General features: G+C 35.0%; 1 protein-coding gene across 4 annotated transcripts; it reads right to left on the minus strand.

Moving 5' to 3' along the window:
• Positions 1-4977: 4977 nt before the first annotated feature.
• CPT2 (Carnitine palmitoyltransferase 2) lies at positions 4978-112042 on the minus strand. Of its 4 annotated transcripts, XM_069837776.1 has the most exons (15): positions 111968-112042; positions 107453-107878; positions 102902-102980; positions 98748-98794; positions 91762-92169; positions 64823-64964; positions 63211-63367; positions 60091-60361; positions 54723-54919; positions 52189-52358; positions 43384-43497; positions 34552-34663; positions 29600-29792; positions 25912-26058; positions 4978-21365 (listed from the first exon to the last, which is right to left on the minus strand). In XM_069837776.1, the coding sequence occupies exons 3-14, from the start codon at positions 102941-102943 to the stop codon at positions 25923-25925; spliced, it is 1989 nt and encodes a 662-aa protein (XP_069693877.1). In that variant the 5' UTR covers positions 102944-102980; positions 107453-107878; positions 111968-112042; the 3' UTR covers positions 4978-21365; positions 25912-25922. The 4 variants fall into 4 exon arrangements, with proteins under 4 accessions (XP_069693877.1, XP_069693874.1, XP_069693875.1 ...); XM_069837773.1 differs by having other exon boundaries at positions 4978-26058; XM_069837774.1 differs by lacking the exon at positions 107453-107878 and having other exon boundaries at positions 4978-26058; positions 111968-112037.
• Between the last annotated feature and the right edge of the window lie 32137 nt (positions 112043-144179).

The raw sequence follows: 144179 nt of genomic DNA on the forward strand, positions 1-144179 counted from the left end.
GCTCGAAATGTTTATTAGAATACAACATTAATTAAGGGTTTAAACCACCATTGTACTGATTGAAGAAACTTTCTAATAGATTGTTTGAGGTGTTCACTAATATCCTGGAGCTTTTCACATAACACTGTAGGATTTTTCCGACCATATTTTAAATTCAGCACTAAAACATGTCACTCTGAGTTTATTCGCTAGTTTATGAATCCCAGAACACACTGTAACTCATACTCTGACAAATTCTTCACGAAACTCTGTTCTAACTCTTTCTGCAGATTCGTACTTAATGAGCTTGCAATCCACACTGTTCAGTAATTAGATGAGAAAAATAATAATTACAAAAAGAATACAAGTATGCATACGAAAATTGAACCAGAACTGATGAAAGGCCAGGACTGTTTGAAGAGCAAAGACAGATTCCATTAACAATAAGATAGCAAAATAATAATTATTCCTTTGCAATAAACATTCAGTCACCTGATATCGCATGAGTCATCTGATGGGAGAACTGGACTTGGGACCCAACAACTGCATCTACTACGATTTGAGTGTTAGTGCATATGCAGCACATGATTAAATTAATTAAATGCTAACGTTTTTGGACAGTGCATAATTAGTGTCTTAAACCATAGTGTTGTTTTCCAATTAACATTTCGAACACCTGGTATAATTTGGTGAGTTAAATGATATTTTTACACTTAATTTCCATTTATTAAAAAGAAAAATAAATCGCCCAGCCTTAATTAAGGATGACTATGAGAATCCGGAAATTAATAGCAAATCGATGCCCTAGACCTAATACCACATATGATTTTATCCAAATTTTCAGGAGAGACATAAAATTGTTTATTATTTAAACATTTTATTTGAATCACTGAAAAGCACAATAATCAGTAAGAATGTAGTACTCTTACTGATTATTGTGCTTTTCAGTGGTTAAAATAGAATGTATAAATAATAAGCAGTTGTAAAAATATGGGAGCAGGGAGACTTACAAATTAGGGCAAAATACGGGAGGGTTGGCAACCCTACATAGAACACCTGTACATTTTGTTCTGTCATTCGTAGTATCCTATAACTACAATTAAATTATATTCACTGAAAAATCTTTCAGTATCTATGCTGTTGGTAGTACCCCAAATACTTGGTTCGTTCAATAATGATTTGGACTTGGCCATTAATAATGATTTGAGCACAGACTAGTGAAGTGAGAGACAGTACAAATATTACAGGTAATTCCCACCAAACTGGATACAACATTTCCATTTCGCGGATGGCTGCAGCAAACCATTCTTTAGGAGTACTGCAGATCCTCTCATGGACAGCCTGTTGTAGTTCCTCGTTGCTAGCGAATCGTCGACCACACAGGTTCTCCATCTTATTGCTAGTCCGATGGGGCCAATTCAGGGGAATATCGCGGATGTGGCAAAGCTTGGAATCCAACTGATGCCAAAGTGTCACACATCTGCCTACTGGTGTATGGTCTGGCATCGTGCTGTAGTAGCACTTTCAGCAGCCATTTGCCTTTGTATCGCTTATGAATTTTGCGTTTCAGTGTAGCCAGAATATCACAGTAGATGGCACTGTTTATTCTCTGCCAGTTTGGAAACCACTGGATCAAGAATATTCTGGAAACATCCCAAAACACTACGGCCATTTGCTTCTTCTGTGTCAGACTGGGTCGTGGATTTTTGGAGGTGGACTATCCATGTGTTTGCACTCCATGGTTTGTCTTGTCTTCTCTGGTGTCTCAAACAGGAATACAAACTCATCACCAGTTGCTGAAAGAAGATTTCACGGTCTTTATTGTACAGATGCAACAATTGAAGGGTCTGGTGCAAGAGGGAAGTCACTCCAGTTTGCCACATTTCTCGGGAGAGACAATTAAGAGCCTGCTTCTTGCGATGAATTTTATTGGCGAGGTAAGTTTCAATCCCTTGTAATACGCTCAATTTCCAGCAGATCTACCTCGTTCTTGTACCAAATATGCCACTAATTTTTCCCTATGTATACACAGAAGAAATGAAATTTTGTGAATTTTGGAGTTACCTCCCACTTGCACCAAGCCCTTCAATTCCTGGCACATTGTCACACGGTGTTTCTGCAGATCAGTGAGCCTGTGAGGCACCCACTAAGCACAAATTTTACACAGTTTCAAATCGGCATGCACTATCGTGTGTAGAGTTCCTCCGGCGATACTCATTTCATGTTGTATCTCATCGAAAGAAATGCGTCGATTTGTCAGTATCAAGTTGGACACCTGCTGTACTGTGGCTGATATATGTCACTACTGGTCTACCTTTGCTCACTCTTTTCATTACACTTTCATTTCGCATGTTGAACCTCCTAATCCAGTTAAATACGGTGCTTCGCACAGGCACTTGCTCACCACATATACCCATTAGTTGCCTGTGAATTTGTGCTGTTGATTGTCTCTCTTTCCAGAGAAATCATGCAGTCCACTTTTGACCATGTGCATCACCCTCCATTGCACCAAGTATACACTTGTCTAAGGTCATCTGCACTGCGCATCATGTTCTCTTGCAAACAGTCCACGTCTTTATTGTTCTGAATATTTTGAGCAATTTGGGTATGAAAGTATTCATATGCCTCAACAAAGTTACTCATGTTAACATCCCGGAAAAAGGGTATCTTTATTTTGCTCTCACGTAAACTTTTCAAATCAACTGATAATACCTGGCCAGCAATGGTTTTTTTTAGTAGGTTATTTTAAGACGCTTTATCAACATCTCAGGTTATTTAGCGTCTGAATGAGGTGAAGGTGATAATGTCAGTGAAATGAGTCTGGGGTCCAGTACCGAAAGTTACCCAGCATTTGCTCATATTGGGTTGAGGGAAAACCCCGGAAAAAACCTCATTCAGGTAACTTGCCCCGACTGGGAATTGAACCCAGGCCACCTGGTTTCGTGGCCAGATGCGCTAACCATTACTCCACAGGTGTGGACTGCCAGCAATGGTAGGGTTAAAAAGTTTACCACACACTTGGGAAACAATATTTGTGCAATTTCTATCACCCACATCCTGCAAGATTACACAATCTCCTCGATATAGCTTTTTAAAAAGAATGAACAAAAGAAAGAGAGGAAGAAATATCCCTAAATGTAAATTTAACTTTATATAAGATACATTTTATTTAAAAACTTGCTGGTTTCGCGTTTATATTGTATTTTAGTACATATTTCGTATTTTGAATACATTTATCATTTTACTGCATATTCAGACTTCATTAAAAAAGGATAATATACAGGTCGTGAAAAATTAAAATTCAAAAGTACAACCCTTGATAGTCATTTCGCATTTTATAGCTCTTGTAAAAAATTACCACCATATACCCAGAGCAATAACAACTGTTAGATTGGAAGCGCGTGATACATACTACTGCACATGTGTTATATTGATTTCTATACTATAGTTACAACACATCAGTTTTATCAAATGAAATATGTGATCAGTATTTATAGTTGCCTATACGAGCACCCATTCTTACTTTAATTCTAATGTCCACTGACATCAATCAGCACTCTAGATATACCGTGAGATGTGTACCTACTATCTTCGTCTATCATAACATTTCAACTTCATCACACCACAACTTGGAAGGCAGATCTCTAAGGAGTCATTTGCTTATTAGGTGAAACTAAAGATATGATGAAAGAATAATGTCATATCCTACAGAATTTTAAGTGATGTACACTGTGTAATGCAGTTTTTGTTTCAGTACGAATATTTCAATTCATAGCTACAGTGTTATTTTAATAAAAATATAAAAAAGAAATTGTTCTTCTTTAAATATGCAGTACTTGACAGTTATTAGCAGTTTTGGACTTTAATGTCGAAATACATATTCACTTGCGTAAAAGTAGAGTAAGTAGTACCTTCAAAGTGTCCTTCATCCACAAAGCACAGGTTTGTCACATTACAGATTTGGGAATGACTCTAGAATACATGTAACTTAAAACCATGCTGTAACATTGCGAGGAATTATTGCCAACTGTACAAAAAGACATATCTGCAACTCCTTGATCTTCCTCATTCATCCTTTTGCACTTCATTATACAATACACTTATGATGAAATGGTATCGAAATAAGACACTTCCATTTAAAAAAAATATTGCAGTCAATTTACCCTGTGTCTTTGGTGTAAGGAGGGAACACACTTTTCTTTCCTGTTACATTATATTAAGGTGTAAGGAGAGCAATGTAGCCCAATATTGTGAGCAGTGATAACAGGTGGTGTTCGTTCAATTGATTGTCGCCATGTTCACTGCGTTTTTGATAAGTCTTGAATCTTGTAAAAACTAAAATGATAATTTTTTAGAGAAAAATTAAAATATCATAATCCCTGGTGCTACAACCCTGGCCGAGTCTTGACCTGCTTAAGAATGTCTTGCCATTGGTTCCTATTGGTTGCCTTCTTCCAATTCCTGACACCCATGATTTTCAAATCCCTCTCAACACAGTCCAGCCATCTGGTATTCGGTCATCCCACTTTTCTCTTTCCCTCAGGATTTGCTGAGAAGATATGCTTTGCTGGGTTATTTGGTTCCATTCAGGCCATATGACCCACCCATCTTAGTCTATTGATTTTAATTTTCTTCATCAGGTCAATGTCTTTATACAGATTATAGATCTCACAATTAAACCTTTTTCTCCACACACCATTGTCATTCACGAGTCCAAATATCTTCCTCAGGATTTTCCGTTCAAATGCATTCAATCGATTTTCATTACTTTTACTCAGTGATCATATCTCGGTTGCATAAGATAAAACTGGCACAGTTAATGTTTTTTAAATATGAATTTTTGTCTTTCGTGATAACGGTTTAGATAATGCTCGCTCTACCTCACTGTTCCAGGAAATGTCTGACTCTTACTTAAAAATATACAGTAGGTAGAGGAAAGAGGATAATGGATATATAAAGCTTCTTGAGAAATTCAATTTGAAATAAAGTTGAAGCATATATTCGTAAAATATTTATTCAGGTATCATAAAGAGAGGTAACACGCATATAAGTAATTGATTGCGAAATTAAGACCCTGATTGTAATAGGCAGTTTCAATTTCTGAACCTACAAATTAAAATCAAATCACTTTTAACACGGGCACAATAAAATACGATCCATTATAATTATGTTCAACCTTATGAGCTACAGCAGTTATTCTGTGACTACGAGATCTAGCAACAATTATCATCAAGGAGTGACAGAATAAATGCAGCTGATGAATATTAATACAGTGAAACTTCTAAATATAAAGGATATAAAACTGCTTAGCTGCATAAGTCTAGGTACTAAGAATGTAAAAAAAAATATTTTCCTTTTAATTTCCTTTCCATTATCTCCTGGCCTAGTTGCCTCATAAGTGGTGCATTGTTGTATCACTTGTGAGGTTCAAACCTGTCTTCGGACAGTTGACTAAACAACAAGACAATTAAGCATTAAAGAAGTTTCACTGCATCTAAAGTAACATATTCTGTACATAAAACATATTCATATTTTAATGCATCTCACACTTGAATATACCTAATTAATTTATTTAAAAGCCCTGCAGAAGTGAATTTCAAGAGTATTTTCCACTTTCGTGAAATAAGTAATACATTGCAGTGTATTTAGAAGAATACAATTTAAATTACATTCCTGCAAAAGCACGTAATAAAATAGTAAGCAAGTGACTTTCAATGTCTTAAAAAAAATATATATATATATATATATATATATATATATAAAACTCTAAATTTTTAATACTGGTATCATCTTATATTAAACATGTTAACCACAGAATTCTCATCATGGCTGAAATCTCTAGCAAACATTTATAAGACACAATTTTGCTTGATGGCACATACTCTTGTTGTGAATGTAATACTAACAGCAAGCTCTTCAACATATGAGGGTGTCATTTCAGAGGTTACCTGTATGATGGTACCACGTTTCTATGAAAGCAGCAACACTGGAAATTTAGTATGTAGAAAGTTCAAACTTTCGCCAAAGCCAGCTTATGTGTTTGTTGAGTACCAGTTACAATTCATAAAATAGTGTGATTCAACTTTTCACGTTTTGATGCATGTCCTTACAAAATTCAAAGTTGCATTGGAAATATTGGCACAAGCTGCATGACCTCATGCATATGAGTATACTGACATATGAATCTGTGCACTGGTGATTTAATGCCATTGGGAAGGGCTAGTTTATTCATTGATTCTAGTTCATGTTAACACTTTGTTTGAAAACTTAAAATTGTTTAGTCGACACGTTAAATGTATTAAAATTTTTTAAAAAAGGTTATGTACCTTAGACAGAGGGCCCGTTTCGACGTTGGTGCTGCATCATCTTCAGTGTCCTATGAACTACTGTTGTTCCTATGTTTATGTGAATGATACTAACTGAGGGCACTTAAAGCGTAGAAGCGATTGCAGCAGAGGTCGAAATATAGTCCATTAGTGTGTATTGATTTCTGATCCAACAGTTGGGGAAACGAAAATCTGTGCCAAGTAGATATTGCCACATGTTGAGTGCACAACAGCATCAAGCTCATCTGGCATTATCTCCATATATTTTCAATGACAGACATGAGAGGACGCATTTTTTTCACACATTCTGGCTTTAAATGGATAGACGCAATCCTCTGATCTGCAATTAAAGCAGCAAAGTGCAGAATGCCATTCACCAGGGACATCACGCAATCAAAGTGCGCTCAAGGTTATGCACATTATGGTTTTCACTAACAGAACTTGGCATGGCAGTTGGTATCACTGTACATGCCCCTTTTTGGAGAGACAAGATTCAATTAGTTATTTGTAGCAAACATCCAAATTGTTTGGAATTTAGCATGATTCTCTTTTAACACATTGGCATCACAGTATTCAAAACCTCTTGATGGCTTGAAACTGCGAGTTATTTTACATCCTGCATACTTTCCCACTAGTTTTCCTGTGATTATTTCCTACTTGCTAAGGTGAAAGAGCCCCTTTGTATTTCACATTACGAAATAATCACTCCATCACAGCAGTCTCTGAACCATCTGAACACAATTTACTATGGAGTGTAAATTTATTTTGCCTAGTAGAGGGCTGGGAGAAATGCATTGATTAAGTTCAGTGAACATCCTGCTTCAGGCTAGTCAGCATAAAGAGTTAGTCTTAATTATACTTTCCAACTGCAACGTCCTCAAAGAGGATACTTCTGAAATGAACTGTAATACAGTATATACTCGTATTTCTGTAGAATAGGCTATACCAAAAACAGACTCACAGAATACTTCAATTGTTCATTTGCTTTAGAGTAAATATGAGCCCTAAATAAAAAAAAAATACGTGTCTACATACAATACATTGCACCGAATATATAAATGAAATTTAAATTAAGATAACCTCTAATTCACATCAAAACATGACTATGGGAACCAAAGATAGAACCAAATGACGGCAGTAAATAAAACTTCTTAATATCACTGAAGTGAGAACTGTCAATATGGAGTACCGGTACCTAAAACGTTATTGGGTAATGGCTGTTACTACGGAAATTAAATATTCTAAGGATTTTAACTATCCATTATTAAGAAATGCAAAAAATAATGTTTTCTATCTTATGTATTCTTGTACCATGAAGGACTGATATAACTCACACTCCAACAAAATACACAAATTAACAACCATTCAAGGTCATGAACAACTTTATAGGAATTACGTATGTCTTGAAAATGAATAGAACATAAATTAAAAATTACAAACTGATTGTGAGTTATAATAATATAGTTCAGATGTAAATAGGACATGACGTCATCTCACCCTGCTTTACCCGCTTGCAGGCAGATTGCTTTGGAGAGTTAGTAAAGTGTCGACAGCTTTTCACAGGAGGAAAGAGAGGGTATTAGGCATGCAGGCAGTGATGATTTGGGAGTGAAGTAATACAGTGTCTTGCAGTTGGTAATATTACTTACTTTTTAGAAAATGTTATGTTTTATTTAACAATGCTTGCAACTGCAGAGGTTATAACAGCGTCGCCGGATGTGCCAGAATTTTGTCCCGCAGGAGTTCTTTTACATGCCAGTAAATCTACTGACATGAGCCTGTCGCATTTAAGCACACTTAAATGCTATCGACCTGGCCCGGGATCGAACCCGCAACCTTGGGCATAGAAGGCCAGCGCTATACCAACTCGCCAACCAGGTCGACATACTTTTTAGATATTCCATCTGTTAATTATTTGAATTATAAAATATTCATTCTTTTCTTTCTTCTTTTAATGTCACCAGGTTGTCATTTGACATTTCTGTCTCACCTGGCAATGGTTTATTTGTAACCCACTTCTGAGGTTGGGGCACCTGAAAGGCAGAGTTACACTGCCCCAATGATAGTATGATAGGATGATTATGAAGTGACAGGAGAGGTCTTAAATCTAAGCCTAACCTAATTTCCAGACCATGGACGAACACAAGAACATTCTCCTTTAAGAAAAAATTCCTGTGTTCTAACCGGGAATCGAACCCGGGACCTCATAAACTGTAGTCAGAAGCTCTGACCACTAGCTCATGAGGCTGGTCGAATTATAAAATATGTTTATATATGATAATTCAATTTTTGCTCTATATTATGAGAAAACTCAATGTTTAACAAAACAAACGCCACTTTTGTGTATGTAATTATTTGAATTAATTTAATCGGGCACAATACAAAAAAAAAAGTAAATAATGCAAATAATTAATATGCATGTTCACCTGCAACTTAGATGTTACAGAATGATTAGGCCTACAGTAATCGTTTTCTGGATTTTCTGTTTCTCTTTTCTTTAGCAGGCTTATCAATATTGGGATGTAATGACTGGGCAACATTTAATCTAAGACTACATGTTAGGTTGTGATCTGACAATAACGTCATGATTTGGACTTTGCAAGTTTCATGAGTAAAAAAAAATTGTTTCACACACACATGTGTATCCAAACGTACAGAACATTTGTGCAACAAGTGCATGTAATCTTGGGAATATGGTGTAGGAGAGATTTTTGCATAAACCACCCAAGTCCTCTTTACATTCATATTTGTCCTTCAACAAATCTTCGCATTGTAAATGTAACAGTTCTATTTGATATCTGCTAAGAAATTGAAATTAACTGGATAGAGGGTAGGAAAAAGTTGAAACAGGTAACAGTGTTTCCAGATGCAAGCCTTGATTCAAATTGGAGAAGAAAGTTTAGCAGAGTTTGCATATACTTTTCAGAGACTGGTATCAGGATCACGCACTTGCGATAAATTTGGAAAATGCTCAGCATTTCTAACCAGAAGTTGATCACCCACAGAACAAAAGCCAAGTTCAAAGCCTTTACTCTGTACTACAGACATATGTGATGATAAGGCCTTTGCCTTGACTCGAGAGAAGGCGAAGTTCGCTATTCCCCTATCGACAACCCCGACCTTAAATTTCCCTAATAGCACAGCAACCTGTTAGTACTGTTCTTAAATGACGTCGCACACTAAGCAAGTCTTGTCCTTTTTGCACACACATCACAAGTACCTCACACTCACTGACTACGGCTGATATAGTTAATAAGTAGGAATGTTAATATCCAAGTAATTTCGAAGCTATATAGACTATCTGGTAGAATGGAAGCAGTGTAGCAGTACCTGTTAGATGATGGAGTTCTCATGAATGTAGCTTAATTATGTTCATTTCTGAGTCACATGCTGAATTAATATCCGAAACTTTGATAAAAAGTGTTAAGTACTATATGGAAAAATAAAGGTATAAACTATGAAGACTATAAATTTCACGTTACAGACAGAATTTTTAAACTGTCACTACACACATTAATACACCACATCTACACATGGGGAAATTACATGGCTATTCCTCACATTTCAACACAATACACAATTCAGACATTTGGTATCTTTGAAGAACTAGATTTGAAACTATGAAATTTTGTGTTGAAAGCTAGGATTGTACAGAACAATCTGCGAATGGCAATAGTGCAATAAGTATAGCTTGATAGACATCAATGTTCATATGCAAGTATTGCAATTCTTTCCTTTTTTTTTACTTTGTTATTTAACGACGTTGTATCAATTACTGTGCTCTTTATCGTCGACTGAATTTGGTGAGAGTGAAATGATATTTGGCGAGATGAGGCCGAGGATTCACCATAGATTACCTGACATTCACCTTACAGTTGGGGAAAGCCTCGGAAAAAATCCAACCAGGTACTCAGTCCAAGCGAGAATCAAACCCACACCCAAGCACAACTCCAGATCAGCAGGCAATAGTTTTGGTTAAACTACATCAGTTTAACCCTATATATCTATGTCCAAAGTCTAATTTTAGGGATTAAATTGACTAAAGAAGTATTTGAAAATCTTGCGATTCTACATACTATACTTGACGTGCTAGCAGCACTGCAGCTGAAGAACATTTCGAGCAGCTTATGTAAATTGAAACTTACCATACTCTTACATAATGTATTATTGTCACCCAGTTATATTTAAAACTATGGAAGAATGTAACTGTATTATATAGTAGTATAACATGCAAACTGTACTGATGGAACTTGTAAGGATTCTGTAAGTTTAATGTGATTATCTAGCTAGTAAAAGGAAAAACTCAACCATATCCTTATCAAGCAGGCTTTCTGGGCTCTAGTGTGAAGGCCAGCGATCACATAAACATGAATATACTTTTCCTGCAGCTGCAGTACCGGTACAGTTCATAGAACCCATAAGAAGAGTCATCTCAGTAATATGTCTTATATAATTATTTTATTTTCTTACTCAGTTTGTGCTTAATGTGAAATAAGTTTATTATAACAGAACAGGCATTTTCAATAATGTATCAAATCAAATTGTTCTAAAACAGAAATACATGTATAATGCCTCCCTCTATCTTCCCAACTGTTAGACTTCGGATATAGGTACATCAGGTTAAATCGATGTAGATTAACAGAAAATACATTATCCTGTAGTATTTTATGTTCCTCCTAAGACACGCTTAATATAAATGTCTTGATAGGAGGGCATATTGGCGGTATTTTCCAGATTAGAGTTATTGTTGTAACAGGTTTAACAGGCCACCAGCGTGTTCTAGAAATTAGTGGGCAGGACTAGTATGCTGAGGCTGTTGAGCGTGAATTAGAATCCTGCTTGGGCTGGTTGTCTAGTTGGTTTTCTTTAGAGGTTTTCCTCAACTGTAAAATTAATGTTAGACAATCCATAGTGAATCCTCGGCCACACCTCACCAAAATATCGCCAATTTCATCAACACTAGATAGCCACACAGTTAATACATTATTGATAGATAACCACTTAACAAAAACTGACTTAATACTGTGTACTTCCCGAATTCACATACTGCATGAACACGAGAAATTAAACTACTGGTACGAAGTTCCTGGTAGTGGTATAACTGAACAGGTATTTAACAATAACACAATACTGATTAAGAAATCTATAAATAATTGTTTGAGGAGAATAAAAGTACCGGAATTTAGGGTTATCAGATTTGTGAACAGATAAACATAATATTTATCAAAGGGTGAGAAGAGAATTAGCTCAATATATTGTTCATGGATTCATTTCATCACTAAAAGAACACTAAAATGCAAAAGGTATTGAAATGACATACTTTCACTCTCATCCCTCACACTTTCCTAAGCAGACAAGGCTACGTTTGTTTATTTTTAAAGGTCACATCCAATAAGCTTCTTCATAACATATTTATCCTAAATTAGTATTAATATCTAAAGACTACTTCCTAGAACAATTTTATATCTCACAGTAGTCATATTCGAATTCTCATGAATCAAAATTACTGCTTAAGTCTTACTTTTCAGTCTAAGAAGTCAATTGCCATCAAATAATTGAAAAGGCTACATGATAATTAATTTTCGTATATCCGCAGATATTTTTCTAGCTATGTTCACATAACGTGTGTATGGTTCAGGCAACTTCATGAATTTCTGCGAAAGTCAAATGATACTAATAATATTTGAATAAATGAAGTAATATTTAATGCTAATTAAATATACTGTTGATTTCGAGCGAGAGAGCGAGGGAGAGAAACAATGAAAGGAAGGAAATTGAATAAAGATGGTGATGAGCTTCATATATGTACACATAATCCTAAACAACTTCACCACTACTCTGTCAACTTCAAGTTCTTATAATTAGTATGAGCAGTTTCTGGATTACAGTGTGAATAGATTGTAAAGAAGCCTCAACATGGAGACTTGGCCCCGGGCGGAGTCACTTGCAGACTCCTGTTATGCAAGAAGCTTGCTATCAGTTGAAACATTACAGAATATTAATCCAAAGTATTACTAAATATAAGCAGTTACAATATAATTTACTCAAGAACAGAATTATTAACAGGAATGTCTGGTCCCCTTCATCTCCGGACTTAATTCGTTATGACTATTGTCTTTGGTAACTCTAAAAGACAAAGTGGAAGAAATGAAAAAGAACATCCAGGAAACATTCATTTCTTTTTTTTATTTTTTTATTTTAGTTGGTTATTTAACGACGCTGTATCAACTACTAGGTTATTTAGCGTCGATGAGATTGGTGATAGCGAGATGGTATTTGGCGAGATGAGGCCGAGGATTCGCCATAGATTACCTTGCATTCACATTACGGTTGGGGAAAACCTCGGAAAAAACCCAACCAGGTAATCAGCCCAAGCGGGGATCGAACCCGCGCCCGAACGCTTCATTTCTTAACGGAAGCTTAAGTGAACGATGTATCACTTCTCAAACAGGTGAAAAAGTGTTTGGAACAAGATGGCAGACAGTTTCTGCATTCCTTCCTTAATTTGAGTGAGTAAATGTTGATTTAAATGTTTATAAATAGCAATATTTTACATTAATACTTTATCCACTGCTTTCAGGTAGTAGTCAGCATGTCTGACTGCGAAACTAGTAGACCCAGGACTGAATTCTGGTTGGGAAAAGTTGCTTGGTCGAGGTTTTATCCAGGATTTTTCCTTAACTCAGTAAGAGCAAATGCTACGTGACTTTGGGCGCAGGACTCTGAGGTCATTTCGCCATCACTGTTACCTTCATCTTAATTCATCTTAACTACTTCCATACTCATGTCAACCTCTCATACGGGGTGAAAAGAATCCGACCTAATGGGTGCCCCGACCTCAGAAGAGGACTATTCTTCATCAAAAAAAAAAAAAAAAAAAACTAGGGAGGGGAGCAAATGGTTACACACCAATATGCGCGGCATTAGTAGTTTGTGGTGTATCAAATTACTGATACTGTGTTGTGTATCACAGATAATAAGCTCTATGCAAACCAGAGTGGATTGGCTGAGAGCCAGGTTGCCACATTGCGGTTTCTCTAATATCTCTTCACCCAGTACATTACAGTAAAGAAAAACCTTCCCAAACAATCTTGGTACATGGTTTTGTCAGTATCTCAGCAATTTTTCATAGTGCCTTGTGACCAAATTTAATACTTACAATATAGATATTTACACAGGGGCGTATTTTGCGGGCTACCGGCGGTAGCCCAAGGAAATTACAAAAGAAAAAGTTTATAATATAACATAATGTAATAATTTTGTATTATTAGTTTTACCATAGTAATTAAAATTAAAGTAATTGTTAGATATATTTTGTGTAATAATAGGGTCAGCGGTAGCCCAAACCCTTTAACCAGTATACGCCACTGTATTTACGACTTCATTGGAGCCATTGGAAGAAATTATACACATCAAATAAAAACAATACTTTATTTTTAAGTAATCAAATATATAACACAACAAAAGCTAACCCATAACATCACTCACGCAAAGTTGGGAAACACCCACCAAGAAATTGAAATTAGGCTTTTGGGTAATCCACCGTGTCCTGGAACTTGACATTTCCATTTCGGAACTACATACAGGTTCCATCATCAAGGAAAGACCAGACAGGTCGCCTACTTTGGTGGGCTCGTTACACCAGGCTAATCCAGATGACCGACCCAAAAGCCTAATTCCAATCCCAGTCACTGTGAAAACCTAAAAAATCTTATATCCACCAAGAAATAATTTGCATATTGGTTTCACTTCCGAACTGGACTTAGTAAAGATATGCTATAAATAATGCACTTAATCACGTTTTGATAACTTCACACGCATGCACACATACACACATCAACAAATTCGTCGACCTGGTTGGCGAGTTGGTATAGCGCTGGCCTTCTATGCCCAAGGTTGCGGGTTCGATCCCGGGCCAGGTCGATGGCATTTAAGTGTGCTTAAATGCGACAGGCTCATGTCAGTAGATTTACTAGCATGTAAAAGAACTCCTGCGGGACAAAATTCCGGCACATCCGGCGATGCTGATATAACCTCTGCAGTTGCGAGCGTCGTTAAATAAAACATGACATTTTTTCAACAAATTCTGTTGTTACTTGAGAAATGGCATTTAGAATATAATGATCACTTAATCGAAAAGTAAATAACATGATATTATGAAGAAAACATGAATTCATCTTGAAATTTGAAACAGATAATATCTCATAGAAAATTATCCCAATCTCCCAAACTAATCTTTGACCCATATGTTAAATCTTCAATGTGTAATACGTGTAATAAAATGAAGATTGAAAATTTACTATCTTCTTATTGTAAATGAGTTTTATTATAAAATATTACTTTTACGGCTCACACATCTCTTCTATCCATTATTGTGAGTAGTTCTATTTGTCAGTCAGACACACTAATATCATTTGGAACAAGGGCGTAGCATCCATAGATGTGGTGGAAGCATTGCTTCCCCTTTTATTTTTAGAACAAAGTTGTTTTTTTTTTTTTTTTTTTTTGCATACAGATAATTGTTATTCGTTTGTTCTTATATTTTGCTATTTCGTGTTTATACAATGTTTTGACTCAGGATGAATTTGAACATGTGGGTGACGTGAAAAGTTAGCTTCCAAGTATACCTACTTGTCACAATGGGTTTCTGGAGGAAAAGAAAGACCGACAGCTACAGAAGCATTATGTTTTCTCTTTCTGAGGATATGTAAAAAGCCAGTTGCTTCCAAGTTCTTTTTGACGTTTCTTTGCTCTATTCACAACAGCACATGCTATTGTTCGCAGAGCAATACTGTGTAGTGTTTCAAAATTTAAGTCACTATGATGTTATTAGCAGTCGCATATGAAGGGTACACGGGAAAAACGAACAATGCCACAATTCCTTTAAGGGAGATGTCGTTATCTAATTCACTGTATTACTACAAAATTTAGAGTTATTTTTACCAAAAGTGGTAAAGGAGAATTAAAACCACGGATACACTCATCATTTCCTTCATTTCAAGTAGAAAAACCAATAAATTTTGCAGCAATATATTGAAATAGATCAATATCTCACCTTTAATGGAAATGTGACATTGTTCGCTTTTCCCGTGTACCCTTCATATATGTTAATATTACAACTATAAAATATAGCATTACTAGTAAATGATGGTGGTGATGATGATGACGATCATGATGATGATAATAGTAATTATAATATTAATAAGCTTAATACATGATCACTAAATGCGAGTAAGTGGTTTTCGTGATTCTGTCCACCCATTTGTCCACGCCTATAATGTCAAAGTAATTTAAACGATTTACTCGTTTTTTATAAGCAGAACTTCGATATTTAAACTCTTTGTATTGAAATATGAAAATAGGCTCTAAAAATACATATTTTCTTATTTTTATATGCACATTGGAAGACAATAGAAGGGGACAATAGTGTTGGAATTAAAATATACGACTAAATGTAGTAACTTTCGAGGAATATCACTTTAGCTGACGCAGTACAAAATTTTCTTCAATATTCTTGTAGATGAAATTTTTGGGGATCATCAATGTGGTTTAGGCATAATACATAGATCGACTATTGATCAGATTTTTTGTATTCGACAAATATTGGAAAAAAAATGGGAGTCAGTTATTCATAGACTAAAAAACGACATATGACTCAGTTAAGAGAGAAGTTTTATATAATATTCTTATTTAATTTGGTATTCCCAAGAAACTAGTACAATTAATTCCAATGTGTCTCAGTGAAACGTACAGCAGAGTATGCATAGGCCAGTTTCTGTCAGATGATTTTCCAAGCCACTGCGGGCTAAAGCAAGGAGATGCACTATCACCTTCACTTTTTAACTTTGCTCTAATATATGCCATTACGAAAGTCCAGTATAACAGAGAGGGTTTGAAATTGCATGGGTTACATCAGCTACCGGTACTTGTTTATGTGGATGATGTGAATATGTTAGGAGAAAATCCACAAACAATTAGGGAAAACATGGAAATTTTACTTGAAGCAAGTAAGGAGATAGCTTTGGAAGTAAAGCCCGAAAAACAAAGTATATGATTATGTCTCGTGACCAGAACTTAATACGAAATGGAAATAAAAATTGGAAATTTATCCTTTGAAAAGGTGAAAAAATTCAAGTACCTTGGAGCAACAGTAACAAATATAAATGACACTCGAGAGGAAATTAAACAAAGAATAAATATGGAAAATGCCTTTTATTATTCGGTTGAGAGTCTTTTATCATCCAGTCTGTTCTCAAAAAAGCTGAAAATTAGAATTTATAAAAGAGTTATATTATCGGTTCTGTATGGCTGTGAAACTTTCGACTCTCACTTTGAGAGAGGACCAGAGATTAAGGGTGTTCGAGAATAAGGTGCTTAGGAAAAGATTTGTCGCTAAGAGGGATGAAGTTACAGGAGAATGGAGAGTTACACAACACAGAACTGCATGCACTGTATTCTTCACCTAACATAATTAGAAACATTAAATCCAGACATTTGACATGGACAGGGCATGTAGCACGTATGGGTGAATCCAGAAATACATATAGAGTGTTAGTTGGAGGACTTGAGGGGAAAAGACTTTTGGGGAGGCCAAACGTAGATGGGAGAATAATATTAAAATGGATTTGAGGGAGGTGGGATATGATGGTATGTACTGGATTAATATTGCTCAGGATAGGAACCGATGGCAGGCTTATGTGAGGGCGGCAATGAACCTCTGGGTTCTCTAAAATCCATTTGTAATAAGTATGGATTGAAGTATAGAAAGCTAACCTAAATTTATTTGTATAAATATGATTGTATGTATTTTAATTATCTTAGAGGAGAGTAACAAACTTTGAATTAAAAAGTAAAGCAGGGGATTGCGTAAAATGTGGCTGGTCAAGCCACTAGTAATATCCAATAATGATATGATGCGGGTTGCATTAGCCTGCTGTCTTTACGGAAAACAATATGTTGCAGGTTGCATCAGTACGGTCCTGCTAAGGACCAGGAGGCACGTGGAGTATTACAGAAATTGTAACGGATATTTTCCCGAATAGATGTCCACTTAAACATTCCATGTTAATATAGAATACTAAAATTATCGTATATCTCTAAATTTAATTAAAATATTAATAAGATATATATTGAAATATTAAGAATTCGTATCATAAAAATGTTATATTGCATTTAGATAACCAAAAAAGGAACTATATTTGTCACTTTTAAATTATAAAGAATTTCATATTTACGTTTCGATGGACACTATAATAGATGGGCTATTTATTACATAATAATTGAAAATAAAAGTACCGATATCTAACTTTTAAACAAACCATTAAAATTAATGCACTGCATTATAAATGATAAGTTAAGACTGTTAGCAGAATATTACAGCAGGGACTTGATAATCCAAACAGATTGTGGGAAGGGGTCGTTCGTATTAGCGAATCGGAGATTCATTTGGGTTACCGGGGTTTTTTAAATGAAAAAGAAATACTTTTATGATGAAAAAAAAAAAACATTTTTATTTTATGTGTATATACAATATGTATGATATAATATGCCAAAACCTTTTTTTACTACATACTGTACCTATTTACCTAAAAAGTGTCAGTAAAGTTTTTTTTTTTTTTGCAACACTGATATTCAGTTTTTGATCGAATGCACAATCTTGCATATGCTGCAGCAACATATTTCACCACTGAAGAACTAGATTTGTTCTGCACTGAAGTTTTTCTCTTTCACAAGCTCTTCAAACTCTTTTTGGAACTCTTCGATTGACTCCTCTTTAGTCGAGAGTTTTTTGCCTGTAATTTTTAGATGTCTGATGCCTTGACGTTTTTTGAAATTGCCTAACCAATCTTTACTCGTAATAATACCTACGTGGTTCATCTTCATTTGATGATGGAAAAATTGAGTTTTTCCACAAAGCATTTCACTACTCAAGGGACCTGTTCGAGCCCATTCAGACTACTGCGTCCTTCAGTTTATCGAGTGTTTGGATGATCGAGTTCCTACTGTACTTCTATTTATTCAAACATCTATGATTCTTAGTTATAGATATAAAATTATATCCTTATTTTTAGTGAAAATAATTATTATTACTGAATTAATCTTGATTACTTCCCGTGTTTCGGAAGCCATGCTACATCACTGGTTTTGAACAATAGGCTACCTTCTGCATTGTGGACTTGCATGAATGGAAATAATCTTTATTTTTTTAATTAGTTATTTCACGACGCTGTATCAACTACGAGGTTATTTAGCGTCGATGGGATTGGTGATCGCGAGATATTTGGCGAGATGAGACAGAGAATTTGCCATAGATTACCTGACATTTGCCTTACGGTTGGGGAAAACTTCGAAAAAAACCCAACCAGGTAATCAGCCCAAGAGGGAATCGAACCCGCTGCTGAGTGCAACTCCTGATCAGCAGACAAGCGCCTTAACTGACCGAGCTAAGCCAGTGGATAATAATCTTCATTCAAAATCTATTATACTAATAGGTAGGCTAAGCAAGAGAGTGATTTAAAAATCACGTTCATGCAGATCCACATCATGTGTGCACACACAGCCTCTCTAACACACATGCATACACACAGTGCAAGGGAAAAGCACAGTTTGACGAAAAGACACCCACAGTATGAGATAAAGTTGGAGCCTTTCTATTTCTTCTAACTGTAGCATCCAAATACTGGCTAGGAAGCGAGCATTCTTACACCTTATTCTCCAGTTATAGATTCCTTTCTTTATTAAAGAGGAACAAACGAGTACCTTCACTTGTAATGGGAAACAGAGTGTAAATCACCAGCATAGCTCAGTCGACTGAGGCGCTTGACTGCCGATCCGTAGTTGCACTCAGGCGTGGGTTCGATTCACACTTGGGCTGATTACCTGGTTGGGTTTTTTCCGAGGTTTTTCCCAACCATAAGGTGAATGTCGGGTAATCTACAGCGAATTCTCGGCCTCATATCGCTAAATACTATATCGCTATTACTAATCTCTGTTGTTTAATATTGTCGAAAAGAACACTTTTTCTCGTTAAAACTTATTTTGAGAAAGAAATTGTATGAGAGATGCATTCGCAAATTTCATAGACGTTATGTTGAGTGTAGTGTGCCATCAAACTTGTTTAAATATTTTTATAGGAGACAGCTGCTAACAATTGTCACACAAGCCACAACCCTCTCGTAGTGGCCACTGACCTTGACAAGACTGCCGTAGGTGAACCTCTCCCTTTCTGCTCTGACTACAGCATTGCAATCTATTTGCTTCATTCATTTTGGCTTGAAATTAGTGGTTCTTAAATTAAACTTACGCGAAAACCATCCACGCTATGGAAATAAGCCAGAGGAATAAATGATTCTTTATTAGATTTTCTATCAATATGAACAAAAATCACGATCCTAATCGCAATAGTTACCAGATAACAGGGTTTTAAACATTTGGAAAAAAAAAAACTATGAACTTTCCACCAATATGGTATTACACTTATTTTCTACACACAATATGAGCTATTCAGCACAATTTTCGTTTGTGTATCGCATTCCACGAACTGTTACAAAGAGGTAAAGTGAAAATATATTTTGTGGGTTGTGCTATTTGTGTGCTGAGCGTCTCACATGTCTCCTCGTTTTCCCACTAACAGTTTGTGACAATCTGTGAGTAATAGGAAAATAAAATATCTTGTCAATTTTCATACAAAAGAAGCTTTTGAGCAATATTCTGAAGAAAATTTAGAAAGATTTAATATTTTTTGGCATTATGTGATTTCGCATAAAACAATATTGAATATTACTATAAAAATATGCAGTTATTAACAGAAAAACACAAACATTAAGTATCTTTAGAAACAAACTGCGCCAATTTTCGTCATTACAAGTTCTTGGGTCTCTAAAAACAGACTGTAGAACTAAGAGACAATAAATTGTTAGTACAGTGGACGCAAAATATCTCCGAGCCTGCCGTATGTCACAAAGACAGGAGGGTGAGAAAAGAATAAACAAACAAATGATGCTGTGGCATGAATTATTATGTATGTTAAAACTGAAAAAACTGATTACTAATCACACTCTATGTTGCTCCTCTATTCCAGTGAAGTATATGAGACTGACAATTATGATAGTTAGAGTGAGAAGATGTTTTTAATTTCAGCAGCATGAAAGATTTGTTTTCATACTGAAAATGTAGCCACAACCGTCCTTTATGCTTTCAGAAATCAAAATCATTATTGTAAAGTGATCAGATCACTTTAATACTTAGTGAGAAGAAATATCACTGTCCGTGTTGATATTTCATTGGTTCTAGTGACAATACTTATGAGAAAATAAATCATCTTACTTGGTCTCTTAATCAAAATACTAGTAGCCTAGTAAGCCTTGTAGGCACAACGAAATTTGTTGTTTACAAGACTCACTTTCATTATCTAGTGATTACATTATAACCAATATTCTATTTAAAAAATACAGTAAATTTATTTTATATATGTTTGCCTCGATATAGAAAGAATATAAACTTCGTAGATAAATTTCAATAGAAACATAATGGTGTAAATTTAGAGAGGAAAATCCTCTGAAAAAATGTCACATTGTAGTTACGAAAGAATGGTGTAATGCTCGGTATATTCACCTTATTATAAGTTTGTGGGCTATTAAAATATCTAATCATACTGAATGTAGCAACTACCTACTGTAATTTTCATACAAGGTATTAATCATTATATATTTTTTTTTTTAATTTTACTAGTCTAATTCAGGTCAACAGACTTAATATTTTGAAAAAAAAAAAAAAAAAAGTATGAGCATCTTTTGAAATCAGACATTGCTTAATATTGCTCTGCGCAGAATAACTATCAAAACGTAGAAAATAATAATAATAATAATAATAATAATAATAATAATAATAATAATAATAATAATAATAATAATCTCTCTATTATAAGACTTTCTACAATGCTGTAGTTTTTCCTCAACCAAAGTATCATGTTCATTTAATTTTTTTCCTTCCTTGTTCTCTACCTAATGTACCTGGATCTTGCAATCCTTTCAGTTGCATATTTCTTCTTACTCCGTCCATCTAATTGAGGCGAAAAAAATAATAATAATACGTCAATGTCGTACTATGTTATGCATTCCATCACCCTCTTCACCCTTCGTGCGACACACGCACACACACATAAAAACAAATTACAATTTATATTAAAGAGAGCTGTAAAGTTCTACAACACATGCAATGAAAATTAATATTTCCTCTATTGAGCACTTGATAATCATCTCTGTAGCTTCCCACACATGGAGTGAAGACAAAGTTTTATGATTCTAATTACATATATATATGGCAAGAAAAGTAATCCTGAGAAATATACAGTAATATCTGCTTAAAACTTCTCACCAGTATTGCACACATGCATGAATAGCAACTCTCACTGCGAGTTCTACCACAACCAATTAGCACCATCTTTGTACAATTACGAGAATTACACTATGCCATAATGCAATGTACTCTAGCTGAGGAATAATTTTGCGATTCTCAAGCAACCAACAAAGCTCAAAATGAAACTTAAAGTCCACAATGTGCTAAATTGCAAGAGTAGGAACTAAGAGCTAATTTACTGAATATTCCTACCAATAAATACTACAAGTTGCTATACGAGTTTTTTTTTATGGGACTTAACATTAGTGCTGCGATAGGAAAAACAACTGGATATCACATAGCATGGTAGGCCTGTTGCCATGGTAACAACGGTTGAGTTGCCAAAGTTAAAGTTCCCACGTGGAGAGTGCTCAATAGCTCTCTTGGCGACATTTATTGTGCACACAATATTAGCATTTATACGTTTCTTCTTTCATTTTTTATCGATTTTTGTATTTTTTTTTCATCTTCGCGTAAATTTTCAATGAATGTTTTAACGTCAGCCATCTAAAGTTAATCCCATCAGCTGACAGCATGGTAGTCCATATTGGCAACATAGGCTGTAATTCCAAGCTCAGCTGCTTAACTGGCATGCCCCATCTTAAAAAAAACAGTTATAGATACGTAATCAGCCTACCTCAACAAGAAACCAGAACCTGAGCTCGAGAGTAACAGCATGCATTCATTTCAAATTGTAACAATGAATCTGGCAGATTTTGGATATGATATTCAATAATTTCAATTTTAGATGCCTTCATCTTTAAGCAAAACACTACTCTTTAAAACTTTGAATTCAGAGTCAGCAGAGTACATGTACAATTAGTTACGACACAATGAATTGTGGATAATAAAATTATAAATTAAATACAATTTCACAATCATCGAGATTTGCACTTCAGTGGAGAAAATGGACAGGCTAACTGTTCACCTATTGATGCCGTGCATCCTTTATATGATGAAGTGATTGGTATATATAATTCTGCACAAAAATCAGAGGCTCAATGGAATTATCATGACCAATCTATGCAACAGAAAGCCAGAAAGTTGGTAGCCTAGTGTGTGATGATTGCTATATTTGGAGTATTGTGAGTGCTATTACTTCTCAAGTTGAGGCTACGCAATTCAATGTAATGACATGCAAGAGTGATGAAAAGCTTCAAACAGACAATATGAAATGATGTATCATTTGTTTATGCAGACAGAGAACAACTACATGAATGCATCAATTCATAAATAATTTTCTTCTCTCAAACCAAATGGATATGCTCTACTAAGCACAAAAATGAGATAATGACGTATAGCAATGCTGAAGAGTATTTTGCACCTAATACTAGAGTTTTATGTTGTATCGCGGCTCTAGATATCTTCAAAATGATGTACAGTCGTCAAAAGAAAAAGTGGCTGCTCTCTAGAAGCAAAGTTCCCTTCGAGTATCTTCACTACAATTTGGAGACAGGCGATGTTATATGTTGTTGGACCACGTTGCCTGATATCTACAGTTATATTTAAAGTATTCTGTGTTGTTTTATAGTGTAATGATAGCGTTCCAGCCTGATATTCGTGAGTTCCTGCGTTCGAACACAACCTAGTGCTTTTTATGTTCTTTTTTGTTTTGTTTTTAAGAGAGAGAGAAAATATACATAATTGCTCCTGTCTCTTTTATGATTATTTCAGTAATTAACATCAGGTTCATGAATGTATTATGCCATGACCTTATCATTATTTATTATGACATTATGGCTGCAAATGGAAAGAAAAAAAGATTTTATTCTCAACAAAAATATCTTTCGTGGCATAAACAAGGCAAACTTACTGGCGTCTGCCTTAGAACATTCAAACAATTAAGCATTCAAAAAACAAAACAAAAAGCCACAATTCAATATTTAGACTATCTTCCCCATATTTCGATCACATCTTGCAGTCGAGTGGGCATGGAATCGACTAATCTTTGCAAATAGCAACTGTTCTCAGACACGACATTCCAGGCATTCTGGACATACATACATAAGTGTTCTGCCCACGGGCAGGTCTTTCACTGCAAATCCAGCATTCTTCAATCTTTCCTATTTTCTGCCTTCCTCTTAGTGTCTGCATATGATCCACATATCTTAATGTCGTCTATTATTCTTCTCAACCAGTGACCCAACCAGTTCCTTTTTCTCTTTATAATCAGTTTCAGCATCATTCTTTCTTCACCCACTTTATCCAACACAACTTCATTTCTTCTTCTGTCTATCCACGTCACATGCTCTGTTCTTCTCCACATCCACATTTCAAATGCTTCTATTCGTTTCTATTCATTTCGTCTTAATGTTCATGTTTCTGCCCCATACAATGCCACACTCCACACAAAACACTTCACTAGTCTCTTCCTTAGTTCTTTTTCCAGATTTCCGCAGAAGATGCTCCTTTTTCTATTAAAAGCTTCCTTTGCTCATGTCTGCAGTTTTTCTTGGCCAGGATAAATGCGGTAACTTCCTGTTGCTTTCTGCACACCACTGTCTCTTTCGCCTCTTATTACATCACAGGGGGCCCAAGCGTGGAGATGAGGAGAGTGGATTTGACTAATTGGGCCCTCCAGACTTTACCGAAATTCACTGCAAGTGTTAAATATTAGTTCTATCAGGATTTTTGACCCGATCAAAGACCGGAAAATCTCAATTAGCCTTTGCCCCCCGCATCGAGCTTCTACAAATCATCAGACAATCTGGAGGGGGATTGGGTCAATTTTTCCGCAAATGTTTCTATACTTGAGCCCTTGTAGCTCAGTCGGAAGAATGTCGGAATTTAGATGTCAACATCTCAGGTTCAGTTCCTCCTCACTTCTTTTCATTATTGTGTTTCAAGATAGTATAATGTAATAATATAAAAAGAAAAAACTAACACCAGTATTATGCAACTGTATTGTTCCAAACCTAATATTAAATTTATGATATTTATATCGCTAAAGAATGATAACTGAATATAAATTATGACTTGGATATCGCTAAAGAATGATAATATAAACAATCTGAATATTATTTATACAGTAGAACCACCGGCGTAGCTCGGTCGGTTAAGGCGCTTGCCTGCCAATCTGGAGTTGTGCTCGGGCATGGGTTCGATTACCTGGTTGGGTTTTTCCGAGGTTTTCCCCAACTGTAAGGTAAATGTCAGGTAATCTATGGCGAATCCTCGGCCTCATTTCGTTAAATATCATAATGTCATCACCAACTCCATCGATGCTAAATAACCTCGTAGTTGATACAGCGTTGTTAAATAATCAAATAAAAAAAATTAATTTATACAGTATCACTAAAGAATGATAACAGAATATAAATGATAAATATCGGTTTGTTTAATTAATATAAGATTTTATATAATATATAATTATTTAAATAAAATAACCTATTTTACAAAGAAAAATGGTTATTTATATTATAATAATTACACATAAAATACAGATTACTTATATCGCGAAAGAACAATAACAGAATAAATGATAACTTAAATATTATTTATATTGCTAAAGAACGATAACAGAGTAAAAATTACGTGAATATTATTTATATTGTTAAAGGACTTTAACAGAATACAATATTGACTTTATTATTTATATCGCTAAAGAACGACAACAGAATACAAAAAATTATAACGTGAATATTATTTATATCGCTAAAAGAACGATAACAAAATATAAATAATTTGAATATTATTTATATCGATAAAGAACAATAACAGAATATAAATGATAATTTGAATATCATTTATATCACTAAGAAATGATTAAAAAATAAAATGAAAACTTGAATAAGGCCCAAACTCACAATCTTAGAATCATTAAGTGAGCACTCTACCACTGGTCTACGAGACGCAGATACGAAATAATTTCATAGTTCCAGAACTGCTTCTACAAGCACATGTATCGTGTAACATCGCTGTGACCTGAAGTGGACTTAGAAAATATTCACTGTTCATGAGTGTGGCCACTTTTTTTTTTTTGACAACTGTACAACTAGGGATATGTGCATTTTTATACATATTACACTAACAAGCTTTTTCTGCAGTTATTTCAGAATTAATTAGATTGCAGTTACATTTCTGTGTTTAGTAGGGTAGAATAGTTCATGCAAATACAAAATGGATCCGAATTAACTTATTTAACAATATAAAACACGCACTTTTTCTTCTTTTTTTTAAATTTATATATGAATTGTGATGAATACTAAACTTGTCTTCATTTCAAGATTTTGCCGTCTCCATAATCTGGAAAATATTGTCATAGGCGTATCTAAGACAATCTATGTAGCCTGGACCATCTCTTGCAGGTGGGTAGCTTGTCACAACAGAACCCAGTCGCTCATCCCAGACAGTGTAGCTGCATAAAAAACAGAACTTGAATTTGAGTCATATATTTTAATATATCTTAGTAAGTAATAACTAGAGAAAAATTGTATATCATCACTAGATTAGCTTTCATTTATTATTACAGTTTATACAGGGTGTTTCAGAATACAACCAAAAAAATTTACAGGCTTGTGGAGGGGTCCTAGGTAAATATTTTGAGGTGGGGACTAGGGATCTACAGGTTCAAACTTGCATGGAATGGCGTGAAATATTTTTTGGGCCAGTACACACTGAATTAACCTACATATGGCATAGCGGTACCTTTCGAAATGTGTCAGATACAATACTGCTATGTCTGTCTCTGTGGCACAATCGCTAACACTTTAGTTTCTGTCAGATGATGAAGTCGAACATTGAAACTTCAACAGGTATCTTTTTTTTTTTAACTTAAGCTCCTGGTATGTAATTATAAACTTGTTTTGTAATAATAATGAAAATAATTGTTTAGAAGGGTGAAGAAAGAATGTAGTTTGAGAAATGCATATCCATTACTCTGGACAAGTTACCGGTACAATATGTTTATCAATTAACTTGTGATGTACATAAATTGTACATACCAGTATTCTGTTTAATAGAAAATATCTTAACAAAAAGGATAAATGAGAAAATAAATAAATTTATCTTTTCGTCTTTCTTACAGGAGAAAGTAAGCAATATTCAGAAATTACTGTACAGTAAATACACTGTAATAAAAGAAAACAAATTACACTTTCACTACTGACTGTCGGTGGGAAACAGGTTACAGGAATTTTTCAAAATGACGACATCCTCCGTAAGTACAGATACGAAATCAAAATTTGAAGTGAGTCTTGATGGGAGTCCACCTGTATGTAGGCAACAATTTCGCATGACTGTCCACAAGTAGCATATATACAGGGGCTTGTGTTTACTGCACATGTATTATAAGCGAAACTTATACAATAAGGGAGCTCCAAATTTTATTTCCGTATCTGTATAGTATTTTTCTGAAAGAAATCTAGTACCTTTTCTGAAGTTAATTAATTATTCTGACTTAACCATTAGATACTACATACAATGAATTTCATTCACCTCAAACATTAAAATGGGACATAAATTAAATGCATGAAAATAATAACAAAAAACACAAAAAGGTCATGAATTTGTCACGCAGACCTTTGGTTGCCAAAGGTCTGCGTGTCTCTAATACTTGAGCTCCATAAGAGTCCAAGTGAACTGTTCTGAACCAATAATGGGTAGGGTTAGCACTGTAGGTACAGTGTAGGTACTCTTGTCGAATTCACAATAAATAATTACTGCAATTCGTATTTCGGTGGTTCAGAAAATAAAGAATTCAAAGATCTCATCAATAAAATAAGAGGTATTTGAATTAAAAATAACTACCACAGTGGGACTCGAATGTACTAACTTTTGGCTTGAGGTCCGATGCGTTATCCATTGCACCACAGCTTCGTGCAGGTAATACTATTCTAAAATAGGTACAATAAATGAATGAAGCTCGTAACCCACAACACTGAGAACTATGAACTGTGTAATATAAGTGGAGAGAGCTAGCAATGATTTGTTTTCACCATTGCTTATATAATAATATACAAGCTAGTGCATACACAGAACAAAACTGGAACTCGAAGGGTCATTACAATTTCTGCCACTAGGTTCGCCTCACAATTCTATTATAATGCGTTTCACGAATAGAAGGACTTACTTCGCCGAGTTTTTAAACTAGTAGCAGGCCAGTTTTACAGGAAGGTGTGAGGACTACCGAACATTTCAAAAGAAACTTCATAATCCTGGTAAAACACTCGTGTATGTATCATGTATAGAGTTATCCATAACAGTCACAGAATCAGGTGGAATATTAGGTAAAAGCTGCTTCTGAAACCATTTTCTTTAAACAGTCGCTCTCCATTTCTTAGTAATAATCCTTAGTTGAACGCGATTTGAACACAAGTAACTCATCTTTTTTTACAAACCCTTGTTCGCTACCACCATGGAGTATTATAATCCTGAAACCTTTTACCAATCAGGCCATGCAGAATTGGGTTATCACTAATTGTCCATAGTTTATCTTTTGTCATGTTCACATTTATCTATCTTTCGTTGGGAAAGAATATAGCACATTTCGTTGATCTTATATCTTTATTTGCACAAAGAAACTGATTACGCAGCACAACTATGTCCTGATGTTCCATCAAATAATTTTGTGCCATATAACTTTCGTGCAGCAGAACCCAATGCTATTTATTATCTACCAGAGAGATGATCGAGACGCAGGGAAATGCAAGTTCTCTTTGGTACTTTTTAATATATCATTCAAGCTTGGAATGTAACCTTCTCCACACTTCTTAATCATCAAGTTCGCCAACTTATCCAAAATGGGCCTATTATTACTCTTCCCCAGCCTATAAATTTCTTTCACTTGTCCATTTCGAACCACTACCTAACCACTCCCAACACACAATCACTAACACTTCGTATGTGTCCCAAGACTGTTCTTTTTCCTGTTCTTCTGTCTCAAAAAGGATTAGATTGTTCTTTCTTTTCTCTTTGTTCTTCTGCCTGTTCTTCTATCTCAAAAAAGATTAGATTGTTCTTCCACTTCTCTTTGTTCTTTTTCCTGTTATTCTGTCTCAAAAAAGATTAGATTGTTCTTCCTCTTCTCTTTGTTCTTTTTCCTGTTCTTCTGTCTCAAAAAAGATTAAACTGTTCTTCCTCTTCTCTTTGTTCTTTTTCCTGTTCTTCTACCTCAAAAAAGATTAGATTGTTCTTCCCTTTCTCTTTGTTCTTTTTCCTGTTCTTCTATCTCAAAAAAGATTAGATTGTTCATCTTCTCTTTGTTCTTTTTCCTGTTCTTCTGTCTCAAAAAAGATTAGATTGTTCTTCCTCTTCTCTGTTCTTTTTCCTGTTCTTCTGTCTCAAAAAAAGATTAGATTGTTCTTCCTTTCCTCTTTGTTCTTTTTCCTGTTCTTCTGTCTCAAAAAAGATTAGATTGTTCTTCCTCTTCTCTTTGTCCTTTTTCCTGTTCTTCTGTCTCAAAAAAGATTAGATTGTTCTTCCTCTTCTCTTTGTTCTTTTTTCTGTTCTTCTGTCTCAAAAAAGATTAGATTGTTCTTCCTTTTCTCTTTGTTTTTTTTCCTGTTCTTCTGTCTCATAAAAGATTAGATTGTTCTTCCTCTTCTCTTTGTTCTTTTTCCTGTTCTTCTGTCTCAAAAAGATTAGATTGTTCTTCCTTTTCTCTTTGTTCTTTTCCCTGTTCTTCTATCTCAAAAAATTAGATTGTTCTTCCTTTTCAGATCTTCTAATTTTTTATTAATTTTGTCGATGTTCTTCCTTAGGCTTGTGATATCCATTCTAAACAGTTCCTTCATCTCACTTACTATTCACTTCAGTATGACTTGCGAATACTACTGCGCTTTGCTACATTAGCAGGCTTACAGCCACTCATATATTACACATCTCGTTGAGGTCATAATAATAATAATAATAATAATAATAATAATAATAATGATAATAATAATAATATTTAAACTTACGCCACACCAAATCCATCTTTAACAACAGGACCAAAGCCTCCTGCTCTGACTGCAGGTGCTACAAGTGTAGAGGTAGAAATTATATAATGATTTAGAGCAGCAAAGGCTGGATCTTGAAACAGTGCAGGCAATTTCTCCCCAGCTCTTTCTGCCATTAAACGTAGTCCAAACAAATGGCGATCGAAACCTTGACCTAAAACAGAATCACAAAACACAACTTCTTAACACTTTCAGTTCGTTAGATTTAGTATATAGAGGGCATGATGAATCTGAAGGCTCAGAAAATAAGGGTGTGTTTTGTGAATTAATTCACTTCAGTTCCGAGTTAGATAAGGATTAAAAGGACTTGCTTGACTGCATGTTAAATGTGTACCATGAAAAAGTCCAAAAAGAACTAAACAGAGTAGACTATATTTCATTAGTGCTGACAATATGATTGATGTTCCCTTTCAGTTTCAACTCGTTCTATGTTGTCTATAAAAAGATTCTAGAAATTCTTAAATCTCGAATGTCATGATGCTCTTGCTATTTCAAAGCGTATTTTAGCAGAACTTGAACCATTAATTGGTAACAATCGAAATAAACTGATAACTCAAAATTCGATGGTGTTTGGTTAAAGGGAGTTAAGTCATTTTTTGTGCAAGTGGAATTTTGCTTCCCAAAGGAATACACACGTTAAATTCTACAATTTGGTGTGCAAAAAACAAAAGAATATTAGCATTTGATGTGTTTTATTTGTGTAGAAAATTATTTGCAATAAGGGTCCGATGTTTAATTTTCATTTAACTCGAAACTCATTTGTATGCCTTATCTCTCTTTACCCAAACACCATCGAATTATGATCGTGCATTCATAATGAATGAGGGTATGCATTGTTTACAAAAATCAATAAAAGACAAGTATCGAAATTCTAATTGTGTACACTGCTATACACAAGTACGTCCAATTATGTCCAAAGCAACATCTATTAACCAACGAACCTGCATTTATCCCTCTGGCCTATATTCTTTTTTTTATTATTATTTTTAATTCATCCCCCAGAAAGTAAATCATATATGAAATCGTTCAGAGAATGTTACCTTAGGCATCAAATACCAGATGGAATTTTTACTCTCGTGGGGTAATACGGTTTTTGAATACAGAAAAGAATTACCATGATGGAAAAATTGAAGCCTGTGAAGACATAACCTATGCCATGTCAATGCATATAAATTCTTGCTAAATGAGGAAAACTTTTTTATTTTGGTTAACCTTCTTCCATAAAATTATAGCCAATACAGAAATAATTTTCAATCAACTGCTGAAAAATGCAATGTTTACATCGAAGTTCGACAAAATATGTAATTCTGAGGAATGTATACAATTAATTAGGGATCAAATCGATGACATCATTAGTGCAATTGGAAGTGAGACCAAAACAGAGATGATGTAAGGTCACCAAAAAAAAGACATGCTGAAGTTTTTTTGATGATAAAAAAGCAAGCAGTATAAATTTGTGATGCAATTACTCTAGACAAATTTCCAGTTTAAATTTACCGATCATCCTATAGCTGCCAAATTATTTGAGGTTGTATAATTTAAATAATAATAAAAATATTTGTGCAACATAAAATCTATTCATTGTTGGAAGAAAACAGTTTCAGAATTGGAAGTATGTTACATAAGATCTGAACTACACAGAGTTTGAGATACGGTACTGCTTTTAAACTTAATTTTGGACAATGAGTTACATTATATTTTCCCAGAAATGTCAAAACTTTATAAAATATTAGTGACAATGCCAATGTCAATATCGGAAGCAAAGTGGTATTGAAAAGGATAAAATGTTTTAGGAACACAATGAAAGAGGAAAGAAAACCACATGGGCAACAAAGTTTTTTACTTGGTTATTTAATGATGCTGAATCAACTACTTTGTTATTTAGTGTCGATGGAATTTGTGAAAGCAAGATGGTATTTGGCGAGCTGAGGCTTAGAATTCGCCATAGATTATCTGACATTCGCCTTATAATCGGGGAAAATCTCGGAAATAACCCAACCACGTAATCAGCCCAAGCAGGAATCGAACCCACATCCCAGCACAACTCCAGATCAGCAGGCTGTGTAATAAAAATTTGTTTGCAAACTACACAACTTCAACAAAAATGTGATGGAATTGTTTTCAAGTCAGAAGAATCTGCGAATGGATTTTATCTACCAGAACTGATCAGTTGTATACATTTTGGGGAGTTTATTATCATTATTCGGCAGTAGGCTATATATATATATGGGTGCCCTAGCATGGGATCTGGCTCCTGGGTAACAGCTCGAGCATCATCTCTTAAAATGCAGCCTACAATAACAGAAGAAGGAATAGATTATGAAACCTACCTTAGAGTAGATTTTGAAAATATCGTTCTCCTGCCGTATACAAGCTTGATATCACGAGAATATGCTGTCACTCACTCGCCTATGCTCATCAACTGGAATTATTCTTATTTCATGCTCAATATTAGCCAGAACTTCTTCTAATGTGTACGGATTCGTCCAAAACACTTTGTCTTTCAAAATCACCTCATAAATAAATTTAAAAAATGGAGAAAGAAAGGAAAAATGAAAAACAACAACAATAACCATAATAATAATAATAATAATAATAATAATAATAATAATAAATAAAAAATGTAGGAAGGAAAGGAAAATGAAGAAATAGAGAAATTAGGAAATGTAGAAAGAAAGCAAAAATTAAGAGAGAAAGAAAGAAATAGAGCAATCAAAAAACGGAGAAAAATAGAAAATACCAAATAATGGAAGAATAAATAGAGAGATCAAAACATGGAGGAAGAAGGGAAAGATCAAAAAAGAAAAGAAACATAGAGAAATCTGGTAATGTAGAAAGAAAGTAAAAATGAAAAAAAGGAAAACAAGAAATAAAGCAATCAAGAAACGAAGAAAGGAAACACCAAAAAGAAAAGAAGAAATAGAGAAATGAAGAAATAGATAAGAAAGGGAAAAATGAAAAAAGTAAAGATGAAGTAGAGCAATCACGAAATGAAGAGAGGGAAAGGAAACAGGAAAAGAAAAAATAGAGAAATCAAGAAATGAAGAAAAGAAAACTTAAAGAAGAAAGAAGAAACAGAGCAGTCAAGAATTCTGGAAAGATTCACCAAAAAAGGAAAGAAGAAATACATAAGTCAAGAAATGCACAATAAAGGAGAAATGAAAGAAGAAAAAAATAGAAAATCAAGAAATGGAGAAAGAAAGGATAAATAAAAAAAAGAAATAGAGAAATCAAGAAATGGAGAAAGGAGACATGAAAAAGAAAAGAGGAAAGAAAGAAATGAATAAAGGAAGAAATTGTGAAATGAAAAGGGAGAAAGAACTCAAGAAAAGTAGAGTAATAGGGAAGAAGGTGTAATGCGACTATGGGCCAGTGCAGTGCCATTTCCCTAGGACATAATATATGCCATATATGCAGCAGCTTATTATTTTAATGACTCAGTATGTATGAGCCACAGTTGATTACAAGGATGAAATCTTCTACAGCCAGCCACTAAAACAAGGCTATCGAAATTTTCATCACAGTCTATCATATTTTTTGTAAAGAAAGTGAAATTGTTTATTGTAGTGATCTAATTGGGTTTATGTTTGATTTAAGTTAAGAAGCATATTCCTATAAATATAAAAGTCATATTATTTACACAACAGAAACGATTATCCATCAGTTCCAGTGGCCATAATTTATTAACGCAATCATAATAAACTTGTTAATTATAGTTGATGCAATTTTTCCTTATGTTTTCGGCTCTTAATGAAATAATTTAACGTAACTATACATTTGAATTAATTCAATTTATACAACTGATTTTATTTGTTTTATGTATTCCAACTATTTATATAGGTCCTAAACTTTTAAGTTTGTTACATTTTTCCTAGATTATGAAATTTCCTTTGAATTACTGATAAAGTCTGAAAAAAAAGAACGTCATATTACAGCCTGAGCTATACAGAAAAAATGCATAAAACAATGTTTAAATCCAATTAATATTAAACCAACTTTCAAAGAGAATACAGAATAGATATACTCTATAATACCTAATACATACTATAGTATTATCGTTTTTATTTCAATAGAATCCAATAGGAGGTGGCAGTTGGTGTTGACAACATGTTAAATATAGGTTGGACAGAATCTTGAAAAAATGAATAATGAATTTTAAAAATAATTTTATAGAAATGAGCAAAACATTGTATTTTTCATTTCTTTTATATTCCAGGACAAATATAACAAGCCAGGACACAGCATACACATTCAAATCTAGAACAATCCTGGGAAATCGAGAACATCTGGCAACTCTGGTCACGAGACTTTGTCTTTTCAGGATTCACTTCCAAACCCATCTCATTACTTGCTTCAAGTAAAATTCCCGTGTTTTCCCTAATAGTTTCTGGATGTTTACCTAACATATTGACATCATCTGCATAAACAAGCAGCTGATGTAACCTATTGAATTCCAAATCCTTTCTGTTTTCCTGGACTTTCCTAATGGCATATTCTAGACCAAAGTTTTATTTTTTTTTTAGTGGGTTATTTTACGACGCTATATCAACATCTCAGGTTATTTAGCATCTGAATGAAATGAAGCTGATATTGCTGGTGAAATGAGTCCGGGGTCCAGCACCAATAGTTACCCAGCATTTGCTCATATTTGGTTGAGGGAAAAAGGCGGAAAAAACCGCAACCAGGTAATTTTCCCTGACCAGAAATCAATTCTGGGCCATCTGGTTTCACAGTCAGGCATGCTAACCGTTACTGTACAAGTGTGGACTAGAGCAAAGTTAAAACGATAATGTGTGTAACTTTAAAAAATTTAATTACCTCACATTGTAAGATTGCGTTTATGTTTATATGTCAGCTCTGATTAAAACCAGTACTTTAAAAGACAAAACAATATCAAAGATCATAAATCTTACCCATGGCAGCTTCTTTCGTCAACTTCACATGAACTTCAGAACATTTCTTTATCATGGCAGCTAATTCTGAAGTAGATGGTCTGTTGTTGCTGTTCAGCGCTTCACAAAATGCCTAAAATAAAGAAAAATAATACTAATATACAGGCTAACCCTGAAATGCCGTCCATATTATTCAAATAGACAACCAAAATCACGCCATCAGGGATGAGTAAACATGGCTGGTTTAACGACTTTTAATACGTAAAACAAAATCAAATTTACTTAAATATAACTTTCATCACCCTCACACTCCTTCAAAATGCATCCAACATGAGATATGAGTAATGCAAGTATACTAAAATGTAACTTGAAGAAATCGACGAAGTTTCAGGAACATGGGGTGCGTGCGTGGGTGTGGGTGTGGGTGTGGGTGTGGGTGTGGGTGTGGGTGTGGGTGTGGGTGTGGGTGTGGGTGTGGGTGTGTGGGTGTCCCTCTAATTTAAGAACAAAAGGATATATATATCCCCATATTAGACCCCTCTGACATATGTACAATACAAGGCTCTATGTTCTGAATTCCTGCCTACAACTTTTAGACAGTAGTGTACAATTATCAATCGCAAATGCTTATGGAAAAATTGCAAGGTAAACTCCAATTCTGAAATCATCCTCTGTCCCATTGTCCCATTACTTCTCTAATTGTCTCCAAGCTGACAAAGAGGAACAATATCTCTCTTCGTCTGTTTATTCTCAACTTGAAGTCAGTCATTCAGAGAAAGATATCATTATCAGGTGTGAGCAACAAGAGAGAGTGTTATTCTCCATATCATTTAAATCGAACGTGACTGAATTTGCAGAGAAAAAATGGAGTAAAAGCTGCTGTTCGCGAATTTTCAGTGCAATCTAATATGATTCGGTACTGGAGAAATCAAAAAGAAAAACTTGCCACTACAATTTCGAAGGGGGGGAGGGGGGAGTAAAATCTTTTCGTGGTTTGAAATCAGGAAAATACCCGTATTTGTATGGCTAATACTGTAATCTGTCAATGAAAATGCTGTAGCTGTATTTGGCATTTTTAAACTAATTTATATATTTAGATTTACTGCTATCCAACTTTAAATCTTTATTTTCCTACTGTATTTTTAAGTATATGTATATAAGGCTCCCCTAGTGGCGGCTGATTGACTGAGGCAAGTGAGGCCAGGCCTCAGTCACTTGGCTTAATTGAAATCAAATTTTGTGTTTTTATATGATATATTAGTCATCTGAATGAAGCATATATCGCTGTAGAAGTATTTGAAAACTTTATGATGGATATAGACCTGTTTTGCAGCAAAATTTGTTCCTGAAGCCAGGATTGCTCATGCCAGGTCTGGCTTCTGCATTTCGTATGTTTTCGCGGGCTTTGAGGTTGCACTTGAAACGTTGTAGCTGAGGCACAATTCGTCTGGCCTCGTGGCCTGGTTAGCTTTCACTCCTCCCATCAATGGACTGGTCTCGAGGGTGGAATGGTATAGCAGTGGTGACTTTTCTTCCTAAATAGGCCATAAATAACATAAAAATTCCCACTGTTTAGCAGGCAGAGACCCACAATGTTCTCTTCCCTTAGTCTTAGTTTATGACTTAAGCGAGGGTGTTGTACTATTGTAATTTGTAGTACAGTAGTGAGTGTGGTTCAATGTTGTTATGTGTTTCGGGAAAATATAAACAGAAATAGATGCGATAAATAATGATGATGTAGGCCCAGTTGATCCATTGTTAGAGTGTCCTTTTTCGAGAAGAAATGATATTGAAAGAAAGTAAGTTTTAAATAAAGATATAGCCTACCAAGATGCCTATACCATCTCTGACAATTTTTCTGATAGATAATCGTAAAATGCGAGTTTCTATTGCATCGTGATATGGGCAACCTAAATGGTTAAGTAGTAATGTGGTGAAAAACAATCTTAAATAAAAATAAACCTTGTTTGTTGCTATCAAAGGAAAAAAATAAAAAGGAAAGAAAGAAAGGAAGAACAGTGTGTCTACTGAGAGCTTCAGCGAGCTGAAAAATATTTCCAGGGGAATTTCAACATATACTTCTTCAGCTGAGCATAATACCACACTCACACTATCACTGAAACAAACTCACAACATAACAATTTATTTGGTGAGTGACAGTATTATTTTTAATTAATTAATTAATAATAGTAATAATAGGCATAATAATACAGTAATAATTGTATTAATAATATAATAACAATAATAATATCATGAATAAACATTTCCTATCAGAGGCACTTAAACTAGTTGCATCTGGCTCACCGAGGATTTCGGTCACCAGCCGCTCCCCCTTAATTTTCTGCATTAAAAAGAGGAAATATTGCTTTCTAATATGCGAGTATATATGACAGTTCAAATTATGGCGTTATAAAAGGTGGTAATCAAAATTAGAGATTCTATTTAATTACACAAACATTGCTATTCATCCAATAATCATGTGCCAAAGGTAGGTAGTTACTTAACAACGAGTTGGAGGTAAGGAAGCTACTCACAGTCAATGATTTGATAATAAATGGAACAAGAGTGATAAGGAAAGCCAAATTATTTTGACAAAATCTTGTCTCTACATACGATTTGTGCACAAATTTCGTATGGTCTGCAACAAATGTAATCACAATCTCTTTACTCATTCCTGTAACTCCACTCATAAGTTGTAATTGTGAAACATGAGAAACCTTGTGGCCTTACTTTACCAGTACTAATATTACGAATAAAATGTTAAAATGTGATCATCATCATCATTTCGGATATCATAGAAGTTAATGAATGATGGATTAATGACATAAACCAGCACTTGATGTTGATAAAACCAGCTTAATCAGATTTAGTACACACAATTAATGCTGCTTAGTTTTCCTTCAATATTGGATTAAATGAAATTGATTTTAAAGAATTTATAAGCTCAAAGTTCCTTGGTTTGCAATTGGATAATCACTTGAAATGGAAAACACACATATAATATATCATTGCTCTTAAATTGACCTAAGCCTCTTATGCATAAAGAGCCTTATCTTCTATTGGCAATATAAACATTATTAAAATGACACACTTTCATTCTGGAACCAAGTAGACTATGAATCGATATTCTGGGCCAATTCATCTGAAACTAAACATATCATTGTTTTACAAAAGAAGGCCTAAAGATAAAAAAATTGTTACGTTTTATTTAATGACGCAACTGCTGAGGTTATATCAGCATCACCAGTGTGCCAGAATTTTGTCCCGCAGGAGTTCTTTTACATGCCAGTAAATCTACTGACATGAGTCTGTCGCATTAAGCACACTTAAATGCCGTTGACCTGGCCCGGGATCGAACCCGCAACCTCGTGCATTGAAGGCCGGTGCTATACCAACTATGCCAACCAGGTTGACGGCCTAAAGATAATGATAGGTGTGCATACAAAGACATGATATAAAGATATTTTTCAAAGTTTATAAATATTAATCTTACCTTGTGAGTACAATCTTTCCCTGATAATGTTTTATGTTAAAAATTAAGATACCTTTAATACCAATCAAAACATTCATAATTTTAATAAAAGACATAAATCAGTTCTCCATCTATCTCTGTTGGTCTCATTATTCATGTATTACAGTCTGCAATGCACTGCCTAATTACATTACTCAACAACATGGATAAGACTTTTTTTGATAATTTGTAGCCTATGTACTGATCACAAATATGACACTGAAGAAGTTTCAAGTAATATAATTTATATTCTATAGAAGGTGAATAGTACAAAGTGGAGCAAAGTGTATGGTACATTTCATTTCTTTCGCCAAGGATATTGTCATCATCATATTCCTGACAGACGGACAATTGTGTGATGGGTCCGGTCTTGGAGGGAAAACAAGAAATCGTCAAGTAGGCCAAGAACCATCCAAATGCCTGAGAATGTCAATCGTATTCAAGCGGAAATGCAACAAAGTCCACAGCGCTCAGCCCGTAGAATTCACAGACAATGCAAATCAGCTGGCGATCGCTTCACTAGATATTGAAAGCAGATTTGAAATTCCATCCTTATAAGCTGCAAGTTGTTCGTGAGTTACGTCCAATTGGCTGGCAGATGAGAATAGCATTCTGTGCACAATTTCAAGAAATGATTGCTGCGAACAGCAATATTCTGCCTAATTTGCTTATGTCAGATGAAGCACATTTCCATTTAACTGGATTTGTCAACAAGCAAAACTTCTGGTATTGGTCAGACATCAACCTTCAGTTGCTTCATGAAACTCCACTGTGCAACCGTAAAGTTACAGTGTGGTGCGGTATAGTCAGATTTGGAATTATTGGCCCATACTTTTTCGAGGATCCCCAGGGCAGAATCGTTACTGTTAACTCAGAACGATATCTTCAAATGCTCAACACCTTCCTGGTACCCGAATTAAGAAGGATAAAACATCTTGACACATGGTTCCAGCAAGATGGGGCTACTGCCCACACAACCAATATCAGCATGAACTGACTGTGACAGCTGTTTTCGGGCCAACTCATTTCTCGCTTTGATGACATCCACTGGCCCTCCAGATCCTCGGACTTAACCAGTTTCAGATTTCTTTCTTTGGGGCTACCTCAAGGAGAAGGTCCATTCCACTCGCAAGAAGACAATAGCGGAATTACAGGCTTCCATCCATGATGAAATTGCAGCCATTCTGCACGACATGCTGGCATGTGTGATGGATAGTTTTCTGAATCAACTACACACTTGTGAAGTGAAAGAAGGAGGGCATTTACTGGATATAATTTAAAAAAATAAGCATCTGTTGGCATTAAAGTAAATGGCAAAATGTGTACAATGTTTGCAAATAAACTGCATTTCTAGGTATTTCATTTCATTTATTATATTCCATAGATCTTACATTAGCAATGAAGCTTTAAAATGTGAAATAAGTCAAAATTTTACAAAATTACGATTACTTACAATTTAAATTTCAATTTTTTTTTACAATTTTTTAGCGAGATGTAGTGAGCACGAGGATTCGTCAACAGATTACCTGGCATTTGTCTTATGGTTGGGGAAAACCTCGGAAAAAATCCAACCAGGTAATCAGACCAAACAGGGGTGAAGTAAAGTGAGGCCGAGGACTCGCCATAGACCAGCCGGCATCAGTCCCACAGCTGGGGAAAACCTCGGAAGAAACCAATCAATCACACCAAATGGGGGATCCAACCCAAGCCCGAGCGCAGCTCCAAACATTCTTCTATAATTCATTGTTCTTTTTGTGCCATACATTTTGCTTCACCTTGTATCAAGTGTTAAAACTAACCTTTCTTTAATGTGGTTCTTTCGCACAAATATATAACATTTCCTATCTTTTGAGATACAGCTTAAAACATACTTTACTTTATGGCCTGGATGAGAGCTACCCTTCAAGGTGGTTTAGTATTTTATTACCCTTATCAAGAGGTAGCATGGGGGACAATATATCTGGTGATCACCAATAGTAGGAAAGGAAATTATCTTTTGAGACAAGAAATGAACATTTTAGCAGTTAGTATTGGTTATGAAAGGTTCATGTGTAAACTCTCCATATAGTTTTTGGTATGTTTGCTGTCAAACTTTCAAATCACAAAATCGATCAATTAGAATGTAAGAAAGGTGTATTATTTTTTACTTTTACTTTTTTTTTTTTCCAAGTGGGTGAACAAGATAAAAGTTTATCGTCATACATGTTTTGTGTAATGTGTTATATGAAGTTAACAGAGTGGCTGAGGGGGAAAGAACAACGATATACTTTCTGTTAATCCAATGATTTGGCGAGACCCAATCAATCATTGGGAAGACTGTTACTTCTGCATAACCGAAACAGAAGGATTTTCAAGGAGCACTCGAGATAACATTGTATATCCTTGCTTCCCTTCGGTAACACTGAATAACAAAATAACACTTTCGGTGGATATCTTGGTATCCAACAAGCGTTCTAAGACAACTGGAACATGCTGATTCCGAATATGCAAACCATTTGTCTCTATTACCCACCGTTCTTGAGATATATGACATCAACCATTATGTTTAAGATCTCACAGACAGGAATTTCAGTAGAGCATTTATTGCTACATGGAGTAATAATGAACATGGCTTTAGCTAAGAAAATGATGCAAATGTGCCACATGGCACATAATTATAATAATAACATAGTTGAAGGTATAATACACATGTAAAATACATATGTACATATATAGAATATACTTCATTTGTGCTGAGCATTTGTCATGTTGCGCTCAAGCGTCCAGCAGTAGTCAGCCAACATCGCTGCACTTCCATCGACCCTGATAGAGTGACTCCATCACCGAGATGTCTTAATGAAAACGTTCATAATGTTCGTCGCTGACTAAACCTAGGTTCTCGGGGAAGAAATCAAGATGTGAGTCGAGGAGATGCATTTTGAGGGACGTGTTGCAATCTAGCTGTCTGTACGCACTGATGCACTTTTGCACAACATTCACATAGTCAGTTGATTTATTATTTGCAAGGAAATTGTCTACGACTGACTTCAATGCCACCCTTGCATCTCTTTGAGTATCATCCAGCAAGTCTTAGAAGTGGCTGTCAGCAATAATCTTCCTTATTTGTGGACCTATGAACACACCTTCTTTCATTTTCTCGTAACTCAACTTCGGAAATTTGTTACACAGGTACCCAAAAGCATCTGAGTCATTGTCTAGTGCCTTCATGAAAGTCTTCGTGAGCTCCAGCTTTATATGAAGCTGTGGCATAATAACTTTGTCATGCTCAATCAACAGCACACGAAGGACGATTTTATTTCCTGTCTGCATTCCATCTCTGACTGGCCAATTTTTCTTTATATAGCAGTTCTTTCTGTCTCTGCTGTCCCACTCGCAGATGAATTAGCAGTGCTTGGTGTACCCTGTCTACATTCCCATGAGAATTGTGATAACTTTTAAATTACCACAGATACACCAATTGTACTTGCGATAGCGTATTTTTTTAAGAAGTAGAGATATGGTATCGTACGTCCCTTTCAGGTGCGTAGAATATGCAACCGATACTGAAGCATTTCTGTTTCCGTTGTGTAATAATACTGCCTTCAAACTTGTCCTATATGAGTCTATGAATAGTCGCCATGCTTCAATGCTGTGTTCCACCCCGAGACTTGAAATAAAACCTTGAACGTCCATGGAGTAGCAAATAGTGTCACTCAATGCAAAGAACTTCACAAGTTCTTTGTGTCTGTGCCGAAACTGTGAATTCGTTGTGCAAGGAAATTAAATTCTTTAAGACCTACTGAGCAGTTCAGCTTGACCTTTCGTTAGTGCCAGGTCCCGTATGAGATCACATGATTCCGTATGAGTGTAACATTATTCATCAAATAAATATCTTCTCCAGGTTGGTAGTAATCAGAGTCTGAGTCGTTGGCAGGAGATGAAAGAGGACACTCTTCTTGCGTTTCTTCAGTAACTGTGTATTCTGCAGATGCTGTTGGTATTGGACAAGTGACGGGATCATATGGAATTGGTTTCGAAACTGAAGAAACGTCAGGTTACTTTACAGATGCACGAGTTTTGGAGGAGAAGTGACGTTTGCCAAACAGAAATAACAGTCTGTGATGTGGTTGCTTCATTCACGCCATATCATAGGAATTCCAAATACCAGATGGTTGATCTTCTTTTCCTTACTTAACCAACCACACAAGTTGCATGCACAGGTCGAACAGATGAACTGTGGTGCCTACGACTTACTACTATCCACCTTCGAATCAAAGTATAGTTCATATGCTTTCTTCGCAAATGGCGTAAAAGTCTTCCGATGGGATTTGTCTATTACATAGCCGCACATGTAGCAAAACACTTCTGGTGAATTTCTACAACCTCTGGATGCCGTAATATCCACCGTCCACTGTCATTGTCAATGAAAATAAGTAAAAAAGAAACAAATGAAAGTATATTAATGCAACAGAACACAAACGACGAAATTTTCAGCACTGCATTAAGAATAACGATAAAGACAAAGAAATTCGACTGTGTTCCATGTAAAAATAAAATTTCGTCGGTAATTTCAAAACCTGACGTGATAGAGCAAAACGGTTTTCAGATTTGAAATCAGCATGAAAAACTACATTAGAAACAGTAAACATCACTTCAGATATCTACCACTTGTTTATCAGTGTAATAAGACTCATGCCAATTAACCTGAACTTCCTATCCCTATTCCACCACCACTATCACTAATGGTCCAATGAAAAACCTAGACTTTATTCATGAGTTTCCCCTACATGACGGGAAAGATGGTGTATGGTGTGATGAGCGCGAAAAGATTTCTTGAATTTTTTTTAAGGAACACGTAATATGTATGTGAATCTGATTTTACACTAATTTTTTCAGAATTTAACAGAGATAGAACGAAATTCTGCATTCTTTGAACAGGATTCTGCCATTGCTCACACAGTCAATGTTTCCCTGCAAGAAATTGACCAAGTGTTGCAAAACATAGTCATTAGTGTTAATCTGTGGCACTCTTGATCTCCCGACCTATTCCTTTGTGATTTTTATCTTTGGGGTATATGGAAAAATAAAGGACAAACCGACGCACGTTATAAGATCTCAAGCATAATATGCGTCAGGAGACTTTCTTTATTTCTTGATAGGAACTTGAGTGTAGAGAACATCTTAAGCAGGTGCCAAAAATGAATAGCAAAGAATGGCGGGTAGTTTCAGCATGCCTCAGGGCTGATAACTGTACCATTAATACATTATATGAAAGTCGTCGTATGGACGGAATGTGTTACACTGAGACACACTGTATTTCAAACACAACTTTTCATTAAAGCAGAAGGTACAAGGAATTTTACCTTAGTAGCCAATGTACATGGCCTCAGAGTTTCTGTCCTTCCATGCTTGAAGGCTGCTGTACTACAAGATTCGTATGTTGATACTAGTCTCCCTTCCTGCTTATGAAATGCCACCTGCAAAAATAAACTCATAATGTACCATGTGCAGTGAGATTATGTGAGCAAACTGCAGGATCAAAAGCTCATGTGTCTCAAGCTTCTAATACAAACATGGAATGTTTATGTTTAATTTAGAATATTAATATCAGTCCTACCTCTGACTGAGATTCTGGCTGATACTTTCATTATCAGGTAGTACATCTCACTTAACGATATATGTCAGAGGAAGAACAATTATTGTTGCATACTCTGATTAGTGAACAAGGTAACTAGTCAGCGATGTATGCAATGGAGGGGGAAAGGAACTGGTCACCTTACCCCATTCCATTATTTCCTGGCTCAGTTGCCTCATGAGTGATGCCTTATTGGTGTCACTTATGAAGTTCCAACCAGTCTTCGGACTGTGGCTCACATTACAGTTACAAATCCAGCAGAATAAATTAATCAATGAAAGAAAAGGGAGATATAATAATTTACAAGGTACGCGAGATTACATCCTTAAAAGGATTCTTCAAGCTAGTTTTAACATTTATATGAGTTGCTAGTCCAAAAGCTACCTGTCTCACTTTGCTCGCATTGTCTCATTTAAGGGATTTATTAACAATTTTCCAGAGGAAAAAGTCGAAAGGTGGATTTAGCAGCAGTACACATTAAGAGAGCGAAAGCCAGTTAAGTACAAACATCAGCAAGTATAGACACACAGACGAAAGGTGCATCCACTGCAGCAACAATCCAGAAGCATTTCTTTCTACCATTTTTATCAACAAGTGAATGCAACCATTTTTCTACTCGAAGATGAATACTGAAGCCCGAGAATCCAGAGTTACTCACCATGATTCCTTTTTCCTGAAAGGTAAATTTACCTTGAAAATTAGTAAGGTAAGTAGGTTCCAAATCTTTTGCATATTAGTGTATTAAAATCTCTATAAATTATTAAAGTTCAGGGGTGGGTGTTCAGGTGAAACAGATGAAGTGGCACTTCACCTATTTATGTGTAACATAAATAATTTTATCTCATACTAATATTAATTTCAATTATTACTGGTAATGTATTTCTAAAATATATTTTTTTCTCAGCCAATATGAACAGTGTTTAGTTGCAAAAATAGTATTTGTAAACGTTCACATGGTTAATAGAACGATGTCAACTGTTACAAGCATCAAGTGGAGTGGTGTCTATTGCAACTTTTAATAATGTGGAGGTGAAACTATCTGGATTCCCATTCTCATCCAGCACCTGGTTTCCACGGTAATGTGACGTCACGCACTGAAGATCCATTGTGGGTGTGAAATGCATTTCTGAGTCTTTAATTACAGAGAGCAGTCAGCTTTGTTTTAAGTTGTGGTATGAGTAACCAGTTTGCAGATGTAATGGTACTAATAAGAGAGGGCTACTGTTGAAGGGTGGTGGAATTTTACAGTATATGCTACATATGTTTCATCCAAGATGGCGGCCGACTTGGGAAATGTAAATGTAGCTCCCGCATTTTGTAGTAATTTCAATCTTCCAAACAACGAATCGTGTACAAGGTGTTGCAGTCTGGAAAGGAAAGTGGATAAACTTCAAGGAGAGTTGTTATCTGTGTTGGAAATAATTAAAGTGCTGCAAGAGGATGGAAACATTCTACAGCACCAAGGAGAGGTTCCAATTTGTAGGCCTAATTGCAGTACCGCGAAAGAAGAAAGTTCCTTGGAAACGCTTAGATGGACTATAGCAACAGGTAAAAAGGGGACTAAAGCAAATAATTCTAGAGAATTTCACCATCCCGATCGACAACCGTTTCCAGTAATAGTAAATCGCTACGAAGTGCTCCAGAGTCAACAGGAGAAGGAAAGTGTGGTTCAAAGGAAGAACCAAAATGGCGGAAAATGTAAACAAAGAAGTCTACCGAGTACAAAGAAACGTACTGTTACAGTTATTGGTGACAGTCATGCGAGAGGTTGTGCAGAGAACATAAAATATCTTAGTAAAGTGCCGATTAATGTTACTGGTTACGTGAAACCCAACGCTAGCACTAAAGATATAGTAGAAAGTGCCAAATCTGACATCACGAAATTAACAAAAAATGACTTTGTAGTAGTGTGGGGAGGTACAAATGACATCAGCAAAAACAATGCAGCCCATGCTATTAGGAACCTGACGTCGCTTGCAAATAAATGCAGTCATACAAATGTCCTGCTCATAAGTGCTCCACACAGACATGATCTCATAGCTTCATCTTGTGTAAATAAGGAAGTCAAGTCATTTAATTGTAGACTGAAAAAAAGGATGGGAATCTTCAAAAATGTTAGGATAATCGACGTAAACCTGGATAGAAATAAATTCACTAGACATGGACTTCATCTTAACAACAGTGGGAAGCAACAAATGGGAGAACACATTATGAATGAAATATTGAATGTAATTGGGAGTGCAACAAGGGACCCCATCGTGATGGATTGGACCAGACCGGATACAGAAGACTCGACAAAAGAAACCGATGTCATCGAGGGAACAGCTGACAGGGGAGACACGGCAGAAGAAGACGACGCCATCGAGGGAACAGCTGACAGGGGAGACTCGGCAGAAGAAGGCGACGCCAACAAGCGAACAGCGGACATGGGAGATTCGACAGAAGAAGACGACCCCAACAAGGGAACTACTGACAGGGGAGACTCGGCAGAAGAAGACGACGTCATCAAGAAAAGTGCTGACAGGGGAGAACTACCCGAGGAACTGGATGCTGACGAGGGAACTGCGGATAGGGGAGAACTGTCCAAGGAATCTGAAGCTGACAAGGGAACTGGTGATCTTCGTAAATCTCAGAGGAAAAGGATACCTCCTAAAAAGCTAAGTGATGATTTTTTATAAACAGGTCAATCAATAGGATAGATAGTATTGGTAAATTAATTACACTTGATATGGTAAAGACTTCTGGTAATACTAATAATATATTCAACTCTACTGGTATGTCAATAATGCATCAAAACTTTCAATGCCTTAAAAATAAGTTAAATGAATTAGAAGTACTATTCAGTCATGAATTACGAGATATAGATATTTTGTGTTGTACAGAACACTGGCTAAATGAAAAAGAAGTAACTTTATTCCATATTAAAAATTATAAACTTGCAAGTTCCTTTAGTCGCACAAAGTATAAAAACGGAGGCTCAGCAATATTTGTAAAAGCCACCAGTAACATATCTCATATTGAGAAAAGACAAACATACTACCTTAACCGAGAAAAGGATTTTGAACAAGTAGTAACAGAAATAAATTACTCAAATTATTGTTTCACAGTAGCCTGCATTTATAGATCACCAAGTGGATCTTTGAAAACATTTCTTGAGAATCTTGAAATCCTATTGCACTCGTTAAAAAACAACAATAAACCATTAATTTTATGTGGCGATTTCAATATAGATTTTTCAGAAAACAATAGTGCAGCTTCTGATTTCAGATCACTGATTCATTCATTTAACTTAATAGAAACTATAGATTCCCCCACACGTATAACTCCTACATCACAGACATGCCTAGATCAAATAGTTATTGATAATGATTTCTACCCATTCTCAGCAGAGAATATAAAAATGGGAATTTCAGACCATAATGCTACATTTTTACATATAAAATTAGAAGCAAATGCTGAACCTAAAGCTAGTAATAAGTCCGTCAGCTATAAAAGATCATTTAATGAGTCAAATATAGAATACTTTAAACCTATGCTCCTAAAAGAAGACTGGTCTGATGTGTTTAACAAAACAGATGTAAATGAAAAATCAGTGGAATTCATTAACACTGTAACACATTATTTCAATATCGCATTTCCAATTAAAAAAATTATTCTTTCAAACAAAATGAATAAATCAAAAAATTGGATAATGAAAGGAATCATAATTTCTTGTAAAAGGAAAAGACAATTGCACAATATATGTCAATATACAAATGATTTAAATCTCAAACTATATTATAAAACATACTGTAACATCCTAAAAAAAGTAATCCATAAGGCAAAATTAAATTACAATCAGGACTTCATTTTGAGAGCAGAAAATAAAAGTAAAGCAATTTGGGATGTGGTAAAAAGGGAAACCGGGAAAAAATCAGACACAGCAAAAGTCAATATTGAATTATTAAACAATGGTAGCTTAATTAAGAGTCCACATAAATTAGCTGAAGTGTTTAATAACTACTTTGCAAATGTTACGCAAACTTTAGAACCTGCACCAACAAGGAATCCACAGTCAACCTTTCAACATACAGGGAATAAAAGTACAATTTTTTTTAAACCAGTAACCACAGAAGAAATTCACAAAATAATGGGAAACCTAAAATGTAGCCTGGCATGTGGAATTGATGAAATCCCAGATGCAGTAATAAAAGCTTGTAATCATCTTCTAGCTCTGCCAATGACAGACATCTGTAATTTATACTTAGTCACTGGTAAATTTCCAGAGATCTTTAAAGTAGCAAAAGTTTGCCCAATTTTTAAAAAGGGGGTTAAACAAAATATTGAGAACTATAGGCCTATATCCCTATTATCTGGGTTCTCGAAAGTCCTTGAAAAGGTTATGCACAACAGATTAGTCTCATTCCTAGAATATAATAATATACTGTCAAATTCTCAGTTTGGTTTTAGAAAAGGTAAAGGAATCAATAATGTTGTAATATCGTTTATCGAATCAATCCTCAATGCTAAAAACAATAAAGAACAAACCGTTGGACTTTTCCTGGACCTTAGCAAAGCATTTGACATGGTTAATCATGAAATTCTAATCTGGAAACTACAACAATTTGGTATAAGGGGATTAGCAGGGAACTGGTTCATCTCGTACTTAAGCAATAGGGAACAGGTTGTACAAATTGGCTCAGTAAAATCAAAATCCGTTCCTATGCCCCATGGTGTCCCTCAAGGCTCAATTCTTGGTCCAATATTATTTCTCCTATACATAAATGATCTCCCGTTAAATATAACTGAAGGGAAAACTGTCTTATTTGCAGATGACACAAACATAATACTGAGTGATAATAAGGAAGAGAACTTGCAAATGAAAATTAATGCAACATCAACGAAACTAGACAAGTGGCTAGCAAATAATAAGCTTAAATTAAATGTAAATAAAACTGTATATGTATCTTTCAATCAATATCCAACTGACCAGATTCACATAGTTCTTAGTAATACCATAATTAAGGAAGTGGAATGCTCTAAATTTTTAGGTATATGGATAGATTCCAGTCTAACGTGGGAAAAGCATATACAACATGTAACTGAGAAGCTGAGTCGCTTATGTTATGCTTTTCGAGTCCTTGCGAAGATATCATCCATGGAACTTTTAATATCAGTCTATTTTGGATATGTTCATTCAATACTATCATATGGTATTATTACCTGGGGATCTTCACCAAAAGTGACACAAGTCCTCAAATTGCAGAAAAGTATACTCAAAATCATTAAAAAAGTTCCTATTCGGACTGAAAGTATAAAAATTTTCAGAGAACTAAAAATCTTACCTGTACCCTGCATATATATTTTAGAAACAGTGTGCTTTATTCATCAAAACATAGATTCCTTTAAAACAAATTCAACCTATCATGAGTATAACACCAGAACATCCCAAAACATACATCTGAATTACCACAGGCTTACCAGAAGTCTTAACAGCATATCACATAGAGGCAGCAATTTATATAATAAACTTCCACAGAAAATCAAAGAACTTAACATAAGAAAATTAAAAAAAGAGGTAAAGAACATTTTATTAACACATATGCCATTTTGCACAAATGAATACCTAAATTTAAAATTTTAGAATTTAACGTTTCTTGATACTGCCCTTGACCATTTATGTTTCAGGTAACTCAGAGTTGAAGAAAAGACAGGGGAAAGCAACAAGAGAAGATACTAGGTAGAACAGTGGAGACTGAAGATCAAGCTTGTCCTATATATATTTTTTTTATTTTTTTTTCTCTCTTCTTTTTGCATGTCACTTAATATTAAACTGTTAAATTTATTTAGAATTAAGTCTATTTTTGTATTATATTGTATGTTATGTCATTTTTCTTGTGTACTGACGACGCCATGAATGCTTGTAATTCTATTCGGCTAATAAAGATCTAATCTAATCTAATCTAATCTAATCTAATCTAATCGCTTGAGAAATATATCCTCATTTCAAGCAGCCACCCCTGCAAGAGTAAATTAGCTACCACTATGTTATTTTATCAGGAATACACCTCACATACATTCGCTAAATTCAAAAATTGTTTTCAACGAATAATAACACTAAGTAGTGGCATGTATATTTCTTCTCATGACCAATTTCCAGTTTTATTCCAGCTTTTGTAACTGAAAGTTTAATGCACAAAGTTGTACAAATAGTCTTACTGTGTGTACATAAATATTAATAGTTTCTTATTTAATGAATTTAGAATACTAGTGATAAGTGTATATAGGATATTAATACTACGTTATATTGTATATTATATGTAAACATAACATTATAGTGCTTATTATAGGCCTACAAATACTTACGTACTTACATAGAAAATATTGGTAAGTGTGTGAAATATTTATCCAGAAAATGACACGGTTTATAAGTTACTAGAAACGTCATTTTATAGACTTAAATATGAGGTCAAAAATGTTTTAAATTCTGGACAATTTACAATTTCATTTGATATCTGTTTTTAAACAGTGCTAAGAAAATAGAGAAGTTGTATAAAATAACTTAAATAATTCTTCTGATGAAAAGTTTTCTGTTTGAAAAATTTCACACGGAATGCTACATCATAGGACAGACTTTCATCATTAGCCCTATAGCTTTTCACAGAGATATAATGTCCATCCTCAGTGAACTTCAGAGATTTTATGAAGACATCATCGACAGATTTGCAGCTTTGAAAGATAGGAGGATTGACTCACTGTACAGTGTTAATATTGAAATAAATAAATATTTCTGTTTGCATGTGTTCTAGAACTAGTAAAATTGTACACAGTTTACGAATAGTAAGACTATTCATGATATTGGTAAAACTGTGCATGCATTATGTAAGCACTTTTAATTTGTTTTATGGTGAGCGGCTACTGTAAATCTGGAAATTGATGCTGAAAATACTTCATATATCACACTTATCTTAAGCCAGGATTATGAAACTTGTATATGTATAAATTAAAAATAACACCGCTAAATTGGCAATAACACTCAAATTTTAAAATAAAATAAAAAAATAGCTTTAAAAATAAAACCCTTTCATGGGACTCCAAAAAGAACAGATTTAAACAAAGGAAATCTTCATCTGGTTCAGTTGAAGAGGGGTCCCCATGTGAATGAATAATTTCATTGAAAGTTTTCAGAAGAAAATGAACACTATCCCTTTCTACGGGCAGTATAATCTTGAAGGCACTTGGATGTTGTATTTGTTCGAAAAACATGCTAGCTCCATATACTAAGGTTATCAGATGTCCCCATTTCCCAGGGACAATCCCCGAATTCTTACTTTTGTCCCTGACTAAAATGTGTTCGCAGAATGTTCCCAGTTTTTAATAAACTTCCCAAATTGTTCCCATTTTCAAACGTGAATTATAAAGGATCAGTGACAAGTCAAAGCTGTTAATAGTTGATATATTTCTCTACTATATGGTGAGAAGATCGTGCTCGTAGTTTTTCTACACCTTTAATGCATATACTGCATTGCTTCATTCTTGCTTTTGATTTACGAAAGGAGTTTTAAATTCGGAAACAGAATTCTTTGTAGCAGCAATATGTATTGTGTAGATAGACAATGGTAGCTATTACACATGCTAAAAGACGAGTTTTGAGTACAGTATGTAATGTAAAAATTACATATCAGAAAGGTAAAAAACGTGTGTTGTAGGTGATACATTGTTGAAAGCTGTTACTGAACATGTACAACAAAAATATATAAAAGTGGTGTGCTCGCTCATAGTAGTTGCTCTGAATTGTCCACTTACTTCAAAAGTTTTATTCCAGACAAAAATGCAATGTTAATTGTACTACAAGAAGGTACTTTTGTATTCGATATCATAAAATCATTAGATTTTAAGTCCACAGACTGTACATTTGCTCTAGTGAAGAAGTGCTATGAACCAAAGTTCACGTGTTCCTCAACGAAAATGAAAGCAATTATTGGTTTTGTCAGCTATGAACATAATGTGGACTTCACAACGCTCAAGATTTTGTGTAAGAACAGTCCAATCCATGTCGGTTGTCATCACAAACTTTCCCATGACATGTCAGGAATTTACAACAAACCTTGCTTCTGGACAAAACATATCAGAAAAAAACCTCTCATCAGAAAAATATGTGTGATTTTATGTTCGAATTGTAAATGTTATACTTTTTTGTGTCAATCTTGTAGTAATTTAATTTAATTTAATTTAGTAATAATAGGTCAATAATAATAATAATAATAATTATAATAATAATAATAATAATAATAGCTACAATAACAATAGCAGCAAGAACAACTGTAACACTAATGTATGGGTCATACCGTGGAGCTGACCCGTTGTCCCTGGATTTCAAGTAAAAAATCTGGTAACCTTACCATATACTGTTAAGTACTGGGCAATCTGTTGAAGTAAGGAAGAAACTACAGAAGAATTTTCAATTCATATTGGTTTTATCATCACCTGTCAAAATATCTGCATTCATTTCCTTGACACCCTGTTTAGGAGAGACGTAAATATACAATATTACCTGAAATGCTAACTGCATGACTGAATCAGGACTAACTTCAAGTTTCTTGCAGATCTTCCTACCATAATTCTCAACTTCCATGTAACTTATATTCAGGGAATTGCAGAAATCTTCATAGTGCTTAATTCCTTCCTTCACAAAATGCTTCGCTTTTTCATCTAACTTGAATTCTGTAATAAAACAAAATGAAGGAACAACATAAAATTTCAAACACAATACTTGGCTGAATTCCTAGCATATGTGGAAAAGTGTGAACAATCTGTTGCATCAGATGTTAATTTTACTAGTATTTGAGTTCACAGGACATTTTAATGGATGGAATTGTCTGTAATAGTCGTAACATCGTCGGTTTATAAGCAAAACACATTAAGTAAAAAATATTACTGCTGAGAAACAGGCGTATATAATGTACAGCTGTCAAAAGAAAAAGTGGCCACTCTCTAGAAACTAAATTCCCTTCGGGTATCTCTGCTACAATTCAGAGACAGGCGATGTTACATGTTGTTGGACCATGTTGCCTAATATCTACAGTTATAATTAAAGTGTTCTACGTGTTACTGTGGTAGCGTTTTGGGCTGGTATTTGTGAGGTCATGCATTCAAATACAACGTAGTGCTTTTTAGGTTTTTTTGCTTTTAAGAGAGAGACAAATTATAATTGCTCCTGTCTCTTTTATGACTGTTTTAGTAATTAACATCAGGTTCATGAATATATTATGCCATGACTTTATCATTATTTATTATGACATTAAGGCTGCAAATGGAAAGAAGAAATATTATATTCTCAAAAAAATATCTTTCGTGGCATAAACAAAACAACTTACTGACATCTGCCTTAGAAAATCCAAACAATTAAAAGTTAAAAAAACAAAACAAAAGCCACAATTCAATACTTAGTCCATCTTCCTCCCATCTCGATCACATCTTGCAGTCAAGTGGGGATGGAATCGACTAGTCTTTTCAAATGGCAACTATTCTCAAACACAGCATCCCAGGCATCCTGGACGAGATTCTACAAATCATTAGGACGTCTTGGAGGCGGATTGGATCAAATTTTCTGCATATGCTTCTTTACTTGTATCCTGTAGCTCAGTCAGAAGAACGTTCGAATTTAAATGTCAATGTCTCAGGTTCAAATCCTGGTCACTCTTTTTCATTTTATTGTGTGCACAGGATAGTATAATGTAATAATATAAGAAGAAAAGCTAACACTAGTATTATGCAACTATATTGTTTCAAATCTAACATTACACTTAAATTATTTATATCGCTAAAGGATGATAATAGAATATAAATGATAACTTGAATATTATTTATATCACTAAAAATAGATATCAAAATAAAATGCTAACTTGAATATTATTTATAACACTAAAGAACCATAACAGAGTACAAATGATAACTTGAATTTTATTTATATCACTAAAGAACGATAACATAATATAAATGATAACTTGAATATTATTTATATCGTTAAAGAACGATAACAAAATAAAATAACTTGAACAAGGCTCGAATTCATAACCTTCGAATCATTTAGCAAACACACTACCACTCCTCTACGTGACGCAGATGTGAATGACTCCTGCTTTAACATCTTAGTTCCGAAACTGCTTCTATAAGCGTATGCATCATATACCATCACTGTTATCTGAAGTGAACTTGGAAAATATTCAATGTTCACAAGTGCGGCCACTTTTTTTTTTTTTTTTGACAGCTGTACATAATGTATGTGTATAAACTTAGAATTGGAAAATTAAACATACATAAAGAGAAACAACTTAGTAAAGATAATATTTTGACGATTCAGTTTTGTTAAGAGCTTTCAAAACATCTTTTTCTCAGGAGTAATATTTTTTACTTAGTATTTTGCTTCTAAGCCAATGACATATCTCTCTGTTACAGAAAATTATTCATCAATGTGAAATAAATGGAATAACAGAAAATAACAGAAGTTATAATCAAGGAATGTGTAATCATACTTTACTATATAGGACAATACGAGAGCTTAGTGTGAAACTAACGTAACTACAAAAATTAACATTTTTAAGTCTTTATACCAATCAATAACAATTTATTCATTCTACTACTTGGTCACAAAATATCGTAACTCAGTTTCGAACAGTCATGTATATAATACAATTCGTAATTACAAAACATGATGGTACTGGTATAGTTCATATGAAATAAGGTTATTGCCTGTTAAGAATTTTGTTGTGAATAAAACATTGATTGTAGTTACGTTAGTTTCATATTAAGCTCTCGAATAATACACTCAGTAGTGATACTAGGTACAGACTGAATTGATCTAGGTTTGACCCTAGCCAATCCATAGAAAGGGATTTCTCTCTTAACCATAACTTCCAGAATTGTTCTTGGACCCATTGGACACGTTGGATGAACACAAGTGACATCTCACCTTTTTCTAGGATCCAGATTATGAAAGTAGACATACTATTTTCTTGTCTCCCATGGATCTTTTTGGTCAAAGTGGGATGGTTTTATTTTTATATTAACATACAACATAATCCTTACCTAATTTCCTGACAAGTGTTTCTGGTCTGCAGTCAGAAGGTTTCGTATCAGGATGAATTCGAGGTTTCTCAGAGCTATCTTTGTACATATCTTTAAAATATCTCAGTATTGCAACTCCATCACCCCATGAATGTTCAAAATTCAATCCAACATATCCATCCTTCGTTGTAAGCATTGAAAAAGACTTGTCAAACCACCTGAGAAAAATTCATATTATTACTTTCTACTTTCTTGTATGGTAACTTAGCAAAATACCTAGGCATTGACACCAACTCCACGAATTCACATTGTTACTGCGTCTATAAATAGAGTGTAATGCCACTGAGTACCTATACACCAAAGCATAACTGAGAAGATATCTAGATAAAAAAAAACTATACTGTATATATACTGTGTTTTTATTTGTATCCAATTATGTAAAGATTAATTTTTCGTCCTACAGAATTTATCTGTTATGTAGAGGAGAAATTTTGTAGGACCAAAAATTAATCATTACGTAGATTCTTCGCTCAACAGTCCATATACTGTGGAATCCCAGCCACCAAGTCACTCAATTGATTGCGCTTCTTGTATAATGACAGTTGACTTAATATATGTCAGCATATATATCGAACATGGAGTAAGGCCACAAAGAGGAAGACACTAGAGGCGAGGGATTCAATCCGGTGCTGTGGATTGAACTTTGGCATAGCTCAGTGGTTAGAACACTTGGTATGTAGAACCAAGGACCTGGGTTTGATCCCCGGTGCCAGAGCGAATTTTTCTCCTCTAATAATAATTATATCCAATTGTTTTGCTGAAAACGTGTATATTTTAAAACACCCATACTTTCATATCAGATAATATACTCGTATATTTTGATGACAGCATTTCTTTACTCCCTCTGTCTTCTAGCTCCTTTCATACATAAATCAGATCCAAACCCACACCCTGACGAAGGTATGCTCTTCTGAGAAACAGCTTAAACATGAGCTGTTTCAATAATCTTTACCTGATCAGTGCATGCCATTCTATATTCCAATCCATGTTTCTCTAATAAGTCTTGTAGCTTTGAGGTGTGGAACAAGTTGAGTAATATACAAAAACTGCATTCATTCATTTCTATTTTTCTGCCCAAGGCAGGTCTTTCACTGCAAACCCAGTATTCTCTAATCTTCCTATTTTTCGCCTTTCTTTAAGTCTCCACATAAGATCCATAAATCTTAATGTTGCCTACTATCTGATATCTTCTTCTGCCCTGAACTTTTCTCCCATTCACCATTCCTTCCACTGCATCCTTCAACAAGTAGTTTCTTCTTAGCTAGTGATCCAAGCAATTTCTTTTCCTCTTCCTGATCAGTTTCAGCATTATTCTTTCTTTACCCACTCTTTCTAGCACACTTATTGACTGTCATTTGTTTAAGAAAATTACGATTTTTTAGAAACAAGGATTGGTGGACTGGATAACAACGTGCAGTTTTTCTTAGTGCAATTTATAGAAATGATGATTGTATGGTTGCTGTTAAAAATAATATTGGCATCACTTTCATCACGGAAGGCATGATCACGTCCCATCTGAACATGCGTATAGGTATGGGTGCACAACATTTTTAAACGAGAGGTGCTTTGAAGAAAAAATCTACAGGTAAGTCTCAGAGTATTGAAACTCAAGAAACAACACTTACAATGAGAAATGTTGTTACGCAAAGTCCAGTAGTTTCTATGAGAGGAATTTCGCTGGCAATGCATATCTTAAATGCTAGAGTGCATAGAATTTTATAATTTTATGTGACAAATTTTTTTAACTAATGATGGTTACTTGAGTGTTCGTCTTTCACTCATATGTAGGGTTACCAAACATCCATATTTATCAGGACATGTCAGTATTTTGAAGGTCTGTATTTATTCTGGAAGATTTGTTAAATGTCCGTATTTTTATGAAAAAGTCCAAATCATCTCATTTTCAATAATTATATTTCAAAACATAATTCTGAGCCGTGAATAAAACTTTAGTTTTTCGTTGATATATTTTATTCAGAGAGTGAACTCACTTTAACAGTACACTAGTGCTCCAAGTATTAGACTCACTGGTCAATAAACTTTAGTTTTTCGTCAATATATTTTATTCAGAGACTGAATTAACATCAATGGTACAATAGTGCTCTAAGAATTAGTGTCATTGGTCAATAAACTTCAGTTTTTCGTCCATATATTTTATTCAGAGAGTGAACTCACTTCAACGGTACAATAGTGCTCCAAGCATTGGAGTCACTGGTAAATAAATTTTAGTCTTTCGTCCTTATATTTTATTCAAGGACTGAACTCACTTCAACGACGCAAAGTGCTCCAAGTATTAGCGTCTCTCTGGAATACAAACCACGAATAAATCATAGCAGATTACACTTTGTTCATAAAATCGATCAATTGGGATGCATAAACATCAGCATGTCCCTCGGCACCACCAGTAACACGAGGTTAACCAATTTCAGTTTTTTTCCCCACCTGGAAATCAGCATCTGCCGTGTACAGGTGGCGACTGTTGTTACTAACTGCAGGACAGCAGCGATAGAATTGTGCTTGAAGCGTATGGATATACTAACGTCTCAGGTTAAACGATTAGAAATATGGATGACTCTAAAAAGCGGAAAGGTAAAGCAAACTGCTGTATTTTTGGGTGTAGTAATGCTTATAGGAACATACTGACCGATATTGTTTTTATTCATTCCCAAAACAGAAACCTGAAGCGGAATGATGCTAATATTGTGGATCCAAGCAGTACGCAGATGAAAGTAAATAGGGCTACACTGCTTGCAATCATATTATTATTATATACTAATATAAAAAATAGAATGTATATTGTATATTATATTATGTTTATAAATAACAATTAAGTTAACAACAACGGGAATTTATAATCTAAATTTCAATGCTGTATGTGCTATTATATTTAAAGTAAAAACACAGTACATAATTACTGAGTTCTTTACATACATATTATGTATGATATTAGCAATAATAAATAATAATATATTTATTTTTAAATGTATTCATATCGATATTTAATTCTTAACTTAAAGTGCTGATAATTCACCTTGGGAACCAACACCTGCAACAAGAATTTGCAGTATTCATTTTATTGGGAACGAGATCAGGACACCCCCAAAACTATCATACTGTTCCCAGTATTTTTCCAAAAGATTACAAGGAAATGGCTGCCTCGTCTCAACTAGCTTCGGAAAGGTACGAAGAAGAGATGAAAAATTAAGTATTATGGAAGGTGAACGCTCAACAAGTGTTGTTTCGAAAAATGAAGTAGCCATACAGGCAGAAGTGAACCATTCTTAGTGATTTTGTTTTTTCTTTCACAATTGATTTGTGTGAATTGTCTACTCAAGTGTCTATTTCATTACATGTCGAACTGAAGTCACATAAGAAATGTTATGACAAGAGTTCAGGAACAGAAGATATGTGTAATGAAATGCAAAGTTTCCAAGTTTATTCTTCAGTAAGAGATGAGACAGAACTACGGACTTACCGGGAGTGACATTTGTGGGTTTGAATATATTGTTAAAATTGCTGCTGATTGAAACACAATCATACAGTAAGATTAGTAAAAAAAATGGTCTACTCATATTTTCAAATTAAAATAAAAACTGGATTGTCGTATTCTGCTATAAGGGTGATATTTGGAATTAATCAGACAACTATGTGATTGTGATGTTCTGTATTTTTACCACCACTTTAATGTTGTTGACATCCACAATGGGTTTTGGCCTAGCAGAGAAAGTATTCAGGAAACAATGCCCGCAATAATGAAAAGAAAGTAGACTACCCAAAATACAGAGTGACAATTAATTGTATTGAAGTTAAAGTGGAACAACCACCCATCGTGGATCAAATGGTGGCTTTCAAATCTAAATGCTATGGTGGCAGATCGAGTGACACATTCATAACAACTGATTGCAGATTATTGACTCTATTAAAAAGTGGTGATGAAGTCAGGTTTTCCTGGAATAAAAACAAACCTCTCCGATAAAGGGATCATTGTTGTTACTCCACCGCATGATGGCAAATTAACAGCTGAAGAAGTCGAAACTACTTACAGTGTTGCCAGTGTCCGAATTCATGTTGAAAGGTGCATCAGCGAATTAAAATATATAACATTTTACACAAACTATCACTTGAACTGTTTCCGTATGTTCATCTTTTTTTTTTTTTTTTTTTTTTTTTTAGTCAAATGTCCGAAGATAATTCTGAACCCCACAAGTGATACCAAGAAGGCACCACTTACGAGGCAACTAGGCCAGAAGATCATGGGATAGGGTGGCCAGTTCCTTTTCCCCTCCATTACATACATCGCCGATTAGCTACATATTACACTAGTCTGACTTCATATGAATACAAACAATATTGTTCTTCCTTTGACACATCGTCAAGTGAGATGAGATGTACATATCAGCTAGAACCTCAATCAGAAGTAGTATGTTGATGATATTGTTCATATGTGTTGTGTTTTAGCGAATTTGCAGTCGCCCATTATTCAGGAAGTGTAATTAAGACTACTTTTAGAATTAAATCACATACGTAATTTATAGAGACATAATTCACATATAAATATTACACACGTCATGACATCAAATATAAATATATCAATGTTTTCGTAATATGACTTCCCCCTCATTCAATGGCCTGAAATCTGATTTAAATGCCAAACAACTACACTGATATTTTAGGAACTTTGTAGTTACATTTTTACACTCCTCTAGCAGTAGCCTACTGGACTTTCCACTGCGTCTATTAAATAATTAAAGACTCGAGAATGCTGGATTTGCAGTGAAAGACCTGCCTTTGGGCAGAACACAATGAATGAATGAATGAATGAATGAATGAATGAATCCATTCTTACTAATTCTACAACTTTTTATGGGCAGAAAGCTGCATCTAATTTCTATATCACACATGACTAGTGAATGACTGCAAGCCTGTAGTTAATTAGGAGTTGAGACACTGGGCGGCGCTACCAGTACGATTTTCGGACCCATGCACGGTGCCTATAGATGGAGTGAATAAGGATGCTGTATCATTAAGATTGAGGAACTGGAGAATGATTGCATTGGATCGGGACAGGTGGAGGAGAGTTCTTCTGGGGCCCAGATTCAGAGATGAATTGTAGCGTCATGGATGATGATTAATTTTGGATAAATTATGGAATGATGTGCCAAAGCAAATCTGTCCCAACACAGTCTCTATCTACCATTAATGCTACTTGAATAATTCATGATTTAAGTTCCAGACTTCAGTATGAAAAGACAAAGTCATCATTTAGCTAGTAGTCCACTACTATGGTTTTAGAGTTAACAATAATAAAAATGATTAATTAAACATTTACCTATTACGTCCATCACTATGTAGAAAATGTTCCAACAAAAATTGAAGATTGTCAGCAATTTCACAATCATCAAAGCATAAAGTGAAGATTCCTGAATCAATCATGTTGAGCACATCACTGTTGCCTATTGTCTCCAGATGTTCTCTTGCTTTAGCCCATGTATCTCTGTTCTCAGCTGTTAATATTCCAATTGGATATTCTGCTGGAGGAGTTGTATCATCCAAAATGTACTTCATGCAAGCTAGAAGATCTGTTGGATGTAGTATATTACCTGATGAGAATAAAATGGCAAGTTAATATGCGATGGTATCTCTCTACATGTAACTTGAATTAATTGCGTCTCTATTAATTCACAATTATTCTGTAGAACACGTAAACTGATCTCGCCCAAAGATTACAGCCTGTTCACAATGTCTGCGTTCATTTCGTTTGTAACATTAGAAAATTCGATCATGTAACACTGTCACTAGAACTGTTATCTTAAAGAAAGAAGATTCTTCAACTCCCTTTCATTACTACTTAAAATCATCCACAGCTCCACACCCTCTTACCTAGCATCTCGTTTTGTTTACCTTTCACTACCTCGAACCCAGAATATGTACCTTCTCTCTATTCCTCTGCACAGAACATCCTTCTACTCATCATCTTTCAGCATATCGATTTGACGCCTCTGGAATTCTCTTCCTGACCATGTCAGAGACTGTCGGACAATATCAAAATTCAAAATTCAAATTCAAATTAAGGAATCACATTCTAGTTCATGGAATTGCTTGTTGAACACCTGTCAGGTTGCACAACTTCGGCTTAAACCGTAACATATAATAAACATTATAACTATGCTGTTCTCAATTTTACCCTTAATGTATAACGCATCAGCATCAGCAGCAGCAGCAGCAGCATCATCATCATCATCATCATCATCATCATCATCATCATCATCATCATCATCATCATCATCATCATCATCATCATCATCATCATCATCATCATCATCATCATCATCATCATCATCATCATCATCATCATCATCATCATCATCATCATCATCATCATCATCATCATCATCATCATCATCATCACTATCCCCATTGCTATCTTTTCTTTTCTTGTATTAGCTCAATGAAAGCTCTATAGTGTTCTTTTGATCCTCTACAGGGCTTTAATTTAATCTGTATTATTTTTGTCAGTGTTTGTATTTTTTGTATTTATGTGTGCTATCTGGTAGAATGGAAGAAAAGACCATACAGCCTTAATCCTGACAGATTAAATAAATAAATAATAAACTAATAATGCTAATAATGCTGGAACTCAATGTTTTAATTATTCTTCGTGTAGGGAAAGAATGTGCATGACAGTTCAGCGAAGAATCAGCAAGGGAGAGGGTATGAAACAGTTCTTTCCGAATGGCTAGAATGCAAGGTTGTCCTTACATTATGATGTAACCATGTAGCTAACAAAACAAACCCTTTTTGGTGAGAGAATTCAGTCAGTCCCTGTTATTCAACACAGGCATGTTGCTGAAGTGCTTGAGATTACTTTCAGTTACTTATTAGTGTTAATGTTTATTTAATAAAATTAGAGTGTAATTATATGTAAATAAAGGTAAAGCCAACCCATTACAGATTACATCAGCCCAGAAGATGGCGGGAAGGTAAAGCTCCCACCTTTACAGAAAATTTATATTAAGACAGTAGGGATGTCAATCCTACATGCCCATCAGAATTATCCCCAAGGAAATGCCCCTAGTAAGCATTTCCGTTAAAGACTGAGTAAAACCCAGCACCACATTGTGACTGGAAGGATTAAAATAGACAAAATTCATGACTCCATTGGGATCGAACCTGTAACCTTTCGGCTTTGCAACATTACACCTTAACCACAATGCTATCACTTGTCCCTAATTCTAATAGGATATTTTAAATACATGAGTGTGGTCATAATTTACTTTAAATCTGTAGTCGATTTGCAAAAGGGGACACGTCCAAAATAACAGTGTTGGGAAATCACAAAAAAAAAAAAAAACTGTAACAGAATTAAAAAGTTAAAATGTTCATGGATCCTGAATGTATGTATTCATAGTGATCTAATTAGAACAAAATATATGAACATTTCAATCTGTTAACTTAGTTATAGTTTTTGCGATTTCCAACACTTTGTTATATTGGACATGTTCCCTTTTGCAAATCGACGACAGAAATATTATGAATAGCATAGTATAGTTTTCTTTTGCTTATATTTTTGCATTTTGTTGCTAAAACATCTGAGATGCTGAGCATCTATCACCAACCCAAAATCAAAAGAACTTGTGTTTAATGTTAGACAATATTTTGAATTTAAAAATTACAAAAGAATACTCCGAATTTCTGTTACAAAAAGTGACTAGCCTACTGCTGTTGCCCCCAGGTTCAGTTGCTATATAGTGTGAATATTACCAGGGAAAGATGTTATGGTGATACCACCGAGCCTTATTGCCATCTACATAATATGGGTTAAAGACGTGTTCGTTTCAAATTTTCGTTTTTGGCAATATAATGTCATAAAACTATAACGAAAGTGTCTCATTCGCCTTTTACTGTAAATTATCACTATATGAAAAATAGATGCCTGGTGACAGCTAGATTTGGCGACACAAGTCACTGTATGTTGACAAGCTTCCATCATGCACATTCATTCCAGGACTGACATTTTATAAAATGTTGTTGTTTAGTCAACTGTCTGAAGACAGGTCTGAACCTCACAAGTGATACCAAGAAGCCATCACTTATGAGGCAACTAGGTCAAGAGATAATGGAGTAGGGTGGCCAGTTCCTTTCCCCCTCCATTGCATACATCGCTGACTAGCTATATAATACACTAGTCAGACTTCAGATGCATACAAACAATTGTTCTTCCTCTGACACATATCGTCAAGTGAGATGTACTGCCTGATAATAGATGTACATATCGGCCAGAACCTCAATCAGAAATGTAAAAAATGAAAATCAGTCTGAGTAAGTGGATTTGATATGAAAATTAATAACTGACGGAAATTTAACTCCTGAAATATGGTTAAATATTTTGCACAATGTTGAAAAAAGGTTCATGTGTAGGTCACTGTTGCGAAATATAAAAAGAACTTACCATTTTTGTCAAGTACGTCAAAAATATAGAAATGTCCTCTCCTCATCACTACCATGTGTTTAGCGGTTTCATTTCGATACAGAATATCTTTGCCAATCTTTGGTATTCTTGTAGAACTGAACAAGCTTCCATACTGGGACATGTCCAGTGGGAATGCCTGAAATATTTTAAAGCAAAAGTGATAATTCTACTGTATCATCATTAAAGGAATTGGTATATTTTTAAATAGTCTGCTTCTATGGTCCACCAGGCTTAAATCCATCAGTTTCATTATCACTAGTCTGCCACATGGATTTCTGCGAACTTCTCTGAAATGCCTCTTGAATACATTCAACACATTTCTCACATACAATATGTACAAGACATTGGTAACAAACTTCCCATTTCTCTGAGTTGCTTATCCAATTCCATAATCAACATATGTCAGGATATCTGTCCTTACTTCGAGGTTGTACTGTCGATAAAAGTAGCAATGCACACTTTTCATAGATTTCAATTCTGCAAGCAATAGCACACGAAACACCTTTTGCTGTAGCATCCACATGGAGACTAATGCTTCTTCACTAATGCAGGATAGATATCTTCTGTGCTTGCGTCATGTGACGTGTGACACATCTAACATCTGATGAATGGATTAAAAAATTTCAGAACTGCTCTTTACAATATTGGCAAGCTTTTCTTTGAAGCTATTAAATTTTCTTTATATATACAGGGTGTTTCCGGGCTGGTGTTACAAACTTTCAGGGATAATGGCGAAGGGCAATGTATCAATTTGAGATAAGGAACCCTAGTCCGGAAATGACTTATTTGAAATTTATAAGCAAAAATAGTTGTGTGGAAATGGAATTGTAATTTGGCATCATGTTCCCTCCTTCCCTTAACCTTTGGAACAGTCGTAGAAAGATGGTATGGGCTGGATGTCTCCTACATGGGTACTTGTCCAGATACAATCTGTGAGCTTGTCTACTGTTCCCATTGGCTCATCTGTATTCGAAAATCAGGTCTGCTTATTCCGCTCTCGTGTACTCCATTTCACTAGGACTGATCGACTAGACACTGCAACTTGTACACATACACTTCTGTCTACAGACGTGCATATTAGGACCGACCATGTCCATTACACATTACGCTATCTGCATTGCTTTAGTGTAGTTTCCTGTCCCCACCCCCCAGACAGTGCACTGAATGGAATACTGTAAGTAGACAATGTAAACAAGTCATATGAATACAGTATGTGTAAGATGTACAGATAAATATACATAAATAAAGTGTACAGAGGAATAAAATTATTTCATTTCCACACAACTATTTTTGCTTGTAACTTTCGACTCGGTCATTTCCAGACCAGGTTTCCTTATCTCAAATTGATACATGTGCTCTTCCCCATCATCCCTGAAAGTTTGTAACACTAGCCCGGAAACATCCTGTATAAGCAGAACACAGTGTACCTGGCATTCATTTCTGTGTATACAATGTATTGTTAAGCATTCTGACTCTATGGTTTCTGATATGAAAGAACGAAGTTCGATTTAGGCAACTAAATGCTATTTGGGTTATGGTACAGTCTTTTTCTTATTAATAAACTAGCAATACGTACTGCAATGTTACCCACCTTGAAAGGAAAAGCACCATACCAAGCAAGTGATGATGGTAAGAGACGTGTCACTGTTCGGAACAGTTCAGTATCACTCTTCTTTGGATTCAAATGAAATACTTCTGGTTCCAAAAGGCAAGCTCGAATAGATTTCATGAACCTAGAGTTAATTAGTAATTATTTAGAAAGATGCACTCTCACTACAATTATAAATTGACATGGGTATACAATCATATAATTAAATTAGACATGTAATGCACTCAGTTATTGATGTACTGTATTATATTCTAATTATGGTTGCCTAGTGCATGCTGACATTACAGACACCAGTGAATAATTTAAACATCTAAGGTTAAAAAGTTACCAATGAAATACGTAAAATGCCATTCAGTTTTCTCCCTCTAACTGGAGTAGAGAGGTATGGATTTGAAGAGCTTGTAAAAAATACCCGCAAGCTTATCTACCGGATGTCTGTTTAAAATGTAAAATCCCAGGTGGAGTTTGCAATGTCAGTAAACATGATCACAGTTGCTGGCACTTTCAAGGTCTTACACTGGGCACAAGTGATATTCATTACAGAGCAGGTGTCAAGAGTGACTAAGTTTACGTTTCTTGTTTCGAGTGCAGTATAGTGTTGTTTGTTCATATTGTTCCATATTGTGAACAGACACTCAGTATAAGAAATAACATTACATCAGTTATGTTAATGAAGCATTTACAGGAAACATCAGAAAATTACATTTTCCTGCTCATTGGTAATGAATGTGGATGAAAGTATAAAAAAAAAAATGAATGTTCACATTATAAGCACAACACTTTAAGCCAAGAAATGAAAAGCATACTAAAAGATTCAAATCACAGGACTACCATTAAGAAACGAGATAGAAATACTGTAGGTCATGCTAAAATAAATGCTAAAGCTCAATACAGTAAAACTTCATTTACCAGTATATGTTTTTATGGGAGTGTGAAGAAAGAACGCATAGGCCTAAGTAAGGAAAAACTATAACTGAAATGAAATATAATCTCTCTATCTTAAATATAATAAAACAGTTTCAAAAACACTTCAAATTTAAAACTGTTCAAACTAGTTGAAATTCTTTTCATACGATACTCATGTATGTCAACAAAGCCAACACTGAAATGTATTACTGAGGATAGAGCTGCAGTTCCGAAACATGTATAGCTATTATAGATCTGAATGAGAGAACAATGGTGGATTGATATTTGGTAATGGAGTGGAGTGGACTTTTTCTATGCTGTTGATAAGATATAATTTTTCACGACATTTCGAAGATTGGTTTTATCTTCGTCATCAAGTGAGAAAGAAGCCTACTCGTTGGAATTGTTACATACAGCTGTCTGTAATCAGTCATACTCCACTCCATCACCAAATGTGTAGCTATGAAAAGAATTTTGGCAAGTTTTAATAATTTTAAATTAAAGTGTTTTTAAAAGTGTTTTATTACATTAAGATAAAGATATATTTTATATTAATGAAAACACTGTAACACTATATGACTTTGTGAGTTCTGTGGTGGCTGAATGGTCAGACCTTCAGACTGTCACGCAGACGGCCCGGGTTCGATTCCCGGTCAGGTCTGGGATTTTTTAATTGAAAAAAAATCCACAGTGATAAGAGTCGCAGTTGGGATTTTTCCCGGGGTACTTCCGTTTTTCCCCAAATTAGGCATTTACATCATTCCATCACCATTTCTCCATTCCATTATCATTCCATAGCATTCCCCAAACACCAGCCGGCGATGCATGGAGGAGGTTGCCCTAGGGACAAGTGGGGTTGCCTGGTCGAAACTTGGACCAGAGAACCTTGGTGTGGTCGGCCAGTGTGGGTTTGGGAATGCGTCACCAGAGGGCCAGCGCAATAGATCTGAACAAGGTAGCAGTGCTGGACCATAGTGCTCCCCTCCATTCAATTCAATTCAATATGACTTTGTGTGTGTGTGTGTGTCTCTCTCTTTCTCAGTCTATGTCTGCATCTGCGTGTGTGTGTGCGTGTCGAGTGCGTGTGTGTAAATAACTGAAATGGTCTTTAATAACATATAATTATTTGTATTATTTGTATTGCAATATTCTATTGGTAGTACTTTGACTGTTGTATCATTGTTGAAGACATTTCTGATTAATTTTGTAAGTAAAAATGGATCAAGATAATGGTTCAAGAAAGAAAATAATATCTGTGTGGGTGTTTACCCACATCACTTGCGTGATTCGGCATCCGCATATTGCGGATAGATGGCAGGACTGTGACCCATTTTCAAGTTGAACACCACTTTGGCAGGCCACATTATGCATGATGTGTATCTGTGAAGAGTTATATCATGTACTAGGGTAAATGTATGTGTTTGTATAAATATAGTGTGAGGATGATAATGAAGTTGAGGAAAGGAGAAGGGGTAATCCGGTGCCGGCACATAGCCTATTCCTGTCGAATAGCACCAAGGGGACTGCCAGGCTTAACATCCCCATCCGACGGATGAATCACTATCAACAGTGACATATACCTTCCTTCATATGCACTGAGAGATTTGGGATTTAACTCAGACATATTGGTGCACAATTTAGTGATTAGAAGTTAGTTAGTCTGGAGGCAGACGCACTACCATAGAGCTACTCATTAGATATATTTCGATTATAATTATGAATCCAATCTCATACATAAACCATGGTTGGCAACAGTTTTTTTTTTTTTTCCAAACAGACCACAGTCCAGGATTGACGTCCATTTGTAAAGTAACAACATTCCTACACCTGAAGTTCACACATAAGTATCAACTAGACTGACGCTCTTTTGTTTTAAAATGATGCATCAATCCCTAAACTGCCAATTCCAATGGAAAACTCGTTTTGCGAAATAATGAATTGAAGTCCTTTTGGAAATAAGCGTTTCATTTGTGTTAGTGTTAATTTCGCTGTTTTATAAATCACAGCACTGAGGAACATGTCGAAAATTAATAATACCAAGTGTTCCCTTGAGAATGAACTTATAGAGAAGTTCAGAAAGGAATATTTTCTTATTAAAGAAAAAAACACTGCATTGCGCAAAAGAAGATATAAGGACAAATAGAACTCAATTCTTTGAAAAACAAAGTAACAGCAAAAGACAGATGAAAAATATTAAATTACGCAGGAAAAACAGGCATTCAACATCAAAATCACACATAGAAAATCAAAAAGAATTTTATCGAGATTTGTGTATAATGTTTGTACATACCAACATCCTTTTCAACAAGGTCGAAAATAAATATTTCGAAGAGTTTCTTGAAAAATACATGGGTAAAAATTTCCTCGAGAGTCGACTCTAAGAAAAAATCACATAAGACTTTACTATGATGATACACTGAATCAGATAAGAGAAGTTGTATAAGATCAGAAAATTTGGATTTCACTGGATGAAATGACAGATGTCTGTGGTAGGTTCGTTGCAAATGTTATTGTGGGAGTTTTGCTGCCTGATGATGTTTGTAAAAAAAATGTTGCTAACATCTTGAACATAGAAAATCCCTTTGAAAATTCAATGTGTCATATATCCAAATGGAATCAAATGAGAAACTGTTTTGTTATTTGTAACAAATAATGCGTTGTACATGGTGAAGGCAGTAAAGACTCTTCAGATGCTACATCCTTAACTAATTCACATAACCTATATGGCACATGCCCTTCATAGAGTGACTGAATACATAAAGAGCTAACTTCAAAGACGTCGACTACTTTATATCGAACGTTAAAAAAGATGTTACTTCGAAAATAAAAAAAGTTCAAGAAACAGCACCTATCATTCCCCTACCACTGCAGTCTACTACTATACTTGGAGTAGTTGGCTAGATGCAGCTACTTACTATGCCGAACACTATCACAAAATCATAGATGTAATAAATATGTTTGATTCTGAGGAATGTAGTGCAATCGATATTGTAAAATCTCTGATTTTAGAATAATAATTAATGGAGTCTTTGCTATTCATTAAGAGGCATTTTGAAGATTTATCTACAACCATATCTCGTCTGTAGACGTCAGTTATAGAAATGCCCAAGGCTCTCCAATTTGTAATTAAACTTCTTCAAAAACTAAATGAACCAGAATCAGAATCTGTTGTTGATGAAGAACAAATTAAAAAATGTTCTTAAGAAAAACGTTGGCTTTGCAGTTATGTGTGCCATAAAGAATATTTTATTGCATCGTAAGATGGAGATTACATTTGTAAAGTTTCTTTCAACCCATAAGCAGTGCTGACTAGATCAGACGCTATGGACAGTACTCTATAACAGAGTCGCCAGTATGAAAGGATAATTCCAAGCCTTTGGCGTGAGACGAACTCGATAGCTCAGTGGTAGAGCGCCTGACCAGAAAACAGGAAGTCGCAGGTTCGATTCCCGCTTGAGGTTGTGAAATTTTTCTTTCATACCATGGCATGATTGTGACTATAATAGTATTTAAATTCATTAATATGTCACATCAACGGACGTGTATACGTCACCAAACATCGTAAGATGGAGATTATATTTTATTGCAGTTCAACAGTGAATGCAAATCCATGAAAATGGATTCGTATGATATCCCATTCTATCTTTATGCACCTTTCACGTCATGTGACATCGAAATAAGTTTCTCTAGACACAAAATTATTTTGACTGAAAATAGGATATAGTTTTCTTTTGATACACTGTGAATGTACCTTGTAATTCGGTGCAATGAATTGTGAAGAAATGTATATTATATACTGCATATTTTTTGTTTTCTTCTCACACACGGAAAATGATTATTTTAGATTGTTAAAACATACATAATATAAAGTAGGCCTAAATTGAAACATGTAGTCTTAGACAATTCTTTTCTGTACTAGAAATGCAATGTATATATTATATCTGTAAACGTGAATATTTATTTTGTGCCCTACTGTGACTGGATGTTTACATGTTGAGGCAATATGTAACTGCATGCTCCATTTCCTATTCTCCTTGATCTACACAACACAGTCATTCGTGTGTTCATAACTTAATGCGTTTCGGTTCCCTGGACTGAGGCCTGATAATGACATAAAAAATAAATGCTATTTTGCAAGCTTATACTTTAAAGGTAAACAACGGAACTCTCGAACTGGAAAATATGAAAATATTTCGATTTTTAATTAAAACTTTTCACTGCTTAATTGTTATAACACTCAACATTTTAAAATCAGTTTAAAAAAATTGAAAGAATAGCTACTACTTAAGTGAAAATAAATTATATTGTAATATACAAATTTGATTGAATCATTACTTCAACTATTGAAGATAATTCATCTGTAAGATAAGTTAACTTTCAGAGATTGGTGGATGTTGAAAAAGGTTACAGTACATATATGACCATTAAAAAGAGATTTGGACTATGTTGAGAGCTAGTAGTATTTTGTTTCTTAATTCTGATTTTAGTTAAAGAAAAAGGTATCAGCAGCAAAAGGAAACCTGTATACAACCATGAATAGAACTCCTTGCGCTCATATGACAAGATATTAAGCTAAGTTCCAGAGCTATTTTCATAGTCTGAATAAGAAATAGAAGATTCTTTGGACAGTACTCAGCTACTCTTTCGACTGAGCACAACACAATGTCATGAGAAGTCATTTTTATATTATATATTATACAGCTGTTATTACATTAAAATTTGCTATTTGTATTTTTCATTTTTTTATTTACTGTAAGAGGAAAACAAACAAGTTAAAAAATATGATACTTAAATATTAGAAACGATTTATGAGAATGCACCCAGTGTTTCCAAACTACAATTATTAACAATACCTGTGCATGTTAACTTAAACATAGTGTCCTTGATTTTACTTCATGCAACTTTGTTCATTTTCAAGTTCTTAAGTTAATATTTCCCAAGGAAAAATGTGTGTTACTAAGATAGTAAGAATATTTTATAAAGCAAAAGACTTGTGACATTAGCAAGACATTCAGGAATTAATGTCATACTGCACAGCCCAAAGCATATACCGTAACTGTATTATTGGAAGTCTCCAATAAGAAAGGCACATTCTACGAAAGACAGCAAACTGTTCCATTTTACATTAAGACATGTCTTTTATTATATGAGATAGCCTCTGGTACATACAAAATACGGAACCTTTGTTTAAATAATGCAATCATTTCCACATACAACTTCCACACCTTTCTTTCTCACTTTTAAATGTACCAGAAAACTTTTCTTTTATAATAGCCAATAAAAAAAATACTGTTTTCGTTAATATATTATTATCAGAGATCGGAATTTGGAGCTCTTAAAGCTAAGACTGAGATATGTATAGTTCAATGTTTAATAGTTCGGCACACTATACAACCTCGATGCATACACAATGTATCTGCGACTGGTTTATCCATCAGAAGTATACATCGCATTTTAAAAGAGAAGGAAGAATGTATGAGTCGTGGGACCAATTTTTCAACTGCCCACAAAAAGAGGTCTTGGAAAAATATCATCTGGTTTAGACGAGTTTAATCTATATGTAGTTAGGAGAACTGTCAATGAGTTTCATTTGACACAAAAGCAGGGACCAACAGTAAAATCTTTGTTTCGTGTTCTAAAAGATAAAATAGATTTTAATGGCAGCTCATGAACTCTCCGCTTAATTTTACGAAGTCTTTGGTTCCGATGGTGGAAATGTGTGTATAATCGAAAGCTATTGATAGAGAGGAGTGGAATTCGAGAAATGAGACTGAAATATTTAAGAAGTCTGGAAAAATATAGGAGTGAAGGAAGATCTATAATTTTTATGGACGAAACATATGTAGATACGGAATTAAAATTTAGAGCGAGTCTTGAAGGGAGTCCATCTGTATATAGGCAACAATTTCGCACAATTGTCCACAAGTAGCATATATACAGGGGCTCTTGTTTACTGCATAGCCTATGTGCAGTGTGTTTTAAGCGAAACTTATTTCCGTATCTGTACATTCGTCTCACTTCAAAGACAACGCATGGACCGAAGATAGTATAGCTGGTGTAAAAACGTCTATTTCAAAAGAACGAAGACTCATTATAGTTCATGTCAGGGGTGAAAACGGATTTGTTATGAATGCATTGTTAATGTTTAAATCGGAGACAAAAACTGGTGATTACCACGATGACATGAACTACACGAACTACGAGAAATGGGTTAGAGAAAGACTGCTTCCAAATCATTCCTCAAATTCCATATTAGTGATCGACAATGCGTCGTACCACAATATTCAGATTGACCTTGCTCCTACTTCATTATCTCGAAAAGCTATCATGACAAGATGGCTGACAGAACAAGGAATATCATGTACAATTGCTATGTATAAGCCTGAACTGTAAAATTTAATAAAACTCAACAAGTCTAAGTATAAAATCTCAAAATTGATGGTATTTTAGCCGAAGCTGGCCACTCAGTATTACACTTACAGCCATATTATCATCCTGACTTAAGCCCAATTGAAATGATATGGGGCTAATGAAAGGTATTATAGCAAAAAAGAATGTTACATTCACCATAATTGATTTGATCCTGAAGTTAGTGGAAGAAATTTGTGTGTCAATAACCAAGGAAGACTGGCCATCTCGATGTGAACACTATAATACAAATGATTGATTAAATGGCAAACTTACTAATGTTAATTATATAAGCACGTGTGGCTTACAGCTGACTCCACTTTTCAACACGCAAACACACCCCTACAACAGGCAGCGATGTCGAGATGACGCTGAGATCTAGTAGGCTCTGATGATGGTGTACAGTATACACCGAAACAGCTGTAAGCCACACGTGCTTATATAATTAACACTAGTAAGTTTGCCATTTAATCAATCATTTATATTTAACTGTTAATAGTAGTGTACACAAGATTCAAGATGGACTATAATACAACTGAACAGGAGTATCTGGCAGCAGAACCAATCATCAACTACTTGACGGAGCAATTTATAATAAACTTAAATGACGACACAGACAGTGATTACATAAGCGATGATGGGACTGTTACTGATGAGGAAACTGGTGATCTCGATGAAATACAAGCTTTGTAAGAGCTGGTAAGTTACTATGACTAGATAGTTTCTACACTTCTAAATTACTTGTATTGTACTGTTGTAATGTATTTTACAACATTGTGTGACATTCCTTACGTCAATAACACAAGTTTAGTCAGAAAGACACGACGTACTTACACGTGAACGTGTGTGTAGTCAATATTTTTAGATAACGATAGTAGCGGAACGACCACTTCTCCTAACGCACCACTCTCTCCGACTGACCAGCTGTGTCTTTCCCTCTCGCGCATCTAACATGCCAGATCTCACCTCGCGATGTATGATATCCCAAGATTCATTCAGTTGGCCTGGGTGACGCAGTCGGTAGTGTGCTGGCCTTCTGTGCATGCGGTTGCGAGTTCGATCCTGGCCAGGTCGATGGCATTTATGTGTGCTTAAATGCGATAGGCTCATGTCAGTAGATTTACTGCCATGTAAAAGAACTCCTACAGGAAAAAATTCCAGCAGCTGATATAACTTCTGCAGTTGTGAGCGTCGTTAAATAAAACATAATTTAAGTTAATTTATTTAAGATTCACCCATAACATCTCTTCATTCAGCCTGATACACAGGAATAAAGATACTCGAGTTATCCCCATTAAAATACTGAAATACCAGTTGCATAGAATCTTAATGTAAACATGGGAGAAATAGGACTGTTTGTGGGTTATTACAAGTGATCCATTTTTTGCAGCAGAAATGACACGATAGATTTTGATAAACGAAATCCCTTCTGAAATTTTCTGTCACCTAATTCCTCGTAAAAATTTCTTTCCACTAATAAAACTTCACCTCACCAACATCTCTATCCAAGTACAATACTAATCGTCTTCGAAATAATCAGCTGCAGATCTGGCCACCATTTTGTTTTACTAGGCCTGTTAATCACTGGTTACCTCCTTTAACCACTCGAATATGGCAGCTTACAGATTACTAATATTATTATTAATATTAATATTAATTAGAGATTACTGTGGTTAACCTGTTTAAGTCCTAACCGAAGTCGATGCTCCATAAAAATGCTTAATCAGGGGTTTGGTGGCACTTTAACTGGTGGTTACACTAACCAACATTGATGCACGTGATCGTCACCTGGCTGCAGATAGATTAATAGGTAATACGCTAATGGTACCATAGATGGTGTAAATTCAAGTAATATTCCGGGAAAATTTTAGTATACGGATTCCTCACTGTCAATTACTGTATATCTTAAAATATTAAAAAGAGCAGATTTGTATGCATGTGTCGAATGCGCATCATCATGCTTATGAAAAGGCACTTTTCACTGCTAATAATTTATTTTGTGTGCAGAAGGTTGGAATTTTGAAGTAAGAGGGAAAGGAAGGAATCTGTGTTCTGAAATTTAGCCGATATTCCTTATTATACTGAAAGCTAGATAAGAAAAATATGCAGGTAAACAAACATTTGATGCAAAATGTATTATGCCGCTATGATATGTAATGTGATTAATGGAGTGCGGGAACTCTCCACGTAGGTTATGTTTGGTTGTGACGCAGATTCTAGCTGCATGAAATGCAACAGTATGTGCTAATGGAATCCCACCTACTTTAAACAATAGATTGTGGTAAATCATATCTGCATTCTAAACGTACCACGAATCTCGGTCCATGATTTTTAATTCATTCCACTACTATCTAAATCATCAATCACGATGAACATCTCATAAGAAACTGCAAACTAATTTCTAGCACATACGTCATATATTTTATTATAATAAATCGCAGAATAGGTAAACTGTTATGTTTCTTATATGTTGAACATTTCATTTAATGATATATTGACTTGTGTAAATAGCACATACGAGTAGTTACATACTTTTCATAAATAAATTATACATGTTGTATTACTTCTAAATATATTATTTTCATAGAAAATGTGTAATTTTCTATGTGTATACTGTATGTACTCCTAGCAATGTAATGAGGTGATGCTCTCCGACCCTCACACTATATAGACAATGAATATCTCAATATATTATTAGAGCTCCAAATTCCGGTCCTTGGTTATTATAAGTGCAAATGTTAGTGTGGGGCGAGGAGGAAGAGAAGATGGATAGCGAGGGAACATGTATTCACAAATATGAACATATTTTGACTGAAAAATAAGCACACACACAAATACATATACAATGCTCACACTCAAATGAAAGAATCATCTAGATCCCAACCAATCAATCAATAGAAAATTAATTACTATGGTTCGGATAAAGTACTGGTAGCTGTATCAGGATAAGCATCCTTAGTCCATGCGTTTTGTTGACAAACATTAAATAGGATTGTACTGTTCATTCACTGATGTTTTAGCTAGGGGTGGGAAGTGCTCTTCCCAGCATTTCATGTTTGTAAACAAAACACATGGACCAAGGTTTTCTATCCTGATACAGCTACTTTATCCGAACCGTATTAATTACACATATAAATGCCATTACTAATCTAAACGAACTAAATAACCCATAATATAGAAACTACAATGCTGAAGCATAGAAGAAAACCCTACGACAAACAGAAATATTAAGCAAATGTAGTCTCCCCAGATTGATAACATGCTGCGATAGAGAAAATTAAACACATTCATAACTCTAATTAGTTAACTACTGTATGTACACGTGTAATAGTCGCACCTATTTTTTTTATAAATAAACATGACTCGAATTTAGGGTGGAACTAATGCATGCACCTTTAGAAACATAGTTAAGCATACATTATTGCTATATATACCATTATATTGTTTCCTATCAGAAATTAATAATTTCATTACTCAAATTACGAACAAGATGGTTAAATATAATAAATTAATTAAAATAAAACACTACATATGGCACCAATTCGTATATTTTAAACTTCCACAAGAAAAGTGGACACTGTATGAAGCTTAATGGGGAAGATATACTGTACACTATTATTACAGTAAATGACATATACAGCATATGCGGCTTTTACACACATTAATATTCTTATCTAATTTTCTTTCCAAAAAACAAGATGTAAAAATGGTAAATTAATGACAGTGGTATGCCATCAATTCAATGGCAAAACTTGGAGAAAATTAATTCGAGTAAATAACTTCTTTGAGGATGCCATTCCAACTGATGAAGTCACCTTCATTTCTCTGACATTTATACATCACTGATTAATCAACAGTACGAATGATCCACTGTGTCTTCAAAAGTCAGTAATTTTTATTTGTAAATTTACCGATGTATTAACAACGTATAGGGTGAGTGATATAACTATGCAGATTGAAAGGGGCAATAGAACACATTAAAATAAATAAAAACCCTTATGTGTTTTGTAATTAAGTGCATGGTTAATCACAAAATTATCCTGAAAATCTGTGTAGCTTGCCAACAGCACATTGCTGGTTCACCTACGAAAACACACACACTCTCAATCGGTCTAAATAGGAGCATTCCATTCCTTAGTCACTGCAGTAGGGTTGCCAGACTTCCTAATGGCAAGAAATAACGACACATGTTAATCTTTTTATTTAATTTGCAAGAAACCCGTTCATTTTATTTAAAAACTGCAAAGAAAGATAAATCATTCCTTACCAGTTTCTTTAATAATAAGAGCAAAAATCAGAATCATACAGATAGTACTTATCGAATAAAAGTGTTAAAATTTTAGGGAAAACTATTTCTTTTTTGAGAAGAGTAATTATTTGGAACTAACATAGTATTACAATTTTTTGTTGTACTCTATCCACGGAATAAGCTCTTAAAATCTGCAGTTATATTACTTCCATCCTGCATATGCAGACGAGAGTGATTAGCTGATTACATTCATGCAGTTTCCCCACTTTCAAAAAGCACGATGTCACATACCAAAAAGCTCATAACATAAAACTACTTGTACAATTATGTAATTATCATTACTTTTATCTAATTGTCTTTTTAATATGCTCCCTTAGACAAGAAATAAATTTGTGTAACTTTATTACAAACATTATCACTGAGTTTCTCTATTATAATTTCCATTCATCCCATTATATTACGGATAAACACGAAACACGCACCAATGGATATAATCAGTGAGGGAAGTGAGACGGTATGTGCCGGTATGGAATACCACCACTGGTTTCTATGGCCAGAAAACATACCATTAGTGAAAAATGACATACTGTCACTGAAAAAATGTGATTCATAAAAATTTGTTTATACATTCTTTCACAGCAAAAAGTACTATCTCTTTGCTTCGTAATCTAAACCACAGCCTTCTGGAACTGTATTCAACGTGTATTTAGACACGTTTATTTGATAACTCAATCCCTGGACCACTTACAACAGTATTATTTCAAGTATAGAAGGGTGTGGTCTGTAGCTTGTGGTGGCCATTGTTGTCAATTTGGTGACTGTGTCATTTTTGTTGTTGCACTTTTTATTAATAATTAAGTAAGGCACTTTGAAGCTTTAACATTATTTTAAATGATAAGTCTCAATGGACATTGCAAAATAATCTAGTAAATAACTGGAGTAACTTGAAATTATTTTATTAAGAAATTTAATGTGTTGCGTAAGCTCCAAAGATTCGCGTTTATGACTGCACGAAACAATTTATTGTATATCTCAGTGTATGTGTATGTTGTAAGGGAGGGGTATGCCTTTTTCAAATCTAGGTATGCCAGGGGAAAATCTTGGGGTAGCATACCACCTCTGGTTTTTTCCCCACTTCCTTCACTAGATATAATTCATAATTATTCAAATTAGAAAAACAAAATTGAAAATAGCATTTCATACAGTTAGATGAAACACATTTTTAAAAACGATCACATACATAATTTTTCAGTTAAGTATTTTATATAATTTTATACATTTTAAAAATGTATAAAAAGAACCAATTTCGAACAGAATAATTTTTACATAATTCTATGTATATCATAAATAAAATTCAATAAAAATAATTACTGATACAATATTGACAACGAAGGGTGCACTGTCAGCTGAATGGCTGGAACCGAATTCAATAGAAATTTGTGGTAGACAAAGATGGTGCTTGATGGTAGTTTTCTTTGTGGTACTTCCGTTATACCCCTAATGACAATCCAATACTGTTCCATTAATTATCACCATCACCATCATATGGTGCTGTATAAATGGCTTCCAATTGTGTGCCAAGGACAGTACTACAACGGCAAAAGATCTACAGTTATGGCATATCACTCCAGAAGGGGACACTTTGGTGAATGATGTAAAGTCATGTACCAGCCATTGGGGAAAAGAATATTTATTTACCACAAAGGAATTGGTGAATACCTTATGGATGTGTATACTATGTACAGTATTTCAATTTCAATTCTAGTTTCTAATTAGAAATACACATTTCAAAATCTCCATACAGGATTTATTTAAACTTAAAGTCATAAATATATGGTAAAATCCAAAGTTAAAAAAAAAAATAATAAAGTAACTGCTAAGGCATCGCATCTAATTAAAATGTAAAATCAATGTGAAGTAATTTTCATGAAAGGGACATATACAACTCCCATTGTACACATCAATACTCGAGTTTTATAACATATAATATAGCTATACTGTAAAGAGGCCATGTAAAATTTGTCAAAATGACTGCAGTAACACTACAAGGGATGTACTTGACTTCGAATGCTCAGAAACGCACAAAACATGCTTGTAATATAAATCATTCATGACAAAAACAGTGGTATGAGTCATTTCTATGCAAAACTGCGTGTCTTAACACAATATACATTTGAATGATCATCACCTATTCAAGATCTAAGGAAAGAACTTTGGTAATACAAAGAAATAAAATATCGATTTAACAGGGTCAAAAACACACATATCATGACTATATTGCTACATTTCCCTTTAACAGTGTCACAAAACCTCTGTTTAAATATTTATGATACCTGAACAATAAACTTTTTTTTCTACTTATTTGATAATGTTGCACAGCTATTCGGTCTTCAAAGCGGAGTTGTGGAATTTCAATGAAGTGATCAAAGCAAAGTGGAACTGAACAATATGCACATCTGACGAAAGCCACTTTTTCACATTCAACATCACTTCTGCATCATACGCTCTTTCGTCATTTCTTCACTTTTACTTGCCTTCACAGGAATGTTTCGTAGACATATTACTTCAAGTTTCTTTGAAACATTTTGGCCAAAAGTACACTGTGTCTCTTGAAAACAGATATAAAAGCTTGTTAGCTAATCTGCCACTCATTGATGAAACCACATCAATTGTACAGCTGAGTGTAGATCTATGCACAGAAATCTCGTCTGTGAGATAGCATTGACAATGAAGACATTTCATAATTAAATTGACTTTGGTCACTATTCCAACCTTTTTTTGTCCACACTCCCCTCTGTAAGATATCTGTTCACTTCCTTCACAAACTCTTGTCTTTTCTGAAAAATACCATGATCTTCGTCTATGTCCTTATGTGTGACGAACATAGTAATATGCCTGGAAGAAAAGCCATATTCAACTTAAAGTTGTTGATAAAAGTAATTGAAACTTTGAATTTGTTCAGGCCAGCTACTTTAGACGCTTCTAGTGCCCACATTTGCAGATGCCAATAGTGAACTGTAGATTCATATGCTCTTGACCTATCGAATCGTGACATTACTTACTCTTTTAAAGTTTTTAATTGTGTGACAGCCTGTTTCTTTTGAAGTCAGCTCGATCTTGTCTTATGCTAGTTACATAATTTAAAACCAGTGGATGCGCAAGAGATGATGAATGTGAAAAAGTGGCCTTTGTCAGATGTGCATATTTATTATTCAGTTTCACTTCACTTCATTGAAATCCCACACCTCCACTTTGAAGACTGAATAGCTGTGCAACACTATCATATCAGTAGAAAAAAAAGTTTATTGTTCAGGTTTCGTAAATATTTTAAGAGAAATCTTGTGACACTGTTGAAGAGAAATGTAGCAATATAGTCACGGCATTGAAATATGTGCGTTTCTGGTCCTATTATATCAATATTTTAGTTGTTTGCATTACTAAAGTTCTTCTGTTAGACCTTGAATAGGTGTTCATTCAAATGTCTCTCGTGGTAAGACGCGCAGTTTTGTATGAATATGACTCAAACCACTGTTTTTGTGATGGATGATTTATATTATAAACATTTTTGAGCGGTTCTGAGCGTTCGTTGTACATCCCTTGTTAATATTTTTAGTGTACTCCAAGATATCAACGATAAGGAACATTTTATTTAACTAATATTGGTAATAAGGACAATCAGAATAAATTCCAATTTAGCTCCATTATATACTTGAAATGAGAATTTAATTTGTTTCAGAGTTTATATCGTATTTTAAATTATCAGTCTACATACTATCACAAATTACACTGAACTGTAAATCAATAAGGAATATTTAAAATAAAAATTACTCATTAAGCAGTTCTATATAGTGCAAGAGAACACAAGATAGTCCCCAAGATCCACACCAAGTAACAGCTTCCAAACTCAGGGGTTCTGCCTGAAATAAAACAGGGAACAAGAAGAATGATACAAAATTATTAATAAAACAAGAGATGGAGAAATAACAATGACAAAGAGTAAAAAATTATATATATATAATTTTAGGGTTAAGGATACATGCCAAAACAATGTCTTTGTAAATTATTTTAACTCGTAAAACACATCAAAGAATATATTAAAATTGTCAGAACCTTTAACAATAAATGAGGAAAAGTCCATAACATCCCAGTACATTGATTTGAGTTTGATGGTTTTTCTTTCATTTTAATTTTCAATAAATACTGAAGGAAAAAATAACAGTGACAGAGTTAAACGTTATATTAAAATAAATATTAATTATTTTTTTCAGTAAGGAATATTAGCCTGTCATTAAATTAAGGACCAGCACCAACCATGTATATGGAGAATGTGGAAAGTCTGTTGTATTCTAGGTATGTGAAGAGAGAGAATTTTATTATTTCTGTAACTGGCTTTATTTTTTTATATCAAGATTCTGAGTTAAAACTCATTCTGAACTAGAATATTTACAAAATACACATATTTCTCGATTTACGATGAAGTTACATTATGATGAGTGTATCATAACTCAAATTGGTTCCAAGAATATAGTATGTACTGTACTGTATTATGTATCATAAATTTTATATTCGTTACCATTAATCATAACTTACTGCAGAATTCGCTGTTTGTTGTGATATTAGGTAGTGGGCAAGCCTCGTGACTGCTGCCTGACTTACACATTTATGACTAATCACCATAAAATGAAACTCATAGTGCCTGTGTAAACTGTACGGAGTTTTCATCATTAAATGCAAATGTTCGTAAGTTGAGGGCATCTGTATACTTCTTTAAATGTCTCTTAAAATAAATAGTAGCTTTTATTAAAGTCATAATCAAATATAGGCATAATTTGAATAAATCGTGTATTTTTTATAAATTTAGATATTTATTTACTTTACTAGAAATTTCTTTTTGAAATGAAATATGCATCACCTTTGAACTAGTTACTTCCGCGTGCGTGCGCGCGTGCGTGTGTGCGTGTGTGTGTGTGTGTGTGTGTGTGTGTGTGTGTGTATATATATATATATATATATATATATATATATATATATTGCAAATAATTTCGTAGGTGGTATCAGTTTTATGTTATTTAAATGCAATATATTTCAAAATAATATATATATATATATATATATATATATATATTTGTGAACACTATGGCTATACAGAGTATCTGTGTTACAAAGAAGTACTAAAAGAGCTGTTCTGAGAAACACCGGTTTTATGATATTGTACCTGTATGCCAAGTAAGTCAGGCTTCAGAGATAACTTATTTAGTTGCGTATAACAGCTTTCTTTCTTTTCTATTTTCAGTATAGAAAAAAATTTAGGAGGATCCTATATGTGCTGTACATAACTAAAAAAAATTAGTAGGGGCTCAAAACATAAAATAACAATTCCTTGAAAATATATTGCAAGACAATTCATTATCACAGTAAAAAAAAAATTATTGTAGACCATAACATATACCAGCAGTGAAGGGAAGAGTTAGTCATTGGCTAGAATGGGTGGTCTAGCAACAGGGGAGGGTATTTACCTTTGTTGGCCAGCATTTAGATATGAGAAATGCAGCTTTTTTATAGCCTTTGGAGCTACGGAAGTATTTCGTTCAATATACAAGGCAAAGTATTTTTTTTTTTCACTCTTCAAAAAATTAGGGGGGGCTCATTTGCTAGTAAATTATGGTAATTTCTCTTTCTAAGGGATTATTAGTATCTAAATCTACACAATATAAATAAAACCATCTGGTTTGGATTTGGAACACTCTCACAGACAAATGAACTGGTATTTCTTTCCAGAATGCCTTTTTTTTTTAAATACTTCTAACAGTTTTTCATAATATTATGAACAAAGATGGAAAAATACATTTTAAAGATGGCAAGTGAATGTAACCAATCTGTCTATAGAGGATGAAACAATTTGCAGTGATTCTTGTACTATTTTTTTATTCTTATACAGATTTAGAAGGTCAGTGTCTCAATTTTTTCCTTAAGAAAGACTGATAATTTCTTCATCAGTCACTGAGATGACAAATAAGTTCAGGTGCATTTTATTTCTCTGTGCAGTTCTTCATATGTTTCCAAATGCAACTGGCACAGAAAGGTCCTCTAAATTATAATATCAACAAGATATACTTTCTGCCCCACATTAGATACAGAGAAGTAAAAATAGCGTGCACATTTGCACAAATTCATCTGGCCAAACTATACAAAAGAGCAATTACTCTGGCATTCAATTTCAACCATGAAAGCTTTTAGACGGAGCAAATGAGTTGTTCTGCACTGTGGTCACTAATGGGGTTGACTAATCCTCCCCCTCCCCACTTCCTCCACAGGCGGAAAGGAGTAACATGAGAGAAGACAACTCTCATACTTTCAGGCACAATTACTACAGATATTAGATTAGGTAGTATGTACTCCAACAGGCATCAGATGTTGCAGACCTTCACATACCAGTAGGTTTTATCAACTGTGTATTTCCAACTCTGTGTATGCCATGGGTATTTACTTTAACTGGATGTTATGAAATGAGGTGAAGGGTAAATTAACTGGAAAATTGGTTATGTCCAACATAAGTATCATTCTACTCGATGCTGCTAGCTTAGAGCCACAGAAGGAGCAAAGAAATTATTAATCATTGCTTAATATTTTTCTTATGTTTATTATTAGATTAATTGCATCATGATGTATAATTTTTCTTGTAGTTGGTGATGGTGTGAAAGAGAAAGCCTGATGGCTTTAACCCATCAAAGTAAATAAAATAAAATAAACAAGTACCAAGTGATCAATCATATTTTTCCACCCATTCTTATTGAGAAGAAAAATTAGACTGTACCAACCTGTCCACTACCCATCCCCTTCAATTCGATTGGTACAGCCAGTGTCTGAACCTCTACCCCTTCTAGTTTAGTTGGTACTGTTTACTTGATGAGACACGGTGAACCAAAGTGTGCGTGCATAAAACTATGATGTGTTTACTGTATAGCAAAGAGCCTATATTATTGAGTCATATTTCTGCACCGATATAAAAGACTAAGATAGGCAGTGTATTGCTCTGTAATTGAGTGTGAACAAGACTCGTGTGCGTTTCCCTCATTTTGTGATTACAGAGCTATTCTGCAAAATATCTTGAATTTTGTTAATAAATTCAAAACAGGATCCATGGAACGAAAAAAAGTACTACAAAGCCTACAAAAATGACAGAAGTTGTTGTAAGACAGGTAAGCGAGAAAATGCAACACAGCTCTCACAAGTCCCTAAGGAGATTAGCAGCAGAAACAGACTTCCATACAGAAGCTGAGTAGTTAGGAAAACATAGGGCATGTTTCTTTACAAAGTGTCTGTAGTCCATGAGCTTCAACTGTCGGGTTTCAGCCAGAGACTGCAGTATTGCCATTAGTTTCAGGACAATATGACGAGCGAGATTCTGGACCTTACTTTCTTCAGAGATGAAGCTTGGTTTTGCCTCTCTGGTTAGGTGAATAGTCAAAATTATCGATCGTGGACACCACAAATCTCCACGAATTTACTGAAACCTCTTCATCTGCAAAAAGTTGGAGTATGAGCTGCGATGTCAGAAAGAAGAATAATAGGGCCAACATTTTATGCTGGCACTATAGATCAACACATACATATATAAAGGCGATATTTTACAACCATTCGAAGAGGTCCATGATGATGAGCTGCAGATGGATTATTTTCAACAAGATAGAGCCACAGTCCATATCGCAGAGGCATCAATATCATTTTAGAGTAATTTTATGACAACAGACTAATAAGTTCTGGATTATGGCCCTATAGATCGCCAGACCTAACCCTACTGATTATTTTTTGTTGGGATATTGTAAAAAGAAAGTATATGTCAAGAATCCAACAACAGAACAGGACAAAAGTGAATACATTAAAGAAACCAAAGAGGAAAGTCTAGTTAAGATTGAACAAAAATTAATCATTTTAACACCAAATAGTTTTTTCCATTGATTCTTTAATTTTTTGGAATAACTTCAGCACGAATTTTGTTTCCTCCAGCTTTGATATTTCGGGATATGGTCGTTGAATGTGGAATAATAGAACCTGCACCCACGTTACTATAAGTAGCTTCAACATCAATCATTGTCTACAATTAAGCATCCTTAATATACAGTAATGTAAAAATTTTAAGCAAAGTGAACATGTAGATTTGGTTTATTTTTATTGAATACTGTGACTGAAAAACAGATTATGTCTGCTTTTGAAGAAATTTGGGATGCATCACAAAATCTCTATTCTTTTATGCAATCACATATTCACTAAGCAACTATACATTAAACATTTTCATTACTGATATAATGAGTTCGACAAGAAGGATGTTGAATAACATTATTGATAATATAAAGCATTATTTCATTTAACGAACTGTGTTATTTGAAGATTGTTTCCTTATTTAAATCGTCAAATACTTCCTGCTCTTCGTGCTATCTGAAATAAAAACAAAATGGTGACCTCCTTAGGTAGGATGTTTTGAGTATCAGGCATTAAAAGGTGAAGTGCAACAACTTCAAGCACTCACGACTGACCGAGTAAACGCTTCAACCAATCGGTTATAAATACTCAACTCCATGTGCTCTTGAGTGAATCATTACCCGGCTGTCTTGTTTACAACCAAAGACTGACTGATGAGCTTTGATCAGTGATTTTCATGAGAATGCAGAGGTCTACTATGTACCACCTTGGAACATGTATGAAAGCAAATAATACAGTATCAGTATTATATAGTTTGTTTCAAATTTCAGTGTATTTTTTTTTTGCAATAAATGGTGGTCAACTGAGGTACCTATTACCAGTACAAATGTTTCCTCACTGTGCAACATATTATGAGAAAACAAATATGTATTAGTATAGTTTGTCTCAGGATTTATTGTAAATTTGTTACAATAAGTTAGGTTCAAATAAAGTACCACAAAATTTTCCTCCAGTAGTTGTAGACTTGAACATGTATCTGTTTCCATTGCAACAGGAAGCTTGTTTACTTCTCAAATGGTAGGAGCAACAACACAATTGCTTACCTCTGATCCCGTACTGCAAAGTATTCAATAATAATAATCCGTGGCACTACAGCCCATGAAGGGCCAAGACCGACCAGCCAGCTGCTGGTCTCACGACCACATGCCGAAGCAGAGGTGGACGATCATCCAACCAGAATGGAGGTATCATGTGGTTAGCACGATGAGTCCCCAGCCGTTATAGCTGGTTTGCATAACCGGATTTTGCTACCTATCATAGCTCCCCAAGTGCATCACGATGCTGGGTGGGACTGGTCCCATACACTGGCCGAAATTTCATGAGAAAATTTCTTCCCCCATAAGGACTCGAACCAGCGCACATTCCGTAACGTGAGTCCTAGGCAGGATTTACTGAACATATAGTCAGAACAAATAATTATTGCTAGAAAAGTATGACTGATCACTTGGTATTTATAGCATAGATGAATAAGTCAATACATTAAATTATTCATAAAAGTGTGCTTGAAGAGTTGTTCTAAGGTTACATGTGTTTCCCCTCTTTCTATGTCATTATTCCATCATTTATACTTAATTCTCAATCACAACTAAATTGATGCAGAAAATAGGAAAGGTAGATTTTGAGTGATTGCAATTGTCTTTTGAAGGTGGGTGAATCTGATCATGTTTCATTTTCCTATTTAAGATCAGCAATTTTTTGTCACAAGTGGCAACACCTGGTGACAAGTGATGAAGCTTCTTAGTGAGCAGCACTGTGGTAGCTACACTATGGATCGCTTTTATTACTATTTCAAGAATTTCCAAAAATTTAAAAGGTAAATCTAGCAGAGCATTACCTGTTTTCTTTTTGTAGTAATTAAGGATTTTTTGAGTTCAATGTTATATATATATATATATATATATATATATATTAAACAAATACAACAACAATGAATACTTTCTTTATGAAATCTCGTAAAGGGTGTCCCAACAAGAATGCCGGATTTAATAATATTAATAAATTAAAAAAAAAACAACAAATAACATAGCAGATAACAGTTCTGCCAACCCAACAACAAGACAATTACACAGTGTCCCAACAATGTTTTGTTGTTATTGGGTTGGCGACACTATTAGCTGTTTTGTTATCTATTTTTGTTGCATTTATTCACATTATTAAATCTGTCGTTCTTGTTGGGAAACCCTTTATAATAAGTTAACAGTGTTGTCAATCTTTAGTCGAAAATTATACTGACATTGGCAGGTGATTCCAGTCTCATTTTGCAGGTGATTTTGATCATCAGTCTAGTTTTATATTTTCGAATAATTCTCCTAGTGCAGGTGGAAAAATACAAATGTAGAATAGAAGGAATGAGATCTAAGTAATTCGCATGCATTTTGGTATCACCTAAATTTCTAGAACTGAAAAGAAGGAAAAGCAATGACATAAACAAAAGAGATAAGACACTAAGGAAAAATTTATCCATATTTTGCAGAAAGGAATCAACCCATATGACACCTAAACTGAGAAAAATACACTTTAAAGTTAAACGTAAGCAATAAATTCACTAGTAAATGTAACTATATACTTATTGCTTTAACCAAAAGCATTTTATAAGACGTATCTTACATCAAAATATGAATCTTTGGAATTATTTCATTTTTGAGATATTACTTTCTTTTTCTTTTTTGGTGGGTTGGTTCATTTCCGCAGAATGCAGTTCAATTGAAGCATTCTGTGTCAATAAAAATAATCGATCCAAGTGATGATGGTGACAAACTGCAAAAAAGACCCATAAATAGGTCGAAACATATAAACAAGGTACATTATAATTTAACACAAGAAAGTCTTATCATACATATTCCGAAGTGATACAGTGTTAAAAGTTGTATAATCAAGATGTATATGTGCAAAAAAGAGATGAAAATGTGTGCTGGTTTTGTTATCTGTCTTATGATGATCCACGGTCTATTAACAAAAGAGACTGGATTCAACGCCAAAGAAAACAAAAACAGTGGTACCAAGAAATCTGTGTTAGAGTCAAAGGGAGAAAAGTGTTTTTGACAAATGTGTATAGATAATAAGTTTAAAACTGATAGTGAGTGGAGAGTTGAACATTGACGGAGGTCAGGTTGAACAATGAATGCTCTTACTCTTATGGGAGAGTGCATAGAATCCTGTAAAGGCCATTAATCAATAATTGGCCAGTAACTGTAAATGTTTCTTTCTTTCTTTCCCTTAGTTTAACCTCTCCCTTTTTAGGTACATTTACACGACCCATGCCACATGGGCCTTACAGGGCCGTGACCTGTCAGGAGAGGAATTAATCTATGGATCACATACATACTTTTTTGACCACACAAGGACATGGAGGGCCTCCCCGGACGAGGGATCAGCTCAGTGCCAGGACCACCTCCGATACAACACAAACATTTAAGACATTACACAGCATTCACTCACACATATGAAAGGATGAAGAGAAGGATCACTGTCCATGGCCGGACTTTCAAGAGGTACAATCCCGGCATTTAACTGTAAATGTAATTTATGATATTAGCTGATATATGTATCAGTTTGTATTGGAACAACTTGCATTTTTGTGTCTTTGGTGTGTTTAATTTCAACTAACAGAATCAGCCAAAATGAGTTCTAAATTGTCCAAACTTGAAATTTTCTTGCTCCATATGAGAGGCAATGGAGCAACATTTTACCTAAAGCCATTTTTTTAAAACGTGTTTTATTTTTTAATCTAGAGCCCTTTTCGCCAAAATTCGATCGAAATCACCCTTCATTACCCTAGGTGCACTGTATTATAATTTCAGGAAACCCAATTTTATGAGATTTCTCTGGAAGAAACATCCTGTGAGTTAAATAACAAACGTAACAGTTTGTGTCAAGAACTTAACTTAGAACAATTTAAATTCATATGATTTTAAACCTTGTGACTATTTTAATTTCTGTTCCAATGGAGGCTATGAAATTTACACTATCACGAAAGTATTTATAATCTTGCTTGCAAATATGGATTTAAATTTGTCACAAGTATATAATATACAAAGAGAATAAAAAAAAAACATTTTTTTGTACTAATGTGGGTACTTGACTATTCGTCATTCACCCATATGAATCCAGTTAAATAGACAAATTTACAGACAGTCAATGCCCATGGTGCGCCATAGGAGACTGATCTATGCTACACCCATGATGAGACGAGATGAGATGTTGATGGAGATTTTTTGGGATGCCACACGTGAACCAGAGCTCCTGGAGTAAACCTCTGTGTTACCTGGACCATAGGCTTGCCCAACAGAAGTTATAAATCAAGGGTAAGCCGGAGATTGAACCTGGGTAAACAGGATTATAAATCTAGCGCTCTAGCCACTAGATAATCATGGCAGCTGTACCTTCAAACTATGCTAAGCATTTCTTAAGTATGAATGACCTTTTCTCACAAAGAATTGTTTATTTTCCAGCACCTCAGTTTAAGAAGTAAAATTATAGCTGAATATAGAATTTCACTACATGATGTTTTCTTCCATTACAAAATGCCGGAGATTGAACCTGGGTAAACAGGATTATAAATCTAGCGCTCTAGCCACTAGATAATCATGGCAGCTGTACCTTCAAACTATGCTAAGCATTTCTTAAGTATGAATGACCTTTTCTCACAAAGAATTGTTTATTTTCCAGCACCTCAGTTTAAGAAGTAAAATTATAGCTGAATATAGAATTTCACTACATGATGTTTTCTTCCATTACAAAAAATATATATTAAATTTGGAACATTAACGATTCAGTGAAGACTGGTTTGGAAAGAGTGGCAACAAACGTACCTATCTGCTGCCACTCTTTCCAAATCAGTGATTTCAGTGTAGTAATGGCAAGCAACTAGACAATGTAAAGCATATTTCATTTCTTCTTCATACACGAGTTTGAACAAATGTAACATGGAAGGACATTAAATGTACACTTTCATTATGCATATTTAAAAATCTTAAAATATTCTATTTAAGACAAGAAATAAGTTACATTGCAATCTCAAGAACACAAGTACCGGTTATTAAAGAAATAATGAACTAACCACATTCTCCATGTAATTGAAACCAAACATCGAAGTCCAAACCCAACCAACACCATTTTTTTCACACAAAAGAAACATTACACCATTAAATGAAGTGTGAACACTGACATATAACAAATATTAGTCATATCTGAATTGTGTTACTGTAAAAGGGAATAAGAGTTTTATCGAGATAGGTCTCATGACAAGCCCTTCAAAATGTACACACAATATAATATAGAGAGAGGCAGCAAAAAGTTACTGCAATATGCAGGGACAAACAATTGTTCTTCCTCTTACACATATCGTCAAGTGAGATGTACTGCCTGACAACAGATTAAACCGGCTAATGCCATAATTTTTTTATTCATTGTAAATAATATCTTAGGCTAACAAATTGAGTGGACTATAAATGAAGCTTGACATTTAAGTACTTTTCATTATTTAAATTAATATTTTTAATGCTGTGCATAATATTCATAATGCACTTTATGCCTCTCCATACTTTATTGGTGATTATGATGATGAATCTTGTTCAAGTTGGGGCACCGATTAGATCGGATTTTATTCGCCCTGTATGGTAGGGTAATTATGTTATCCTACCATACAGGGCGAATAAAATCCAATCAGAAGCAGAGGTCAACTCTCTATAAACCATTGACAGGGCACCAAGTATCTGAATTGTCGCTGAGAGACCCTTTTATACTCCTAGTGAGATCTTTCGAGGAAGCTTCTGATGCTCTTTCTTTGTCGTGTAAGTTGAGTAAGTCGGGAAAGAGATGTCTGCAAATTTTGTGATGAAACGGCTTTTCCAACTGAACTGCTGGTAAAATAGGCGAGCCAGTAATGTGGAAAAACTGACATTAAGGCATGCCAATCACGTATTTAGGTGGTTCACAACAAAATTAAAACTTGTTTAAAGTATTACAAATCACTTCATATTAATTAGAGTGTATTAAAAACAACTATTCAAACTATCATTTTTTTAAATCGGTTATTTAACGACGCTGTATCAACTACTATGTTAATTAGCGTCGATGGGATTGATGATAGCGAGATGATGTTTGGCGAGATGAGATTGAGGATTCGCCATAGATTGCCTGACATTCACCTTATGGTTCAGAAAACCTCGGAAAAATCCCAACCAGGTAATCAGCCCAAGCAGGAATTGAACACACACCTGAGCGCAACTCTGGATCGGTAGGCAGGCACCTCAACTACTGAGCTACGCCGGTGGCCTTCAAACTATCATACTGTGACAAATAATGCAATGAGTATACGTATATATAGTATAGATGTAAGAGTAGAGGTGGAGATTTGTGCGCAACAAGAAATTATGAATATCACTGGCATCTTGAATTTAAAACAATTCTTTTACAAATTTGATTAGTAAAAATGCTGAGACATATGACCAATCACCTTTGGTACTATTAACCAAAAGTGTCTCAAGGTACTGAATTAAGGGAAAGCCATATTGAATACGATTGAAATGAAAAAATTTGACCCCAAGTTTATTTTTCCTCCAGAAACCAAGTCCTACCAGAGAAAAAGCCGAGACATGTGCCTTTTTATTTTCGATGTGCAGATTCAGAAAAAAAAAATGGTCCGCTTGAATTTTCTAAGTTCCAGATTCAACGAATTTCGCATGCTCAATGCTCTAAAGCAGTGGTATACATGAAATCGCTTTGGCAATATTTCAAATTAATTTTATATCTATTGCTGTCGTAACTCGAAAGGCATCTGAAAAGATGCGATGAAAATTTATGTATTCTTGATAGTAAATGAATATTTATAAATCGTGCAGTAAACTGAATGATGGTAAACGAAATTAACCTAGATAATTAATTTAAAAAAACTCTTTCCTCAACGGTATCCGTACCCTGATCTTTGTAGTCTGTGAGCAAACACACTAGCACAAAGCTACTGAAATACTTGTGATAAAATGTCATCATCGAGGTTGTCATACTGTATCGTGTGTAACAATGACTTTTAGGCATTAATTTCATCTTATTTTTGGTTTAATTCGTGCTTTTTTCATTAGTTGTGAAATACCATCCTGTAATACTATTCAAATAATACTGGATTGAAAACCCTTCTAAATTATGGTGTGAACTGTGCTCTATAAGAAGCTCCAAGAATCAGGCCATTTTTTGTTTCTGGGACTGTACACCCTAAAAAAAAAATTTCAAAGAAATCTGTGACATCAATGTGACAAATTTTCTTTGAAAAATGTGAAAGAAGTGATGTCTTTTTGCTTCGGTTTACTAAGACAAATTTAAATGCATTTTTCCTTGGTCATTGTGTGTATGTATATGTCATAGTATTAAGATGGTCACTTACCTAAGTGAAGATATGAGCATATTAGTTGCTCGAATGAGCTGGGTGCCATACCCAGGCTTTTTCTCTAATGCAAACACAACCAGAGGATTATAATTGATAGGGAGAGGCACTCTGTCCCTCAGGTACTTGTCAAACCATGGCTCCGATATGTAACATGTGTGCTTGTTCTTCTTGTCCCAATCTTTCAGTTGTTTCTGAAGAGACTGGCCTTCACCTTTTCTAAATGCATTGACAATAGCTTCAGTTCTTGAAAAATCTTGTGCTGATAACAATGGCCTTTGAGCTGCAAGATATCGTTCACAGGTTTTCCCCAGTTCTGGAATTGGAAGTCTCGGTAGAGAAGGTTGAAAATGATACGTGGGTATTTTACTCCTTTGAAGATACTGGTATTCGAGATCTTCTGATGTTCTATTAAAAGATAATATCAATTAAGTTACAACATTGAATTAAGTATTTTTTATTAATGATACTAGTGATTTGGTTTCAAAATATCAGAAGTAATTCTTGTTGTTCAGTAAAATAATATTAACAGTCATAATTTAAACACTGTAAACATTTTCTTAGCATAAAAATATTTTATGAAAGTCTTGTGAAAATAATTTGTTTTTATTGCATTGAAAGATTAATGTACTAATGCCTCAACTAAATTACTTTCAACTAGAGAAGGAACTTTCTATAAGTAACATTTTCAGAAGTTGAATTACAACTGCAATAGATTTTTTTCTCTTTTTTCAATGGAAAAGTGGGCCAATGTTACGAGCAGTGATGAGGATGTAGTTTCAATTGTTAAGACGTTGAAATATGAACTATAATATAACTTAACCAACTGGCATGAGCATGTTCTACGGATGCCAAATGATAGACTACCCAGGAGATTATTAAATTACAGACCCCTTGGATACAGAGATCGTGGACGCCTGAAGAAGCGATGGAGAGACCAACTTTTCACCTGAGACGGAACAGGCCAAATGGCCTAAACCCTGATAGCTATATATGGACAGATTTTTATGTACCAACTGAAATAATATAGAAATAATGATAAATTTAACTCTTGTTTACAGACATTCTCAGACACGGTTACAGACAGCTGTTTCACAGTCCTAAAGCTTGCTTTACCTCCTGACTGTCGACAGAACTTGGATTTCAAGACCTAATGTGTTGCAAAAATGGAAAATTTAGTTTTGAGAACTGTACAGAAATTCCTTAACGTGAAAGAAGACAATAAGAGTCTCGTAGGCTACCACTAGCCCAGCCGGCTACCCCTTGTTACCTGGAAGCAGGAGGATAAACAAAGTAATACAATTTAACCTGTCTGATGGGTCCAAGGTTTCCACGATCTGAAATTGTATTCGACACATGATAGGGTTAGTAGGATTATTCTCTTCACTTCAATCAGTTCTGTTTCGAGAGACATGGCACCTGAACGTAAATTACAGTACTGCATAACTGTAGACCTAGAACAAAATTGCATGGCACAGTAGTGTATTTTCCTTTTTCAGTCTTATCTACTCTAGTTCAAAGTTGCAAAGAATTTACTGTAGTATACTGTATTTAGAATTAAACTACAGTAATACATTCAATTTAAAGCATGAAGGGATACATAATGCATATTATAAATTTACTGTTAGATTGGGGAGCCTCCCTCCCAATAAAGGACACCTCCCAGATGCGGACAGATTGTTACATCCCTTCGATGTCCGTAAATGAGAGGTTTCACTATATATACAAGGAGATTCAAAAGGAATAGTAAATATTTTAAGGGGTTATAGTATGGACTGTTCTGAGTAAAAATATTCATAAAATCATGTGTCCAATTATTTTCAATGAATGTGAAGATACAGCTGTTTGAATGTTATGCATAATAAGTCTTACAAAGGGCATGAAGAAATGGCAAATAACCAAATAACTACGTACTATTGACTACATGCAAAGGAATCATATGTGTCGCTCTCCTGAGATAGCAACCCTAAAACAGATGACAAGCACTCAGCATTCTACAAAACTTGTGGCTGCAGCTGTGTTCTTACTCTTGTGAGTATTACAAGCATTTCTAACAATGCTGCACACTTTTACACATACTGAGTACGCCGATATGGTATTTGTTTATGAGTTTTGTGAAGGAAATTCTATAACTGCTCGTAAAAAATAATCATCTACGGATTTCTAATCGCAAAGTTCAAAATTTAAGGGTGTTTACTAATTACTGTAATTATAATCATAATAATTCATTGCACCCACTAGATCATATTCATGATCTGGGGATATTTACAAACTATTAGTAATTAATTACATGATATACAAGAGTATATGATAATTAATTATAATTAAACGCAATACAAATACAAATATTAACACAAATCGACAGCCCAGTTAAAAACGAAACAACTCAAAATTTAAAGTTTTGTGAAACCTGAATTTTAAAGCTTCATGCTGCTGTGAAAAAACCAATTAACATACTCTAATATGAAACTTATAGCATCTACATATAAAACATCATTAACAGAATTTGGAGTAATTTTAACGATCCTCTGATTTTTCACAGCAACATAAAGCTTTAAAATACAGGTTTCTCAAAACTTTAAATTTTGAGTTGTTTTCCTTTTGAACTGGGCCATCAAAAGACACAATACTTGGAACAAACCCAGCTGCGTTAACACTTGTAGAATATAGAATTTACACTTTTGTGAGAAGACTCCTCATTGTCTTGAAGTCAGGACCAAGAATTCATCAAAGCTATAGACGCAGTGATGTAATAGTAAAGTGAATAAGGAACTTTTAAATGTTTGGAGAACAGATACATATTTCTTTCTGGTAGCTAGGCAAACAGTTATATATTTTAAGACCAATATGAATAAAACTATTTTTATATAATGGTATTGAAGAGCGTTCTGTGAATGTAATTTTTCCTTCTTATATGATAAGAATGGACATTTCCATTTTTTTGGGAAACGGTTTAAATTAATTTTTACTAGTGCTGTTGATCGATCAAAATATTTAATTGGTTAACTATTTGAATTTAATCGATTAATCGATAGATTAATCGAGTTTTTATCGAGTTGAAAAAATGTTTTAATATACTGTAATACACAGTTATTGTTAAATTTAACTTGTGTTCGGCGATAAGCATAAGTATTAAATGTTGTATACCTGTTTATATTGTATCGTTATATTACAAAACAAATATTTTAATTACTTACTAACATATTTATTATGATGCTTATAATTTACTGTCAATTTCTCCGGGAATTTTTGAAACAAACATAAATAACAAAAAGTATGAAGATTCACCTAGTTAATACTGCTTTGTCTATGACTTTAAACACAAGCTCCAAATTAAGTGCCGCTCTACGTTTAGTAATAGTGTTTCCTGTATCACTAAACACGAAAAAGCTCTTTTTCTGTCATGCACTTCTCCACGATCGTCCAATTTAAATCCAAACGTTTCACTGAGTTTACCTCTCAAATTCTCATATAACATAATGGAATTTACACTTTTCACAAACCACAGAAAACTGATTTTTTTAGTCAAACTAAACATACAACCTTCAATATACAAACTCAGTACAGAAACTGCAGGTGCAAAAAGTACAGCGGTCGAAACAGAAGACTCGCCCCTATTGTAATCGAATTACCAGATTTTAGAAAGAGAAGGTAGTTACGCTCTCACTTGCACACAGTGTAGACATGTCTATTTTATAAGGGATGAGGAGGACGAATCCCAGAAAAGTATGTATTTCATATGCTTGGAAGATGAGCTGACAACAAGGTGGAAGTTTTCTTACAAAATCATAAAACTTAATAAGGGTTTCGCATTGTGTTTCAACTTTCAATAGAGGTAGACTCGGTTACTGTCCTCATATCTCCATCTCTTTCTGAAGTGTATGTGCAAAGATTTTCCCTATGCTACCTGGTTTACACTTAGAAAATAACAGTACTATTGTGCTTTTAATTAAGCAATTTCCGAGAAAGAGAAATATTGTCGGAATTTTTAGTATGAGTTTGTATTAACAAAATAATAATTAATATCAACTACAACCGATTAATTTTAATTGATTCGATTATGCGATTAAATATTTTTGATCAATTAATCTTAGAACAGAAATTGATCGATTGATCGATTTAATCCAACAACACTAGTTTTTACAAATCGATGGCCCAGAACCAGACTGTTCCAAGTTCATTTTACTTTTTTTTTTTTTTTTTTTTTCAGGAGATCTACTTTAAGTTCTTGACATTCATAGCTTCATGAAACAATTTGGAATAGCTTCATAGCAACCTTATGGAGAGGAATATTTATAATTTTGTTCGATTCATGTATGCAGACAAGAACTGGAACTGTGTTTCAACACAGATTTCTTTCTTATAAAAAGTTGCACTTAGAACAGTCTGGTTCTCAGCCATCAAAATATCAAAGTTTCAAAAATATATGTAAATGGTACAGATAGCATGCCCATAATTTTAAAGTACTCTCTACAGCTAGCTCTTTTATTGATTTGTACTATTGACATAACAGCTCTTTTCTGTTTGAAATAGTTTTGGCATTTGGAGAATTACCTCAAAACATTACCCCATATGTTATAACTATAACTGAATGGAAGTATGCATGATATGTATTGCAGGTAGATTCAAATGATGTAATTTATTTAAGCAGTTGCAAAGCAAAACATATTTTGTCGTACTAGTGTTTATAATAAACTGTGTGAGACTGGTACAGTTCCCAATAGCCCTATTTCTTCTGAACGTGCAAATGAACAAACTGTGGGTGAAGTAGAAGGCATTCTTCAGTCAGTAGAACATAGTCCTACAAAAAGCACACGAAGAATTTCTACATGGATCGGTGCTATTCCACAGACAATATGGCGAACATTACTTCAGTATGGCTTGTGTCATTTTCATGTACAGCAGATGCAAAACCTTGGAGAAGGGGATGAAGCTAGACAATTGGCATTTTGTAAGTGGCAATCACCAATTAGTTCCATTAACACTGTTCACTGACGAAGCTAGTTTCACTCGTGATGTTATAAACTACACCCACAACTCGCATTGCTGGTCCAATGAAAATCCATATGCCATTGTGGAAACAAATTATCAACATCACTTCTCTTTGAATGTTGGTTTGATGTGATCAATCAGTTGACTGGGCTCCTATGTCACTGAAACACCTTCCAAGGCACACTACTTACCGTGCTCTTTTCTATTTTTGTCTGTGGGGGGAATGAAAAGCGAAGTGAACAAAAACCAAGTGAACACAAGGGACAAATTGGTCACTTGCATTAAGAATAGTGCTGCCCTCACAAAATAATAACAAGATGAACTCAGAACAACATCATTTATTGTTGCCCACAGAGCAGAAAAGTACACTGAAGACAGTGTTGGAATTTTTTAACCATTACTTTGAACTGTAGAAATGTAGTGATATCATGTAAATAAGCAATAAACGTAATCTTTGTCATTTGTCTTTCCCTCTCGCTGCTTATAACAGCTGTTATGCGTAACATTCAAACAGCTCTCTCCACACCCACTGAAAATTCAGCACATATATGAACATCTTTTTTTTTTTTAACTCAGATTCGTCCATACTACCACTCCCTAAGATATTTATTATTTCTCCTGAATCACCCTGTATAATTGTTTCAGATTTTATTACGTGACTATAACTGTAGATAAGTATGAAACATAATAGCGAAAATGACTATAGTGATTCTTTTTTAAATGGTTATTTGATGATGCTTTATCAACTGCTAAAGTCATCTAGCACCTCATTGACATGAAGATGACAATGCCAGCAAAATGAATCCAGGGTCCAATGCCGAAATTTACACAGCATTTGCTCGTAATGGGTTGAGGGAAAACCCTAGAAAAAATCTCAACCAGGTAAATTGTCCCAACCAGGATTTGAACCCGGGCCCACTAGTTTCACGTCAGGCATGTGGTGGTAGTGGTTATAATTTTAATTGTAAATGGCTATAATTCAAATACATTTGTAGAGAAAACAAAATTAATTGTTTTTTGTGGAAAGCCAATAAGAGGAAAGATAGTTTTAAAGTAAAAGGAAAGATAATTTTAAATACAAGTAACAGTATAATAGAGCAAATTAATATGTTTAACTATTTATTTTGCAGTATAGGTCCTAAGTTATAATTTCAAATACGATTTGGAAAATAAAATTTTCAGATTCAAAAATATGTGAAGCACCATTATCAGAATATGTAATGAAAAAATACGAATAAAGGCCTCCACTGAAGTTTTATAAAATGATGGCTGTTCATTGGATGTGTAACCTAGACACTAACAAAAAGTGATTGCAAATGACTTCAAGCAGCATAAATTAAGTTTTGCGATCAGTGGCGAGTTGTGGCTAAATGAACATATCAAGAAGGAACTAAACATTTTCTCATTAAAAATAACAGAATACAGTAAGTAAATGGAATGAACATTTAGATCAATAGCCTGACAGCATTATCGCCAGAAAAGTATTATAATATATCAAAAGAATGGAGGAACCTGGGATGCCGAAAATCAAGAAGATTGCAGCAATCCTTTAAAGCTGGAAAAGGCACAAGTGTCTAATCTCTGGATGATGATGATGATGATGATGATGATGATGATGATGATGATGATGATGATGATGATGATGATGTTGATAGTAAAGATGATAAAAATAACATGACAAGTCCACTGCTGTGAAGTCATGCTTAACATGTCTGACCATGAAATGAGCGGGTTCAGATTCAAATCCTGGTTGGGATAAGTTATCTGATTGAGGTTTTTCCCCGGATTTTCCCTCAACCCATTAAGAGCAAATGCTGGGTAACTTTTGGTGCTGGACCTTGGACTCATTTCGCTGGCATTATCACCTTCATTCCATTCAGATGTTAGATAAGCATAGTAGTTGATAAAGCATCATAAAATAATCCAATTAAAAGAAAACATGAAACAATGCCGATGGCAACATTAAAAGAACAGAGTTATATTTTTATAATTACCTGTTTCTTCTTTGGCAAAATGTTACAGCAGGCTTAACATACTTGAACTGCAAAAAGAAAACAAAAACACAACATAAAATTTAAAAAGAGATCACATGAATTGTATAAAATCAAGTATATCAAGACAAAGCGTAGAAGAATCGCAGAAATGAGCAACAAATTTCGACTGCAAAATTGTCTTATGACTGACAAAAAATGTTACACAATTCATAACATTCAAACCTTTTACAATTATAATCCTTCTACACATGTAATAGTCATGCAATTAAGTGAAGGTATTCAATAATTCAGAAGAGATTTATTAAAAAAAATACACACTTTTAATGTGTGAAAAGACAGACCAGTAGCATTGCATGGGTATTTCTTAGAGTATGTATGGCTCCAAAAAAAAAAAAAAAAATGGTCTGCCTGATTTTTCAAAGTTCCAGATTCAATGCATTGTACATTGCTCAGTGTGCTCTAAGGCAGTGGTACACACGAGACCACTTTGGCAGTTACTGAAATTCAAGGGCATGGTCGAAAAAGGGTATGAGTTAGGTTTTTTGAGAAAATTAGTTTATTTTTAGTGAGTTATTTAATGACGCAATATCAACTATGCCGACCAAATGCTATTTCAAGAATGATGAGCGAGATTCGAAGAGCATGAGAATGATGAGACGAGACTCGAAAGACAAATGCAATGAACACAGCAAGCGAGAGTGGCAGTTAGTTTTGTTCATCTCTAGTACACACACATATTACACCACATATCATGTTCGAGGCAAATGACAACAGCACAACCTACATATTTTAAAAAAATATTTAGTTTTTCCTGTCCCTGTAAAATTTGGTTTTCATGACTCATACTCTTTTTCGACCACACCCTTGAATTCAATCTAGGTCCATTATTGTCGTAACTTGAAAGGCATTTGAAAACATGCGATGAAAATTTATCTCTTCATTAAGTAGAATAGCGTAATGGTAAACGAAATTAACCTCCATAATTAATTAAAAAACTCTTTCCTCAACAGTATCTGAGCCCTGAACTTCGTAGTCTGTGAGCAAACACGCTAGCACAGAGCTATCAGAATGCTTGTAATGAACTGTCATAATTGAGGTTGTCGTACTATATCGTGGTTAATAATAACTCTTAATCATTAATTTGATCTTATTTTCAGATTAATTTCTTGCTTTTTAAAGTAAGTTGTGAAATATCTTCCTGTAATACTGTTCAAATAAAACTGTGTTGAAAACCGTTGTTAAATCACTGTGGTGTGAATTGTGCTATGTAAGGACCTTCAAGAGTCAGGCCATTTTTTGTTTCTGAGACTGTATCCCAGGCCAATTGATTAAGAATCTAACTTGGTTTAATCAGCCTGGTGTTGCATCGGCTTTGACACCAAGACTTGGAGAATCTATTTCATTTTGAGGAATTATAATTATATGCAGTGGCGGCTCGTGGGTATTGAATTAAGGGGGCTGCATTAAAAAACAAACCAAGCAACTTACTTTATTTTTATAGTATTTTTTATATATATTCGATGTCAACATTTACATCCATGTAATGTGGGCCTCACAACTTACTTTATTTAAAGATTAGTTCCATGCGCCTTATCTTTAAGTTGTGTTTAAATGAGACAGGCTCATGTCAGTAGATTTACTGGCATTTAAAAGAATCCTGCGGACACAATTCCAGCACACCGGCGAAGCTGATATAACCCCTGCTGTTGCGAGTGTCGTTAAATAAACCATAATTTAATTTTTTATATGCAGATTTGAGCCTTAGGAATATCTAACTGGCGATGTTGTAGTTGATTGTATAATATATATACATGATACATCAATAAATGAAAAAAACTGAGTCAGAAATTGAATTCAGGATCTTCAAGAGTATGCACCAGGGCGCTTGCCTCATTTATTGTGATGTTAGATGTTTCAGATTCCATTATGGTTTGAAAACATTCTAGCAATGGCTCCTTCTTCTCATGAACAACATTTACTGTTCTTATTTTAAATCCATCTTGTTGCCCCAGCTGATGGAATTGTCTTTGAAACACATTAATCTAATACAGATCGAGAGAAGAAAGCAGGTATACTGGATAAATTAGCAAAAAATATGCGAGCTTTGTAGGCTATTTTGTTTAGCAGCTCTTTCCATTACGACATTCAACTGATGGGCACTTAATTTCACATTTCTCCTGAATTGTTAAGGTACTGAACTGAATAGACTGTAAATATTGTACAGAATTAAACATTGTTGCACTTGTTATACTCACAACATTAAAGAAAATGTATTTAAAACTGCGCGCTACTGACAAGCTGCTGCAAATTTTGCAGAGCCAGTAAACTCTGTATTCATGGCTAGGGATATCAGGGGGAGGGGTAAAACTAACGTGCAAAGCATCCAAGACGAGACTGGCAGCTCCAGGGGTGGAAGTGGCTTCGCCCATAGTCCTTGTCTCTGGTTTCGCTCTGGCAGCACCAGGGGAGGAAGTAACTTCACTAACGATTGCGTGCATGTCATTGAGAGCGAAAAATTAAAAAAATTCGAGCCGCTAAATAGAGACTGTATAATAAATGTTTTTCACAACATAAAACGAGACAAGAGCCACAAATGTCTGGGAGTGCTGCAGCTCCGCAGCCCCTCTTCGAAAGCTGTCCCTGATTATATGAATCAAATTCAACTTCTGCGAAATCTGAATATGGCCTACTTACAGCAAAGAGTGGCATTGCACCATACATGAAAGTAAGTTCTGGATGTAATTCATTACTCGAACTGCTTGGATAAATTCGCGCAGTTTCTAACAAGAGGGAGTGATTTAAAAATTCAGAAATATATCCAGTATAACAATAATAGCAACAGTTTTCCGAAGAAAAACATTACAGAACCTGTGAAACCATTTGCAAAAGAATGTGGGTGTGTTGAAAGGAATGTAATATAAATTTTTGATCAAGAAATCAACTATTCTCCTGCTCTTTCACAGATATTTAAAAATGAACGAATAATGTATTTTTATCATGCAAATTAAAAAAATTGCCATTTTCAATTCGTCTAAAATTAATGTCATAAACCAATCAATGTTGTATTGATCAACTGGATTAAAACTTCAGTTTTTTTTTTTAACTTTGTTATTGACCATTTTTTCTATTGCCATTACCACTTAACTGAGAGCTTGCAGTATGTGCACAGCATCGATTGTCCCATACCAATTAATTTGCCACGCATTATCTGGTTTCCATTATGGTATCCAGTTTATACATAGCATTAGAATTCAAAAAAAGACGAAAAAAATGAAAACAAAAAATTGCAGTATGATGAAACACTTTAAGTTGTACAGTGTCATTTTCTCATTTCCAATTTATTACAATCCCTTTTTATTCCGATTCTTCTACCCCATTCAACACTACAGGACAGCCAAAGAAAGCACAAGTCAAGAAGAGAGATGGTACTGAGCACATTTCTCAGATGATACATTTGTTGTTATTTAGCCAACTGTCTGAAGGCAGATTTGAATCTTATAAGTGACAACAATAAGGTATCACTCATGAGGCAGCTAAGCCAGAAGATAATGGGCTAGGGTGACCACTTTCTTTCCCCCTCCATTCCATACATCATTGACTAGTAACATATTACATTAATCAGACTTCAGATATATACAAACAATATCATTGATTGGTTTCTTCCGAGGTTTTCCCCAGCCATGGGACTGATACCGGATGGTCTATGACGAGTCCTCAGCCTCACTTCATTTCACCCCTTTTGATCTGATTACCTGGTTGGATTTTTTCCGAGGTTTCCCCCAACCATAAGGCAAATGCCAGTTAATCTTTTGGCGAAACCTCGGGCCTCACCTCATCTCACTACATCTCGTCAAAATATTGTAAAAAATTGTAAAAAAAAAAAATTGTAAAAAAATTGTAGAAAATTTCAAAATTGTAAAATATTGTAAAAATTTGTAAAAATTATAATTGTAATTCTAATCTTGTAACAGTTTGACTTGTTCCACATCTTAAAGCTTCTTTGCTAATGTAAGATCTATGGAATGTAATAAATGAAATGAAATGAAAAATAATGTTCTTCCTCTTATCGTCAAGTGAGATGTACTGCCTGATGTACATAACAGCCAGAACCTCAATTGGTAATGGTACATTTATTTTTATAAAATAATACTTACATTTCTGTGGCCATTTAACATCTTACATGATAATATCTTCATTTTGAGTAAATATCAGCACTCAGCATTCAGCACAGTACTGGAAAGAATAGTAACACATACCAGTAACAGTATAATTTGAATATGCCACAGCTGCTCATTAAAATTAATGCACTTCTTTTCCATAATTAAATTACTCTATAAATTTAGTAGTGCATATAAAAAGCTATTTATGCAGACTGGATTTTATATTTTCTTCATAAATTTGTATTCATTCTCTAAAAACAATTTTCAAAACATCCCATAAATTGAAAAGTTTCAGTTTTATAATAAGTAAATAATAAATGCAATAAAATTAATGAGGAAATAAATGTACGATAAAATGAAATTTAAATTATGTAATGATTATTTACTACACAACACCACAAAAAAGATAAACACGAATGTAAGGCTGCCCTTTGATTTCTATTTACAAATATGAATTTAATTAGCCAGAACAAAAGTTGAACAGAGTAGACCTCGTGGCAGGAGATAAGAGCTGTCTATGTTTAACTGAGAACTCTAGTGTACACAGTGATTAAAAATGAGATAAAAAAGAAGGAATAACATTGGAATGGCAAGAACCTTGACCAATTAAAGTGAAATATTGACAAATGAAGATTCAAAGTCTCTCTGTTACACATCTGAAAATCTTCATGTTTGAAGTTGTATTATAAAAGTCCTTTCAGTAGTTCGGTATTCATAATCATTTAGGCCTAAATAATAATTATTTTTCTCTTTATGTTAATTAATCAGTTTTTCCGGCTGATTGGAGTTTTCGAATATAGGACTCCTAGGTTCAAATCCCAAGATCAGCTAATCTGAGTGTGGGTTTTTTTGGGGTCTTACCCATTCACAAAGGCAAATGCCAGATTGGAATCTAATTTTCATCTACCTTGAACATATATATATATATATATATATATATATATATATATATATATATATATATATATTCTAGTGTTGTCTTTAGGATGTGGTCCCTACATGAAGCTGACGTCTCATCAGGGAGTCCCTCCAGTATCTTTGTCTCATGCATGATCCAAAAGAATTCTCTCCCCCCTCTGTGCAATGGCTTGTAAGAGGAGGTTTTTTCTTTCCTTTTTTTTTTCTTTTCTGACGACTGCTCGAAGTCTTGCGTAGAAGCCTGAAGATTATTGTGCCGATCTTCTTATTAGGGGATGATTGTTGAAGTCATCAGGACCACATTCCTGTGAATATGTGACTCAATGCTTGATACCATCTTATCAATTCAGCTACAGGGTCATTCCACAGTAACTCACGTCACATTCAGACGCATTTATGAACTTATTAGTAGACCTCGGATATTTAGGCACTTAAAAACTAACTTTTAGGCACCTAAATAGGCCCTGAATTACTCAAAATAGGCACTAAAACATAGATTTAGGCACCTAAGAATACAATTTCAAGCAGCTAAAAGTATTATTTTATGCAGCTAAAATGTAATTTCTATCCACACAAACTACATTAACTATAAAAATGCAATTAATTAATGAGTATTAAGTATTACGGTATACAGTGACAAAAATCGTCAACAAATATTGCGATTAGAAACTTTATTTTTGTTACATCTTAAATTATGAATGCCGGTACGTAATTTTTAATGAATTTGTCGGCCTCACTGATCTGAGGCTCCTAATACATAAGTGCTCATATTAGAATTAAGTTAATTAATTTACCAATGAATTTGCAATTAACACATTATTCATAATTGGCATTGCAATACATAATTTTTTCTCTAATTTTCTATTGTGAAACTTTGCCTTTTCTAGACAGAACCATTCTACAAGCGAAAAAAAATTCTTCCCAATGATACAAAAGGAATGGATGCATATTTAAATCTAGCAATATTTACCATGCTGATTCCTTTAGGGAGAAATACATCCTCCCAATTCATCACATTCCTATTGTCTGCTCAAGTGCTCAACAAAACCAGACACCTTCCAGAAATTTCTTCATTCCTATGTACAACCAGGCTATTACAGGATATGTGAACCATACTCACCCCATGACATTCAAAACTTTCTTTTTCACTGCTACACGAACATTTAAAAATATATACATAATAAATAGAAATAGGCAATTTTAGGCCCTAAAACCTTAAAAATAGGTCTCAATAGGCAAAATAGGCATTTTTGACACCATAAAACCGCTTTCAAACGTTAATATTTTATATAAAATGTGGAGATATTTAACTAGTTTTAGTTTATCCCTACAGAAAAAAATAGGCATTTAAGCTAAAATCCGAGGTCTACTTATTAGAAATACTAAAACAAAAAATAAAGTTTTTTGGCTTATTTATTCTTCATGGCAGTAATCAGTATTTGGGAATATAATTAATTATTTGGAATTTACTGACGAAATACTTGTAACTTACGTTACACAAAAAAAAAAAAAAGACATTCCAAGCAAAGAAAATAATGTTACTTAATAGCACTCTGAAAGTAAAAGCCTTACACGTTTCCAGTTTTATCTTTATTACTGTTTAATATATTTAGAACATACAAACACTGTCTTGAGCTATGGATAACAAAAAGTAGAATGAAAATAGATAATTTTATCAGGAAGTACTAGTAACTCACGTTACATTTTGTCTGTAAGTTTAAGTTAGTGATCATTATGTTTTGTTACACAGTGATTCTTAAATCTTAGTGGAAAATATACAACAATAAACTTTTTTAACAACCAAGGTGATTTTCTACATGGTGTATGACGTCTCTATCATTTTAAATTTTCATTATACACAGTGTTTCATAATTCCTATTACAAACTTCTAGGTTTTGTAGAGGAGACTAAGTAGATAAAGTTTTGATAGGGAACCCATGTCCGGAAATGTATCATTTCGAAGTAAAATAAGTTTGAAGATCAATTCAATTTAAAATCTCCCACTTCACAGTATGCAATCAAAATGGGCTGAGGGCGACTTCTGCAGTCCCTTGATATCGTGAGTCTTCTGTTTACAATCAGTTCTGCAGAGCTGGCTTTCACATCAGCTGTGATTCAGTCATTGAGCAGTACAGCAGTTCCCTAATATCGTCAAATGTGTATTCAACCATCCTGTGCTGTCTCGTCCTGTACTGGGGACTGCAGAAGTCGCCCTCAGCCCATTTTGTTTGCATACTGTGTAGTGGAAGATTTTAAATCAAATTGATCTTCAAACTTATTTTGCATCGAAAAGATACATTTCTGGACAAGGGTTCCTAGTCAAAACTTTAACTACATAGTCCCCTTTATAATCCCTAGAAGTTTGTAATAGGAATTCTGAAAAACTCTGTATACACAATGACAAACGAACATTTTATTTCAAAAGAACTTTCAATTAAAACTTGTTAACAAAAGTTATTAGAGTATGTGCAGGACCAAAAATTAATCTTTACATAAAATTTGTTACAATGATATAAACCCAATTACACTTCTATGATATCAAGTTTCTTATCAATTTTGTAAAACATTCTGTCCTCTTTCATTTCAACAACTATGTAGACAGCTTGCATAAAATCTGGTTCAGTGTCACATTTGATGTGTGTTCTTCATTGATTTTAAAAACCAATCCACATCTACCAACACTCTTGTGACATTATTTTAACGTCTTCATCTACAGAACTTTTTACATCTGAAATTTCGGTTCTACTATCATTAAATTTCACTAATGATACAGAAGTTCCTACGTCAATATCCTTTCCTCGAAGAAACTCTATCTGCTGGCTCACCAATGTCTGGATCGTGCACCAAAGAATTCTTAGAAATAGACTTTGAAGTCTAAGGGGTGATACCTATCTGTTAATTATATCTGGCCTCCTTGCTTAAAAAGAAGATAGCAACATTTCCTTCTTACATATTCGCTTAATGCAATATATTTGTGTTACGTCTATCCCTTTTATGGTTATGACACTTTTAAACATTATACTGTACCGGTACTTAAATTATTGAGTCTACCACAAAGCAATGAAGCAATCAAATGCAAAGGGAACATTAGGCCAAATTTAAAAACTCTGCGAGTGACATGTTGGGAGTAATTTTGTTTTTTGCTTCCTAATTTGAAGAATTTTTACATCTCATTATGTGCAATATTTAAAGAAACTGTCATCTAAATGTCGTCGTAACTAACGTTATTGCGCGTAACACATGTTACATATTTTCAGAGTTTAAAATAGGCTCTTGTATAATAACAATAATTCAATTTTTAGCTATGATTGAAGATAAGAATGAATATTAAGATGACTAACAATTTAAGGAATAGATGTGATTATTAACACAACTATGAAAAAAAGGGTTATTCGTAACTCACGTTACGTGGCACATGGTAGTATTTAACTCTCATTATAAGCAAAATAGACAAGTAGTAGGCCTATTCGAGTCTAAACATGCCATAAATTATCTCAGGTCACTAACGCTCTGTTATATATATATATATATATATATATATATATATATATATATATATATATATAGGCCTATATATAGCCCAAATCTCGGAACAAGACAATATTGCACAATGAAAGAGTAACTTACAAACAGGTGTAGCAAGCACAAATCACCAAACTAACTCACGGGAAAATACAAGAATAACGCATTTCAAGAAGAAAATATATTAATATTGTGGAAGTTCATTTCATGTACTTCAAGGAAATATGAAAATTTCAGACAAAATGACAATTTTAAAATTCAATGCTTTTGTCCTTAATCTCGAGGAATGACACTACAGCATCCAGGTCTGACAAGAGTCCGCGTTAACAGGAACACCCCTCCGTCTCCCTGTCGATGTACTGCAGCCTCCTAAGACTGATGCCATCTGTTTGCAAGTCCCATCTGCTGACTCTACTACACAGGTCCAAGGTTCGACGAAGTCCGCTGTGAAAGCCTCTCCATCACCCTGGACTCTATGCAGCCATCTGTATGTAAATCACTGTAATGCATCTGCTGTATCTCCTGGACGACCTGAAACGATTAATGATGGATGAAGTTGAATTTAATGAAGCAAAATGAGTCTGAAGTCCTACACTGGAACACCCAGCAATTCTGTTTCAATTGGTTGTGGGGGAAACCTAACAAAAAAACCCAATCAAATAACTTGTCTCAATCAGGATTTGAGCCCAAGTCCACTAATTTCACGGAGAGAAAATAAATAAAGAAAAAATATTTCCTTTTCTTTATTAATTTTTAATTTCTACAAGCAACTTGTGCACTAGATCTAACGAACTTTTATATTTCACTAAGATTTCCCTAAAGATAAGTGATCATAAACTTAATGCGTTCATGGAGTTAGGCCACTTGTTCATTTGTTCTGGCTTCCCTTCACCAAAAATGGTTTTATAAGTCTTTCGTGTCTTCTGCATTTTGGTATATAGCTTTTTAAAATTTTTGGTAAATAGTCTGTTTCGTGTCATTCTGTCAGCATAATGAAACCAATTTCTTCCATAATTTTTATTTTTTAAATATTGGAAGAGCAACTGTACTGTATAATTTTAATCTAGTATTCTTCAGGGTCTTCTGCAGTTTTAAACACATTTTTACTGTGTACTTTATGATTTTAATCTAGTATTCTTCAGGGTCTTCTGCAGTTTTAAACACATTTTTACTGTGTACTTTATGATTTTAATCTAGTATTCTTCAGGGTCTTCTGCAGTTTTAAACACATTTTTACTGTGTACTTTATGATTTTAATCTAGTATTCTTCAGGGTCTTCTGCAGTTTTAAACACATTTTTATTATGCCTGTTATTTTCTAATACTTGGTGATTTTATGGCGGATATTAAATCTAAATATTGTTTTCTGTAGGTTATGTTTTGTATCTGACATACCGTAATTACTTGGTGATATTCAAATAATAGAGTATTAGGTTCAATATTTATAGAAAATGGTACACATGATAGGTAATGTTTTTTGTTTTGTTAGACTACTTTGTTACCATTTGGTTCATGTAGGCCTACATGTTGGTGAAAGGAGATATTCTTGGCTCACTCTTCTATTAATCTCAGCTGGATTTTGTAATTTGACATTGTACTTTATAATAAATTTTACGGTATTCTCGTTGCAGATATCCTTACTGCTTTTACCAGGAGATATAGGTAATTCTCCTTTTTCTAAATTCCGAATAGTTATTCTGTTGTATACCATTAAATGCTTTTTCATTTGTATACCATTCTTTTTTCTATTAACAATTTGAGACAGAATATGGGGTCTGGACATAAGCAGCCTTTTCTGAATCCATTGTGTGTTTCTATCATGAAATTCTTTCAGTGACTTTGAACTTTTACTTTAAGAATTTTTGGATATAGTTTATGGTCTTCGATTGGAGCATAAAAGCTAAATACAGTCATTCCACAGTCACTCACATTACAATGTAACAACTCTCACCACACAATCTTAATTATTAGCCTATACAGTTCCTGATTTTAATGATAATGATAAAATACTTCATTGCCCACTAGAAAGGGTAAAAATAGGTGTACAGTTACTTGAGAAATCATCATTTATTAAAAAGGAAAAAAAAATGTTAAATGTACTGTCACTCACATTACAAAACAAGGACATGGATTCTGTGTGCATGCACAATAATGGCAAACTCTGTTCTTCTAAAAACTGGAGAGATGCAGTTTTTTCTTTCGGACATCACAATATAATGCTGATAACTGAGTAGAAATATAATTCCTGTACAACATATTTAAATAATTTTATTGGGTTATTTTACGACGCTGTATCAACATCTAGGTTATTTAGCGTCTGAATGAAATGAAGGTGATAATGCCAGTGAAATGAGTCCGGGGTCCAGCACCAAAAGTTACCCAGCATTTGCTCGTATTGGGTTGAGGGAAAACCCCGGAAAAAACCTCAACCAGGTAACTTGCCCTGACCGGAATTCGAACCGGGACCACCTGGTTTCGCGGCCAGACATGCTGACCATTACTCCGCAGGTGTGGGCTATTTAAATTATGAAATATCTGTTGTATTTATGTCACTCACATTACAGATCTCTGTCAGAATTACTTAGTGCAAAATTATTTTTAAGTACAATTTATGCTAAGATGATACTGATATATATATCAACACACATTTTAAAATGAAACGCAAAGAAAAAATCATACAATTTCAAGTATTAAAAATATATATAACCCCTGTCTTAGTATAAAGTTAGCAATTATATTGCATAATCAGGGCGTTAGAGAAGCCAAATATTAAAAGAGTTGACTCAAATCATGACGTATGATAAGAAAATATTGACCTTAAAATTACTGAAATGCGCATGAAAAAAAAAAACAGCAATTGATGATATCTTGAAGCTAAGCTTCATAAGGAAAACAGTGTCCCACCAAAATATCTTTGTAAATAGGAAGTAGGCCTACAGACACGGTGTAGGCAATAGTTGCAATAAAATTTCCACCTCGTCTCATAATTTTAACATTTTAATGAAATGTCCCACTCCTCATGGAATGACCCAATATTATTATATGACCTGTATTTATTTTGAGTCTTATTTTCATTATCTTATCGTCCCTAAAATTTGTAGTGTTCTATTTTGTGTTCATTATTTGCGTATCCATATCATGACTTCAGAATGTGCCCTAATATTCTTGTCTACTTCACTATAAGGCCTATATTAAGAGCTTACTGTATAATTTCCTGTTTATTTTCATTTAGGGTTTTATTTAGTTCGTCTTTCTTTTTCTTTCACTCCACTAACATTCCTGCTGCTACGTCCTAATGTTAATTTCTTGTGTTTCAATGTAACAATGAATATTATAAAGTATTAAGCGAACTTCATAAAGATTAACGAGTTACACATTCTCTTCCTCATCTCCAAAGAAAAAAAAACATAGGCACTCACATATTTAGAATGCATAAAATTTTTCTTGTCCCATGCTGCAGCATCGTGGTTTAAGGCATCATGCCTAGGACTCGCACTACGCAATGAGCATTGGTTCGAATCCTCATGGGGAAAAAAATTTCTCATGAAATTTCAGCCAGTGTATGGGGCTGGTGCCCTCCCAGCACCATGATGAATTTTTGGGTGCTAAGAGAGGTAGTGAATTTTGATTACGAAAACCAGCTCCAGCTATAACGGCTGGGGAGATCGTGCTAACCACACGACACCTTCGTTCTAGTTGCAATTAGAGTTCAACTCTGCTTAAGTATGTGGACATGACGCCACCAGCCAACTGGTCGGCCTTAGTCATTCATGGGCCGTAAAGCTCCAGAATATTTTTTTCTGACAAAAGTTAATGCAGCCTATTCCAATAATCCACAGAGCTGATTAAATTAATGAAAACTCAACTTTTCTCTGGAGTGTTGTGAATGATATCACAAAATAAAGCAGAAATAAAAACAAAATGTGTATCGGTAACTTACAAAATATTAGCTTGCTAACAAAAACATTATAAGCTTAACTGAATGGTATGTGAAATATGACTTTTATGTCTTATCTAGTGAGTAAATCACTTAACACGACAGAACTTATGCTTTCTAATAACTTTTACTTTATGTCACACCTAATATTTTTAACTAGTAATAATAGGGCCAACTGAAAATCCATTTAGGATTGTCCACGTGGCCTCTTTTATTTTTTTTATTTAGTATTTTTTTCAGAAATAAAGAGACAATCAATACCGGCAATTGAAGAAAAAGTTAAAATACGAATGTTATTTTTTACTTTGTACTCTGAATATAAAGTCTAGTATGGATGCCAATCAATGTACTGTAGTACGCCTACTTTCCGACGTATCTTTCACAACATTTACAAGAATGAGGAAGATATCGTTATAGCTTTGGCAGATTTTGCCCACATTTTAAATACTGTATGTTACGTTATAATTCACAACACTACAACTTATTTATGTAATTTACAGACACGTCCAGATACATTTTATCAGCATGGGTTCCTAACCTCAATTTGGACATTAATGCGTAAACAATTCCTGTATATTTTTATTTGAAATCATTATTACATTATTGGGTCTGTTACGGCGATTATTTACTTTTCAGATATTTTGAAATGCGTATGTATGAACTCTAAATATCAGTTAGTCTAACCTTATTTTAGCCTCGTCGAGCAAAATATACAACTTCGAGCCACAATCTAAGCAATTAACAACACCGCCACGCAGGGTTGCCAGATTGTTTTCGCAGAAATTCGCAATTATTTCGTTAAAAGTCGCCTTTTAGAGGAAAAATAGCCAAATGTTTTAATTTAACACTGTCTTCTACCTTAATGAGAGACAAAAATCCTGTTTATTATAATACCTACAACATATACACGGAGAAGATTCATTCATTCATTCATTCATTCATTCATTCATTTTATTCCATAGATCTTACATGAGCAATGAAGCTTTAAGATGTGGAACAAGTCAAAATTTTACAATATTACAATTATAATTTTTACAGTTTTACAATTTAGTAATTTTCTACTTGCAATTTTTTACAATATTTTGGCGAGATGTAGTGAGATGAGGTGAGGTCCGAGGATTCGCCAAAATATTATCCGGCATTTGCCTTTTGGTTGGGGAAAACCTCGGAAAAAACCAACCAGGTAATCAAATCAAAGGGGGGTAATCAAATCAAAGGGGTTGATGCCGAGGACTCGCCATAGACCATCCGGCTTCAGTTCTGTGGCTGTGGAAAACCTCGGAAGAAACCAAAGACCAAAGGGGGATCCAACCCAAGCCCGAACGCAGCTCCGGATCAGCAGCCCAGCGAGTCTGCCGACTGAGCTACATCGATGTATAGGTCTAATACATATAATATTTGTCGATTCGTTAATATGCATAAAAATGATATCGGTACTTCTTTGATATTTTATATTTGTTCCTTCAGGACATTAGTGGCTATACTTATGGCTTTTAGAGAAACCGGAGGTTCATTGCCACCCTCAGGTAAGCCCGCCATTGATCCCTATCCTGAGCAAGATGAATCCAGTCCCTACCATCATATCTCACCTCCCTCAAAATCCATTTTAAAATTATACTCCCATCTACGTCTTGGCCTCCACATAGGTCTTTTTCTCTCCGGCCTCCCAACTAACACTCTATAAGCATTTCTCGATTCGCCCATACGTGCTACATGCCCTGCCCATCTCTAATGTCTGGATTTAATGTTCCTAATTATGTCAGGTGAAGAATACAACAAGAGTTCAGTTCTGCGTTGTGTAACTTTCTCCATTCTCCATTCTCCTGTACGCCTGGAATCTGCAAGCATGAGTGACGTCATGCGGTAGGTAGAAACCAACGCATAACTCTTTCTTTTAACTCGTTGGTAGAAACAGTACTGTAGTATATGCTCACGCATGCGCACTCTGCTTTACAGACGAAACTAACAGCCGCTATGCTTTCAGATTCCAGGCGACTAGTGTAACTTCATCCCTCAACCCCAAATATTTTCCTAAGCACCTTATTTTCAAACACTCTTAACCTCTGTTCCTATCTCAAAGTGAGAGTCCAAGTTTGACAGTCGTAATAATGTATTATTGCATTGCACTTTGTTCTGTGAGGTTGGAGATGTAGTCTTAGAAAAACGTTTTGTCGCACAGATACTTTAGAGTTTAGATACTTTTAAGTCCCAGGAAGGAGGCAGTGCGCATGATTAGGTATACAACAAAACAAAACTAATTTTATTACCTCAATTACCTCTCTTGTGAACCCGGTCGCTTGTCTTCTGATCATGCGCACTGTCTCCTTTGTGCGACAAAACTTTTTTTTATATATAAGACTGTATATTCCTACACTTGGACAATTTAAACCAATAAGTTCGCTTAAATGATCAACAAATTTTATCGCGGTATGACTAGTCACAAAACCGCCAACTGAATTTCAAATTTTGTTAGTGAATTAGCAACTTTCAATACATTTTAAAGTTTAGATTGGGAGATGGAAGAAGCTGAATTATGTTTGTATTTTGATGAATCTGAATTTTGTTTTCAAATCCGCTTTTGTGCCCTTAGGTCCACTCGCCAGTTGTTACTGTACTTTTCCACTTTCCCTTTACAATTATACAAAATATTAATAATATCGCAGAAAGAAATATTACAATACGCAGTGTGAAAGAGGCAATAATGGATTGTTTATAGCCATCTTATAAATAATTAAACACAAAATAAGAAATAATAACTATTAAATTGATTTATTTTACAATACTTAATTAAGTGCGATGGTTATCTAGAGTCTGAGTGAGTTGAAGGTGATAGCCAGCGAAATGAGTCCAGAGTCCAGCGCCGAAAGCTACCTAACATTTGCTCTTAGTGAGTTGGTGGAAAACCCTGGATAAACATCAATCAATTAACTTGTCCCAACCAGATTTGAACCCGGGCCCACTCATTTAATTGTCAGACTGCTAACCGTTACTCCACAGGGGTGGACATTAAGTAACTTATAATCACTATTGCTGTAAATAACACTCATACTGATAGCAAATAACACAGTAAAAAAGGTGTTCAATTACAACAAATTTTCCTTGCCAAATCTCACTAACTAATTATATTAATTGAACGTAAGTTGCAACTTGCACTGCTAGTCTATGCACTGGAGTTTTCTCAGATAAGTGACGGAGTGGGGATGGAAAAGCAAGCCTCTTCGGATACATGTGAAGGCGTAACACTGTCGTTTAACATAGGTGGTGATTGACGTGGGTTTCAATTATCGTATAAGTTTTCAGAAGAAATCATTGATTCAGAGATCAAAAACCCATGTCATGCCAAATATATAAAAAAGAAAAGAAATAAAAATGTAAGATTAAAAAAAAAATGACAAGGAGTCTTCATCCGCCCAAATTTCGCTCGCCAAAATTTCTAGTAGCTCAAAAATGAGCAAATCGTCCGAAATAAAAAATAGTCGCAAACAAGGCTCCAGAGTATTCCAATCCACGACTTTTCGCCCAATACGGCAATCCTGCCGCCACGCCAATTTATCAATAGGTACTAAGGAGTAATCAGGCCTACATCAAGGTTACCAGTACGTTATAAAGTTATAAGACAATATTGTTATGCCTTTTGAAAATAATGTCTTTAAAATAGTACATGGAAACAAAATATATTTCAATGTGATATTATATAACATAAAGTGTAATATAGGCAGATTAGAAGCGGAATGTGAAATTCATAACCTGGTTCCTAATTAGCAGACACATTTTTGTAACTATTGCTTAGGTCTATAGGTCGTTCATTTTCTGTGCGCTTGTGGTTGTATGTTATGAATTATATTTTTATGTGAGTAGAGAAATCCTCACATGCACTTATTGTTAGACCACGACAAAGGTTCTTTTACGTGCCGTAAATAGACGATACTGGATTCTCAGTTTTACTTTTCTTTTGAAAGAAACCATGCCAAGGATTTTATCGTCCTGAAATCCTTCGATCCCACCAAAGTTTGAACACGGGAATCTCGGATCCAGTGAAGAGTGCTGATTAGGTTCACTGATGAAGCATGTGAAGTTGGTGCAATAATATATCACTTTCTCTAAAATTTAATTTTTTAAGTTTATTTTTATACAAGAGGTATTCTGGTTTACAGAAGGGCTATTTATGAAATAGTAATATGCGTTACAAGAGCGGTATGTTGAAGTTTTCATGTTCGAGGAAAAGTTTGAAAAAGCGAAACGTAGTTGAGCTTTTTTTAATTTCCGACAATTGAAAGAAAACATACCGCTCGAGTATAGTACATTATTTTGTGCGAAGATCTTTTATTACATACCTGAAAGAGTAATTTCTAATTAGTTGCAATGAAATCTCCATCTTGGTTTCTGTTCAATGACGGCAAATTTGCAAAACAAAAATATCTATCTTCAACATTGTTGCTTTAAAATGTTTTCTGTGTTTACTATACTCCAGCAGGCCGTGATATACACCTGTCTTTTTTTCCCCCAGTCTATAAATGCGAGCTTAAAACAAACGGTAAGGTTATGTAATGATTTATTTTTCATTTTAATATTTTAACAATATTATATTATATTATATTATATTATATTATATTATATTATATTATATTATATTATATTATATTATATTAGATCCACATCTCCTTCGTTCAAAGTAGCCGCCATGATGAGTCTGGAATCTTGTTGATTTTTTCACGGCTTCCTTAATGTTACTTGCATCACGAATGCAGTAACTTTAGTGGAGTTGTAGAGTTTACTTAATTTTTGCAAATATTTAAAAACAATAATTAACAGTGCAATTTAGGTGAAATTGCAGTGGTAAGTTTCCAATTTATAATTATTACTACATTGAAGCTCTCTAAAAATAATATGTTAAAAGCCTAAAGCACTTAAGCGGTAAGAAGAGGGAAATTATTATGTGTGTTAGGTTGGGAATACTGAATGTGGAATTTTAGACTTTCCGCGGATTGGTTTTGTGCGGAAACCAAGCAAATACGCACGATCTCGCACAAATTGCCTTTTTCGCTCTCTCATTATGAAAAGCATGAATATATTGTGATCCTGAAAAACTCTTATTATATATTTTCAAGAAAATGCACGTTTTCAGCATCCCTAAAATTGAGAAAGTATTTTTGGGCGTGCCATTTATCTCCCCGTCTGTCCAGCTGACTATGAATACAGCTTTCCTCTGAGCTATTGGGCTATATGAATAAAACTGAAGAATTTCCTTAGAAGCAAGAGGTTGAAGTATAAGCACAGTTTAGTACAGTATATACAGTCACGAAGCTTGAGTTTATGAGGGTACTAGGAACAATAGACTGTGCAGGTACTATTTCGCATTGTATGTGTTGAGGCGATAGTAGCGATTCTAGTGGTTAGCAACTATCTATAGATGCATATTTATTACGTATTAAGCTTCGTGACTGTATATACTATACTCTGGTATAAGAATGTGCTCCGACGAAAGAGGTTGAAGTATGCTTCGAATTGTAAGAATAACCTCTATTTTATCCTTTGATCTTCTGCTTCTAAGACAGGCTCCTGAACGTGTCATATACAGAGTGATTCACGAGGATTTATCGCCACTTAAGGAGCTTATTTCTGAAGCCATTCTGAGCAAAAAATGTCATACAAGCATGTGTCCTAATCTCAATATTTTCAGAGTTACACTAATTTGAAGTTGTTCGTAAAATACCATTATTCTTTAGTTTTAAGGTAAAAGAATATTACCGGTACAGATAAAGAATTAACTATTCAGAAGTATCTTTTTTTTAAGGAGCTAGTATTCTGAAGCTAAAATGTGTAGTGAATTCCATAGTTGTTACGTGCAGATTTTTTTTTCGAGTTTTAACTACAAAATTACATTTTTTTACGCCTTTATTACAAAAATTGTTACAAATTATGCCACTCTTATAATTTTTCGAGACTGTACATTAAGATGCATAATTAAACTGTAAAGATTCAAGTTCCTGAAGTCGTATGATTTATAACAATTTTTTGTAATAGGTGCGTAAAAAGAATGTAATTTTTAGTTAAAAATTGAAAAAGAAAATCTGTATAAAGCAATTAAAAACACATTTATAGCCTGAGAACACTAACACAATAAAGAAATGATACTTTTAAATTCTTCATTATCTATTTGTAATATTCTTTTACCCTTAAAACTAAAGAAAAAAAAGGTATTTTACTAGCAACATGAAATTAGTGTAACTCTGAAAATATTGAGATTAGGACGCACGTTTACACGTATGCCTTTTTTGCTCAGAATGTCTTCGGAAATATGCTCTAAAAGTGACAGTAAATCCTCGTAAATCACTCTGTTTGTTGTTGTGGTGTTTCGTGTTTCAATACTGCGTATTTGTCGGCGCTCTTTGTCAATTGATTCCGGGCATTCGGTTTCATGAAGGAATACGATAAACTGCAATGGCGCAGCTACTTCCGTTCCGATGCTAATAAAGCACGGTCACTTCCATCAGAACTGCAGGGTTGCCAGATTGGGTTACCCGGAGTCCTGTTTGTGACAAATTTTTAGGCCAGGCAATTTGCTAATTTTTGGGCTAGTAGAAATTTTGGCGAGTCAAATTTGGCGGATGATAACTTCTTGTCTTTTTTTTTAATCTTACATTTTTCTTCCGTGTTTCTTTGGCACGATATGGGTTTTCGATTTCTACAGCAGCTAGGGTTTCATGTTCTTTAAAGAAATGATACTACTACTACTACTACTACTACTACTACTACTACTACTACTACTACTACTACTATCACCACCACCTAACGGATTTATTGGATTTGTTTTCACAAAAGAAATACTAATAATAATAGTGCAGGGAATTTGCACAGATACGAAATTTTAAATTTGGAACCAGTCTTGATTGAAATCCATCTGTATGTAGGAAACAATTTCGCGCGACTGTCCACAACTAGCATATAAATACAGGGACTCTTGTTTACTGCACATGTGCAGTATGTTGTAAGCGAAACTTATAAAATAAAGGAGCTCCAAATTATATTTCCGCATCTGTACACATTCTAAAGATAAAATAATTCTTACAATTTTCAACAAATTACAATTTAATTAATTTTAATATTCAAATCACAACAAAAAATAAATATAAACATATTACATAAATGTAAAGCAAATGTTTGCGGTCTTCGGTAAATCTTCTTAATAGTTCTTCTTCTCCAGATTCTTCCTTTTCCCAAGCAATATTTTTCTGTGTACAGTACACTCAGCATCCATAGTAGATTCTCCGATGTTGTAATGTTGGGCCAGGGAAATGTGCACGACATGTTTTGTTGCTAGAGCAAAGACTCAGCTCTCTCACTACACCTTCTGCTAGTTCCAACTCTTTCAGTTTCTCTTTTCTTTAATTTTTCTGTCTCTAACGTCATTAGAAAAAAAATATTCAAATTTTAATAATCGAAACAAAAATTTGTTTTTTTCTTTAAAATATTCTGTCATGTACAACACATCACAAACATTCATTAATAATTATTGTAAGAAAACCGGAAAGTTCTCATCGGAAAGTCGCTGCTCAAGTGAAGTTAATAAATAATCTAAGTAAGTGATAAAGAGCGAACTTTTCTAGAATTCGGCAGAGGTGGGCGCTGAAGGATTTGAAAGTGCTGTTTTTGTCCTATGATCATTGTCAGTATAAATAATCTACTCCAATGTTCTGTGCTGCTATGTTGGTGGCAACCAAAAGATTTTCGCGGACGACCTTTCACGACAGCTTGTATTTTTCCTATGTGTTTCGCACATTGCAACACGTATATGTTTTTCGCCTGTAAAATATCTGCAACAGATTCCAACTGTGTGGAAATTTGTTGTATGAAACCGACGCAGTCGATAAATTTAGACCTCATCGCAGCACAAAGCAGCTGGAAGACATGTTTTGCAGTGCTGTCACCTGCTGATTGCCTTTTCAGTCTTTGGACGATGCTCACACAACTTAAATTGAATATGGAGATACATTTTGTATTTCTGAGACAAATATGTCTCGCAAAAGATGTGGAGAATTCGTAGAATCCCTATAATTGCATGACAATTTTTAAGTGGTTGGTGGTTGTGTGATTGTATATAGGCTATGGATTTTCATGTTTTTAGATTATGCTGTACTGCATTGCCTATGAAATGAATTAAAGTTCATTATGCATGTTCCAATTAAGAGCTATTTTATTTGTATTCGTAATGCTGTATTACAGGTTGCATCGACGCGCTGTTGCTAGGAAAAATTATGTGTTGCTGGTTGCATCAGCGTGCTCCAGCTAAAGTACAAGATACGCGTAGATTACTACTGGAAATGTAACGGGCATTTTGCCCAAATAGGCGCACATTTAAACGTTCCACGTTAAACACTGTGATGTTCAGGAACTAATCTCTTCGTAGAATATATTCACAAAGAAAGTTGATTATGTCCCTTACTTTGGAAAAAGGGGAAAAGGAACTGGACACTCTACCCCATTATCTTATAGCCTAGTTGCCTTATAACTGGTGCCTTGTTGGTATCACTTGTGAGATTCAGACCTGTCTTCAGACAGTTGACTAAACAACAACTGTGGAAAACTTTGTTTCGTATTTCTGGGACACAGTCCAAATCGTTGACAACTAGACTCAGTTTGTGGCTAATTCTGTGAAAGAATAGGGCTTATTTAGACATCTCACACAAATTTGTTCGTTCTCTGTCATACAGTGACTTATTTGGGAAAAATACATACATACATACATACATACATACATACATACATACATACACATGGTGGAATACAATACGAAGCACCCTTGGACCCTTCAAACTGGACTCACCCAGCAGAAGATGTTGACATTAAAGAAACAGACGAAACCACAGAATATCCCATAAAATATACCCAGATGGAAGTAAAATAGGAACTAAGGTGGGAGCGGCAGCGGCTATATTCAAAGAAGAAACTCCAATTCGCCAGCTTAAATACCGATTGGATGAAAAATGCTCTAACAATCAAGCTGAGCAAATAGCAATTCTTTAGGCTTTGCAGGAGCTTGAAGCAATACAGGACAGTATAAATGCGGAAAATAGAGTAGCAGTCTACACAGACAGTAAAATAACTCTGTGTTTAATAAATTACAATAAGAAACAAAACACGTTAAAAGCTGACATCCTAAAAACAGTTCGTACCCTTCAACAAAACGTGTGGTTAATCCATTTCAGCTGGGTTAAAGCCCACATAGGCATAGCCGGCAATGAAATGGCAGCTAATTTAGTAAAGCAAGCTGCTAACGACGACACTATAGAAATCATTTACAGAAAAACCCCAAAATCAACAATAGCTACAGAAATAAAGGAAATAGGAATACAGAAATGGCAAGATAGATGGAATAAAACAACCAAAGGTGCAACAACGATGTCCTTCTTCCCGTCAATTAAGCAGAGACTAAAATTATCAATACCTTCAACTCCAGAATTCACAGCAGTTATCACAGGACATGGCAGAACCAAGTTATACCTTCACAGATTCCACATCATAGACGACCCAAGATGTACATGTGGCAGAGGACAGCAAACAATGAATCATCTTATTTACGAATGTGCAGACACCACACAGCAGAGGACATCGCTCATGAGAGACATCAGGATGAACGGAGGAGATTGGCCTGTGACTTGCCAACAGCTTGTGAACAGTTACCTCAAAGTGTTTAATCAATTTATAAAAATCTATAAACTTGTGACAAAACAGCAACTAATATAGTGTAAAACAAAAATGTGTGATAAAACAGCAACTAAAAGTGAGTTTAGAAAATGTGTGACATGAACAGGCACTACTACAGTGTTAAAATATGTGATACAACACAAGGACCATACATACATAGACATTTTAAGTTAATTAGGTTTAACAAATTGTAAATATTGTATATATATATATATATATATATATAATTGTACTACATAGAAAGTGAAAGCATGTAGTATTATTTAGGTAATGGGGCATGCTGTAATTATAATTATACAGGGTGTTTCAAAAATACGGGGCACAATTTCAGGTATGTATTTCCCACATGTAGACAATCAAAATAGTTCATTACAACATGTGTCCGGAAATGCTTCATTTCCCAGTTATGGCCTTCACAACATTGAAATTCACCGGAATGTTTTTCTTTCCGCAGGTCGTTGTCATTACAGAAGGTGTTCAAAATGTCCATCTCCTGATTGAATACAGACCTCACATCGATGTCTCATTCACCTGCGAACACGATCCCAAACTCCAGGAGTATTGCGTATGTCCTCAGAACATGCCACAATTCGATTCCGAAGGGATTCCAAATCAGGCACCGGAGACGAATAAACCAATGATTTTAAATGGCCCCACAAGTAGAAATCGAGAGGGTTCAGATCAGGTGAGCGTGGAGGCCAAGCAATTGGGCCACCTTTACCTATCCATCGATCAGGAAACCTTCGATCCAAGTACCGGCGAGCCGTACGACTGAAGTGTGCAGGGGCGCCATCATGCAAGAAGTGAATGTGTTGATGATTGATCAGTGGAGTGTCTTCTAAAATATGAGGTATGGTGTTTTCCAGGAAGTTTGTGTACGCCTGCCCCGTAAGTCTGTTTACAAGTACATGGGGTCCAACTAATCGATCACCAATGATACCGGCCCACATGTTGAGGGAGAACCGCACCTGGTGATGAGATGGAACAGTTGCACGTGGGTTTTCATACGCCCATACATGCTGATTGTGGAAATTTGTTATGCCATCTCGTGTGAACTGTGCTTCATCTGTAAATAATACTAAGGCAGGAAAGTTCGGATTTGCACCACACTGCTGCAAGAACCACTGACAGAACCTAACTCGTGCAGGGTAATCTGCTGGTGACAGGGCCTGTACACGTTGCAAATAATAAGGATACAATTGATACTCTTTCAACAGTCTCCAGACAGTCGTATGAGGAACATTGACTTGCAAAGCTACCCTTCGTGTGCTGATAGAAGGAGTCATGTTCACAGCCTCCAGAATCTCCTCCTGTACTTCTGGAGTTGTAGATCTTGGTCGTCCTCTTCCCAAACCAGGAAAGTTAAATTTTCCATTCTCGCACAGACGGTAATGGAGACGTACAAATGTCTTCCGATCTGGACATTGTCGCTGTGGGTACCTCTCCTGGTACAAACGACGAGCCAGCGCAGCATTGCCGTCCGCCTTACCATACATGAAGTGTATCTCTACCAGCTCTTGATTTGAATACATGTCGCACAGTCTAACGCCTACACAACACTGAATGTAACCTTCGCCTCGGAATGAACTGTCAGAAAATGAAGAAGAATGAAGAAGAAAGCGAGACTAACAGCGCCCGCAAAGCCGAAAACCCGCACGACAATGTTGTATTAGGTCGCGTCCTTGACGTAAAGACTGGTTGTGAGTGTTTCGAGACTCGATATTAATGACTCCTGAAGTCCCGAAGTCAAGCAGCCTTGAATCGCCACAGTTGTTTATACCTGACTGAACTTTTATCTACTTTGGCAAACGTGCAAATGTTATATATATATATATATATATATATATATATATATATATATATATATATAAACAATGAAGTAGCCTATTTGAAACATATCTACATTTCAGTGTATAATAAACCGTTCCCCAGTCTATATTTAATTACTAGGCCCTGATTAAAAAGCTAGGAATTTTCTTTTCATATGTTTAAGATCAAGTGTGCAACCTCAAGTAAAAATATATTAATGTTATGTTTTATGTTTCTTAGAAATGCAAATTTATTTGAGAATTGTTTTTTTTCTATTTATATAACCATAGGTAATATAATATAATATAATATAATATAATATAATATAATATAATATAATATAATATAATATAATATAATATAATAGAACCAGAACATTTTGATAACTAAGATACCGTTCTGTTTTGTCTTTTTGTCTCATTTAAACATTTATAATGTTATTTATTTCAATGATGTATGTTATTCAAAGTTACGAAATCTTTCCACGCCGACCAAATGCTGTTTCAGGAATGATGAGCGAGACTCGAAGCGCACGAGAATGACGAGTCGAGACGCGAAAGACAAATGCAGTTAATTTTGTTCATCTCTAATGTGTATGTGTGTGTGTGTATGTATGTATGTATGTATGTATGTATGTATGTATGTATGTATGTATGTATGTATGTATGTATGTATGTATGTATGTATGTATGTATGTATGTATGTATGTATGTATGTATGTATGTATGTATGTATGTATGTATGTATGTATGTATGTATGTATCTTAAGTAATATGTTTATCTATATTTAATTGTATAATTTCATCCAATTAAAACGATGTCTTTCGAGATATAACATTTTATGTTATTGATGCGGTTTCTTTTAAACAAAAAAAAAAATAAAGTAATTGAATTGAATTGAATTGAATTTACGGGATGGGGCCCTATGACCCACACTGCGACCTGTTAAGTTCTATTGCGCTAACCCTCAAGCTAGGCGCATTCCCAAACCCACACCGACTGACTACACTAAGGTTCGCTGTGTACCCAGGTGTCGAGCAGGCAACCCCCCCTCATCCCTAGGCCTGCTGGCGATCGGGGAATGCTATGGAATGATGACGGACTGGAGAAACGATGACGGAATGATGTAAATGCCTAATATGGGAAAAAATGGGAGAACCCCGAGAAAAACCCCAACTGCGACCTTGTACGCCACAAGTGTCACTATGGATTTTTCAATGAAAAATCCCAGACCTGACCGGGACTCGAACCCGGGCCGCCTGCGTGACAGGTCAGAGGTCATAAATGTAAGAATCATTTCTGTTGAAGCTCATGTACAGTCTCGAGAAAATTATACATAGATGCAAGTTTTCAGAAAATCACAAATTTCATATGCCCATAATTACCAAACTATCGTAACTAATATTTTCATATTATATATCTGGTACCTAGACAATGTGGAAAGTAATATTCTAAAATATTTTCGCATTCCAAGAAGTCGCGGTTTCAGGACATGCTTATTTGCATGACTCAGGTCATGTAAGCATGGAATTATCTCCATGCCCCCCATGCGCTTTAATGGCTTATAAGAGGGATATACAGGGTGTTTCAAAAATACGGGGCATAATTTCAGGTATGTATTTCCCACACGTAGACAATCAAAATAGTTCATTACAACATGTGTCCGGAAATGCTTTATTTCAGAGTTATGGCCTTCACAACATTGAAATTCACTGGAACGTTTTTCTTTCTGCAGGTCGTTGCCGTCAAAGGAGACATTAAGAGGGCACTCTGACAGTTCATTCCGAGGCAAAGGTTACATTCAGTGTTGTGTAGGCGTTAGACTGTGCGACATGTATTCAAATCAAGAGCTGGCAGACATACACTTCATGTACGGTAAGGCAGACTGCAATGCTGCGCTGGCTCATCGTTTGTACCAGGAGAGGTACCCACAGCGACAATGTCCAGATCGGAAGACATTTGTACGTCTCCATTACCGTCTGTGCAAGTATGGAAAATTTAACTCTCCTGGTTTGGGAAGGGGATGACCAAGTCTACAACTCCAGAAATACAGGAGGAGATTCTGGAGGCTGTGAACATGACTCCTTCTATCAGCACACGAAGGGTAGCGTTCCAAGTCAGTGTTCCTCATATGACTGTCTGGAAACTGTTGAAAGAGTATCAATTGTATCCTTATTATTTGCAACGTGTACAGGCCCTGTCACCAGCAGATTACCCTGCACGAGGTAGGTTCTGTCAGTGGTTCTTGCAGCAGTGTGGTGTAAATCCGAACTTTCCTGCCTTAGTATTATTTACAGATGAAGCACAGTTCACACAAGATGGCATAACAAATTTCCACAATCAGCTTGTATGGGTGTATGAAAACCCATGTGCAACTGTTCCATCTCATCACCAGGTGCGGTTCTCCCTCAACATGTGGGCCGGTATCATTGGTGATCGATTAGTTGGACCCCATGTAGCCTACTTGTAAACAGACTTACTGGGCAGGCGTACACAAACTTCCTGGAAAACACCATACCTCATGTTTTAGAAGACACTCCACTGATCAATCATCAACACATTCACTTCTTGCATGATGGCGCTCCTGCACACTTCAGTTGTACGGCTCGCCGGTACTTGGATCGAAAGTTTCCTGATCGATGGATAGGTAGAGGTGGCCCAATTGCTTGGCCTCCACGCTCACCTGATCTGAACCCTCTCGATTTCTACCTGTGGGGCCATTTAAAATCATTGGTTTATTCGTCTCCGATGCCTGATTTGGAATCCCTTCAGAATCGAATTGTGGCATGTTCTGAGGACATACGCAATACTCCTGGAGTTTGGGATCGTGTTCGCAGGTGAATGAGACATCGATGTGAGGTCTGTATTCAAGGAGGAGGTGGACATTTTGAACATCTTCTGTAATGACAACGACCTGCGGAAAGAAAAAACATTCCGGTGAATTTCAATGTTTTGAAGGCCATAACTCGGAAATAAAGCATTTCCGGACACATGTTGTAATGAACTATTTTGCTTGTCTACATTTAGGAAATACATACCAGAAATTATGCCCCATATTTTTGAAACACCCTGTATTTACCTCTTTATTGTTACGTTAGAACTACTTGAATTACATAAATATTGGATTCGCTGCTCATTACACGCTCTTTGCTATCGTAACATCTAACTGTTGTAGTTGAACAACTGATGAAGTGTCATTAAATATGTTTCGAAATATTATATGGAACTACGAGGCGTGAATAGTGAGACATAGTTTCGTACATAAATAATTCAAGTGACACTTCATTTGTGATGAGATAGGAAACTTTGAATCCCAGCACGCTTGGGCAGAGCAAGAACACTCACTGTTTTACGATGAACGAGTTGGAATGAGAGATTTCTAGTAATTGTTGTGAATAAACAGGTAGGGTTTCTCAAAACTCATAACTGAACTGAATTAACATTGGTAAGCATTTCAAATATTTCATCTTAATTTTAGCAGAGAGTTCAGAATCATTTCAAAATTACTCCTTGTCAATAATTCGAAGATACGTCACAGTCATCTCATAAGCGGAATTATGCATAAATAATGCAGGTTCCTTCTCTGAGGCTCTTCTTTTTTAAACATACTGTGTCTTTTAACTGTATTCTACCTCGATGAAAATTCTCCATATCTCTAATTTATTTCTATTTTTATTGTCGGGCCATTAGGAAGACTTTCGAAATTTTCTGGGAAACTGCAGATTTGTGGAAATTTGTGAAACAGGAACTCGTGCAAACATTTCAGACGTCTATGAAGATATGGCGCATCCTAATTACATTTTAAACAAATCAGTGTGTTTACGGAAAGGGCGGACGAAGTTATTTCTCCATTTAGACTATAGTTAATCCATTATGCATACTAGCCCCGGAGAGCGAGTGAGATAAATGAAATCTCTATGGATATACTCATAAACGTAAGTCTAAACATACCACAGTTACGGCTCATCACCGCGATGTCCTCGACTGTCACTGCATCGCTCTTGGGCATCCCCGAATAGTGCCACTAGAGTTTCACACTCAAGCAACCTGACTGGTCCTCTCCATCCGGCATCGCCGAAATTTCTAGACATCTGTAACCGATCAATTTTTGATTATATGAAATGAGAGGAAAGGTGAAATGGAAAGTGCTGGTGAAATTAAAATTTGTAAATTTAAGGGAAAACGGAAAACCTAGGAAGACACTTATCCCTCGATATTGTTCACCACAAGTGCACTGCAGTCAAGGCCGGAGATCAAAACTGATTTCACGTAACGATAAGCACTAATCTACCTGAGGGACTATTTGAAATCGTAGGGCTAATGTCTCATGTACCAATGGCGATCGGTAATCTGAGATGAGCCTCTGTAGTTAAGAAAAGTTTCTATTGTATGGTTGTGATCAAATATACCTAAATTTAAAATACTTAAGGAACTTGACCTACAATAAACTAGCCGAATTTCAAATCTAAAAATTATGTCTTTGAAGCAAAGTGTAGATGTAGAATATAGCTGATACGCTTTATGTTCCAAATGTGTAAAAGAAGAGCGTCCTGCAGAGTAGTGATCTGTGGCGTGGGGTTCCAGTAGATTTTCTCTGAGGTTTCCTAGGTTTAAAGTGACTGTTAGATAATCCTATAACGAATACTCTGATTCATCTAGCCAAATATCATCTCATTACTACCAATTCTTCCAGCGCAGCTGATGCAGGGTCGTTAAATAACCTAATTATACTGGGTCATCCAATTGTTGTTTGGCCGAACTGCGGAAGGGATTGTGCCCCCCCGTTAAGCCAGGGGTTCCCAACCGGTGTGTCGCGCAGCCCCATGAAGTGTGTAGCGAAATTTTGAAATTGAAAAATAAATTTTATACCATCCAGAAAGTCTCTTTACAGCGCATTTTTTTTTTATTTACAACGAAGTCTTTGATATGGTATAATTTATTTTGAGACAGACTTTACCAATGAAAGTGAACACTGCAACAATGCTTAGTAATTCGTTTACTCTTCCCACTTAGTAATAAACAGAGTTTGGAATCGTCAAATCGTCAGAACATATTGGTCAGTTTCAGTATAGTCTGTACGTGTTAGCGGGTGAAAGTGCGACTATTTTATCAAAAGTACTTTATTTAGATTTTATAATGGACAAATTTTTAATTCGAAAAAGACAATCTGAATCAAGTTCTGCGTTGGATGACAGCAATGCTAATTCTAATAATGTGAGCGAAAATTTCCTTCAGAGTTCAAAAAAACGTACTGACGTTTCGTAAATACAGTGATCAACACTTTCAATATGGTTTTACATGGCGTGGCGATGAATATAAACAATATCCCGAGTGTCTTATATGCGGAAATGTTTTGTCAAATCAGCTGGACGGTGCCGAATAAACTAAAAAATATTTATAAATGCCGTTTTCAACGTCATAATTGTGTGAATCAGCATTTTCTACCATGGAAATAGTGAAATCTAAACAAAGGAACAAACTGCTGCATCTTGAAGATGATTTACGTGTTGACCTATCAACCATAAGGCCATGTATAGAGAAACTTTGTGCAGCCCACCAAGCGCAGACTTCACATTAATTTAAATAGGTGAGTTTTCAAAACGGTAATAAAAACTTTTATCGGACATCCAGCATAAACAGGTTGGGATTTTTGACACATACCTTTGTTTTTTTTTCTAATGTCACTCAAGTTGCTGCTTGTTTTTCAGAATTTTCGATTGCGTGTTAACATCGACCTATCTACAACACTGGATGTCCGACACTACAAAGAAGTTATCAGTGTTTCTTTTCTGTCGGAACGCGCTGGAACGGCGTTTCGTCACCTTTTTCTTGAATTCTCCATCATGAAACCGAATTATGTGTGAATAACTATGTTTTTAATATAGTTTTACTTTGAATTCCGCTTATGCGTTGAAAAGTCTTAGTTGGACGAAAAGGAGGTTAAAAACAACAGTAATCATCTCCCGTCTGCTACAAAATATTCTACACAGAGTTCCACCACCTTTTTCTATAGAAGAAAAGTACTGGTTATTATTATATTATTATTAATAAAAACAAATAAGTGTGTCGCAATATAGTGGGTGTTGAGTGAAGTATGTCGTCAGTCAAAAAAGGTTGGGAAACACTGCGTAAAGCTATGGCTTCCCGGAGGCCGGGCAATACATGAATGAGTCCGTGGTTCAGCGGTTACTTGTTATGCTAGAGTGACTGACTAATAAATTCTAATTCACTTTAAAAGTTATATACTCAACCATGTCACGCAAGGAGATGCTGGAACTGTCTGCCTCCATTTTTCACACATTTCTGATATTTACCTAGAAAATTACCCATCATTTTTCTTAGTTCTCTTTCAGAAATTGAACTGATCTCTTGGCGGATGTTATCCTTCATTTCATCTGAAGTGTGGATTAGTCTTGTTCACTTTAAATTAAATTATGGGTTATATAACGACGCTCGCAACTGCCGAGGTTATATCAGCGTCGCTGGTGTGCCAGAATTTTGTCCCTCAGGAGTTCTTTTACATGCCAGTAAATCTACTGACATGAACTTGTCGCATTTAAGCACATTTAAATGCCATCGACCTGGGTCGGGATCGAACCCGCAAGCTCGAGCACAGAAGGCCAACGCTATACCGACCGCGCTATCCAGGCCGACTGTTCATTTTATCTTTTAATGATTCCCAGAGATAATAATTAGAGGCGGTTAAATCAGGGGATTCTGTTCGGACATATGAATCGTAAATAAATACCCTATGTTAAACAGAATAATTAGATCTTTTATTTGCCATTCATTCTTAACAGACTGTACACGTGTAGTTGCTTGCACTGTTGAAACACTATGTCGCGTGAGAGTCAGGTTAAAACCAGCTAACACCGCTCGCCCACTTCTCCGTCCGGCCGTAGGCGTTGCCTTATCGGCTGAGGCAGTTCCCACCACAGCTTTGGTCAGAAGATAATTGGATGATCCAGTACAAACAGCAGCCTCGAGTGGACTATCTGTACCATCTAATGCAGTGGTCGTCACCACTTACTGAAATGGATTTCGGGTAAGCAGTGCATGGCGACTGCACTCTCGTGCAGAAGGAAGCATACCCGCTAGCAGCCACGAATGCACGCTGGTGCTGTAAGAGAACTGCGGGTAAGAGACGCTAGCCCGAGAGTACAGTGTTCTGATGACCACTGATATAATGCAACCAACGGCAGTCTTACAAAGTTGTGAGTAATGCCGGACACTTATAGCTACTCATACGCAATTGCAGTAAATATATTCTAGGAATTTACTGTGATCATTTGTTCAATGGGATTTCAGCAGCGTAGTACAAACTCTGTAGGGTGGGCATCGCGATGTAGCAGATTTCCTCCGCTTGCTGGATAGTGATTTATTGAGGACTGGTGGAATGATGACCATAGAGATGAGTAGATGCCCGTAGGACTATATTCTTTCCATACCACTTTTTGCACTATCTGATAGATTCTCAAGATTTGAAATTTGGCTTTCGGGCAGTATGTCTCCATGATACTTGCATTTGTAAATATATTTAATTAATTCATTTGTTGACATTTAGCAAAAATTTATTTTTCAAGTCAAAATCAATACATTCCATGACCATGCTTTCAGATGGATTGACACAAACTGTAGATATTGAATATGAACAGAATCTGTTCATCAGCTTTGGAGAAGCATTTTTTTTTTCAGAATCATGTATCCTGAAAACATATAGACAGACTATTTTCGGGACGATTGCGTAATACTTTGCATATTCCGAGGTTTTCCATCAACTAACTGAAGCTGAATAAGTCTCGGCATTGGATTTGGACTCATTTCGCCATCATTTATTCACATGTCATTGTTATCATTACCATAGCACAGGTTAAGTTCACGGTACTAATATCATATTACATGTTATATTTTGGTATGGGAAAATAGATACAGTACGAAAATGTCACTAGCATTCTAATTAATTTTTTGTAATAACTAGAACTATAATTGTATCTAAGAGTTTAGTGAGCATGATGCATTAAAGCTGCGCTCGAATCTAGTTTACGTTAATCATCTGGTTGGAGTTTCTCCGATGTTTCCTCAACTGTAAGGCTAATATCAGGTAATCCCACGTTGAATAATCGGATTAATAAAGTCAAAAACGATCTCCCTATCACCAATTCCATCGACGTGTTCAAATGATGAATTGAGTTAATATTAAATTGTGTTCTTGATAATACTAGGCTTACTACTATTACTACTACTACTACTATTACTACTACTACTACTACTACTACTACTACTACTACTACTACTACTACTACTACTACTACTACTACTACTACTACTAATGTTCATATTTGTAGTTATAATTATATTATTATCCAGCAAATTAAAATCTTTTGCATCGTGACTGGGGATGTAGTTAGGCATTGGGAATGAAACACGGAACCTGAATTTCAGCATTGTGCCTTAACCCTAGCAATGTCAACGGGGGAGGGGTACGTTGTGTCCACGTTCTCCAAAATGTATATTTTAAAATGTGATTGGTATATTAAAAATAAGAAAATATTTATTGTAATTTATGAATCCTTCTGTCTTACTTTGATATTGTTTAATCGTTTTCACTTTTATTGAAATACGAAAATATGTCAGTGTGGACAAGAAATATCCTCCTTGTTGAAGTAATTGTTCGAAAATATACAATGATATTTCAATTTTTCTCTTTATTTTAGTACATACTATTTGCTGATTACAAATGTTAAACAATTATTCAAAATTAAACTGTGATCTGTTCAATATGTGAGGACGGGTGTGAAAAAAGTGATGCGTAATATTTTCCAAAATAATATATGAAGACATTTAAAATTTTCTCTTTTATTATAGTACAGACACGAAATTAAAAAATGGGCCGAGTCTTGGTAGCAGTCCTTCTCTATGTAGGCAACAAGCTTCGCAAGACTATCCACAAGTAGCATACATTTAGGCGTGGTTGTGAAACTTGGACTCTCACTTTGGGAGAGGAACAGAGATAAAAAGTGTTAGAGAATAAGGTTCTTAGGAAAATATTTGGGGCTAAGAGGGATGAAGTTACAGGAGAATGGAGAAAGTTACACAACGCAGAACTGCACGCATTCTATTCTTCACCTGACATAATTAGGAACATTAGATCCAGACGTTTGAGATGGGCAGGTATGTAGCACATATGAGCGAATCCAGAAATACATATAGAGTGTTAGTTGGGAGGCCAGAGGGAAAAAGACCTTTGGGGGCCAAGACGTAGATGAAATGATAATATTAAAATGGATTTGAGGGAGGTAGGATATTATGCTAGGAACTGGATTAATCTTTCTCAAGATGGGAATCGATGGCGAGTTTATGTGAGGGCGGCAATGAACCTGCGGGTTCCTTAAAAGCCATTTGTAAGTAAGTATAGCACGTCAAATGATCACGAATGGACACAGGACAAAATATAAATTTAATCATTGAGTGCAGACTTGGCTAAGATAGAGAAGAAAAAACACTCTCTAATCCGTCCCAAAATGAATTTTTTTCACTTTATCGATTATTTATCTATAGGCCTATTTTAAATGAAGTCTTAAGGTGCGTAGATTTGCGGAAGTAGTATATTATGCGCACTATTCTTTCCAAGTGCAGTAGTGCAATTTTTCTCGATTGCAATTATTTGAATATCGGAGAACCGAATCTGATTCCGAAAGACAATGCAGCGAAATCAATGTGGCAGCTTGTTAATTACGTATCAAATAAGCTTCCTGAATGCCCAAACGATGCAATAGTAACCAAAACATTCCATTTTCCCCATAAGATACTTTATCGTTGAAGAGCAAAAAGAAAAGAAATATGAGTTGTTTTTAAGGAAATGAACATTGGTTTAGTGAGCTACTTATTAAATTTGGTTCTCATCGTAATGGTAATGAAAAGTTAGATAAAACTTACACCTGAAAAAAGTCGTGGCAGCCCAAGAAAGCGTTTCCATTACAGCAAGTACGAGATAGAAACAAACACAGTCCAGAGAATTAGTTACTTCGCGTAGTTCAGAAGAATTAGCTTCTGCAACGCAGATACATATTGCCAAGGAAGGTAAATGAAATGTTTCCTCTGTTATTAAAAAGCAACAATAGGAACTCCACGTACAATTCGATCATCGAAAAGAAGCAGGCCTACTGTTATACCTAGATCTATTCACACTCATTCATACACTCCAGAAGAAGCTCTGACATTGATGGGAAATGTCAAACTAACCAGACACCGATAAGCGTGTCTGAGGAAAGGGTATAGACGTAGAAATTTTGACGTTTACCATGCTTAGGCCTATAACAAAATTTCAGAAGTGAAATAGTGTTACTCCAAAGAAGATTCAATTACTATATGGCCTACAGAAAAATTGGCAGAGGTAGGATTAAAAAAATTGTTGGATATAACAGTTCAACGCAGACCTATATGTATTTTATAAAGTAAAGTCATACCTAGTGCAATAAAGAAAGACAACTGTTCACTTCAAATGATTCATAAATGGGGGTTTGGTGGTAATTCCAGACTTGGATGTGACAAACTGTGTTATGTTACTAACATCTATGGTTCCATTGAGATTTTTAACCAAACAGATTTCACTGAAAAGACACCGTACTTCAGCAAAATTCAGGAACATCCTTCACGAAATATTGCCGCCCAATAAGGTTACAATTTGTGAAACAATCTGCGGAAATATTAACCCATTATATCCCAACGTATGAAATATCATACGAGAAATACGTAATTTTGTTTATTCAATTAACAATGTAAATATTGTTTGTTATGAGGGTTTTGTCTGTTATTATTATACAAGGATGTTTGAATTTACCACACAGAAAGTTTCACCGTTTGTGAAACTGTCTTTTGTCCTTTAGTACAGTAGGCAACATCAAGATGTCAATCAATGGAAGCAAAAAAGCACCAAGCTAAACAATTTTGGCTTTATTTTATATAATACTGCAATTTTCTTGCTTTCTTATGTTATAATATAAAGAATGATCTTTATTGCTTCTATAATCCTATTATTGACAGATAGCTCCATTACATTGTTGTAGCAGAACAAGTTGAATTGTTGTGTATGATAAATCATACGTTGGGAAGTAACGAGTTTCGTATTGTTTTAGGGTTCTGGAAACCAGTGAAGATTTTTTTTCAATTTTTGTAGGTTATTTTACGACGCTTTATCAATATCTCCGGTTATTTAGCGTCTGAATGAGATGAAGGTGATAATGCCAGTGAAATGAGTACGGGATCCAGCACCGAAAGTTACCAGAATTTGCTCATATTGGGTTGAGGGAAAACCCCGGACAAAACCTCAACCAGGTAATTTGCCCCGACGGGAATCGAACCCGGGTCACCTGGTTTCACGGCTAGACGCGCTAACCGTTACTCCACAGGTGTGGACACCAGTGAAGAGATATTTAGTGTATTAGAAGAATTTGGATTGGAATGATGAAGTAGCGCAAGACATAAGAAAACTATCTCAGAATAATTTGTTCTTGTACCACCATGTGACTGTCTAGATAGCAACCCAGATGGTGCTGGAAATGACCAGAAGGAAGCACATTTTCTAGATTTATGGAGAGCTGTTCTGAATCAGGAAATGGAGATGCAATCTTTATTTGATAATTTTTCCAAGGTACTGAAATTTTGTACAGATAGCTTGTTTGTTCTTGTACCACCATGTGATTGTCTAGATAGCAACCCAGATGGTGCTGGAAATGACCAGGAGGAAGCACATTTTCTAGATTTATGGAGAGCTGTTCTGAATCAGGAAACGGAGGTGCAATCTGTATTTGATAATTTTTCCAAGGTACTGAAATTTTGTACAGATAAAGAAGATTCACTTTCAGGTCATAACGAAACATTAGGAACAAAAAGCAAAAGTAGTGTACACAAAAGACCTAAGGAAGTAAAAGTAGATGAAGATCAGAGAAATATACTGAAAAAAATTTAGATTCTGATAATAGTATTGGAAAAATACCTGATTCCGTTCCTACATACTCTATATAAGTAGTTTACACAATAAGGTCGCATCTATTGATATATTCAGACATATAATTGATGCAATTGTTGAACATATTGTTAGAGAAAGTGTAAAATATGCATAAAAAAGGGTTTCATGATCCAGTTGCCCTCAGAAGATGTATACAAATACAAAGCGATTTTGCTTTTGTCTGGATACTGAAAATTATGCATCGTCGTATGTACCTACTGGTAGAGAGGACCTGACACCAACAATGCTCTTGCGAGCAACGCAATGTAAAGAAATCCCTTCGATCAGATACATAGATTTTTTCACGATAACAATACCATAAGACAAAATATATAAGATCCGGCCACTTATTACACATCTCAATAATAAATTTGGAAGCCTCATTGTCCAACTAGGGAATAAATTCTCTCTGGACGAAGCAATGGAACCATACTATGGGCATCACTCCATGAAACAATTTATTTGTGGAAAGTCCATTCGGTATGGATACAAGTTGGTATCTTGTTCATCCACGGGTTACCTCGTTAATTTTCAACACTATACTGGTGCAAGTGAAAGAGAAGAAGGCAAAACACTTGGAGCTGCTATTACCGAAAGACTATGTATTGAATTCCTTCCTCAGAAATGTACAGTTTATATTGACAATTAGGCCTACTTTAATTCTCTTCCTCTTCTCAAAACCTTGTCAGAAAATGGTATCAACTGCATAGGAACTACATGTAATGATCAAGTGGAGAAAGCTCCATTACACGATATGAAGAGAGATCCCAGAGGTTCATACCACGCACTACCAGATGACAGAAATTGGATAACACTTATCAAGTGACATGGCAACAGTGTAGTTACTGTAGCTACCAACATAGGCAATGACAATGTTCTGAGACTAGGAAAATGTTCTCGAGGGAGTAAAAATCAAAAGAAGTGTGGAAAGTGTTCTAAGTTTCGATGTATGAGATGTAATGTTGGTTTACATCCAAAGAACAGTTTCTTGCAATACCATTTGCGATAACAATATATTTTCTAACACGAAACAGTGCCATTGTTTACAAAATGTACCAATTTATTATTGTTATTAGTGCATATGTAGTGTAAAACACATAAAACATCACGTGCAGCAAATGTTTACTCATATGTACAAAAAATGTATTTGTACTACACACCAACGCCCAGCGTATGATTTTTCATACGGCTTAAAAAACGCACGTAACTTACATTATTCTCAAAATAAAACCATTATATGTGGTAAGTGATCTAAGGGCATACTAGAACTCAAATTTAGTACAAAAATTCAAAAATATTTTATTTCGGGATATATGGGTTAAGATAAGAAAATGACCATGTCGATGCCTCAATTTCCAAAATAAAACCTGTTAGATATAAAAGTTGCTAATTTTGTGTAAAGACACCCTCCTATGAGGAGCAGTTCCTTTTACACAAATGTAATCAGAGTTTGTACACAAAACAAATATGCAGTCTGTAACTACTGTATAAATTTCATGAAAATCTGTTACATAGAAGAAAAGTTATTAATGCTTTCCATATGCACCTCTCTCAGGGGCAGTTCCACTTATACAAACGTAATCGGAATTCGTATCCAAAATGAATATACTACCTGAACTATTGTAGGCCTAGAAAGTTTCATGAGAATTTGTTAGTTACAAAAAAAAACTTGTTAATTTTGTCTAGTTGATAGTTGAAAAGTTATTATTTTCTCCCACTAAATTTTCGTCTTGGACCACTGTGGGACGCAGTAATAGAAAGCGGGGCTAGGCGGGGCTAGTCTCGAGTTCGCAATAAACTGTAATATGTATGTCGCGCTATATTGGCATTGTTGAGTGTTATAGTTTATAGTTTATAACAAATGTGCATGCGTGCCTGTTACATACTAATTTTGTGTAAAATGACTCATACTGAGAGAACATTGAGGTCATCTGTTGAATGAAAAGAAAAACCGTTTTCAAGTTGGACGTATGGAACAAAATGTCCTTACAAAGATAGGAGATCGAAAACACATTTACACATTAAAATAACGAATGGAGGTAGACAAAATATAAAATTTGAATTTTCATGGTATAAGAAATATCATTGGCTAACCGGATGCTCTGAAACAAATAAGTTATATTGTTATACTTGTATTTTGTTTGAGGGTGAAAATGAGTGGTTATCATCTTCTTCTGGGGTCTATGTCACAAAAAATTTTGATAAAAAAGCCGAGAAACATCTGCTGTATAAAAGGAGGTAAGGTAAAGGTTTTTTCATACTACCCAGTATTTACACCTCAGCTTCGCTACTGCTGCAGATGATAGATAAAATAAAAGGGAGGTGGGTAGATTTGGTAGAGTGAAAGAGGGAAACGGGACTACTCCGAAAAATCCCTCTGAAACACCTGCTTTCTGCATCACATATTCCATGACAACCTGACTTGTGATCGAACCCAAGCCGCCTGAACGGAAGACTAGCTCGACAGCGCTGAGCCACGGACGCAGCTAGTTGGGAGGAAGTAATTGTGAAATTTTGAAAAGAGATTTGAGTTGTACTTATTTCATTGCAAGTGAGAAAAATAAATATCACCACAACGTTTCGAAAACTTAATCTATCCTTAGCTTCAGATAAAAATGGGAGTTTGAAAGATGTGTCTCACTTGGCTCATTAAAAACAAAATTGTGAAAAGGTGGTGACGTATTACGAAAACGAATAGGAAATATAGGAAAATCCTTTCATGTCCCTTCCTCACAAGGTAGGTCCAACCGTCGAGTAGTGATGTTTACTCAATTATTAGTAGAGTATGTGTATGAAGAGTGCGGATGGAAGTCCTACATTCAGACTTGACTTTATGCTATAAAACCTCAAAATGACAGAAAAATAAGTGGAAAGTCCTATCCGGGGATTTTCAGCTTCAACGACAGCATGAAAGCGACTCAGTCGCTTCCTCAACGGTCACTAGATATGAAAAACCATTTCCACATGAAGAGTACAAGGAAGAATGTGCATTGTACACTTTTTTCGAAAATGAGTTACGCATGCTCTGTGGAGTAGAATTCCGTGTACTGTCCGCATTTCACGAGAAGATCCGAGCAAGGAATGCGAGTTTTCCCCCCACTCTTATAATCTATCCCTGACACTGAACCGGCCGGCCATTGATTGAACCTTGTTTGTCCCAGCCGGCCAATGACACCACTCCCATCCACCTGCTTCTTCAAGAACTTTGAGTTATTATCGGACCATCGGATCTATGCCCCTTCAGCGCTTTCGTCGTTCTTGGAAAAGTTAACGCCTCTACTCACCCCATTCCACCCGTTTCTCTCCCATTACGTCAAACAGCAGGCCACGAACCTTGCCGAATAGGGATGTTGGCAAACTTCCGTCAAACAGTGTCATGTCTCTTGAATATTGCTTATAATACTGTAAGGTTAATTATTATTCATAATTTAATTTAAGTAGGTCTAATGACGCTGATTGACTTATGCAAAATGTTATTACTTGCTTAATAATATTTCTTTCACCACTCCGTGCTACAGTATTCATGTTGAGTTGACAACACTGGACTACAAGTGCAAATAAACTGTCCCGCAAGAAGGCTAAAAATTGTGAGTAGTGGGGGAGAGAAAGAGAGAGGGATAGAAAAGAGTGAAATAGGAATACAGGGAGAGAAATGAATTGCTGAGGCTGAAAAGGAATTAAGGTTCAGTTCACATATCTTACGGGGGCACAGATCCGATGGTCGTACTGGCTTACACTCTCCTCTTACCCCGCAAGGACCATACACCCCTCGCAGAGATCCTCTCGTGAAATTTGGACAGTAGTTCAATGCTCTTAATCAGTGTGATTATGTGAACAGCCCAAGTGCTATGATAGACTTTAGATTTGGCACATATGGAAAGAACGTGCTAATGTCAAACTTTAAATTAGCTCTCCTGAACAATTTGTTCAAGTGGCAGAGCACATTATTTTCCTGTACTATTCATATGGCAGCAAGCCTCGCCAGTAGAACATCCATCGACTAGCAATGGTGTACGAAAATGATGGAAAATTATATGATTACGATTTTATGAGATATGCAGTGACTTTCTGTGAAAATATACACGAAGCATCATAATAGAAATTTAACTATCCACCTTAAAAGGTAAATGTTTATCTATTGCGCTTTTCAAATGACAAGAGATTTGTTTTTGAAAACCTCGCGACCAAAGTCTTAACAATTTTTTATCTCAAAAAGGAAGAAAAAACGAGCAAAATTCTATTAAACATTTTTAAAAATATCTCAAAGAATAACTCCCTGAAATTAATTATACTACTTACGGTTCACTCTGTATGTTATGCAGTAGCTCCAGGAGCTGTCTTCTTTCTGCAACGAAACGATTGGTAGCTCAGCTCCAATCCCATGTAACTTACTATCAAATGCTCGGAATCACACCATTCTTGCACAAAAAGGTCGGACATATTTTTTAACGTAGGAAACAATCAAAACATAAATTGCACCAAAAATAGAGCCACCCTCTTTTTGCACGGAGTCCTTCAATTGTTCTTCCTTCTACACATACCGCTGAGTGATATATAGGCCTCCTGCCTGATAACAGATGTACATATTACCCAGAACCTCAATCAGAGGTAAATTTATGATGACGATAATAATAACAACAATAATAATAATAATAATAATAATAATAATAATAATAATAATAATAATAATAAGTATTTATTATTATTATTATTATTATTATTATTATTATTATTATTATTACAGTCAACTCCGGATATAGTGAATCTCTGCGGACTTGCATATTTCGTTGACTATATCCGGAGTTCATTATATCCGAAGTCTCTTCCCTAACCTTAAATGACTGAAATGAATGAAATTGTGAACAAGAAAAAAAAAATATCTTATTTTTGTGGAATGGATTACACTGTATACTGTTACTCACAGTTGATTTACTTGCGAAAGACCACGTTTAATGTTACTTATAATAATCGCCTTATCTTCCAAAGAAAACACTTTAAGCTTCGACATTTTTATACAGTACATTCACTGTTGGAACACTAGATCAGGTAAAAGTGACAAACGCTGTTATGGTGTGACTGCATACTCAGTCTTGGAATTTCCCGGGTCACTTAATGGAAACTGTGAGAGGGTTGATGGAGTTTGAAAACCATCGACATCTTACCTTCATTTATGTTCTGGACATAATGTACGTTCCGTTTTAATAGAAGAAGGCAATTTCATTTTCCGTTTTTTTTTTTTGGATGCTATCCGTCATAATATAAATGTTTCTGAGAACAAAAGGCAACCCTTTGACGGTGGAGGATTAGAAATAACAGTAGAGTGCCTGAGAACAGAATGTCAACCCTTCGATGGTGGAGTGAGGCAAGGTCGTCACGCGTTGCCTGGATTTACAGTACAGCTCATTGTCTAGGAATCACTAATCCTACTTTTGTCCTCTGAGTAAAGTAGTAAGAAACATAGAATGTTGTTGTCAACACATTCTTTCAATTTTATACAAGAAGGTCTGACTTCAAATAAGAATTTGTCAGGATACAAGGTTCACTATAACCGAAGCGAGAGTTCACTATAAACGGAAATATTAATGTACTTTTTAATGTATGCGGGTCGGGACCAACGATTTAGGTTCACTATAGCCGAATGTTCACTATAACCGAGTTCATTATAACCAGAGTTGAATGTATTATTACTGTACAGTACATTGTTGTTTAGTCAACTGTCTGAAGACAGATCTGAACCTCACAAGTGATACCAAAAAGGCACTACTTATGAGGCAACTAGGCCAGGAGATAATGGGGTAGGGTGGCCAGTTCCTTTTCCCCTACTACAGTACATTGTGGGCGAGAAATAGGCAACGAATTTCGCCTGGAGTGATCTTTAGATGCCGTAACCCACATCTTTGTTTCCCTCCAGGAGGAAGCAATGCTAGGGATTTCATATTCCTTTAAATTTCATCAATCTAGGTTGGGAGTGAATCCGTGAACCTCGGATATCCAAAGGCCATCAGCTAGACCAGCAAGGACAACTGTTCTAGTAATAATATTGGCATTATTAAATTGAAGAACTAGATGATATTCTATATTCATAATTATTATAAGTTAATTTAACTTGTTACATTAAGATGTATCATTCTGCCTGTGAACCGCTGTATGTTTCAGGTTCTGAATTAGTAGAAACGTGCGAAATGAAGAGAGGACGCAGGTCACAACTCCTGAACTGGAGAGCACAACGCCATCCACGATTGTGGAATGACAGTCGCATACAACCACTGACACCTCAACTATGGAATTTTTCCACTACTAATAATAACAAAAAACTTATTACACAACCGAGTAAAATTAAAACAGTCATCATCTCTGTTTACAAATTCATTTTTCAGGTTCTGGAAAAATCGTCTATTCACGGAATGAATCACCTTATTGCGAAGAATCGTTCTAGTTATGAAAGGTAAGAATTTTATAGGTTTGTCAGCTGAATTACCAAGACTTTTATTATTGGTTATTGCTCTTTCTCTGTATCCAAATAGATGGATGGATGGACGGACGGACGGACACTCTTGAGATTTCGTTGTGATGGGAAGAGATGATTGTTTGTTGTTTCAGAGTGTTGTGGCTGTGCATGGTCTTCCTGGCAATGGCAGGAGCCACACATCTCAGTCTAACGACGTGGGAGCACTACCAGAACGACCCCACAGTGATCTCCATGGACAGGAATTATCGGGACTGGAACACCACATTTCCCAGCGTGACTATCTGTCCCAGTCTAAAGTATGACAATCTCAGCGTTCTCCGCGCCGCGAAAATGTAAGGCGCTCCAATCAGCATTTGAAGGGTTCAGAGCCATAGTGGGCCAAGCGCCATTTATTAAAAATGGAGAAAGCAAGGGTTAAAGTTAAGTGAATACCATAATTTAATGAAGATTGACATATAATTTAGTTTTAATGTGCACACTTTATATTATTTGCTATATGTTTCATTGAATTATGGTAAGCACTTAATTTTAACCCTTCTTTTCTCCGTTTTTAATGTATGGCGCTTGGCCCACTATGGCTCTGACCCCTTCATTTCATAATATGAACACTGGACATGATAAAGGCTGTAAGTGCCAAAGAGTCAAACCGTAGAAAAAAAAAAAGATCTTTCTTGTGCGACTAGTAATGTAACATCATAAGTTTTGCACATTTATGAAAAAAATATGGCATAAATAAAATTATAATGGGGCTTATCATTTCCCTTACAAGGGAAAATTCTCTACCTATGAACTGGGATTTCAATACAAATTCTCACAAATTGCTAAGTTTGAGTCAGTAAATAATATGTTGTACTCACCTAGCTTATCTCTCATTAAAGAAATATAACGTGTTTCAATTATACGTCTTATACACCGCTCTTACACGCAACTAACATCTGCCGGAAATCACCTCATATTCAAAACAAGATTGGTCTATGTCAAACACATTTTCGGAACTGTAAAGCTTTTCATCAATGATTTTATTAACATCTTTTACGAATTCATTGACTTTGTAAATGAGTTCGGATTCATTTTCAATTTCTTTACGAGAAATAAATTTCGTAACTTTACATGTGGTGATACGATGGGTTTTCTTAAATCGATAAACAAATGCTTGTGGGGCAGCAAGGGAATAATTGCGTTTTTTGCGAACATCAACTCACACTGATTTATATTATAATCATGCACCGGAAAACCTTATTGGAGCGAATTTTTAAATACAGCCATAATTTTTTTATTTGAACATATTATAATACGCTAATTACAATTGATGTAACTGTACCTTAATAACCTACATTAAAGTACTGCTATTCATTATGTTATTCCAACTAAGTATATGTGATATTGATTAATATCGTACGCGCAACAACTCGCAAGTGTTGAAAGCAGCAATTCAAAAGATAGGCGCGATAATATAATAATATTGTAATAAATTAACTTCATTTCATGTGTTTTAATGTGTCCTGCTTTGAGTTTAAAATCTCCAAATAAAAGTCCAGCAAAAAATCAATAAATACTGCGTAAACGCAAAAGTGCTCCAGTGCCTGCCATCTGTTGCACTAGTAGGGAACACGCTGAAAATACATTCATGGTTCGTACTTGCCATTTGTTGCAATAGTCGAGAACATGCTGAAAATACACTCATGGTCACCATTTCATTATCAGTAAAGTAACAAGGTAAGATATTTGTAAAAACTCAAAACTTAGGCATTTAATTATGGTGGGGCAAATATAGCCGTATGCATCTTGCTTATAATGGTAATTAAGACGCTCGTATGAAAATTATGAAACTCTCTTACGCTCCTTTCGTAAACATACTCGCGTCTTAATTACTACCATTATAGGCTCGTTGCATAATATACTGTTATAGTTGACAACAAATGATGTTTAGAGGGATTTTTAAAATAATCTACTGCCTTATATAGCCTACAAAACCAGTGGTGCATCTGGGTTTTTTTGCAGTTGATATTATATGCTCGTTAGTTTCTTTTCTGGCCATTTCTTCTACATGACCTTTAATTGAATCCTATAGATTCAAAATCCCCTATATCCACTTTCACAAATTGAAGGATTTTAACAGTAACTGGTGGCAAATAGAAGGAATTTTCAACCTAACAGTGACTTTTAACAAACCTTTTCCTTTAAATTTAGTGACTTTTTGAATTGAAACTAGAATTCATTCTTAGCAAGCAATATGTGGACATAGCTCAATTGTGAACTAAATGGTCTTTAGGAGGTTTTGAATCTAGAGCAGCGTTTCTCAAACTATGGTCCGCGGACTACCTGGGGTCCTCGAGGTCTGCTCTTGTGGTCCTTCAAAAAAGACAGAAAAAAAAAATAAACGAATTGCGTATCACACTATGGCTGAAAATCTCAGAGTTTGTAAATGACACATGGCAATCGCCTTTCACTTTTTCTCCCAGTACTGATATTTTATGAAATTTATTTACCCGTCTATCGACTTCCCACTCTACTCTAAGCAAAAAAAGAGGGATTTAAAGCACTATGAACGTGGTGTTTTTCTCTATCTTTTCCCTGCACATCTGGCGCCGTGCCTGTAACCCAGTCAGGGACTACCCGAATTCATAACAAATGACCAAAGTACCGAACCTTTTCATGTATTTATGACTCTCTTAATAGTTTGCACATTGAAATGGTCACGTACTGTACGTCGTACACCAATAATAGAACATGCAAAATTGCATCTTTACTTGTTGAAAATCGGGCATGTTTCTGCATTAATTTTTTTATTTCTCTTTTTGCAGATGACGATATAAGAAATTTTCTTCTATTAACATTAACTTAATTAGTTAATACTAATATAAAATTAATTGAATTAAATTAATTTTAATTAATTATTTCTACAT

The sequence above is a fragment of the Periplaneta americana genome, chromosome 10 (assembly GCF_040183065.1).
Source record: "Periplaneta americana isolate PAMFEO1 chromosome 10, P.americana_PAMFEO1_priV1, whole genome shotgun sequence".
Lineage (NCBI taxonomy): Eukaryota > Metazoa > Arthropoda > Insecta > Blattodea > Blattidae > Periplaneta > Periplaneta americana.

Bases quoted from the DNA above. Each gene is read 5' to 3' on its own strand.
- CPT2 (XM_069837776.1), bottom strand. From the start codon at position 102,943: ATGAAGATATTATCATGTAAGATGTTAAATGGCCACAGAAAT. The intron at 52,359-54,722 runs GTAAGGATTATG...GTTTTATTACAG, and splicing joins AACACTTGTCAGGAAATTAG to AATTCAAGTTAGATGAAAAA. The intron at 34,664-43,383 runs GTAAAATTCCTT...TCTTTATTTTAG, and splicing joins CATGTACATTGGCTACTAAG to GCATTTTGTGAAGCGCTGAA.